Source organism: Perna viridis, chromosome 10, assembly GCF_037379345.1.
Source record: "Perna viridis isolate PV_CMFRI_1.1 ecotype Kerala chromosome 10, ASM3737934v1, whole genome shotgun sequence".
NCBI classification, from domain to species: Eukaryota; Metazoa; Mollusca; class Bivalvia; order Mytilida; family Mytilidae; genus Perna; species Perna viridis.
Genome location: NC_142454.1, coordinates 28,344,356 through 28,486,458, shown reverse-complemented (window position 1 = coordinate 28,486,458; position 142,103 = coordinate 28,344,356). Strand labels below are relative to the sequence as shown.

General features: G+C 32.1%; 5 protein-coding genes across 15 annotated transcripts; 4 read left to right on the top strand and 1 right to left on the bottom strand.

Moving 5' to 3' along the window:
• Positions 1 to 29,907: 29,907 nt before the first annotated feature.
• LOC148605249 (CD109 antigen-like) lies at positions 29,908 to 63,678 on the top strand. 3 transcript variants are annotated; one of them, XM_088548061.1, is made up of 35 exons: positions 29,908 to 29,957; positions 30,438 to 30,503; positions 39,280 to 39,463; positions 39,701 to 39,857; positions 40,862 to 40,932; positions 42,230 to 42,355; positions 42,621 to 42,660; positions 43,161 to 43,245; positions 43,731 to 43,857; positions 44,358 to 44,582; positions 45,195 to 45,530; positions 46,083 to 46,181; positions 46,719 to 46,781; positions 47,336 to 47,527; positions 48,058 to 48,207; positions 48,512 to 48,625; positions 48,985 to 49,039; positions 51,028 to 51,205; positions 53,042 to 53,159; positions 53,587 to 53,700; positions 54,188 to 54,289; positions 54,601 to 54,729; positions 55,445 to 55,583; positions 55,929 to 56,105; positions 56,840 to 56,921; positions 57,392 to 57,551; positions 57,945 to 58,022; positions 58,596 to 58,770; positions 59,384 to 59,601; positions 60,488 to 60,646; positions 61,025 to 61,087; positions 61,362 to 61,471; positions 61,956 to 62,109; positions 62,728 to 62,830; positions 63,377 to 63,678. In XM_088548061.1, exons 2-35 carry the CDS (start codon positions 30,439 to 30,441, stop codon positions 63,466 to 63,468), a joined length of 4,440 nt encoding a protein of 1,479 aa, XP_088404187.1. In that variant the 5' UTR covers positions 29,908 to 29,957; position 30,438; the 3' UTR covers positions 63,469 to 63,678. The 3 variants fall into 3 exon arrangements, with proteins under 3 accessions (XP_088404187.1, XP_088404188.1, XP_088404186.1); XM_088548062.1 differs by lacking the exon at positions 51,028 to 51,205 and adding an exon at positions 50,210 to 50,372; XM_088548060.1 differs by lacking the exon at positions 51,028 to 51,205 and adding an exon at positions 49,853 to 50,033.
• Positions 63,679 to 63,764: 86 nt separating this feature from the next.
• Positions 63,765 to 87,652, bottom strand: LOC148605248 (sodium-dependent proline transporter-like). 2 transcript variants are annotated; one of them, XR_015915809.1, is made up of 16 exons: positions 87,180 to 87,652; positions 77,764 to 77,881; positions 76,697 to 76,828; positions 75,859 to 76,080; positions 75,289 to 75,433; positions 74,701 to 74,839; positions 74,376 to 74,510; positions 72,183 to 72,286; positions 71,501 to 71,625; positions 71,010 to 71,122; positions 70,531 to 70,662; positions 69,989 to 70,088; positions 68,189 to 68,289; positions 67,609 to 67,761; positions 66,700 to 67,044; positions 63,765 to 64,492 (listed from the first exon to the last, which is right to left on the bottom strand). XR_015915809.1 is itself a non-coding variant. In XM_088548063.1 (15 exons), exons 1-15 carry the CDS (start codon positions 87,186 to 87,188, stop codon positions 66,751 to 66,753), a joined length of 2,022 nt encoding a protein of 673 aa, XP_088404189.1. In that variant the 5' UTR covers positions 87,189 to 87,651; the 3' UTR covers positions 64,539 to 66,750. The 2 variants fall into 2 exon arrangements, 1 of the variants encoding a protein (XP_088404189.1); XM_088548063.1 differs by lacking the exon at positions 63,765 to 64,492 and having other exon boundaries at positions 64,539 to 67,044; positions 87,180 to 87,651.
• A 4,730-nt stretch (positions 87,653 to 92,382) lies between these two features.
• On the top strand, positions 92,383 to 101,525 carry LOC148605247 (uncharacterized). Of its 5 annotated transcripts, none has more exons than XM_088548888.1 (2): positions 92,383 to 92,628; positions 98,735 to 101,525. In XM_088548888.1, the coding sequence occupies exon 2, from the start codon at positions 98,761 to 98,763 to the stop codon at positions 99,346 to 99,348; it is 588 nt and encodes a 195-aa protein (XP_088405014.1). In that variant the 5' UTR covers positions 92,383 to 92,628; positions 98,735 to 98,760; the 3' UTR covers positions 99,349 to 101,525. The 5 variants fall into 5 exon arrangements, with proteins under 5 accessions (XP_088405014.1, XP_088405015.1, XP_088405016.1 ...); XM_088548889.1 differs by lacking the exon at positions 92,383 to 92,628 and adding an exon at positions 95,224 to 95,379; XM_088548890.1 differs by lacking the exon at positions 92,383 to 92,628 and adding an exon at positions 96,497 to 96,809.
• Positions 101,526 to 107,182: 5,657 nt separating this feature from the next.
• Positions 107,183 to 108,457, top strand: LOC148605246 (uncharacterized). Its single transcript, XM_088549216.1, has one exon. The coding sequence runs from the start codon at positions 107,332 to 107,334 to the stop codon at positions 108,022 to 108,024; it is 693 nt and encodes a 230-aa protein (XP_088405342.1). The 5' UTR covers positions 107,183 to 107,331; the 3' UTR covers positions 108,025 to 108,457.
• A 140-nt stretch (positions 108,458 to 108,597) lies between these two features.
• On the top strand, positions 108,598 to 133,257 carry LOC148605245 (uncharacterized). 4 transcript variants are annotated; one of them, XM_088549213.1, is made up of 2 exons: positions 108,598 to 110,197; positions 131,524 to 133,257. In XM_088549213.1, exon 2 carries the CDS (start codon positions 131,685 to 131,687, stop codon positions 132,516 to 132,518), a length of 834 nt encoding a protein of 277 aa, XP_088405339.1. In that variant the 5' UTR covers positions 108,598 to 110,197; positions 131,524 to 131,684; the 3' UTR covers positions 132,519 to 133,257. The 4 variants fall into 4 exon arrangements, with proteins under 4 accessions (XP_088405339.1, XP_088405340.1, XP_088405338.1 ...); XM_088549214.1 differs by lacking the exon at positions 108,598 to 110,197 and adding an exon at positions 112,410 to 112,487; XM_088549212.1 differs by lacking the exon at positions 108,598 to 110,197 and adding an exon at positions 114,958 to 114,981.
• Positions 133,258 to 142,103: the final 8,846 nt, after the last annotated feature.

Genomic DNA, 142,103 nt, shown 5'->3' with positions numbered 1-142,103 from the left:
CCAGTTTCAGTCCCAAAAATCTCAGTCTCTTTTTGAAGTATAACACATTGTTAGTGCAATTTAAAAGAAATCAATTCGCTTGTCTGGTTATCAGGAAAATGCTAGTTGCTCGTCCAATTTTTGCCCCTAATTCTTTATTGTCCCATGTCATAGCTTTTCAATTGATCAAAGCTTTCTTTCGATGGCACCGGACTTTCTAGAATAATTTTAAAAAGACCCAATTACATATACTTAAGTTATTGTTTGAAATAAGGGAAATGCTTACATGTATGTCTTGCCACTTTTTGGTCCCTCATTTCTGAGTGGATCAAGTCCAAACCCCAACCCCCCTCCCCCCCCCCAAAAAAAAAAAAAATCAATCACAGCCTGGCATTTGTGGTATAGAAAATTGTGAAGCAATGCCATATACATTGATTTCATTTTCTATAGTTAAAAAGTAATTTCGAAGAAAAGTATTTGTTTCCTTTAAGCCGTTATTTCCAAAACGACTAAAGTCATAACCCCAAAATGAATACATTTCTCTTGTTGGTTGAAACCTTTTTATAAAAGTTTATAAACATAAGCTTACTAATATTCAACGTGTCATAGCTGTCTTGTCCTCTTTCGTCTACACTTGACTAGACTTTTTAAGGGCAGCTCGGTGGGTGTCTCTGGAAAAGCAGAGGTAGCTTACCTTACCGATGCACCCCGTCAATTGTTCCGGGTTTTTAGTTGAGTCCGAGTTTTACTCATTTACTGCTGTTGCTTCGTACGTGCTATTTTTGTTATTAAATGTTCTTTGTTGTGTCTATTTGTTTTCCATGTCTGGTTTTTGTCCCTATATTACATTCTTTTGAATTCCGCTATAACTATAATCTTGGTTCTCTTGATTCCTCTTTCACACAAAAACCAATTCTTCAGAGACAACACCGACAGTACCATGTAGTTAGATAAACAAGGTCGTATAAAAAGCTTTAGTTTCGATATGTTTCAAGTTTTTTTTGCCTTATTTTAACAATTTTACACTTTCGATTTCCCTACCGTTAGTTGAATTCAGCAAAGAGCTGATATATTCTTAATGTTCTTTATGCTTTCTTATTATACTTCAATCATATGATTTTATAGTATTAACGACCGATGTAATATACAGTTCATACATAATATGCAAACTTTGTCAAAAACAAAATCCACATAGCTTTTAGAAAGTACAATGTACTTCAGATAGTACACTTTTATTTCCATGAAGGCTATTTAGCTGAAAAAAATGTGAATACAAACCCAGCGCGAATATGTAACCGTATTTCTTCATATTTTCACTTCCCTTTAAAAAAAGAACGCCCATGACAGAACTTCGGGAATCATACTGGTCGTCAAAATGATATTCTGTACCGAAATTTGTACTGGTTTGTATCCATACATAGTCATCTTTGATGAAAGTACAGATAACGATTCGAGTGGACGAAAATCTTCCAGTGGACGAATCCAGGTTCATGTGCATTGTTTCTTTCACGATATTTGCTACACTAAGCCGCGTATTAACGTATTTACCAGTATGAGTTTGTGTTGTCCACGAAAACGGGTAGACGCCGGTAGATGGCGCCACAAAAATAACATCACCTGTATTGAAATAATTTCCTTCGTTGTATAAGATTTTGTTGAATTGTACAATCGAGTTGTGGTTATATGACCTATCAGTTGTCAGGGTTACGTAAAAAAAAACAAGTTTCTTTCCGTTGTTTTGCACTGAAAGAAAGCATACAATTACTGTTACTTGCCTTGTACAGTGTTGTATTCGGTTATAGTTTTCTTATTTTTTTATTGTAATTTGTAATGATGTAATTTTTTTTTCATTATTTTAAATTGCTTGAAAATCTATCATGTGACTTTCAGTTTTGTTTATTCTGACACGATGCATTGACAAATTTCTCAATACCCACTTAGAAATACTACATGCACATGTATATATTATTAATTTTCTCGATACGAGAAATTGTACTAGCTATACAATTAATACAATGTATCAATTTTAGTGTCTATGGACATGTATGTCATGTTGGTGACTTTACTAATGTACTGCAAATTTTGAAACTTGCTTCATAACCGCTTCTATTGTATTTTTCATATTGACTTTTCGTTAGATTTTATCTTAATTAATGTATTGACAGGATTGTGACTTTCTGACTAATGTACCATGGGGACATGTAACTTTTCGCTAGATTTGTGAGTTTTAATGACTGACTTCCAGATTTGTGATGTTGATCTGAACACCAGGTTTGTGTCTTTACTGTTAGAGTTTCGACTTAAAGCACAAAGCGAAAGATGTGACTTTCTGAATATGATTAACCTAACAGCAAATTTTGTAATTTATAATAAAAAAAATAATTGCCAAAAATTGTTACTTTCTGAAGAAATTCCTCCATTTTGTGACTTTACTAACATATCACCACGTATTTTAGTTAGCATCTCATTTGTCAGGTTTATACCTTTCTTTTTAAGTCTCAGTATCGTATTAATTTTCCCGTAGATTCCTATAGTGAAGTGCATATTTTTTAGGACTTTTTAAAAAAAATACGTAAATTGATTCAATAAAACTTTAACTTATGTAGCATTTCTGAGGATATGTCAAAAAATAATTTCCCGCAAAGAAAATAGGGTGAGTCCACGAAGATCGGACAGAAAAGTAGTCTTGAACTATAAATAACAATTTTCTCTACTTTCATTTTCGTTTTTGCACTCATCAAACCAACCTTTTCAGTGAAACATTTTTATGTTATTATGTTATAAAAAGTTCGTCATCTCATAGTTTGATGTTTGCAAAAAACAGAGCTAACATAAAAAAATCAGGTTCAAAAGTTGTCTAATTCATCTTAAAAGTGTTACCTGCATTGGGGTACTACTTTTTCAGCTGGTTAAGACCACTTGCTAAATATCCAACTTTACTTGAAAAAAAAAACATCCTTACTAGGTCTCAGTATTGTATTAATTTTCCCATAGACTTCTATATTGAAGTGCATATTTTTAGGATTTAAAAAAATATATGTAAATTGTTTCAATAATACTTACACTTTTGTAGCATTTCTAAGGACATGTCCAAAACAATTTCCGCAAAGCAAATAGGGTGAGTCTACGAAGATCAGATAGAAAAGTAGTATTTAACTATAAATAGCAATTTTCTCTACTTTCACTTTCGTTTTGCAGTCATCAAACCAACCTTTTCAGTGGAGCATTTTTATGTTATTATGTTAGATTTAAAAAGTTTGTCATCTTTTGACAAAACATTAGTTTTGTAGAGATGCAAAAAGAAAATGCACTATATTTTTTATAGCATCCATATTTTGACGTTACGGTACACCCACTCAGGGACATACCATGCGATCCTGGTACCTTTAACTCACTGTTAGTTTGATGACTTTCTGTTCTACTTATCATCGAGTTTCTGACCAGGTTTGTAACTTTCCGAATGAATTGCTGTGAGTTTTGTGTATGTCTCTCCACATTATCACCAGGCTTTTGACTTTCCTTCTAGCTTATAAATAAAAATTGTACCGTTAGGTTTGGGTGTGACTTTCTGTATAACTTACCCTTAGTTTTTTGGTCTCTTTTACTAACCTATTGTTGCTTTTATGTTACTCTAAACGTACATTTGTAAGAATTATCAGTGATCATATCCGTCAGAGTATCGAAATTATCGTCATCGTTATCGTATCGCTACATGTATATTTGTGACTTTCTAAATAAGTTTCCATGAGGTTTGGGTCTTTATTTCTATTTATTCAGTTAATTATCGTTTTAAGATTAACATTTAGTCAGGTTTACTGAACTTTAATTTACATTTGTTTGATATATCCGTGATCATATATGTCATGTTATCCCTAAGAGAATCGAACATTTCAGTTGTAACGAATTTATTTTCACCAAAGGTACCATTCTGTAAGGACATTGACTTAGTTCTAACAACAGCAGCACAGAAAAATACAATTTTAAGATACTCCATTTTGTAAACTGAACAAAACTATAATGTGATGTTGAATGAAAATGCGATTTTTTTCGTTTTCGTATGAATACAGTTATGCTTTCAAAGCCACGTGGGAACATATAAACAGAACTAAGAACAGAAAATTCTTAATACAATTTACTTCGTTAATTGCTATAAAATGTATGCATTCTTGGAACAGAACAAAACATGCACGCACAAGCCGGTTTTCAACAACAGTTCTAAACTACACAGTGATGCATTCAAACCATGATAGCATTGTTATTTGTTCTTTTATTATTGGTATAATTAATATTCTGTGTGACCTACGCCTCTGATCGATTTATTTACATGTATTTCGTTTTGGTAGAAAAACAAAGCAACAAGTAAAGTAACTATTTGGTAAGGATGTTTTTTTTTGAGATACAAATAAATCATCTTGCAGAGTGGATATGATTTATGCACGTCATAAAACCGCTAAATTTATTTATATCTCTAACTCAGGTTTTATCGGACTTTTTGTTCAGATGATAACATATATTTTGGAGTTTTAGACGTATTGAGAGACATTGCATCTACCTTAAGTACTACATTTTTCCAAATATATTACGTTCATATCAAAAATTGAGAAATTGTGTTGTACTGATTATCTCTAATTGCAAATTACTTATCACAATATTCTCTTTCAAGTAAAAGTTGACAAATTTGAGACTTAAACATATATTTTGGATCTTTAGAAGAGTAATCACATTCATTTGAAGTACTACAATGTACTTTCTTTCTGATGTGATAAGTTTTCTTAAAATATTTTTAGATATTTTGTTGTTTTGATAAATTTCAATCGAGAAAAACTGTTTGCGATAATCTGGGTGTAGAGAAAATTGACATTTTTTGGACTAAAACATATATTTTCGATGTTTAGACTTACTAGGATTTTTCGCAACCTCCTGCAATACATTGTTTTTAAATAGGCCAATTTTCCACCTGAATGTTGAGAAATATACCATTTTCCAGCCAATGAACTAAGAACTCATGTCTGCAATTAATGCAACATGAATAATGAAAATTGCCAATTTTAAGCCAAAACATGCATTTTTTTATTTTTTTCATTTATCATGAATCATCCTATTCATCCACTGATCTCCATTAAAAATTATATATATATAAATTTTAATACAGGCCTATGCTATAAGGGCTGCTATTGAGTGATTTAAAAAAAATATATATATATAATTAAATATATATATTTTTAATCACTCAATAGCAGCCCTTATAGCATAGGCCTGTATTAAAATCTAATGATATTAGGTCTATCTGTGACTTTTGGGCTATTTTATTTCATACGAAACTGCAATTGCTCTGGTTTTTTTTGTTTTGTTTTGTTTTTTGTTTTTGTTTTTTGTTTTTGTTTTTTAAATTTGAATTCATTTTGGGTTAAATTCTGATTAATTCATATGCAATTGATAGATTGACACAGTAATATTAAAAGAAAAGGTATTTAATACGAAAAGTACAACTGTCAAAGGGTTTTATTTTTTTAAATCGCTTTCAACAAAATTCGAGTTATAAATTTCCAGCTTAATTTGAAAACAAAACTTGCATTATTGGTAATTAAAGCTTGTCTCGCACATCGTATATCAAGTGATGCACATCGTATACTGTGTTTCGTACATGTAAACCGTTTATCGTGTATTGTAAACAAGTGGTACGTTTACACGATCCGGGTTAAAATAAGACTGTGGTTCATTCAAATAATGCCTTCTTCGTTTTAATTGAAAATCTTTAGCAGTATCATCGCATGAATTCGCTAGTTGCACAAAGAGCTTGTCGTGTATTGCTACTTGAAGAAATCAATAGTGTCTCATTTAAAATAATAACGAATTATATTGACGATTAATTCCTAATTTTTTGTTACATCCATTCAAGATAGTAGCTATAGCAAGCTACATGTAAATTGAACTGTATAGAAGGGCTTGCTTTTACAGCTTTTACAAGGTTATTAGATGAAACGCCAAGTAGATTCCTACCTTGTGTAGTTTTGAATTATATTCTCCAAAATAAGCTTGTTGGAGGGACTGGTTGATATTTTGGTTTGGTGTATGTATTGAGGTTTAAATTGATATGTGATATTTTTGTTGTAATTGTATTAGAATTGAGTCAGTCAATTCAAGGTACATCTGCTTTTTTTTCTAAAGAGAAATTTTATCTTAAGAAATGGTTGTGCATATATGTACACGTATAGCTATAGGTATTTTTTACCGTTCAATAAAGTTACATGTATTCAATGAGTTTGTCCTTTTCCATAGGCTTTTTTTTATTATTACATTGTAAGAAATAAATAAGACGGCATTCTGTTAACTTCTATAAAGGGTGCTTTTTGCATTGTGCGACGTCTTCCCCCTCCAAAATAAATTGGGGTGCGCTGATAGTATTTTCTATGATTGATTTGGTAATAAAATCCTTTATAGAGGTGAAAGAGCATGAGAATAATTGAAAATGTTTTAGGTACCCGAAACCTTAGTCTGCAATTTATGTTATACTTTTACTACCCTTTATAAATGCAGATGGTTAGGGTTGAACATGTATTTTTCAGCATAAGTAGATACTTAAATAGATAAAATAACTTTCTAGAGACAATGTCTCAGGCCAAATTAAATGATATGTCTCAATCAATCCTGCGATTCTGCATATCCTTCTTTGTGCTTACCCTCAACATTTGATAGTATTTGTTGCTCAAGCACCTTCCAAGTCTAGATTACTTCCACATTAAAACTGTTTTTTAAATAAAATAATTTCCCAACCTATATACCCTTGTTATCTTGCAGGTAGCAGGAACCAAGACTATGTTTGCATAATGAACTTTTCTCTGTGCAATTGTGTTCAAAACATTATTTTTGTAGTAATTTCCCTTTGCACATATTCTGATTAAATTTGCACTCGCTATAAATCATTGATTCTTCTGCTGTAGCATTATGTTGGAGTCATTTACGAAGTAATAGAAAAGAACTAGGTACTTAAATTGAATTAGTCAATTTCAATGCTTTGTATACAAGAGAACGCTAAACGACTTCTTTTTGTATTTTCAAATACATGGCAATGTGTCTTTTCGTCACAAATTGTAAGTCTTATAACTGTATATTGTTGACATTTTACGATATTAACTCAAGACTACAAGGGTAGAAAGAAAATAACTAATTAGCTAAAAAAAAAATCAGACATAATGCATGTAAGTATGTCTAAAATATGTATATACAGCCAGGACTATAGTAAAAATATAGCACATGTAGACCAAAAATGCAGTGTATGTTCGATTGGTTTATATTCACCATGATTCCCATGTACTATACGCAGTATCTGAATTTTGGATTGGTACTTAATTGCACGTAATATGCATTCTTTTCTTTTTTTTATTGTGAATATTGTGACAAATCATAAATATGTCGAACAAAATGCATTGACTTGGGTACTCATGTAGCGAAAAAGAAATTTCAAAAGTGAACAGCAGGGAAATTCGGACCGATAATGACCCTAAGAATCTTATTGTGCTCATTTTTCACAAATTAAACCTATTTTGAAATCACATGAACTATGATTAAATTGTTAAACAAAATGACAATTTCCAATTAAACAATGAAAATAAACACATATGAAACAGAATATAAAATATTAAGAAAACACATACAAAAACCCTTTTTTGACCCGTATTTCTCGTGTTTGTTAAAACCTTCCTATAAAAGTGTATAACTATCAGCTAACTAATATTCATACTTTCACACAAATATCAAGTCTTCCAACACGACACCGTTAGTGCCACTCAATTATACTAACGCATACTCTTTTAAAATAAAAAAATAAAAAGCTGTAGTTTAGATATATTGCAAGGTTGTTGCTTTAATATAACAAATTAAACAACAATTTTTTTTATTTCCTTACCGTTTGTTGAATTATAGCAAAGAGCTATACTTTTCAAATCATCGTTCTCAATGTTATATTTTACTTTAGTCATAGGATTTATGGAACTAGTATGTAGTGACAAGATACAAAATCCACATGACTTTGAATAAATACGGAGTACTTCAGACCATAGTTTTTTTCTATTAATTTCAAGAAGGATATAAATACAATGTAGCTCAATAGAACTTGAGTAAACAATCAGTGCATGGATATTACTATATTCTTTCAGATTTTGCTTTCCGTTAAAAAGAAGAACGCCAATGAAAGAAATAGTCATACAAAACAAGAAAAAAATATTCTGCACCGTAATGTAAACTGGTTTGTATCCTCACCTGATTATTTTTGGTAGCAGTGCAGAAAACAACTCCAGTTAACGAAAATTTCTAGTGAAAGCCATCATATTCATGTGCAGTATCTCTCTACCCGCGATGCACCTGGTCCATGCTTCCAGTTTTTAGTGGAGTCCGAGTTGCTCATTTAATTATGTTACTTTGTATGGATTATTTTGGTTATTTTATGATCTTTTTTTGTCCCTGGATTACATTCTTTTGACTTCCCTTCATTAATCCATCACGGTATTTGCTACTCGAAGCTGAGCATTATCGTATTTTCAGCTACAACACTGTGTCTCAACATTTTACGCAGTTCGGATGCAGACCGGAGTCGGACATTATAGATCGACTGAAAGGTTATTGATTGATTGATTGATTGATTGTTAGGGTTTAACGTCCGAGCAGCAATATTTCAGCTGTATTGAGACAATGAACATGAAATGGATGATAAAATGAATATGAAATGATGATGAAATGAAAAAAAAAAGGATGGGACACAAGGAAAATAGGGTAAAAAAATTGTGATTGCCACTAGAAAAAGGGAGGGATGGGTAAGGTTGGGCAATTTAGCCTCCTGTGGCGGAGCGCAAAGGTTCCTACTATCGAATACCACAGCAGGGTTCTTTAACGTGCAAGGAACGTGTCATTTTTCCCAACACGGTGCACCACTATGGTTTGCGGTCAGGTTTTCCGTATTGTAGCCTGACAACCCCAGCATGTAACACGCCAGGGGTACCCCATTCCACCATCTGGTGCACACATTCCAGTTGCTCTGTGGGCAGAGCGCCTAGCCGCCGGCTAGGTTCCTGAGCAATATTTAGTCGCCTTTTACAACAAGCTTAGCGTTGCTGCAGGTCTATTCTTTTAACATCCGGACCTGCACGGGGCCGACTGAAATGTAAGATTTTTCTTTTAATCTATAGTGTTTATGTAAAATAATTAGAAAATAAAGTTAACCATAAACAGTTCTGGTGTTGGATTGATAATTTTTTCCTATTTCATGTTGATGGAGGGATAATTCAAAGGAATTGTCGGTGGTCAACTGATGATCACGCTGCTCACCTCACATTCATGACGATTCCACTTTTTACAGTTCACAGTTTGCGTTTTTCCCACATAAAAACAAAAATTCTGAGGACCCGATTTTGTATGTAGCTATGGCATGGCGAAACCCGGTTTCGTATAAGTTTGTGTTGTCCACGAAAAATTTAGACGCCGGAAGGCGACACAACAAAAACACTATCACCGGTATTGAAATGATTTCACTGGTTGTAAATGAAGTTGTTAAATCGTACAACTGAGTTGCAATCGTCTGTCGTATCAAACATCAAGGTTTCGTAAAAATATACAAGTTAAAGCATAGAATAAATGTCACTTACCTTGTTAAGTGTTTCCTCAGTTACACTATAATTCTGATTTTTTCTGTGTGAATGAAATTTGTAATATGTATTTTTTTCATTAGTTTGGATAAACGAAAAAGCTAATTGGTGTTACAAGGTATTGCAGTCAGGGTGCATTGAAAAACGTATAAATGCTCACTTAGATAAAATTTATTTTCTCGATTCAAATAATTCGACTTGATATATTTCATGCATTTATCAATTTTTGCGTTATTATGTCAGGTTGGTGACTTAACTAATGTACATATACCGCCAAGTTTGTGACTTGCTTTGAAACCGCCGCGATTGAATCCTTCGTATCAATTTTTCGTTAGATTTGGTTTTATCATTCTATCAAGGATTGTGACTTTCTAATTAACCTACCAGTAGTTTGTTTTTTGTTCAACTACGGGTGCATGTAACTTTCCACTAGGCTCATGAGTTTCACTAACATCCGACTTTGTGATTATCATCTGAACATCGGATTTGTGTCTTTACTTGAAGTCCGTTAGATTTTCGATTGAAAACACATCGCGAAAGATGTGACTTTCTGAATCTAACTAACTGCCAATTTTGTAATTCTAAAAACTTCTTACACAAACTGTAATTTTCTGAGTAATTTCTGCAATGTTTGTTACTTTACTAACATATCGCAAGGAAGTAGAGTTACTTTCACATTTATGACTTATTGTCGAGTTTGAGATTTAATAAAGTATCACAAAATTTAAAACTTTCAGAATAACTTTCAGAGGTTTGTATCTTTCTCTCCACATTATCGTCGGCTTTGTGACTTTTTCTTTAACTTACCGTCAGGTTAGCGTGTGACTTTCGATCCAACTTTAGGTTTTTGTCTCTTTTCATAGATATATCTCGGTTTGATTACTCTATAAATTTGTAGGAATTTTCTGTGTTCATACCGTCAAGTTTCTATAGGGAAATCGAAACTATCTTCATATATTTAATTCAGCGGCGTATCGGTATATTTATGACTTTCTGAATAACGAGGAATGTAACAAAACGTGTTAGATTTGGAACGCACTTACAAACAGGTTTTCAACAACAGTTCATATTACTAAACAGTGATATTTTCAAACCATGATACATGCATAGCATTGTCTATCGTTCTATAGTTTCATTACGGATACATATGTATAGCATTGTGTATTGTTCTATAGTTTTCGTTTTATGGTCGTCATCATGAACTCGTGAATTCTTACGGTGTATCTATCTGCACCATGAAAACTGATTTGTTCAACGTGTCTTAGTCTTCCTTTCATCTTTCGACTACCCTTGACTTGACTTTTAATGAGCAACTCGGCGGGGGATGTTTACCTGTTCCATGTTCCCAGTTTTTTTTTGTGGGGTCCGAGTTGCTCATTTACTTCTATTACTTTGTATGTATTTTATGTTCTTTGTTGTGTATGTCTGTTTTCTAAGTCGGGTCTTTGTCTCTGGAGTGCTACTTGCTGACCTATCCCTTCACTCTAATCCGAAAGAAAGGATATCTGTAGCTAGATCCTTTAATCTCAGTTTCCGCTATATAGATGACGTATTGTCTTTGGATAATCCTAATTTCGGAGATTTGATGCATTGCATTTACCACAAAGAACTTGAGAAAACGTATACTACAGATACTGTGAAGTCAGTCTCATATCTTGACTTACACATAGAAATCGATGGTATAAGAAAACTACTCGGAACCTGCGTATGGAGTGTTCATATCACAACTCATACGTTATTCCAGAGCTTGCCGAAACTACGCAGACTTTTTGTATCGCGCTAGAATTCTACCAAATAGGCTTCTGGAACAGCGTTATGTTGCTACAAGATTGAAGTCATCCCTACAGAAGTTTTATGGTCGTCATCATGAACTCGTGGATCGCTACGGTGTATCCATCCAAAACTGATTTGTTCAACGGGTCATAGTTTTCCTTTCCGCTTTCGTCTACACCGGACTTGACTTTTTATGAGCAACTCGGTGGGTGTTTCTAGAAAAGCAGAGGACGCTTACCTTACCAGTGCACTTGGTCCATGCTCCAAGGTTTTTAGTGGAGTCCGAGTTGCCTATTTGCTTTTGTTACTTTTTTGTATAATTTTAGATATTTTATGTTCTTTGTTGTGTGTGTCTGTTTTCCATGTCTGGTCTTTGTCCCTGGATTAGATTCTTTTGATTACCGCTATAACCTTGGTTCCCTTGATTACTCTTGCGTTTTTTGTTTTTTGCTAGAATCTTGGTTCTTTTGATAACTTTATCATGAATTTCAAATATACCCACATTATTTTGCTTCAATTTTCTACTTTACAATTTATATAAAACATTCAATGCTTCTTTCATCTTCAAGACAAACTTGATATAGTATTACCTGAGGTTAAACTCATATTCCAAACTTCACAAATAAGGTTTAATATACTGTATATTTGCCGCGCTTACACCTCTGTTTGATTAATTAACATGTAATTCGTATTTGTCAAAATAAACATGAGAACAAGAAGAGCAACTATTCAGTACCAGTTATTTCAAACAAAACGCAAGTAATAAGCCCTAATAAAAAAGCTTATCTTTTTAAATGACTATTTCAGTGCCTGGCAAAAGCGAGGTTTGACGGAGCATTTTCTCGTTTTTGAGCCGTTTATCAAATCTTTTCTTAAATAATAATAATTCAACTGCCGTTTGTCATTATACTGGAACTCGCAATATTGTTTTGCCAAACTGAAATTCGACGCGAGTGACATTCTATCTACTTAAACAATATAACTATTTTGTACATGTACACTTCCATTCAAAACGTCATTTTTAGTTTTTTTCCCGTTGCACATATTCCTAAAAATGAGTTTTAGAGGTTGCGCTCACTCTAATTAATTGACAAATTAACTTAATGCAGCATCAATATTTTGATTGCATAATATAGTTAGAATTGAACAATTTACTATGAGTTTATTGCTGAAAAATGTTTTACACACAAAATTCATCTCTTAAAACGTGTTTTTTTTTTGTGAGAGACAGATAACAATTTAAGTTTGTTTGTTTGTTTGTTGGGGTTTAACGTCCGAGCAGCAATATTTCAGCTATATTCTAAGCTTATTTGTGTCTAGTTATGGTAATGATAAAGAACTGACTGCGAACTTTTGAGATAAAAAGAAAAGAACTGGCTTGTTTTGTTGATATATGTATTGAGGTTACTGAGCTATTCGTTTTTATTGTCAAATTGCATATAGCAGGCATATTTTATACTCTATGCAGATGGTTAATATTGAATTGTAGTATATTTATGTCGAATGAAAACAGTAGAATAATTTTTGCTTTGCTTTCTACGGCGTAGTTAGGACAAACAAAATAGATTACCCTTTTGCAGAGCGTATAGAATAGCTAGTCAACATCATGTGCACTTAAAAGATGAAATTATCATATCTCATGGTCGCTAAACTGCACTTCAGGATCAATTATTACATGTTTCACAAAAAAGTAAGTAATAATCATGTACATGCAGGTTTGTATGATATATATCGAATGATTGTTTTTTTTCTACTCATGTTTCATGCGAATTTCTACATAAATGATATTCTTTTTTTCGGATGGCATTTAAAAAATCTTCGAACCTACTGCACATATGTATTTAGAAAGTTGCATTTAACAAAGAACATCGTCCTCCATTAAGCAACCGATGGGTTCTCCTGTAGGAAACTACGCCGACAAAAATAAAATTCATCGGATTTAAATAATACAAAACGCCCCAAAAATACGAAAGGATCTTCCTCTATACGTCAACATTGAAGTCAATTAGCTATACTTGATCCTAATTGTGTTCAGTGGTGTTAGAGGCGTGATATGAAAATCTACTTCGAAACACTCGGCTTTTTTTTAAACGAAGAGATGATAATAACTAAAGGCTTTGTATTTTTTGTTGAAAAAACAAAAATTAGGTTTAGTTAGTTTTAACTAAGTACGTTAGGGAGGTTTGCACCTACCCCCCTCTTCCTAAAAAAAGACAAAACCCGCGCTCACTGCAATCAATGATCGATCGTGTCCAATGTCAATGAAATAGTTTATTTAATGGGGAGAGGACAAAACTGAGAAAAACTAGTTAGGAAATTGCGAAAATATATCATGTAATAAAAATTATGACAAACTACGACATACACTGTACTGTTCCTTGAACACAAAACAAACTATAAGAGGTAAATTGTTGCCCATAGCTTCTTAAGCACATCATATTTTATGTCTTCTGTTAATCTACAAACTACCGACAAATATTTAGAAGCCGATCCAGGAATATTGAAAAAAGGAGCATGTCCAGAAAGGTTCCACCATAGGGTAGTTCCGACCTACGGTAAGTAATTTTTAGATATAAAGCAGCTCATATATGGAATTCGCTTTCAAATGAGGCCAGAACTCTGACCACCTCCGATCAGTCTAGAGATTATGTTTGATGTGTGGGGCAAAAATGTCACTGTAATGCTTGTAAGTATCAACCTGTGCTATCTCATGTCTGAGGAAATTTCTTGCGTTTGCTTGTTTCATGTTATATGTGCTTTCTTGTCATGCTCTTTTCACTTTTATTGTTTATTTGTTTTTATGTTTCATTTTGTTTCATGTTCTCGTCATATTACTTTATGTACTGGTGTAAGTTTCTGCATGCTTGTATGTTTATTGTGTAGTTTTATGTAAAAGAGCTCATCAGTGCTCATGATTGTAATGTCGATTGCATGTATATTCCGATTCTAAATAAAGATTACTTACTTCCTTACTTGCTAACCCCCGGATCCCCTTCCATTCGTCTTTGATGCGGAAGTAAAATTTGCAATAGACTTTTTCTCATCAATGATAATTATACTCGGCGTCACATAAATAACATACTGTTAAAATTTGAATAAAAATATTTTCTACGACTTTATTGACACCTACCGTCGTTTAAATTGTCTTAAATGACTTGCTCGTTCGTTTAGCCAAACGGCTTCTCCCTAAACATTGAATCGTTAAATTCCGGTCAGATTTTAATTCTTGGGGCCAATATTTACATTGTAAAAAGTCGGTCATGTTTACAGTGATCGGGTTGCTAGGAGATGTTGTTTACGTTTAAATGGTTTGTCCAAAAACCGAAGAACCCAGAATGCATTTCGGCGTTATTTCGGATATCTCGGATTTATTTTACGCCAACAACGTACAATACCGAGAAGTTGATGAAGCAGACGATTGTCACCGGAGTTCGACGGGAACTTACGAATTCCCGTAGAAACCAACATGGCGGATATTAGTATGGGATTTTCCCGTAAGGATTTGTTACGCATGATTTAAGCTAATAAGCGACTCGTTTAGGGAGAAGTCGTTTGGCTAAACGAATGAGCAACTCATTTAAGACAATTTAAACGACGGTAGGTGTTAATAAAGTTGTAGAAAATATTTTTATTCAAATTTTAATAGTATGTTATATATGTGACGCCAAGTGTAGTTTGCATTAGTTACAGAATACAATATTAAAGAGAGAGGTGTGTTCTGGGCCTGCTCGGCCATGTATTTTACAACTATTAAATAAAAAAAATTTTTTTTTGATTGCATTTCGTTTCATGATTTTTTTCTTTAAACTGTTTTCTTTGTTTATGTCTTGCATGTATTCATCATATCTTCTTTTTGATTTTGATCAATATTTATGTGTACGCACCAGCACTTTTTCTGCGTTCTGATTGTGACGCGTCCATGTATTGTTTTTAAAAGATACGTAGATTTTAATGTGTTTAGCAAATAAAATATGTTGAATATAAAGTTTTAATGTGTTTTATAAAGTATTTACATGTACATAATTATGTATATGCATGAAGAGTGAGTTTAATGGGAATGTGAAGTGTATATAAATTATCTTGTTCGGTCAATGAATGTAAATAATTATACCCAACTCAACGTGATGTTGGTATTTTGAAATCACTTTGTCCTCTGTCATTCTGCCCGTCTGCCAGAAATGTTCGACTCAAAAATCTTAAACCTCAATAGATTGACTAATTGCAAAATTGGTTCATGGCTTTATATTATTTATTATTTATATAAAGTTGGGGTAAGCTTAACACAACAGTGCGTACAACTTAATGTTATAAGTATGATCTTGACATCATGTTGTGTTTCTTGAAACGTAAAGAACTTAACCTTTACTCTACAGGTGCACCTGGTCCATTAGCCAGATTTTAGTAGAGCACAAGATCTCCAACTATTATGATCTTTATTTCTGTTAATATTTACGATGCTTTATCTAGTCTTGTATGGTCTAGTCTTTTTGTGCTGATTATGAATATGCTGTTCCTAGATCTAATCACGATTTTATTGCTGTTATTTAGAAGGCTATTATTCTATATCTTAAGTGTAAGAAGCCTAGATGTACTTATTGAACCCATTCAACCCCGTGATCTTTCACTTGTTTTCCAGGCAATGTTGTACGTGCACAATATAGTACACATTTACTCAACCCAACTTCAACTGACACTTCCATTTTTTTTTCACAATTTTGTCTATCAGACATTCTCTGGGGTTTCCACTCGAAATATGTTTGTGCGACAAATATCCAAAAATCCCCGATAATTAGGTTTTTGCATGACTGACGTACATGTAGAACATTAATGTACATTAAAGATACATAAAAAATGCAACATATGCTTTCAAAGTTTTTAAAGCCCTGACATATATATGTTTTAAAGACTGTTATGAAAAGAACGCATGTATGTGCATGATGGCTTTTCTTTTACTTCATGTAAACAAATGTAAATAAGATCACATGGTCATATCGATGGTATTCTGGACTTAAAAACGATAATTCATGCTTGTATCCAAAGTAGGATGTACTGTATTTACGCCTGCCTTAAAGTGGGGTTATCGAGACAATACCTTTGCATTTGATGATTAATTATAAATGGTACATGTATCCCAAAAATGTTACTGACTTGCTTTGCTAGGATTTTTTACCAAATATCCAACCTGAAATATTTGATGCATTCGTCTATTTTCTATTTACTATTTGTACCCGTGCGCATCCCATCCCAAAATATGTCTATATTATTTTTTTTTTACTGACGAAAACACATTTATGGGCGATGTGGTGGGTACTACAATTCTTACTTTTATTTATCAACTCATGATAAAGTTTTTTATTTGGTTTTAATATTCTTCAAAATTTTCACCTTACATTAATAATTTTCCAAGCACACTATTTATGTCACGACTGCAAATTAAATTTGAACAAAGGGCTGATCTTTCCCGAAACCTTGTTCTTCATGTCTCCATTGCTTATTTAAATGATATTTTAGTAAAAACATAACGATATGCAAAATATAAATGTGTAAATACTCCTAGTACGTACCGTTGTAGTATTTTACTTGCATAAAAAGTAATTGGATGCAAGAGTAATCAAGGGAACCAAGGTCATAGCAGTAATCAAAAGAATATAATCCAGAGACAAAGACCAGGCATGGAAAACAGATGTTCAAAACAAAGAACATAAAGTAACAAAAGCAAATGAGCAACTCGGACTCCACTAAAATATGGGAGCATGGACCAGCTGTACCGGTAGGATAAGCGTCCTCTGCTTTTCTAGAAACACCCGCCGAGTTGCTCGTAAAAAGTCAAGTCGGGGGTAGACGAAAGAGTAAACTATGACATGTTAAACAAATCAGTTTTCATGGTGCAGATGGATACACCGTAACGATTCACGAGTTCATGATGACCATAAAACTTCTGTAGAGATGACTTTAATCTTGTAGCAACATAACCCTGTTCCACAATCCTGTTTGTTAGAATTCTAGCGCGATACAAAGTCTGCGTAGTTTCGGCAAGCTCAGGCATAACGTATGAGTGGTGATATGAACTGTGCTGAAGGGATGTTGCCACAGATGAAAGGAATGTTGACAATTCTGAATGAGAAGTCATCACGTTTGTCGAAAAGTTTGGTCAATAGTTTGCAATAAATACATTGAGCGCCGATCGTTTGTTAAAAAATACTTTGTATTTATAAATGTACATCAATAGTCTTTTTATCTGTATACGATATGGGTAACTCAACAAAAAAAAAAAAAATACATTTATACACAACACACGAGATTAAGGGTATCGTCCATAATTTCACTTCTCTTTGAAAAGTAGAACGCCCATGAAAGAACTTCGCGAATTATAATTGTCACTGAAGTAATGTTCTACGCCCTTCTTAGTACTGGTTTGTATCCAAACATGGTCATCTTTGGTAGCAGTGCAAATAATGACCCGGGTGGATGAAAAATAACCAGTGGATGAGTCGAGAGAAATGTGCAGAGTTCCCTTCACGGTATTTTCTACTCGGAGTTCCGTATTAGTATATTTACCACTAAATGTTTGTGTTGTCCACGAAAAAAGATACACACCGGTTGATGGCGCAACGAAAACACTATCGCCGGTATGGAAATGGTTTCCTTCATTGTATATGACATGGTTGAATCGTACAATAGAATTGTAATTGTATATCTTATAGAATCTCAGCTCTACGTAGAAATATACAAGTTCTCTCCCCTTGTTTGGCACTGAAAAGAAACATGTAGTTAAAGCGATTTACTCTTAAAAATCATATATCTTTCTGTGTTTTTATTGTTGTAAATGTAATTTGAAACAGTGTTTTTTTTAATATTTTTAACAACCGAAAAAAACACTTTTGCTTTAGTGTATAAGAGTAATCGAGGGAACCAAGGTTATAGCGGTAATCAAAAGAATATAATCCAGGGACAAATATCAGACATGGAAAACAGACACAAACAACAAACAACATAAAGTAAATAAAATTATACATACCAAGTAACAAAAGTGAATGAGCAACTCGGACTCCACTAAAAACTGGGAGCATGGACCAGGTGCACCGGTAGGGTAAGCGTCCTCTGCTTTTCTAGAGTATATTTTATTCTGATATTGATGTATATATTGACACACTTATTAAAATTTAACATCAATACTACATCCAATATATGTCATCATGGAAGAAATTACGCTTGACATGATATTTTTATCAACATAAGAATGTCCGGACTTTCAGACAAACCTACCGTTAGAGTTTCGAATAAATACATGTAACCGCAGTGATAGATTTAATTTCTGACCACATGTAACGAACCAACAGTTTTGTAATTTTACAAACTATTTCTAAGGTTTGTGCAATTTTATCTTCATTAAACTTTACGACATATTTGAGACTTTACTAACACATAGTAAAATTTTGAGAATTGTCAACTTTCTGACTTCTTCACACTACCCGTCATCATGTGTAAGCCTTTTTTGTTTTATTTACCAGGTTTGTGCTGTTTTGTCTAATTTACCGCCATATTGTTCAACTTATTGACGGGTGTTGATTCATTGAAAAAATCATTAAGTTAAAAACTTCTTGAATGACTTATGGTCAACTGCCTACCTGACCATCATGTTTGTGATTATCAATCCAACCAACTTACCGTCAGTTTTGTGTCTTATTGTTCAACTTATTGAAGGGTTTATGATTTATTGAAATAATCAGTAAGTTAAAAACTTCTTGAATGACTTATGGTCAACTGTCTACCTGACCATCATGTTTGTGATTATCAATCCAAACAACTTACCGTCTGGTTTGTGCCTTTCTGACATAATGTCAGGTTGTTTACTTTCAACTTACATTTGCTTGAAATATCTGTGATTATATCTGTTAAGTTAAAAACTTCTTGAATGACTTATGGTCAACTGTCTACCTGACCATCATGTTTGTGATTATCAATCCAAACAACTTACCGTCTGGTTTGTGCCTTTCTGACATAATGTCAGGTTGTTTACTTTCAACTTACATTTGCTTGAAATATCTGTGATTATATCTGTTAAGTTAAAAACTTCTTGAATGACTTGTGGTCAACTGTCTACCAGACCATCATGTTTGTGATTATCAATCAAACCAACTTACCGTCAGTTTTGTGTCTTATTGTTCAACTTATTGAAGGGTTTATGATTTATTGAAATAATCATTACGTTAAAAACTTCTTGAATGACTTATGGTCAACTGTCTACCTGACCATCATGTTTGTGATTATCAATCCAACCAACTTACCGTCAGTTTTGTGTCTTATTGTTCAACTTATTGAAGGGTTTATGATTTATTGAAATAATCATTAAGTTAAAAACTTCTTGAATGACTTGTGGTCAACTGTCTACCTGACCATCATGTTTGTGATTATCAATCCAAACAACTTACCGTCTGGTTTGTGTCTTATTGTTCAACTTATTGAAGGGTTTATGATTTATTGAAAAAATCATTAAGTTAAAAACTTCTTGAATGACTTATGGTCAACTGTCTACCTGACCATCATGTTTGTGATTATCAATCCAACCAACTTACCGTCAGTTTTGTGTCTTATTGTTCAACTTATTGAAGGGTTTATGATTTATTGAAATAATCATTACGTTAAAAACTTCTTGAATGACTTATGGTCAACTGTCTACCTGACCATCATGTTTGTGATTATCAATCCAACCAACTTACCGTCAGTTTTGTGTCTTATTGTTCAACTTATTGAAGGGTTTATGATTTATTGAAATAATCAGTAAGTTAAAAACTTCTTGAATGACTTATGGTCAACTGTCTACCTGACCATCATGTTTGTGATTATCAATCCAAACAACTTACCGTCTGGTTTGTGCCTTTCTGACATAATGTCAGGTTGTTTACTTTCAACTTACATTTGCTTGAAATATCTGTGATTATATCTGTTAAGTTAAAAACTTCTTGAATGACTTATGGTCAACTGTCTACCTGACCATCATGTTTGTGATTATCAATCCAAACAACTTACCGTCTGGTTTGTGCCTTTCTGACATAATGTCAGGTTGTTTACTTTCAACTTACATTTGCTTGAAATATCTGTGATTATATCTGTTAAGTTAAAAACTTCTTGAATGACTTGTGGTCAACTGTCTACCAGACCATCATGTTTGTGATTATCAATCAAACCAACTTACCGTCAGTTTTGTGTCTTATTGTTCAACTTATTGAAGGGTTTATGATTTATTGAAATAATCATTACGTTAAAAACTTCTTGAATGCCTTATGGTCAACTGTCTACCTGACCATCATGTTTGTGATTATCAATCCAACCAACTTACCGTCAGTTTTGTGTCTTATTGTTCAACTTATTGAAGGGTTTATGATTTATTGAAATAATCATTAAGTTAAAAACTTCTTGAATGACTTGTGGTCAACTGTCTACCTGACCATCATGTTTGTGATTATCAATCCAAACAACTTACCGTCTGGTTTGTGTCTTATTGTTCAACTTATTGAAGGGTTTATGATTTATTGAAAAAATCATTAAGTTAAAAACTTCTTGAATGACTTATGGTCAACTGTCTACCTGACCATCATGTTTGTGATTATCAATCCAACCAACTTACCGTCAGTTTTGTGTCTTATTGTTCAACTTATTGAAGGGTTTATGATTTATTGAAATAATCATTAAGTTAAAAACTTCTTGAATGACTTATGGTCAACTGTCTACCTGACCATCATGTTTGTGATTATCAATCCAAACAACTTACCGTCTGGTTTGTGCCTTTCTGACATAATGTCAGGTTGTTTACTTTCAACTTACATTTGCTTGAAATATCTGTGATTATATCTGTTAAGTTAAAAACTTCTTGAATGACTTATGGTCAACTGTCTACCTGACCATCATGTTTGTGATTATCAATCCAAACAACTTACCGTCTGGTTTGTGCCTTTCTGACATAATGTCAGGTTGTTTACTTTCAACTTTCATTTGCTTGAAATATCTGTGATTATATCTGTTAGGTTTTTCCTCAGAGAATCGAACATGTCAATTGTAACGAATTTACTTTCATCAAAGGTACCATTCTGTTTGGAGATTGACTTAGTTCCAACAACAGCAACACAGAAAAGACAAAATTTAAGACGTTCCATTTTGTAAACTGAACAAAACTACAAAGTGATGTTGAATGAAAATGCGTATTTTGTTCGTATGATTAGACTTATAATTTTAAAGCCACGTGGGAACATATAAACAGAACTTCTTCTTATTACAACTTTACTTCGTGATTTTCTACTCAATGTATGCATTCTTTAAACTGAACGAAGTATGTTTTATTTGGCAAACATTTCTGCACGTACAAACCTGTTTTCAATAGCATTTTACTAAAATGTGATACATTCAAAGCACGATAATATGGTGCATTGTGCTGTGTTTTCCAAAGATATACATGTAATACCAACATTATTTTGTTACAAAGTTGTTCTTTAAAACTACATGTAACATGACACTTTCAATGCATCTTTTATCTTTTTTTTTCTGCACAAAAGTGATAAAAATTATCTGCAGTAACACTCATATTCTAAATCTCATCCGCGCTGATAAATTATCTAATATACTATTCATATGCTGCATGACTAATATTTTTCGATTTGTTTATTTACATAAAGTTCACTTATTTTAACAAGAGAACAAGTAACTACTCTGTACCAGTGGTTTACATAATACCCAAGACAAAGAACAAGCTTTATAATTATCAGACAGGTTTTGATTTATGCAAAAAACACCCAGTAAACCCAAACATATAGAAACCACTTCTTTGTTTGTTATTTAGTTGTTAGTTAATATAAGTTAGATGCAGCCCACAACCGAGAATTGCACTTATACATTTTGTTACGTTTGATAAGGCATTGAAAAAGGGATGTAGGCTGAAATGGGCGAGATAGGATATGTAAACTGTTGCCCATTTTTTGAAATAGTTAAGCGAACCGGATCTAGATAATGTAAATTTTTTTTTATCTATTTATTCTTTCTTTTATTTTTGAATATATTAAAAGACTACTTTCACTTTGTATTCACTTCCCTAGCCCTTTCCTGCTGGTCTGTCTGATATCTATTCCGGTTTGACTGAACTTCTATGTTTGCCTCGTATGCGAAGCTCGGTATACAGATTGCGTACGAAAATAGCACTGCAAGAGTTGTTGGAACTGGTTTGATCAAATTTTGTTGCAGATGAATGCATGATTTTCTCAAAAATATAGATCTGAATGGTTTTTAAATGCACAAAACCATCAAAAGTTATATTTATCCTAAAAAGGTGTTTCCATGTTGGTTTTAGAACAAATGATTTTCTAAACATATTGCAATTTTTTCACATGAATTGCAATTGTATTTATAAAACATTATATATTTTTTGGTTTGGAACACATTATTGATAAGACATTGCCACTGACTCATTTGAAACAGAAACAGAGGCATATTAACTAAATAATTAGAAATCATATTAACCAAGCACCAAGCAATGACAGGCGTATGTTTACTTTCTTTTCCGGAGAAGTTCCCTATCTTGGGCGACACTGTATTAAGCTTGTTGTCCATGAGATAAAAGGGTCCATTAACACATGTACTTCTAGGGTTCTTTTGATAATCTGTGGTGATTTTCAATGTCAGAATTTATTTTTTTTTAAATTCTAAAAAAGAAATTGATTTTCAGTTTTCCCATAAAATGTCGCATAAATTCAACTCTACAAATAATTGCTCAACCAAACGTTTTAATTGTGGTATCATTCAATAGCGTATTCACTTTCAACATCATAAACACAAACAAATAATTTTCGGAACAAACTTGAAGTAAAGTTAAAATATATGGCATGTCAAAATCTGTATCAAATGCTGTATCCCCCAGGGACCGGTGGCCGGGAGTCTTGGGTTAATATGGCATATGATGCTGATTTTGGTAGTGGAATATCTAAAATACAACATTCTGTTTCCAATTCCCCTACAAACATGTATATCTGGTCTCTACGATATAAATATTTTGGAAATATTGAAACAAGAGAAGAATTTAATGATTTTGTACTTCAATAAGCAGTGGTTAATGCCCTTAAATTTTCATTTGAAGTGCATTTCAGTGAAGCATATATATTAGTTAATTTTGCTTCATTTTGCTTAAAAAATTTGGCAAACTTCTTTTCTATTTCGTTTTGTCTGTTAATAAAAACAAAGAAATTGTATTAAGTACTGGTATCTATAAGAATCAGGTAAAATTGAAAAATGATGAAACCTTCTCTGAAAAAAAAAAAAAAACACACACACACACACACACACTTAAATTTGACAATATATGCTGATAGTATATGGTCTGTTTAAGACGAATTGACAGTTGTTTCGTCCTAGAAGTTCTAGTATCTGAGGTTGAAGGAAAGGAGGCTCAAAATATCAATAGAATGATAAGGGAAAAGTGAGTTATCATCCTTTGATGATAATTTGCAATTCATTTCAATAAATGAACATCCAATGAATTTATACCTCGACTAACTGACATCTAAAAAAAAAAGAAATAAGAATAAGATTTCTTCGGAGAACTGGTGTGGTTTTTTTCCCATGATTCACCCACTGCCTGATTTTTACAGAATACAAAACTTTATAAGTAAAAACCATGTTAAAATCACTGCTGTCTCCTTACTAAGTAAAATCAGGTACTCTAAAAAAGCAAGAGCATGATTTGGTCCCATATCCCCCTTGCACAGTTATTTTTATCAAAGTTTACTGCTGATTCCAAACAAAAATGTTTTCTTTTATTTTAAATTAAAGCATCAACGTATGCAAATGTCATTGAAATCCATTAAGGCTAACTTAAGTTATATGCATGAAACAAATTATGGATAGGAAGACGGAAAAACTTATGGACGGAAGTCTATTACTCCACTTAAGATATGAACGTAATGATTTTGCATCTATCTTAGTCTTACATGTACCACAGACAGGCAGTGATCCACTCCAAGTCCTGTCAGTCTCACATGTTCTTTTAAGTGTACCACTTGTGTGGATATATGTTAAAAGTACTTTTTTGTTAAATTTGTGATAACTTGCACTGATGAAATATATATCTTTACAAAGTCATTAAGTTAAAGTTTACACTATGATTAATATTGAAATTATAAACGTTGACAGTCTTTTGCAGTTTTGGTTGCTATCTTGAGTTCGTGTTTCCAAAGTGACATTTTGAATTTAACTGTCAATTAATGGGTTCATTATGAGGGTTAGTTAAGAAAGGATGTAACTTCATGCTGCATTCTATATTTTTATAATTAGTTTTAGAGTTTGTGCTTGGAGAGGAAACATCTTTTTATTTTAATATGCTAAATTTTATTACCTAATTTGTCATAGAAGTTGGATAATTAAAAGTAGTGAAATTTAAATGAATTTGACTTGGTAACAATATATTCTTCCTGACATGTGTATTTAACAGTATTACCGTACGATATCTCGGACTTGACGGAGATCGTAAACTGTATTGTAGCAGGCAAACCGCAACTTACACCAACTGTAATTTTGGACAGACTGGCTACTAACCCGGGAAGTTCATGACATTTTTTTTAATGGATAAATTATTATGTAAATGAGTTATGTTGTCTTCTCAACTTCATCCCGAAGAATAGATTTTGAAAAATAGCAGTATGCAAGTAAGGTTATACTTTTCGAAGTCATCTGATTAAGTTAGTATTCTATATATTTTATGACTGTAATCTGACTGGGCCGTACGTCATTGCCAACTCATGATTAGATAGCACTAGCCATGTTAAAACAAATTTTGACGAAATTGAAACATGTTCCATACGTCTAAAGCCAGCATTGCTCATAAAAAACTCAGTCCACACAACTTATTAAAAGAACAATTATCGAATGAGAAAGGTGAGAGAAACGAATATATGAATGTATACTTCGTGAGTTCAAAAAGAAGACATACCGCCAACTGCAGTTGTGCCCCTTCATTTTCCATCTTGTTGACATGAGCGGTAAAGATTTCCGGAAGTGAGCTTATAACCGGCGTTGCAAACGTATGTAACATTGTCTCCAGACTCAGTTGTGGGATTTGATTGGATCATCACCAAACATGGAACAATTGGTAAACTCGGACAGGACACTGCAAAATATGTTTCATAGTTACAGTACATGTAATACAGTAACTATGCAACGTCTAAATCTGATTTGCTTTAAATAAAACATTTTAGTCCTGCAAAAATTATTGTATTGTAAAAAGATAGATAGGATAGTACATAGTATGTTGTCTGTCTGACAGTTGGTTGTATGTTCATTTTGCACAAGTGCATCGTTTTTTTTTTTTCATTTAAGAAAATGTAATAAAGTGATCTTCGTGAAATGTAAAAATGTATGATGGGAGTTTTCAGTTTATGGGATATGAAAAAGACTTATATCCTTAAGGATCCTAGGTCTCATGTACATGTATTTGTAAATCTTCTCTATATGTATATTACATGTACGTGTAATATGATTAGTTATAGCGTGTATGCATTTCGTGACTGTACCTTTTTCGCACGAGGCGTCACATTGTTCGCACAAACCAGCATTTGACGGTAACAGTTAGTTTGTACCTTAAAAATTACAACAAATGTGAGATTTTAGACAATACTTTTGGCATCAACAGTTTAGTAACATGTAGTTGCAATTGACTTCATACAATGTTGTAATTTAGATTGTGCATATACATGTATGTCTAATTTTTTATACCATGAATGATCTTTGTTCCTTTGTTTTCAAGTTTTTTATATACTAGTGGCCTTCACAGTTGGTTCTTTTATACATTGTAATATTATTTAAGTAGCAAACTTTCTAAAAATCTGACGGAACGTGTTTCATGCATATCAAAAACCCACTGAATTCAGTTTTACTTCTTGTTCAGGAACAGTTACTGATCACAAAACCTCTCCGCAGGATCATGTTTTAATTTTAATGGGAGAAAACAAGAAATCGAAAAAGCAGACGGACGTACATTTGTAGCATATGCATGTGGTGAAAAAGTCCGAGATTTTTGAAGAAAATAGCTCTATTGGTCACTACAAAATTAGAGCCCGGACCTACAAATTATATGCACATGTTCAAGTATTACTGCAAAACACGATACGCTTTTCATTTTCACAAAATCTAAGCCATTTTAGCAAGTTTTTTAAAGGGACGTAAACCACCAACACACGACAACCTGGTTGGCTGTCTCAGGAAGAAAAAGCAAGAACAGTAAATATTTTTTCTTAGAAGCATAAACAATTTTTACTTCGGTAAGCTATAGCTAAATGGTTCGAAATAAATTAGTAAAAGTATCCAAATACTTATGTTTTAATTTTAAGTCTTATGCAATTTTCTCCGTCTTGGGTTGCACAGCTAGAATTTTACACCGATTGTATTTAATATGCAAATTATTCATTAAATTTTAATTTATAGTTCAATGAATAGAAAACTGTATTTGAGCTATTTAGAAATATGCTTTAAGGCTCGCATGGCTAGTGATAGCATTTTTACAAGTTAGGTAGATCTGAAATATATTCTATATTCTAATTATTTGACTGAAAACCTAGTATAAATATCACAAAACCGATCATTGATTTACATGTATAGCACAGCCCCACCCCGTTACGTTGGCAGTAAATTACTGATTCAGGCGGCGGCGAGGCGGGCGTGCGCCCCCCCCCTAAAATTTGCAAAGCATGGGTTGTCATTGGCAGATTTACGCGGTTTTTAGTTGAAACTTTAATTTCTCGCTAATTTTACACTACATTACAATTTTTTGTTAACAATTATGTATCGCTTTGACACAATAGTGATCCCCTTTTTGATTGTAAGTGACTGTTATGAGCCCTGAAAGAGACGAGCAAAATATAATTTGTGCGCGTAAAACATAATGAATACATGTAGATATATAAATTCGGCACGCATGTCATATTATACTGTGCACACAAAATATATCTATAATGTTGCGTAAGAAGTGCGCATAACAAATAAAAAGAAAGACAACTCTGGCTGAAGAATGGGCCTGGCTGATGAGAATGTAGATGACACATCGATAAAACTTTATTGTCTATGGAAGCATGAAGCTACACATATACGACGACGGAAGAAATTTCAGTATGGCGTATAGAGACAAAATAAGACTAACAAAAAGGTAAAACATCCAAATACTAAAACCAAACCAAAAGAAAGAATAAGAAAAGAAGCACAACCTCGCGTGGCTCCGGAATATTTTTATTCAAAAGTAAAAGGTTTATAAATGCTTGACTTCCATGTACTGCATCTCTTCGCTAATTTTGTAATTCCATGTTTTGTTTTTCTATTCGTTTGTCTTATTTACTAGTCAATTAAGAAAATCATTCCACATGCAATATTCTTACAAGTTTGCTCTTAAGGACACGGATCTTTGTATCAGCTACATGTATCTGGCTTCTCTCCGAATCCTACCTTGAGTTTGTATGTAAATGTGTATAGTGTATTTGCTTGCGCTTATATACTTGAATAAATATGAACTAAGATTTCATGCTAAAAAATCTCAATTTTAGGAGGGGGCATACGCTGGGTCCCCCTCTTACATGTGGAATCAACGCCTAGCTCTCCAATCAACAGTAAGATGCATTCACACTAAAAAAAAGATGACGAAATATATTTTTCCTTTGCATTGACCTGACCTAGATAATAGGTACTGCTTGAAAAAGTGAAACAGAATAAGGATAACCCTTAATTCACCTTCAAAATATACAATCATTGCAAAAGATATCACATAACTATATTGACTGATTGACTTTAATACACACGATAGAAGCGTTCGTTTATTTTTGTACTATGATTAGCTACTATTATTTTATATAATTTCATTTTCTATTTATCTCTGTCTTCATTATATGTCAATATTAATATTTTTTGTCGTTCGTCTATCGTGCGTTTAACGTTTAAACGCACGATTTGAGCGTTCGTTTATCGTGCATTTAAACGCACGCTAGGAGCGTTCGTTTATCGTGCGTTTAAACGCACGCTAGGAGCATTCGTTCATCGTGCGTTTGGGTGTCGTTCGTGTGGGAATCCTAAACGTCTCAAGAAGTGTAATTGCAATTATTGATAATGTTTAAATATAATACAAGCAACATTTTATTTGTTAAATAAATGGCTGAGCACTTATTTAATTGTCACATCGTGTTGTAATATAGTGTTATAACACGGATCTTAAATAATAATCAAAATGCATAACTTCCAATGTTCCATTGTATCCGGGATACTATACGAGTATTCATGAAATGTACATTGTACATCAATTGTATTATTAACGGATTAGTGTTACACTGTTAGACCTATCAAGATCGTATGAAAACGGGATGTACACATCGTTAAATCATCTTACGCGTAACAAAAATGCACTTGTGAAACACATTTGTACATGTATCCAGTTGAATCTGTGCAAAAAGCAATTTGAAACATCTTTCACCAGATTTCCCCTTTTACCGTCTTTGTTTTCAAGTTCTGGTAATGTTTTTTTGATTATGACGTACATGAATTGAATTGACCTATTTGTCATGCTTCGATATTTTTTGCCAATACACTATTAATATTAACGCAATCTTTCGGTGTAAAAAGACGAATTGAACAAAAAATTCAAGAGCAAATTAATATCTTTGTGCATTTTTAAAGGATTTGAAGGCTAAATTTTGCTTATATGAACCAGACTCTCTGCATACAAAATTAGGAAAAAAAGTTCTAAAGAAATACAAGACAGGGGCGGATTCAGAATATTCTGAAAAAAGGGGGTCTTATCCATGAATTTAAAAAAAGGTTTGGGTGGAATTCTAAGCTATTATATTTTGCTTATTTTTGCCCATATTATGCATAAAATTAACAAAAATTTCCCAAACCCCCTGCACTAGCTGAGGTTGAATAATTCACCCGCACCCTTCTGCTATAGTAATATGTTGCAAAACTAAAGGAAATAAAAGGCAACCTTTTTCAGCAGCTGATCTTTAACCTAAACGAGCAAAAGAATAAAACAAAACAAAAAACAAAACAAAACAAAACAAAAAAAAAAGATCATCGGATTTGTAAGAGACTTACATAGTATAATTTCGCGTGTGCACTTTTAACTTTGTTGCGAAGTTACTTTTTTTGTTGCAATACAAATGTAAGTTGTAGCGTTTCAGGGGCGATCGTGAAAAAATGGACAATCCTTTTGAAGAGATAAAGTTATCAATTTGTTTATCTACATAGTTCACGGTAAAAAAAAATATGTTTTCGCGCGTAGCTAAGTCACGGCGGCTCAAGGGTATTTAATATTGTCTAAAAATAGAAACAAAATGTTGGATCCATCTTAGAATATGACGTAGTTGACCAATGAAATTTCATTGAGAATTCCCCTTTTTCAGACAAAAATGATTGACGTGAGAAACAAACATGACGACACGCATGAGTAATAGACGTAAACAAAATACAAATGTATATAAATGCGGAGAAAACAAGTAATTCCTCATTTTCAAAAACAACGTTTAAGGATAACTTATGAATTGAATCTTTAAAAAGGTCTGTACAATTTTAAGGATCAAAGTGGATTAAAAACGCACTTCTTTTTCTTTTAGAAATTCACTCTTTTTGATTGCAACAAAACATACTTCAAATAGGAAAAAATAGGAGCAATTAATAAAGTTTTAAGGTCTACAGACTGTCAAAGCACATTTTATAAAATAGTACATTTTTTTAGCTTTTGTCTGAATGTTTTTTTTATTAGTTTTTGGTATTGTTATAGCAGTCACCAGCATGATTGAGTGGTCATATTTTAAAATTTCAAAACCGACGTTTGACAAGATTAAATATTAATGGGAAAATGCACCATAAAATGACGATTATTGAGCTTCTTTGACCCCTAAGCCGTAAACACCTGCATAAATAAATGTTAGTCCTGTTTTCTTGACGTATTATTGCCTTAAGCTTAAAATGTAAATGTACACAAGTATAAAACTGTTTACCTTGATAATATTCTATTTTATATTTTCTACTCTACAGAATGAAGCGTTTGGGAATAATTTATGTGATAGCGTTTTCTGTAATCAGTTTAACATGCGCAAAAAAGTAAGTACTTTGGTAGAAAAAACAATCATTGCATATTCGTTACAGTAACTGCGAAAGTAACATTTGATAATATCAGTCCCATGTACCTCAAATATAGTTTCTTGTCATTGGAATACATTGTTTGTAGGCATAAAATACTTGCTTACGGTCTTTAAAAGTAAATCTACATTATACTGTACTTTAAATTTATCTTTAAAAATACGGATGATGAAAACTCTCTCTTAAAACGTATGCTCAAAGTCACATTCAATTTCAATTCATGTTTGCCTAATTAATAAACGCAAAGCCATGTTCACTGTTAGAGAAAATCAGATTGGAGATTCTCAGGTGCGATAAAATTAAAGATTAGTTTTTTATTCCGTTACTTTTTTTCCTATAAACTTTAGAAAATTGACAAAATTTTATAACTGAACAAGCTGAAATAAATGTCATACCGATTTGTAATTAGACATGAAATGAAATTGTGTTATGAATGTAAACAGTGTTCATCGTGCTAAGAGTACAAGATGTATGGATAATTTTGTGTGTCGTTAAGGGCTTGTTTACACAATTACTGTACTTAAAATTGAAAGGAAATGCAACCTATAGAGCACATTTTATTTACATGTACTTACAAAATATATGACCTACTAGATATTTATTTCTAAACGTGCTTTGATTTTTCTTAAACTTTCTGTTTGTTTTTTTTTATTGTCAGTTCTATTTGCTCCGTATGCGTTTCGTGAAAAAGGAGCTCTGTATTTTATTTCAATCGCGGATACACTTTAACGTATCAATTTGTTTGTTTCCTGTAAAAGCAGGCTCGGGTTCAGCGTGTTTGAAAAGTAAAATAAAGAGGGTAAGTGATTCCAGTCTATTATTGGTCAATATTTGCCAAAACAAAAAGTTGCACGAATGAACAAAAGTTTTAAACAAAAAAGGGGGAACCGCCGGACTCTCGTAGCTGCCAATGAAAATCAAATTCTCACCCTCATATGTGTATGACGAACAGTACATGTGTTCGAAATGTTAAGTAAGTGAGAAGACTTTTTCCAAAACGCTTACCTTTTGGCTTCAGTATTGTGAAGAGTTGTTTTAGTCTTCTCTTTAAGTTTTCATCGATTGAGAAACAGCGCGGCCTTTGCTGACTTTTGGACACAATGTTTGTTACATGTGCATGTATCAATTTAATACAAATATATGATATATCACTGGTCCGTCAACATAAGTTAAGACTTTGAAATTAAATAAATTAAAATCAAATTTAAGACGAAATCACATAGTTACGTGTAGTAGGTTACATGTACATGTAACATATTCTTGAAGCCTAATTCAGTAAAAGGAGTCTTAATTTTTTTAAGTACCATTCCATATAAAATTCCGACGCAGTCTATGGTAGAGGTGATTCATGGTGTTAAAAAACCCCACCAAACAAATGATGCGTTATTAGTCTACACATACTTTAATTTTTTAAGCAACGATAGCCCTTTCTGAATTCAGATCTGTATTTTTGAGAAAACCATATATTCATACATTGTATCCTACTTAATTAGCAGTTTTTTTTCTAAAAATGAAACAGAAGGTGATTCATGCATGTCAAAAATCCATTGAATTCAATTTTATTTCTTGTTCAGAAAAAAAAACAATTACTGATTACATAACCAATTTTAGTTTTTCATTGGCTATTGCGCTTTAGAGATAAAATTGATATAGATTGTACGTTAAATTAGCACTTTGCAAGAGTTATCGTTCTTGATTTGCATTGATTTGGTTGGTTTTAGCGGGAGACAACTGCATGATTTTCCCCGGAAATACAGATATAAATACAAAAAAGACTTATGTTCTCTTAAAATGTAGCATCTGAAGATCGAAAATACATTGTACCGTGGGTTTTCCCGCACCATGAATCACTTGTACCATAGGCAGTGTCTGAATTTTAAATGGACTGGTATTTAAATCAAACAAATTTAAGCAAACCATGGCCAATAAGGCTTGCAAGGTGCCAATTTCATACACAATCTACATGATTTTTTTTTATTAACGATTAATCTGTCACTTTTTGGTGTATCAGATTTTGACTATTGAGTATACATTCTGTGAGCAAAAAATGAGAACGAAAAATGCATCAATTAGGTTACGCTGTTACATTTGTAAAGGGGTTTGTCACATTTTCTGTGGTCTTGAATTCAGCGAAAACCTAAGAACGATCCTTGTAATTTCGTCAAAGTTCTTAAAATTGGAATAACTATTCTCCTCCTAACACTTTCACTGTGTACTCGTCATAATGAAAGTGGCAAGAAATACAAAATACATGTAGCACTGCCACAATTACATTGTTCAGTTGACAGCTTAGTGTAAGGCGGGCACTTTTTGTTTCTGAATGGTTATGAAACATGGGTAGTTTTCTCCTTAGTCATTTTTCATCATATCCATAGCGGTGGCAAGTAGCCATAAGTGTAAAGAAAGTGTAAGAAAACTGCTTGCGTAGGGATTTAAATGTAAGTTTTTTGTAAGAATCAGGCAAAATTGGGAAAAAAATCAGAAACATGCATATAAAAAAACCCAACGAACTTATATCATAATTTTACTAAAAGATGATTGAAAAGGCCATTACTTGTATTTGGTCTCTGCATCTATCGATTGCTTAGAAGTTTTACAATAGAATGTCAGAAAAATGAAATTTTTAACAAGGTTATCTGCCCTTGAAAAGTTAATTTTCAGTGCATTTCAATGAAATTAGAACTCAATTTACCAAAGTGATATGGAAAATCTTATCTTTTTTCCTTGATTCTGATGGTGCAATTAGTCATATTAAACTCAAAATGTTTTTTTTTCATATCATGTTTCAACAACTGCCTGATTCTTACAGAGACGGACACTTAATGTAATTAAAGCACGTAATAAGCGTAAGACCCTGGGTCACTTGTATCTTTGCTAAGATTTAGATGAATGAGCGTGTCATTTCAATCTGTCATTTTAATTACTCTTCGTACACATTCTTTTAGCCTTATTTTTGATGTTAAACACTCGCAGGGATATACATCATTCTTGTTCTCGGTTTAGTTTGAAAATGATGTATAACGTTTGAAAATGACGTAGGCTACGTGCATTCTTATACAATGAAAACAATCTAAACTAAACTCTGAATAATCTGAAGACCTGTCTTAACCAAACAGTTCGAAAATTGCTCTCTTTATATCTATTTCAATGTATTTTTTAACCTTGGAAAACCTTGGAAGACCTGTCCAAACCAAACAGTTTGGAAAATCACTCTCTTTATATCAATTTCAATACATTTTTTAACCTTGCATGGTAAACCTTGGAAGACTTGTCCAAACCAAACAGTTTGAAAAGTTGCTCACTTTATATCAGTTTGAATGCATTTTTAACCTTGTTTAAACTTGTAAGACCTGTCCAAACCAAACAGTTTGAAAAGTTACTCTCTTTATATCAGTTTGAATGAATTTTCTTAAACTTACTAAACCTTTGAAGACTTTTCAAAACCAAACCTATATTAAATGATCTGGAGGGGTTCGGTTTAGAGAGGTTTTACTATATTTTATGAACATGTATACTTTTTAGAGGGTAATGTAGATCTCGCCATTTTTGAGACGGAAGGGATCCTCGCCAATCTGCTCTGGCAACAAAAGTTTATTTATCAATGGAAATCTTTGTATATGTGTATGATAGATTATTTTCAAAGCAAAATATCGTTAGTCTATATTCATAGCATGGACAAGAACATGTTTGACTGGAGAGGACTAAATTCGCGTTCGAGAAATTACTTACCTGTGAGAACTACAGAGGAGATCAGTTCTAATCTCACAAAACTGTCCCAGAACTGTCAGGAAAACAGTTCTATGACAGATTTAGAACAGTTCTCGGACAGTTCTTGGGCCAGCTCACCTGACAATTCTAACAGAGCCGGCTCTACAAATAGGACTGTTGTCATAGCGCTGACTCTACTATTAAAACTGTTCTAGTGGAGCCGGTTCTGCTGGAATAACTATCAGAAGAGTTGGCTCTTAAACTGTTCTATGACACCTTTAGAACTTTCCTATAGCCGGCTCTTTTTGACCATTCACTTACATGTAAGAGGTTAGAAATGATCATATCTGTACTCATTGAGCAGTATAGTTGTGAAATATTTAGAGGGGTCCCATCCATACAATTTCATAGATGGGGATCCGATCTAAAATTTAGCTCATTTGTACCTACATTTTGCATCAAATTAAGAAAATATTATAAAGAAAAGATCATTCTAATGCCTGCACCACCTCTAAACCCGTCATAGTATAATCAAAGTTGCCAAAAATATGTAATAGACCCTTTTGTGCTAACTTGCGGGTAGTCAGTAAGCATGTACAGAGCATGCTCAATATACACTTCCGCGAGGAAAATTCTTTTATTCTACTCAAGACTTACCTCGCGGAAGTGTTTAAAGAGCATGCTCACCAACTAACCACAAAAGGGTCTATTGTGTACATAAAAGGTTTGTCATGGTAGGTTTCAAAGAAATCTTAAGTCAAGTTTCAAAGAAATCTTAACTCAGTGACTAGCTGGGCCTTTATGTTCAAATCTAGTCCAAGCGATAGGCATATACATTTCTAAACACACGTTACATGCACATTTACAGTGTGTCATGAATTGTAGTACATTGAAATGCAATTTCATGTAAATAGTGTAATAGCTTGTTTACCAATATTGCAGCGTTATTTTATTTCAAATTTACATATTGTGCATGTAATCCCTTGGTCTTGGTAAAGCTAGATCAATCCAGTTGGTGTTAAGGAGTGCATTAAGACATCATGACTTTATGAATGCATTAAAACATATATGAATCTGTTCTCTTTGAAAGCAAGGATGCTCCTTGCAAAGCAACTCGAAGTAGAAAAAAAATGTTAACTTTTCATTTTTTTTTAGAATAATTTATCATCTGTTAATTTTAAAATTTATGTAATATAACGCATACCTTGCAATGTAATTTATATTTGCTACAGATCGACTAGCAGACGGACAGACGGTAAATGACGCACAAACAGAGCGACAAAGAATGAGAATGCGCGTAAATTTGTACATGTATACGGACAAATACGATTGATAAATCCTTCAAAGTTAAAAATTCACCAAACAAGGGCCGAATCACAGCATGACTTTTACAACTTGAAAACAAAATCTCGTTTTAAAGTACATGTACATGTACAACTTACCCCTCTGCTACAGGTCTGCCGATTGTTTTGGCAACAAAGCTTTTATGAGACAAGAAAAAACGCTTCAAAGATTAGCATGTATTCAAAGGTAAACGTATTCCCTAAGGCTTTTGATAGATTTATGTAAGTTTCCGGCTTTTTGTCTCGCCCACTTTCAGAGCGAGTTGGTACATATAAATAATATTTTTAATCATTTTATGGTACTATGATGTTTGGCTAAATCATTTTTGCGACAGTGAAATCTCTGAGCAATATTCCAAGTTCTAAGGGGCAAATATGTTATTAAGTGACAGTCTTTTTTAAGAATCATGCAAATTCTATAAATTGTGATACATAAATAAATTAAAGGCTTATATTTCTTTATAGTTCTATTTGATGATTTTTTTATTATTCATTCCAACCTGTCTGCTCTTAGGAGAAAATTCACATAGAACATCCAATAGTTTCTATTGTGTTTTAGTTTCATTTACATAGTTATCTCCCTTAATTTTGAATTCGACAGTGCATTCTTTAATTTTTTTATCTCCTATGAACGAGGGTAATATTAAAAGCCTAATGTTACTTTCTGTTTACTATGACATTTTAAACAAAAACTCAAAAATAAAAATATGTATGTTTTTCAACCATGAATTATATTTTGTATGATTCTAATGTGAAATGCTACTTAAAGTCTCATTTTACGTACATGTATGCTTTATGCGTAAACAAATAATACCTGTTGTATTAAACATAAAGCCTTACATGTTGCTAAATTCTTGATTAAGGAAAAGGATTCACATAATTTTCATATGAAATGTAAAGGAAGCGTATAAGGTACATCCAAAACTTTAGATAGAGGTCGACATTTTGAGTAAGATGTCGAAATTTTGAGTTTAAACTACAAGTTTTGAGTATTTAAAAGTCGAAATTTGGACTGAAAAAAAGTTTGAATGTCCCTAAAATGCGCTTCCTTGGAAATATTTGCTATATTTGAAATTTAAGAAGAATACATGACTTGTATAATTATCGATACCAAATTCACTTTTTTTTCGAATCTATAAGTGCATGAACCTTTCCTTCATGCAAACTTGGTACGTACATGTATGTACATTCTTCTCCTTACATGGGCGGATCCAGACACTTTGAAAATGAGGGGTGCCAGCCGGGGTTCCTTAGAACAGGAGGGGTGCTAGGACATTTTTATCATTGATTGGCAATTTTTCACATGAAAATGACAAACTTTCCAGAAAGGGGGTGCTTCCCCCTGCACCCCACTCTGGATTCGCCACTGCTTCATGTGCAAAATACTGAAATAAATTCAGGTGAAGTAACGTTGTGGAAATGTATACCTGTGCATGGAAAACAAAAGCTAAAAAATTGTTTGAACAATTTCCTAATTTCAAATATTACTACATGTTTACGCACATGTCTGTAATTTTACATGAAAGATTTTAAGGATGTGTTTTTTTTTATTCAACGCATTGTCTTGCCATCCCAAATGAATATTTAAATGTATCAGGTTTCTCGATGGGTAGGATATGAATGCTGATTTAATAAAATGACTAAATAAAATGGAATTATGCGGTACCAGTACAATTAAGTTCACTTAGTATAAACCATTTAGATCAAGGTCGCTAACGTTTTTTGCATCCTGTTTGTTTTTGTTTTATCTAACTTAAGATTGATGTTAGTAATAATCGTTGTCACACGTGGAGTCAAGATAATAATTTCCCCTTTAGCTAACAGATATACATGATTTTGGTCTTTTGACCTCTTATCAGTGAAAATTAGAAAATCCCCCGAATCCTGGAAATAAATTACAATTGACTGAAATATACACCTTTACCCGAACTCTAAACAATTAAGACATCGACCAAAACGTTATAAACCGCGAACTGACATGCGTGATGTAATGGACCAATCGGAATTTTAGTTGAAATTAATTATACACCCGCAGGTGAAATTGATTAGCAACATGCATCAAGCGTCATTACATTTACATGTTTGGGTAATATGCGGTTGGCTCCAGTTGTACAAATATTGGGTTAGGTTCCTTTTGGATAAACAACAAATATGAGTCAGACTTCCGGTTTCACACGACCAAAAAGTTTAGAACAAGCAGACGAAGAAAGATTATTTTTCCTCGAGCTGATTAAAAATATCAGACATTAGTAATATCTGATTTCATTTCGATGTAGAAATAAGCATACAAATAATAAAATGTACAAATGACACTTTAATTCCTATATCAGATAAATGATAATCCATAATCCAAAAAGTTCACTGAACTTTTTTAAGTCAACCATTGAAGTAAATAAAAGAACATTGTCGAATTATAAAAGTTAGAAAAAAAAAGTGACGACCAAAATAGTCCGTGCAGTGCAAAAGTTTCTTTAGAGGCTAAGAAAAAAAGCACAAATTTCAAAATGAAACTACAGTATAGTCAGTCAATTCAGTTCTGTATTCAAAACAGCACACAACCTTGATCAAACCTATTACACTGAGCAGTTGCAAAATCATTATTCCGATTTATGTACTGTCAATGAGCAACTGCAAAATGTAGTGTTTGAAAAGATAGCTGAAGCAGTAAAATTTTGTTCTTAAGAAAGTAACACATGGCACGCAATTTAAATTGTCGATATAGTTTTTTTCGAACGTCACATAGTCATCAGTATTTGGCAAATCGGGAAACAGAATTGCGATCAGGTGACTTGCGTTTCCATAGAAGAGCGTCCTTAAAGTCAAAGGGTAAAAAAAGCGAAACTATACCGACAGCGTCGGAAAAAAAGTGCCTTTAAATTATTAAAAAAACCCATTTTTTGCATAAACCGATACATCGTATACGGTAAAATGACAAACATTGATTTTATAAACCGTCTTTTAAGTGAAGATAATTGGCGGGAAAATGTTCTAAATACACTGCATAAAGATGCCATGGGATTTTTGTTTAATTACAAGAAAAGAAATTTTGTTTTTCTTTTCGAAAAATGAAATAACGTCAGATACAGTGTAAATGTTCTTAATACACATTGTTGAGAAATTTTATCGAATTTTAATGGTAGCGAAACTGTGAAAAATCGCTACAGAATCTATAAAAAATGTGAAAATCGCTAATGTATAGGCTCAGTTATCTCGTAACTAAGCTTGGTGACCTATTTTTGTATCTTATAATTTCACAGCATATTCGTTCAAGGTCTTTTTTTAGAAAATATAAGAAAACCCATTTACTAATTAAAAGTATTAGGTATGCTTTTCCTTAAAGGAAATGGAGTCGACATATGTCGTAGCCATAACAATTTCAAAATATACAAAAAATATTTTACATTTATTTATGCAACTTAGTCTCGTATGCGTACAATGTACATGTACAGTGAAACTTCTCCAAATCTGACCCTAGAAATACGGTCTTCCCTTCAAACCGGCCTTTTTCAAAAGTCCCGGCCGACATACCTTAAAATAACAATAAAGGGAGCCTACTCATGGAATACATTTATATTTTTCACCAAACAGGCCACCTCTGTAAAGGGGTGGTCGGTTTAGAGACGTTTAACAGTATTTATCAAAGAAAATTCTTGTTGTCACTGATAGTTATTTTCTTATTTTTTCAGTACATATGTTGTGATGTTCCCAAGGACAATACGTCCTGGATTAGATACTGAAGTTTACGTCAACATTCTACAAGCCTATGGTCCCACTACAGTAACTGCTACGTTACAAGATGACAAAAATAACACTGTCATTACTTCTTCAAAGGAAATTAAGAAAGGAATGCCCGACACTGTGCAACTAAAGGTACTGATTTTTTTTTGGTGACATGTGAAGTAAGCATAGCAGACAATGTTTACCATGTCGAAGCGTTTGTTCAGTATACCTACTAGAATTTTTTAACATGAAATTTTACAATCTCTTGTAAATAACGGATTTCCCTTCATCATCTTTAAATGGCTAGGCTTTTCCTGAAATATTATGATATCAAAACTATACATATTACAACTCTTACTCTTTTAAGTTTGTATTTATTATTTTCAGATTCCCTTTGACCTAATTGGTGGTATACGTTATGGTATAAAAGTTGAGGGCAAGGGAGGTTTGGAATTCGCAAACTGGACAAAAGTGGACTTTAAATCCAAAAGTACATCTATTCTAATCCAGACTGACAAGGCCATTTACAAACCAGGACAAACAGGTACAACCATGATTTTTTTTTACATACAACCTGTAAAAAGCATGATTATATATGCAATCGGTAAAATCATAATGTTTTTAAACTGGAAAAATTCATGATTATATCTTATTATAAAAGTGTAAAAAATCATGATAATTTTTAAAGTGGTAAATCTCATGATCAGTTTCAATGAAGTAAAACTCATGATTATTATTAAACCAGTATTTATCATGATTATTTTTAACTGGTAAAAATCATGATAATTGTAGACTGGTAAAAGTATTTTTAAATAATTTGTAGAAATCATGATATTTTTGAACTGTTAAAAATCATGATTATTTTCTACTTGTGAACATCATAACTACATAACTTCTTGTATCGTTTAACGGGTATAAATCATGATTTTTTTTCAAACCGTTAAACCCATGGCTATTTTTGTTAAGTTTCATTCGTGTTTTTGTCGTGGTAAACGTTTACGAAATAACATTTTGTAGCAAATGATCACTTCTTTCTTATACCCACAGAATTTCTCATATTCTGAGTTCGATTTCCCACATAATATCAGTTTTTTGTAAAGAAATAACAATGCATGTCATCTCCTCTATCATTGCATATTTTTTTATTATAAATTTTAATGCAGCGATATTTTACATGCCTGAAACGTATGTACATGCATAAATATCTTTTTCTTTATTTCAAAATAATTGACATGTCGCCCTCACGTTCATATGTGTATGGGTTTAAATCATAATAGCATTACCACTGATTACGTCTTGTTTTTCTACAGACAACACATAGAATCCGTTTAATTTGCAAATAGGGATGAGTCTAGGAGATCAAGTCTAACCCTTACCATTTTTTTAGGAAGTCATTACTGTGCAGTTACGCGTATCTATGTCTGCAGATTTTATTCTAAAACTAAAAAGAATAGATAGGATTACACTAAACACTTCTTGAAATACGTCAATGACTTATACTTGATTTGATTTTATTATACATTTTTAATATTTTTGTTTCAATTTCAGTGCAATTCCGAGTCCTGTCTGTGTTCCCAGATTTAACACTTGTACCAGAACCTGTTGACATAGACATTTACGTAAGCGTCTGTCGCACCACTTAAACTATATAATTATAAATTTATAAAATTATGTAACTTTGTTCTGCTATTTACGTGTCTGTGTCTGCAAGAATCAGGCAGTAGGTGAATTTTGGTATTTGAAAAAACACCATTTTGGAAGTTTAATTTGCTTATTTGCGCGATCAGAATCAAAGAAAACAAAACAAACAAGATTTTCCATATTATTTTGGTAAATTGAGATATAATTTCATTAAAATGCACCGACTATGATCATTTTAAGGACAGAGAACTCTGTCAAAAACCTGTTTTTTTTCTAGCTTTCTTAGCACAGATCAATAATGGTCTTGTCAAATTTAGGAAGCACTATATTGTCAGATCGGTGTTTTTTTACATGCATGTTTCAGATTTTTCTTATTTTGCCTGATTCTTACAAAACTTATACTTAAATGATTAATTCAACTTTCTGGTCTAAAATGGTCGTAAATGGTTAATTTACTTATCATACAAAGATTGTGACAACATGAATTTTGCTAAAACGTCAATAGTTTTGAAGTATTTGCAAAAAGGCACATCAAGTCGAGTTTTAAAATGAAACAGCCTCGTAAACTTGGTAGAAAAATAAACCAGTCAACTCTGTAGAAACATGTACATGTATATGCGTTTTCCCAGATATTTTTTTTTCAAATTCTATTTACATATCTTTGCATGCAACAATGGAATATGCATTAAGTACCTGTGGCCCTTTTCACAAAAATTCGTAAGAGTAAAATTAATCGTAAGTTATGACGTCACGATACTTTTATTTACTATGACGTCATAACTTACGACTAATTTTACTCTTACGATTTTTTGTGAAGGGGACCACTGGTCCATTCTGTGTAAGAATCGGGCAATGAGTGTTACGTTTTCTCTTATGCCTCAAATACACTGTACATTCAATACACCTAGAATACAAGTAAAAACACTAATTGAATTCACCCTGAAGTATCTATGACATAGTTATTGTTTGCCTGCTTATATTTGAGTAAGGGGTAAAGGGCAGGAAAATTTTCCTATCATTTTTTCCATAAAGCATTTCAACTAAATTTGACCTATCAATATCTTTTTAAAAAAGCAAATTTACAAACACTATTTCGCTTAATTGATTTATTAGTTAGAAACATATGTTTTTTTTTCAATTGTTTTTCACGTTGATCCTGAACATATGTTACATGTACATTTTTCCTTTGTACAACAGAGTAGATATTTATTGCCATATTCAGGGCATAATCCCAGTACTTCTTTATTAACCTTACTTAGTTTAATACATTATTAGGACCCAAGAGGAAATAAAATAGCCCAATGGAACCAGGTGAAAGGAGACAGTGGTGTTTTTGCGGACCGATTGGTCATGTCAGACCACCCTGTATTGGGAGACTGGAAAATCAAAGTTACACAAGGAGTGAGTTGGTAACATGGAACAATGGGGGGGGGTGGTGGAGGGGGGGGGGTGCTACATATATTGTAAACTTAGAGTACATGTATATCAGCTGTTCCATTATTTATAATCAATAGCTTCATTCTGTTTGATTGCACTAGATTTTATTACAGTTATCATTTCCATAAGCTTGGGGAACAGTTTGCAATTTTTTTTGTTATCCGTTTCTTTTTCTATCATACTTTGTACTATTTGATATCTTATGTTTTAACTTTTCTTCATTTCATAGGGTGCATCAGAAGAAAAGGAGTTTACCATAGATGAATACGGTAAGTGTATGTCTTTTCAGATTCTTCTTGACTTGTTTAAACCTTGCCATCTCTTACTACTTATTCTTACTATTAAAAGGGGGCACAACTATGACTATGCATTGAAATCTTAAATATTATGAACCTATTTTAAATTACTAGTCAAAATCTCTTTACACTTTTGGTAAATGGCATATAGAAAGCCCCTTTTCGTTAGGTTTGGGATTGAAACACTCAACATTTATTTAGATGACTTTAGCTAAAAATCATATTTTCGTGATTGCCAATTTCATTTTTATTCTCTGACCTTTTTTGCCCAATCAAAACTACATGTATTTCATATTCTACGATGTATTAATGAACAGAGTTCTGATTTCTCTGCCGTTAAAAGTTATTTAGGTTATTCTGCAGTGCTACATGTATATATGATTTTTTTTAGAGAAATTCATATCACAAAATTTATGTATTCTTAGGGCCTTCAATATTAAATCAATATTATATGGCTCTTATTTTATTTTCAGTATTACCTAAATTTGAAGTTACAGTCGAGCTTCCGTCCTATGGGCTATCCACAGAACCAGTTTTCCATGGAACCGTTAGGGCAAAGTAAGATAAGATAATGAATAAGTAATTATTCACTTTGTGTACTTGTTTTGAAAAGTATTGGATTTTACAGCGACAGATAACGACGCATTCAATAGATTCATTCGTGAAAAAAGTATTTTAAACTATTATTTCTGTATACCTGTAGGTATATTACAAGTGAAGCGATTTCAAATGCTATTCAGGCGCGTAGCTGAGGCCAAATTGAAGTGTAGGCAAAATTACGGCAGGGGGTCTGGGGGCCGCTTAAGGACACCAGCAGGTCCAGGGGGAGCCCCCCCCCCACCGAAGTTTCGCGGAGATAGCGTTTTAGAGCATCATTTATTTTATCTCAAAAAAAAAATGGCAAAATTAAGTGCAGGCAAATACTTTTTGCCGAACGGCAGCTACGCGCCTGCTATTGAGTAATTTTTTTAACGAAAGTATGATATATAAAGTATGTATTCCTGATTAATAATTACTTACCGAAGTTCTTTTTGGTTTTTCAGATACACCTTTGGTAAACCAGTAAGTGGAAATGCTGATATCAGAATAAAAAAGAAATATAACTATAGACCATGGAACTGGAGGCAACCGGAAGTAGAATTTGTAGAAAGCATAGAGCAATCATTTCCGGTAAATACACAAATAAAATATAATATCTCTACATGTATCAATGTATTTACACGTATAGTTTGTTTACCAAGAGGACGTCTTCATTGATCATAAAATAATTTTCCACCATCACGTTAACAAAACAGAAAAAAAAAATATTATGCAAAACATTTTTGATAAAAAAATTTAAGGTTACATTTGACAGTTAATTTACATAAATTTTCTCATACGTGGTTCTTCAGTATTACATAATGCACTGGTGGGTTTGCAAGCAAAGGGTCACTAGTTTTTTTAACCTGCAAACGCAATATTTGAAATAGATTGCCCATAACTGCATCATACAAACAAAAATCTGAAGCAATCATTTTTAGTCTGAAGTCGTCCATACGCACAAATCAATCATAGATATTAAAAGAGACCAAAACCGGAAGAAACGTCCAAAAAGAATGAAACCGTAAGTCAAAAATATTTTGTGTTTAAACGAATTTCATTTAGATATTTCTTTTATTTTACTTTTTCAGATCGATGGAGAATCAAAGTTCACATTTACAACTGCTCAACTCCAGAAACTACAGAAACATTTGCCCTACACAGAATTTGTAGTGGAAGCTAACGTAACAGAGGGAGTTACAGGCCTAAAAATGAAAGGATCAGATGAAATTAAATTCTACGATTCCCCTGTCAAGATAGAATTTGTTGAATCGTTACCCAACAACTATAAACCAGGGTTAACATATACTGCACTGGTAAATTATTTTTTTTATAGTATTGAATTATTATCGAAAAAAATGGGCAATAGAAAAAAAGTCCATCTAACAAATCGGATTATCAAGGCAAAGCACCCGAAATTTAACATTGATTTTAAATAGACATTCTTTTAGGGTCAAGAAAAACTCAATCGAATGCAGTTTCATATTAAGTGAGAAAACTCTGATTTTACTAAAACGTTTTATTTTTTATTTTTTATTAGTTTTATTTTAACGATATAATATACTGTACAAACATTGCCCATTAAATTAATAAAATTCTGCGCGATTCTTAAATGGAAAGCTACTTCAAAAAAAATCAGTTTATCTACTAAATGTTAAGGTACAGTATTTATAAAAGCGGAAGACAAGCATTCAAAGGTGAACAAAAAGGTTCTACCTTTGATCGTGATAAATTTTAAAGTGATTTATTGAATGTATTCAATTATGGAATATAAGACTACATGTAAGCACAATCAGCTACGTTTGCTGTACAATGTAATTGTTTATATGCTTATAAGGTGAAAATGCCGCTCCTACCTAAGCCTAGATATGAAGTTTCTTGGTTTCTTTCTTTCAGACCATGATTTTGTGGTTTACTTACACTTGTAGGTTAAAGTCACACAACCAGATGGAACACCAGTCGTTAACCCAACAAGCCGTGTCAAGGTCGAACCCTTCTACGACGTCGAAGTAGCGACTACAACAACAACTACCACAACAACTACAACAACAACAACAGTCAAACCGGAAGTTCCACCAGAAGAAATGAATCTAACATTGTTTGAGGAACCGATGATAATTCCGGATCTTATTGAACCACCATGGTTTAACCATCCCAAAACAAAGAGAGTACCAATGCCAGTATTATTGCTTGATATACCAGCTGATGGTATTGTGAAATTCGACTTAGACGTCCCTGCAGAGGCCGTTTCAGTAGATTTACAGGTTTGTGACGTTCGAGTTTTGAAGCAACTTAAACTGTCGATATGAAACCGGATCGTTTGATATCATCATATCTTATTTAGTGAAATCTGTCTTAACTAATCCCTGAAAAAAAGAAAACCTGTCTGAAACAGACACTTGTAGAAGATTTTTTAAAGAGTTTAAATGTATGTTTAACTTGAATAATCCAAATACTTGCATAAACGATACAATTTTGCAATCCAAGAAGGTTCGATTTAAGAAGGTTACACTGTAAAAGCGTTTGGTACACAAAATGGTAATCATATCTTCTACATATTGAGCTTGAGCTGGAACATCTGATCAAAGACAATATTTTTATCGCTAATTTGCGTTTGCACGCTTGAATAGAAAAAAGTTATATAAATTATTCGAATTAACTCTTTTTCCATCGGCGTAACGGTCGTATTTTTTGGAAATGACAGTCATGTGATTATCTTTTTTGTTGTCAACTTGCTGCTGAGTTTTTCAGCCAGTTCACCAGTTCACCAGTTCACCAGTTCACCAGTTGAGCATTTGTTACTGGGTTTGTTTCAGGCACATTATATGAAAGAATCCACATACAAGTCTTTGAGTCCATTCAGGTCACCAAGTAACAATTTCCTACAGATTAGACTATTGACCGAAAAACCACAGGTATGTGTGCAATATTTTATTTTTGATATTAAGCTTAAGCGCTACACTTAAAAAATGTTCGGTTTTCCTTACCCGACCTTTTTGTAGGTAGGTAGGTAGGTAGGTAAATTCATATGATTCTGTAAAAACCATGATCAAAGAAGTGGAAAAAGTTGCTTTGAAAATTAACAAAAAATCTGGTCAGAAAATTGGCAATAAAAGTATTAGGGTAGGACCAATATTTATGAGAAGGTATGGTTATTTTCTTATTTTGGCTTAGTGCATAACAAAAACATTTTTAAAATTGTTAACAAGGATTCATCAATTGTTTCTCAAAGTATAGGAAAACATAAATACACTTAAATATAAATTTTTATGCCTGTACGTTTGTTGTAGAACCAACAAGTTCAGAATTTCAGTGAACGAACATGACTATACTGTTTCTTTCCATTTTTATGTCTGATATGCTAAAACATATTGTCATTCTATCATTGCGAAGTAGTCCTAATGCAATTCGTTAGTCTGAAAATGAAATTGTCGAATTTTTATTTATTTCAGGCAGGAAAATCAGTTGAAGTAGAAGTCAAAACAACTGAAAAAACGGGGAAAGTTTATTATCAGGTATCATTTATAGTACATGGAATTATGTATTTTTTAGTCTTAATCCATTTATTTGTATTGTATTTGTCATATTGCACAAAAAATTCAGACATTTTTTTTATATAATTTTACCAATTTTTCGTGTAAAAAATCAAGGTGGACTTTTATTTGTGACAATGCACACTTACTTGATGCGCCCAATATACCCCTTCGACCTCCTAAACGTTAAATCAAAACCTAACATATAGGGGAACAGTGGGAATATGTTATGAATATTTTATGAAAATTTGACTGAAATCCATTCTGTGGTTTAGGTAGAGGAACGGACAAGGATTGGATATCCCGCTGTGTAACGGAAGGAAGGAAAGAAAAATGGAGTGAAAAAGGGGCAGACACCCCTGTTACTATATTTCCCCAACCAGAAGTGGGGTGTAAAACACTTAAACTTCAAATCATATCATAAAACACTTTTCAACAAATAACTTACATCAAAAGCAAACCTTTAATCGGCTCTTATTTCATATATGAACTTTGTTCAAGAAAATATTAAAAAATCTTGTTTTTTTTTGTTACAGATAATATCAAAAGGAAGCATAGTGCAAACTGGTGAAATAATCATGGGAGATGCAACAGTAATGAAAGCTCCTATTATGATTACTACAGAAATGGCACCAAAAGCGAGATTTATAGTTAATTACGTGAGAGCTGATGGAGAAATTGTCACTGACGGAGTAACATTTAGTGTTGATGGTACTTTCAAAAACAATGTAAGTATACGTTCATTGTATCGATGTCAGATGTCAGATGACATCAACTACAAGCAACTCGGCGAGTGTTTCTAGAAAAGCAGACGACGCTTACGTTACGAATGGGCTGGAATGTCATTGATATAATTTAATGAGAGAAATGATACCAAACAATTGGGTGGGGGTGGAGGTGGTTAGAATTTGTGAAAGAAAATCGAGATTGCATGCTACATAAAATAATTTCCTAGTCATAGGAGAGGCGAACGCCCCCTTCGCGCCATCTGATTCTGCTACTGAACTTTAAAACTGTTTTTGCCTTCGTGTGAGTATATACTAGTAATTATGTTGATGATCTCTTATAAGTGTTTCTCTCAGACAGAGAACTCTTGATAACAGGTACTTACTAAAATCATCGATACATAGTATATTACTATATTTGAACTTTGATGTCAATTATTCTACAGAGAGAACATATTGGGTTTGGGGTTGTATCGCTGAATTTGACGCTCTGATATATTCCAAAATTAAAGTAGACACTTGCACTGTTTCAGGTTGCTATAAGGTTTTCGAAAGATGAAGCTTTACCTGGATCCAGAATGTTGGTTGACCTGGAGGCGGACGCTGGATCACAGGTCAATGTCCTAGCTGTGGACAAAAGCGTTCTTCTTTTAAAGTCTGGAAATGATATCAGTGAAGATAAGGTAATGGAATACCATTTACAAATAATGTAAAAATTACAAGCACTTAAGAAATCTTCAAAAAGTCTGAGAAATAATTTTCACAAGAAATAAACACAACGCTTCCCATTAAAAGTCCGCGAACTTGTTCCAGTGTACCGGACTAATGTGCATAGGAAAGATTTGTTTACCACTAAGTGTGTCGGAAGTAAGAAAGATTTAAATATTGAGCGTATTTCCGCTTAAGAGATTGATACTGTAGTTTAATGTGACCTTGCAATCTAAAAGTTTCCTTTGTGGTTAAATCATTAATTCCTTGCATTTACAGATCACTGAAGAACTACAGTCATATGACAATGCCGGTGGCGGTGGATTTTATCCTGTATTTGCACGGATGTGGTATTGGCCAAGTACTGGTCGAGATGCTTCGGATGTATTTGATGTAAGTACCTAATGTGGATAATATAAAAGCAAATATCTTTTGCATGTAATTCACTTGAAGTTCACGTAAAATTCACTTAACATGAACATCACACAAAAATCGAGGGAATGACACCTGAAAGCTCGAATAATCCGAATTTCGCATGAACCCTGTCTCGAAAATGCAGGTCAAAATCAAATGAAAGTTGTGTCCAAAAATATGCACACTGAAAATAAAAAAAAAGAGTTTGAAATATTTTCTAATGTAACCTTTCTAGCAATGTTACTAAAAATAGATAGCACTGTTTGCATTTATTACTTCCACCCTCTTTATTACTGCCATTTATGAAATTAAAAAAAAAAGAATAATCAATTTTGCAGAATAATGGAATGGTTGTATTGACCGATGCTATGCTTTACAATTATGAAGACCCATGTAAGTTGTCTTGTAAAATTTTCATATTTTTTGATCTATTTTCATTCTGCCAATTTTACAGTTCTGTTACTATGTTTTAGTAGCTGACAAAATACTTGTAACTTACCACATTTGTTAGAAAATGTAAACAATTCGATAAGATTACATATTTACTCATGTCGGACCTTTTTAGATATTAATTCGCATCATTTGTGTGGTTATTATACTGATTCATAATATAGTATTAATGACAGCTCTTTTGTTTAATTTACAATAAATTGAAATGATTTTATTCAACTCTTATTTATATCACTGAAATTGTTCGTTAATAAACCATAAGAAAATTCAGAAATATTAAACATTTAAACCGAAATCTTCCAATAAAACAAAAAAAAAGTCAGATCGTATTTACAGTATTTGCCAGATATTTGTGGCAGTTAATATTCACTCTTTCTTGTTCTAAAGAATTGCTTTAACTAACATAAACATTATTTCCAATAAGTGTCATTGTTCGAATTTGAATTCGTACATGCACATTTGTTATTTAGCTTAGAATCATACTATTATACATGAGCATTGTATTCTGTAATTTTAGCCGTCAGATTTATGCCTTGGTGGTGGATATCACATCATTTAAAATTCAATGTATGGTAGAGAATTCTTTATCTTACTTCAAAAGTAAAAATCATATAAATAATAATGCTTTATGCATATCTTCGGATTCTTTAATTCTTGAAGTATTTATTTACATCATTTACATACTTAAAATGCTTCTTAGAGGACTTACGTACACGAGTTCCGTTAACAGTACTTAATTTAAAAATCATTTATTAGTCCGCCCTATGTGGAGAAGAGGAGGGGCTATCGCTTTTGCTGGAGCTCCAATGCCAATGATGGCCGTTCAAAACTCACCTCCAGAGATGGCTGAAATGGCACGTCCAGATACCTTAAAAGCTGTTACAAAAATAAGGAAAATATTTCCAGAAACATGGTTATGGCAAAATGAAACGTTAGGGTAAGATGGTTGCACTAAACGTTGGCTTGTTAGGTAAAGGCTAGGGTAGTTTACCGGATGTTTCTTTAAATGGTCCACAGAGCATGCGCATTGGTAATCCTATGTGTAGAACACAATATGAGAGCAATGGCTGAAATAACATGGATAATGCTTAAAAGTGAATCCTTTTTTTAAAGATCGACCAGTGCCAATGATACTTGATAGCCCTGTGATGGCAATGGCGTCATTCGGGGGCCCTCAATTAGAAGGCGCCACGCCCTCTGGTGCAGGATTAAAACCTGTATCACATGTCAGAAAGATCTTTCCAGAAACCTGGCTGTGGATGAATGAAACTCTTTCGTGAGTTGCATCTATTACATGAACTGTATGTGCTATATCAGGTGTAGGAAGCACTGTGTGGTATAAATGCTTAGGTTATGATTTGAAATTACTCTAAAAAGTATAAATTCATTTCTGCATGAAATTTATCCTGTTCACTTAGGATTTCTTCTGTCGTAGCTAAAAGTAGGTTTAATATGCATGCACTGCTCTAAGATGTATTATGAAAGTATAAACTAGTGTTAGTTTTTTTTAATAAATTTAACTTGGACCTGGTGTATATATTAACGCTTGAAGAAAAGAACAAGAAAGAATCATTTGATTCCTTGCAAATGGGTTAACCCATGTGTAGACTAGGTACTAGGAAAGTAAAGTTTTATTTTAAACTCGCAAAGTGCAATCTAGTCAAAAACTTATGACATCATTATCAAGCATATGTAGAGGTTTACATTTTGTTTAAACACATCAAAAAGCTTTTAAAAGTTATAAATAATGCCCTTTTAAGAATATTGAATTAACGAACAAGGTTATTGCAATACTGGTGGTATACTTAATTGATAAGTGGTGTTATATACTACGTAAAAGAAACATTGATTGAAGTAGTATAAACACAAAATAATATTGACTTTCAATAAAGTCAAATATTCCGTATTAGCTTTTTTATGTTACTGCCCAGATGATAGCTGGACAGATTATATGGATGATTGCTTCCCTCCAGACTCATGTGGGCTAACCATGCGCCTCCAAAGCTTTTCTACTACAATCCAGAAATCAGATAGTAGAACTTTTGCACCAGTAAAAAAAATCAGAAAGTATTTTCCAGAAACGTGGTTATGGGTCAATGCATCTGTTATGTGAGTAAAAAGAATTTAACAACCGCATTATAGTAAATGCGCTTGGATCTTTGAAATAACTAATTAGATGCTATTTTTTAAAACTACACAGTTTATACACGGAGCTCAAGGTTTTCGTTAAAATTTGTTTCTTACTGCGCTTACATGACGCTGGACCTTTGGAAGAAAAGATATTGAGTGTCCCCTACATTTGTTTGTTTTTTTTGGTTATATTTCCGTTTTGAAGCCAATAAATTATGCTCTCATTTGCATGTCTACATTGGGATGGGTTTTGGTGATGGAAGTTTACAGTGTGTATTCGTTCCCTAAAATATTCCGTTAATGTGTGCCAAGATGTGTCACTGCTGCATTAAACAGTTGCTGGTGTTAAATAAAAACTAAACATTCTTGTCAATGAATAGAGGTTAAATGCGACTACTTATCTTTTTTGTGCTACAATTATGATAAAGTAAAGTATGGAATGTTAATATGTGCTGTAGCATGAAACCTTAGGGTTATGTATTATATTCATATGCATCTGTTGATTTCAATGAGCTTCATGAGAGCACACATGGATCACTTGTATAATTGAAAGAAAAGTAATTACAGTATGACATTTTCAAGGTTAAACGTATCAAAAGTTAAGTACCAGTTCGCATAAAATTCAAACACTACCAATGGTTAAGTGATTCATGGTCAAGAAAAACCCACCAAACAAAAGATGCTTTTTTAGTCTACATATGCTATACTTTCACATAACAACAACCTTTTCTGCATTGAGGTTTGCACTTTTTAGAAAATCATACATTTATCTCCCACTAAAAGCAACCATATGAAGCCAAATCAAGAACGATAACTCTTGCAAATTTCATGCACAATTTATATAATTTTTATCTCAAAAGCGCAACAACCAAATGAAAAACTAAGACTGGTTACGTAGTCAGTTACTGTTTATGGACAAGAAATAAAACTGGTGGGTTTTTGACATCTTCTGTCTGATTTTTAGAAAGACTACTACTTAATTACATATACTCAATAAAAAGTTAATAAGGTATATTCAAGCACAAAACGTATAAAATATTAATCACGTATATTCAAGAACACAACGAATAGAAAGTTAATAACGTGTATTAAAGCACACATTATAAACATTTGTTTCTGTTGTATGTTTTGATTTGGTCATTGTTAAGGACTTTCTTTCTTTACTATACTTTTTGACTTTTGCAAAGTAGACTTCATCATTTCGGTAATTTTGTTATCACATTTTATGTGAGTTGTAAGTATTTGTGTTTAATGCCACTTTTGTATGTGCCCTTCTTTCGCTTTATCTAGTCCCGAAAACTGATATTTTCATATTTAATTTGTGTAATGTATTTTAGTTCTTACTGAATTAGGATGCATTGCATATGATTATCTACTAAATTGTGAAACAATTTTAACCACAAAATTCATGACATGACTTTGGTTAACTTAACAAGTGTGAAGTGACACCTGTGCATGAAACACTTGTCATGAAATTCCTAATGCTTATAAAGGTCATTATGCAAGATTCATTCAAAACTTTGAATTCACGTTCACTACCTAAGTTAAATACACCGTTTATATAAAAAAATCAAAGTATACAATGTTAGACAATGAAAACCATATTATCCAATGGATATCGACTTTCCTGGGTTTTGTATGATGGTCAAGCCACGAAATTCGATTGGTGAAAGAGACCTTTTTATATGGATAGCTAAATGTAACAAAGTTATGTCACATCAACGATTTTAAAAAATCCACAAATCAATGCATTGTTCCTCCCAACTACCAACAAATTTTGTATCCTCAAATAGCTTATTCTTTTTATTTTATCAGGGATACTGGAAAAACTACCTTGAATGTTAAAGTACCAGATACTATAACCTCATGGGTTGCTACTGCTTTCGCTGTCAATCAAAAATCGGGTCTTGGACTGACTCCACAGCCTGCAAATGTAAGTTTAACAGACTTACACAAAATACAATGAAACCTTCATAAATCGAACCCTAAACAATTTTAACATCTTCTTAAATCAGTTTAAATGTATTTTGTGCCTTGGTAAACCAGACACCTTTCGCAATCATAATTTATAGAAATAAATTCTTGTTTTGTTTTACTGTATGTTGGCTTCAATTCACATCTGGTGCCTTTTTGCATTTGAACATCAACAAAAATGTCAAACAAAGTGTGCTTTCTCTTGTTGCGTGGCACTGTATTTATTTCAATTTTATATAAAAAAGCATTAGAATTATAGTAGTATGTCCTATTTTGTTGTACTCTTGTTAGGCAATTGATATAACAATTTATTTGCAATTTGGACCCTGAAAATAACTGCTACAGCATTGTAATATATTTTCAAACGGTTTGTTTATTTACTTCAGCTGAATGTTTTCATGCCGTTCTTTGTGCAGTTGGTTCTCCCATATTCTGTAGTCAGAGGAGAATTAGTAGTACTACAAGTCAACATTCACAACTATTTGCCTAGAAATGAATGGGTATGAGTTTACACATTTTGAATTCATAAGTAATATGACTCGAATCGAACTACCCAGAAAACAAAAGGCTAAATATCTTAATTTGCACCACATTTACATTCCATAGATCGTTCAAAATCCTATATTGAATAATTTCATTTGTAATTTCGAATTTCACTGAAGGTAAATGATATTACTCTCTATCTAAATTAATTTTCGAAGCATTACCTGGTGTATTGCTACATGCAATATTACATTATAACAGCATACTTGTAGCTGAACACAACCGCATGATGCATATAGTTCATAGTGGCCATAGAAGACATGACAGATTTATTGGTTGTAAATCACAGTTTTGTCATAGAGGTCTGGTGTTTCGTCACAAACTACATGTATAAGCTCTTTAAAATTGCTGTTGTCTGTTTTGTCGTCACCTGGTTAAAACAGACACTTTTTAAAGACGTCTTTTATCAATTAAAATGTATCTCTAACGAATCTTTTGTTTAAGGTTCTTGTAATTCTGGAACAGAACATGGGGATGCACAATGTTATCACCTACAGCAATGGTATGAGGAAACTTGCACATGCTAAAGTTGGAAGATGGATTAAGGTAAGTACATGTAAATTATAATACTATTTTACATTGTATCAAAAAAGGTTGCCACACATACAAACACAACCATAAACCTTGTTTATATTGGATTGGATTGTCAACGTATATTTTCACACGTTTGTACAATTGTATTTAATTATTTCATCTCAGATATAAAAAAAATGTTTTATTATTTTACGGTTTAAAAATATATATATATACCGATTTCGTCATTTTGGGTTTATTCTTTTTTAAACTTTCAACGCATATGTAGAATTTCTCATTGATTTTGACTTTTCATTTCTTTATCTGGTTTTCTTTTTGCACAGTTGCAGGGCGGTAGCATTGGATCGGCATTCTTTCCAATTAAACCACAAGAAGTAGGTCAGCTGAAAATTTCTGTTTCTGCAAAGACAGGTTCTGCCTCAGACGCAGTTGAAAAACACCTTCTTGTTGAGGTAAGTTTTACATTAATCTATTTTTAAATTCCGCAAATCAAATCCAGAGAATACCTGGGCAATGGGTGGCAAAATGCAAAAAATTGTTTTAGATCATTTTTTAGTCATTCAAAATCATCTACTCATACTTTCTAAGAAATAAATGTGTGTGATTTATTTAAATGGTAAGAATAAAATAAATTACACAGAAAGCACTTAAATTTTTAAAATAAAGGGAAACAACTCTGATCTATTCATATATTCATCAATTTATAATTGATTTGTTTGGAGACTTTGAATTCGAGTTATCCACTTTTGATACGCAAAGATCTGTACTCTCTCTGACGAAGTAATGAATTTAAATATTGGATACTATGAAAGTACAAGAATATTCGTTGGTATCTATTTTCGTGGTTAAGGGGGAAAGCACAAGATCATAAATTCTTGAATGCATTGTTTCGATGGTCTGGTCATACAATTTAAAGTAAATAATCCGTTTCATTGGGAATCTAATTTCGTGGTTTACCTTGCCCACGGAAATTGGAACCCCACGAACAATAGTACTTTTACAGTAGGACCAAAAAAAAAATGATGGTATAGACTTTAATCTGCGCCGCCCATATCAAAGGATCTGCCTGTTTCTACATAGACACTCTCTAAATATAATTTTGTTTTGAGTTTTATTTATATTTGCTATTTTAACGAATGATCATAATCAATTTATCTACCTTTTTAGCCTTCAGGTACTCCTCAAGAATACAATGTTCCAGTCTTGATCGATCTCAAATCAGTCGGTACATTCCAGAAGAAAGTCAATATTACGTTCCCAACACAGACAAGTCCAGGTTCACGTCGTGTGGCTGCTTCTGTAATTGGTACGTTGAGCTTCTGCTTGCTGTACGCTTTTCCTTCTCTCAGAAAAATATGTATCATTTGTTTCTATTATGATTTGTAATAGTTTGTGTCGTTTTCGTACATAATATCACATTCTACATCTGAGTTAATTGTTTGTGTAATGAAGGTTTTATTAAAATATCGACCAAATTGAGTTTTTTCACTTTTTTTATCTCATTCTTCCAAATGAACAATTTTTCTTCGAATATCCTTTTCTCATTTTTTCAGTTTCAAATTATTGAAATAAATCGTGTTAATATCTGCAAGTTCAAAGGCGAATTATCAAGGTTCTTATAATTGATAGTATTCCTTTCATTGTGTTTTAGGTGACCTTATGGGGCCATCAATCAATGGTTTAGATAAATTGATCAAAATGCCATATGGATGTGGAGAGCAGAACATGTTAAACTTTGCACCAAACATTTTTGTACGACGTTATTTATCTATCACTAACAACCTTAAGTCCGATATGGATGCAAAGTCTAAAGAGTATATGGTCAAAGGTAAGTTTATTTGTACAGTAACCATGGCAACACACTATTCAGTATACAAATGAGGCATGAAACCGAGGGAAATGTGAAGCTGTGCCTAGGGTTTTGGGCGATGCCGGCAACGTACTAGAAATTAGAAAAATTAAACATGTGACTTCAGATCAAAAATATATATGCATATCACTTTCAAATATACATGTATATTCAATGCATTTCTACTGCTTTTTATATACCCTGGCCGTTTTGTTTTAGCTCAGTTACCACTGATGAATTGTCTTCTCTTCGTCGTTTATTTTATAAATGGCGTCCAGTATTGATTATTTTAATTCATACAAGATGTATCTTTAAAATAATAAAATTACTATGTTTCATAATAACCATTAAACGGCTCTTTTCTTACCCAGATATACATGTAAATCTAAGTAGGAATTTTACAATCGACATTTGACCCTCTTGTTTTTAAAGTGCTATGCATTTGATGTAGTATTATCAATGATGTATTTATTTGGTTCTTAGTTTTTCGTTTAATGTTCAATCAAATTCAGTAAGTGAAAAAAAAAGAGATCTTCGTCCAATTTATTTTCTAAGCTAAAATGTAATTAATAGATTTGCTTTGGATAACCCCATTATCGAACGTATGAAATATAATAGATAAATAAAAGATGCAATTGATAATATCAATAAAAAACATAATTGATAAGAACAATTATAATAGTGACACTAAAATAATCACCACCTTATTGTAGGGTATCAAAGAGAACTGACATACCAACACAAAGACGGTTCTTTTAGCGCATTTGGTGAGAGTGACAAATCTGGTACTACATGGTAAATAAAAAATAATAATTACGATATAAGTACAACTTGTGTAAACTTGTTAAATAAAATGACATCTCAACTAAATATCAATCATTTGTTTAAAAATGTAATATTTGAATGTTATTGTACCATTCAAAACAAGAGTTTGGCATAAACAACCTGATATTAAAACGAATGCACTTTTACATTTGTGTTTGTAACGGAAACACTCCTCGGAATTTATACAGACACCTCTATAGGAAGGGTATACTGTTCATTATTATTTTTGTAACAATTCTCTTTGCTACTACATGTCATACCCATTTGATATTTTGACCAAAGCTTTAAATAGGTATACAATGTCAGTGGCTCAGTGTACATCATACAAATATGATTTGGTATACAAGTTCTTCGCGTTATTTATCCACAAGTACATGTACATCTTGCATGTTGAATATTTAGAATTTAGAGATAGTAAAATGACATTTATTTTATTTAAGGTTGACATCATTTGTTGTGAAATCTTTTGCTCAGGCAAAACAGTATATTTTCATTGATGATGAATTGGTTCTTAAAGCCCTTGAGTGGTTAGTTAAGCAGCAGAATGAAACAATCGGTACTTTTGATGAACCTGGAAAGGTTCTACATAAAGCAATGCAGGTACTTAACTTTTTTCCAATCTAATTGAATGAATATAATGTATGAATTGTAGCAAAAAGAACATGGAATATATTGCTGCAACATATATCCCGTAAAGTACATTGTACATAATTATGTGATTTAACATACGAAAACAATTATTGCATGCATTGCTGGTATTATTCACACATAATTCGCACATAAAAACAAATCAGTCATATTCAAGGTAGGCATTTTGGACTAAGCCTTACATTGAGACTTATAATTTATCTGGTTTTGTGAAAATCGAAAGGCAAGGATTGAACTGAAATTCGTTTTTTTTCTTGACTACGTATGAGATATTTTTACGTCCGACCTGCATATTACTTCTTACAGACATAAATAGTACATTTGTTTTTATTTTTTACTTTTCAGGGTGGATCTGCAGCTGGCGAAAGGTCTCTGACAGCATTTGTACTCATAGCTATGAAAGAAGCTGATGTTATTCAAGGGGTAATTATAAACTATTAAATACCAGTATATACTTAGTATATGAACAGAATGAGAAATCACTTGAGCAAGAGCTATGGTCCCAGCGCAACTAAACCTAAAACCTACTTAAGTCTGAAAAATTCAGACCTGCTTTTTTTAAGAACTAGATTGGAAATACCATAGAAAGTAAGAATATACTGCAATGGTCTGTATAGTTCTGTTTGATATAGTAATATATAAGGTCATTATTTCTTCTCACGCTCTGTTAGATATACCAACTGAAATGTCGTGCATGAAGTTAAACGGTTTAATATTTTTAGTTGATGCTGTGTGAAAATTTTACATCATGAAGTAAATAAAATTAAAAAAAACTATTTTATTCATTATACATGGAATTTGTTGTAATAACTTTCGAATTTGCAAAAGAAAATCTATAAAAATAGACAGTTTTCATGAGCCGACATTTTTCATCCCGGTGGGTTTGTCTCTTTGACATATTCACCAAAGGCATTCACTTTATATATTTCGTAAATTTTAATTCTATATCGATCTGAAATTCGTATTATCAGACTTCATTTATTCCGTCGTTCACAGGCAAGTGATGTGACTTCTAGATCGGTACAGAAAGCAACGAACTTCTTGGAAGGGGAGGTAGACAAACTTATTGACACATACGAAATGGCAATTGTATCATATGCCCTGAAATTGGTTAACAGTATTAAGGGTGATATCATCTTAGAGAGATTAAACGCTCTAGCTACAGTAGAAGGTAAGTTAATATATGTATGATAATGTCTAGGTTTCATAAAAAAAATGACAAGTTGAGAATTTCCTCGAAATCTGAGTTTTTTTTCTCAAAATTTCAATTTTTTGTGACCTGATTGGTTATATTAGAGTTGAGGAAGAATTGGTGAAAAATCACATTTTGAGATTTGTATGAATCAATGTGTCTTAAATTATTGGTTACCTGTAAGAGAGAAATAACAGGTCATGGTTTCAATGCAAACCTTCAATCTTTTGAAATTTACTAAAGTTCTACAGTTTACATTCTGTTTGTAATATCTCGAAATGAATACATTTTGCAAGCTACCTGTTCAACATTGCGACTAATAAAATTATAGCAGATACAAATGCATTGCATTGTTGGACTTCACCTTAACATTACATAAAGGTATGCAGAAGTCAACAAATGTATACTATCACTAGAAATGTTAATCAAGTATATAACTATTTCCAAAACCAATTTGATAAAAGTCATAGGAAGCAAAAAACTAAAAAACTAAAAAGAAAAATTCAGTTGAACTTTATCACTATGGAAGACATTTAAGTTTATTTTCGTTTGCATTAGTTTTTTTAAATGTCTATATCATTTTACAATACAGATGGCTTAAAATACTGGGAGCATGACGTACAAGAGTCCAAAGAACAGAAATTTGTGAGTTGGAACCCACCACACTCCCAGTCCAATGCCATTGATATTGAACTGACCTCTTACATTCTGATGAACTATGCCCTCAATAAGAACATCAATAATGGTCTACCTATATTAAGATGGTTGACAACTCAACGGAACCCAGATGGTGGATTTTCATCAACACAGGTAATTTATATATAGTCGATTATTATTGCTTAGAATATAAAACATAAGCTGAATAATTGGACTTTTTTATCAATAATTTTGTATTCAAGCATTTGTTTATATTGTGATCGTTAGCAATGCTTGCGTTATTGTTTCATTGTATACATTGATATAGACTTTTTAATTGAGATTTTACATTCAGTACCAGTCTATAAAAATGCAGACACAGCCTATGGTAGAGATGTTTCTTTGAGATAGAAATCTCTGAACAATTTCTTTTCGGTCTTTGTATGCTATATTTTTACGCAACAATAGTTATTGTTGCATTCAGATATCTATTTTTGTTTTCGAAAACCGTATATTTATATCACACTTAAATTAACCTGAGCAAATCATAAACTATAACACTTGCAATGTGATAATTTCATATACAATCTATATAATTTTGAACTCAAAAGTATCATAACCGAATACAAATCTAACGCTGGTTATGTAGTATTGACGGTTTCTGAATACGAAATGAAATTTCTGAATTTGGCACGGTTTAAACATGAATGAATCACCTTCTTTCAGATTTAAGTAGATTTCTATTGAATGGAACATTTTAATTTTTTTAATACAAAATATATAAAATACTTAGAAATAAATCACGGAAACTCAATTTTATCATTGTTTTACCACGCACTAGTCTCTTCATATTTTATAATAAACACGGCCCATGTGTTGCACGAAGTATTGGTCATGCGTTTATCACTTTTTTACCATGGCTGTTGTCTGAAGAGCTTTGAAGCACGTTGTACCAGAAAATCAAATCCACACTTACTTAGAAGACGTTAAACAGCCAATGTCAGTGTACTATAAACTGTGGCTTAAAAAAAAAACAAAAATCCTTTAATTTTCTTTTCAGGATACAATCATTGCTCTGCAAGCATTGGCTGAATTTGCTGGAGAAATTTATTCATCGGATTTCAATATGAGATTAACTCTACAAAGCTCCAAGGGCGAACCATTCATGGACTCGTACACAATTACACCAGAGAATGCACTTGTCTTAAAAACATTCGATGTAAGTGTTTTTTTCAATGTTGAGGCCTATTTTCTATTTGATATTTTTTTCTGAGATATACGTTGCATTTGGATTAAAACATTATGTTCCATTATATCTCTTAATATGACAAAGTTTAAGTTAAAATATGGAAAATAAGAAAGAGTATTCAAGGGAACCAATGTTATAGCGGTAATCAAAAGAATGTAATCCAGGGACAAAGACCAGACATGGAAAACAGACATAAACAACAAAGAACATAAAGTAACTAAAATCATACATACAAAGTAACAAAAGAAAATGAGCAACTCGGACTCCACTAAAAACTGGGAGCATGGACCAGGTGCACCGGTAGGGTAAGAAGTTATCCATATCAAAACCTTTCTTTCTTTTTGCTAGATTCCAGTAGGTGTAGAAGAACTCACTGTAATTGCAAACGGCAAAGGTGTAGCACTAGCTGAGGTATGTAATGCACTAGTATAACTACATTAATGTAATGAATTAATTGACGACTATTTGACCTTATGTCAATAGATATTAAATGAAAATATACAATAGTGGTGACACAAACAATTTTACGAAACCGATCGCTAACTTAGAAAAAAATATGCGGTAAAATAAAAAAAATCGAGCGAGGTACATGTAAACCAAGAATAACTAACAATTTAAAACAGCTGAGTGCCTATGATTAGAAACATGTAAAATGGGATTTTACAAGTCCAATGTATGCTTGTAGGTTGCAGTTTATTTCCATACAGATAGTGATATTAAAACATCATCTTTTGATATCAACACGACACTGTCAGAAGAAACAACTAATGGATTTAAGCTTGAAGTTTGTGGAAGGTAATAATTAAGAAAGTTATACTAGTAATAGAATTTGCTGGCCAAATCTAAGTTTGCTTCCGTTGAAATTGAAGGTGCATTTCATAGAACTTATTGCCAGCCACAAGAAAGTACGATAATATAAAGAAACAAATTACACCCTGCACGATTCTGAAATGAATACTTACTTTAAATGCTTCGAATGTTCGCTATATTTTTGAGGTTTGGAAAAGCATGCCAAATTTATGTCCAAATATTTTTACATAAAAATTTGCCAAATATACCGGAAGACGCGAAATTGTACATCCTATTCATAGAGCAAATTGCAAAATTTGGCTCTTGCAAAAATTATCCGTTATACGGTATCAAATAAAAATAACAAATTGACTTTGAAGATGATGGTGTTCATATACCTCATAACATTTTGCGTAATGTATTGGAGCCTGCTATAATATATATGGATGTCAGAATACGTATGTAACATCTGTTTTAAATGTATTTTTAGGTATTTGAGAAAAGGAGCAACTGGGATGTCTCTAATGGAAATAGGAATTCCGTCTGGAATGACACCAGATTATGAAACACTTGACTTCAAGAAAGCACCAGAATACAAACGAAAAGAAGAATTGTTCAGAAAATTGGTGTTATATTTTGATAGTGTAAGTTGTATTACTTTGAAGTAGTTTAACTAAAGAATACATGCGTTGGATTTTACAAAAATCAAGTAAACCATATGCATTGCATGACTTAATAAATGTTGAAATTAGAAGAAAAATGTGGTTAAGGAGGTAGAACTAGGGTAAGGGACATACCCCTTGAAATCAGTGACATGTGTGTATTATATTCAATTTCACCAAAGTCTATCAAGCTTTTGAAACAGAATGAAATCAGTAAAATTTACTTTGATACTTATATGAGATTGCGTTAAAATGATGAATACAAACGTTCCAATGGTTTGTAAGAGTTGTGTCTCTTGCCCTATGTTTACTTCCTTAAACAAGATAACGTAAAAAAGTTTTACAATGGAATTTTTCTGTAGCTTTAGATCATTCTTATGATGCTTGTTAGTATAGGAAGGTATTCTTTGAACATGAAAAGGAAGCCGGGCTCATACTAAGTTATAAAGCTTATGAAATATGCCTCTTGCAAACATGTTTCAAAATTTTTGGTAATGATTAACCTTAGTAAAAAAGGAAATAATTGAATTATAAGTCATTTTTGAGTCACAGAAATTATGAATATTTGAACGTAAATTTAAGTAATATGTCTATTTTCAGTTCGACAAGGAGCCACAATGTGTTTCTCTCTACATTATAAGAACAGACAGAGTTGCAGAGCAACAGCCATCACCGGTTAGAATTTATGATTATTATGAACCAAGTAAGTATTAACTTCACACAATATATTTTGTTACACTTGCCTGGCTGCCATAAAATATAGAAATGGTTAAGTCTGAAATTATTATCATCTTCTGTTTGAACTCATGTCACAATCATTGGATTAAATGGGGTTATTAATAGTTTTGAATACTCTACAAATTAAGGAATTATATAAATGTTTAATGCCAAAGTCTTGTTGTGCTTCCGTACACCCACCTTAGATTAATTTAATCTTTAGAATTCCTTAGAATGTATCTATAGGTTGCTTTATAATTTAAACTGGTATCAACTGTTCCGTTTTAATCAAAATGATAAAAAAAATCGATATGAAATTGTATGCGTTACTTTCTTTGTGAAAGTCCTCCTATCTTGTACAAGAATTTTGGTTTTATACAGATTATATGTATGGGTTAATAAACAGTCGCCTTAGCTTACCTCTCTGTTTTTTTTTTCACTGCGTCTTGCTGGTCTGATTTTATTTGAACTTTTGGTAAACGTTTTTGTCCTGTAGTTCGAGTTGGTCACAGATTTATTTTCTCTTTTACAGGTAACCAAAAGACGAACTTTTATACATCATCAAAGTTATCAGACTCTTCATTGTGTGATGTGTGTGGAAAAGAGTGTTTTTGTACGAATTAAGACATTAAATGATGGATTGTGTGGTCTTTTAAAGCAAGAGAGAGTGCGAAAGGGAGTGTATTGTATGTTTGTAGTTTTGCGAGTATCGTTATCTACATGTATATCTTCCAAGGTATAATTCATAATACTACTGTTTTTATTAGAATGCCATTTCTTCTTGCCATTCCGAATTCAAAGTGCCTTTTGTAATAAAACTTACAGATATGGTTACTTGGTTATTTTTTTATTCATCATTTATCCTACAAGGCATAAAATTTCGTTCTAGGTTTGTTTGTTTAACTTGGACTTTTTTCGTCCCCATTCCGTTTATTTCGAATCTTTAATTAAGGACCAGATAAAGTGAATACACTTACTTATGGTACATTAGATGTGACTCATGGTGTAGAAATACCCGTCGAACAAACAAAGAGGTGACTCATGGTGTAGAAATACCCGTCGAACAAACAATGCAGTTCCGGTTAACATATGCTACATTTTTGTGTCACGATGGTCCTTTCCACATACAGATCTGTATTATTGAGAAAACCATACATTTATCTCCGACTAAAAACTAAATCAAGGACGATAATTCCTGCAAATTTGACATTTCATACAAAAATCTATATTATTTTTATTTTGACAGTGCAACAACAAAACGGCAATCTACGAGTGGTTATGTGGTCTTTAAGGTTTCCATATAAAAAAAATAATGTACATTTGGTGGGTATTTGACATGCATGAATCACCTGCTGATTTTTATAAAAGCTAATACTTTAAAGGGAAATCAAGGTAGCCAGGAATCGAACGTTAGTGAATAAGAGCACAATCCGGAGAGAACGACCAGACAAATACAATTACCACAACAAATAACATGAAGTAACGAAACCAAAATGCAAACAGAAACAAAAACAAATTCTCCAGGTTTACTGGTAGGGTACGTGTCCACTTTTAGCTTCTACATTTATCTTTTCATTTTGGCTAGGTATATAGTGTGTTTCTTGTCGAACATGCAACCAGACTTTGTGTATTATCCATTGAATTGTCACTGAAGATAAAAAAAACTTCGCATTAAAGATATATATACAAAAAGCTTCTGAAAATTAATATCATATCTTTATTGGTCCAGAACTAGTAACATGTGTATTACAATAAACTACTAATAATTGCCCCATAGAAATCGCATAGAAACTTGATCTTTTAGACATTTCGTATATATTAAAAAAAACACCACTTAATAACAAAGTTGATTTAACGTAAATGTAAAGGAACATGCATGATGATTTTGACATGAGAATGTATGATATAATCTTATGCAGCTAAAATCTATCATGATTTATTATAATTAGGATATGATCACCTTACTATCAAATTTGTACTTGTTTTCTTTACAAGATGAACAATGAATGGTCGTGTTTGTTTAGATATTTGTATTATCCCAGTTCATGACGTGTGCTTCTATAACACATTTTAATTATTCATTTCATGGGTAGCATATTATACTATATGAAATTGAATATTTTTGTATGTTTCAAAATATTGAAAGATTAAATGAAAACAAATCTATTGACGCGCGACAATTTCAAATACAGTCAATTTAAATGTGTCGCATGTGTACTTCAACGATGGTCAAAATTGTTCCGGAAGCGACGCCATTTTTATTACTTTTTGTTCTCATTGGCTTACTTAAATATCCATTATCTCTGAAATGGTTAGAACATGCTTTTTGTAATTTAACCCGGTAATGCCCTTGATATAGCTACATTCTAACCTAAGCATGATAAGCAAGCCGAGCTGTTCATTGATAATGTATGAATTATCGATGGAAACAATTTGTTTTTCTCAAACCGTTCCAAGGTCGAACCGGGTATAATTCCAACAAAATTATTTCAATCATAAATTTCTGGTAATCTGCATAATTTAATATCGTAACTTAAGTAGCTGTCTTTGTAAGAATCATGCAAAATCTGAAAAATGTGATAAACCCCATAAAATGCTACATATTTTTATTTTTGTAATTAAGTTGATTTATGGGTCTATACTATTAAATGTGTAATTATTCATTCAAATCTGCCTGCTCATAGGAGATAATCGACATTGAAAATACAGTAGATTCCATTGTATTTGAGTGCCATTTACAGAGTTATCTCCCTTAATTTTGAAATCTATAGTGCATTCTATATAATTGTTATCTCCTAAGAGCATGGGTTATATTAACAACCACATGTTTATTTCTGTTTACTATGACATTTCAAACAAAATATCAAAAATAAAAATATGTAGGCTTTTTACCCATGAATCACATTTTGCATGATCCTTAGCTGGAGTGCTACTTAAATATTTACAAAATTAAATGAATTTGGTACAACAGATATGAAAGGAATTTGTACAATGCCTTGTTGAACAAGTTTTCGAATTATTTAGGGTTCGGTTTAGACAAGGTTGAATCCGTGTACCAAATTATATCAAGTTTCATGATTTATTAAGCCAGCATTGCACTTAAGTTTGTGTGAATATCTTAACATTTGAGAATAAATATCAATAAAAACAATGCAAATGTTCACAATAAACAAGAAATCAACTCCTTTAAAACGTAGCATATGTTTTCATGGAACGACCATAATATGTCTAGCTTACATCATTTTAAAATGAATTCAATTCATTCAACAGCTAAGATAAGATACCAATCTTTAATTTTTGTAGAGGAATAAGAATTAAATTGAAACTAAATTGGCACAACTGGTATTATTGGTGAAACTAATACAAAACAGTCTGTGGTTCCTATTGATAAAACTAAAATTAAGAAACGTACAAAAACGGTACCAACGACATACATAAAATTCAGAAATATATTCAATATGAGCGTCGACAGAAATTATGTTGCACTCCATCAAAGAATTATGCCAAATGTGATACATTGTTGGAAAGCCTACAAATTTATTTTTTGATATTTTGTTTAAATTTGGTTGAGTAAACAGAAATATAGATGTGGCTCCTCATAGAACCCTTGTCCATAAGAGATAGCAAATATATAAAATTCACTGTAGAAATTAAAATTAAGGTAGATAACTCTGTAAATGAATACAATTGAAACTGTTGGATTGTCAATGTGAATCATCTCCAAAGAGCAGACAGATTGAAATGAATAATTTACATTTCATCATATAGACTTATTTAGAAACTTAGTAACAAAAAATAAAAATCTGTAGCCTTTTTGGAGTGTATCACATATTACAGAATTTGCACGATTCTTACAAAGACTGCTACTTAAATGTAACATAGGAGGTAATTTATGTTTTAAGCATCTCAAAGCCTGTCATCCTCTTCGTACGTATTAACATATCTTGCGTTAGGACTTCCCGATGACTCGTCTTCGGCGTAACCTTTGTTATACTGGGCTGATTTCAATGAGTCTTTGTATTTAGCTGCTATATGGTGTTCATTTTCATCCATTTCAATAACTCCATTTTTAAGAATTCCATTCTTTTTATTGACATGACCATCAGAGACAACATCCAAGTAATCTGCATATCTACCCGTTTTGTTTTCTTGTAAAGCTGGACCCCAGTTATCACGGGGTTTTGATGCTTCTCTGAATCCCTAAAATAATTCCATTTTATAGACATATGAAACCAGAGTATGATATTTCGATTGTTGTTATAATAAATCATTATCATATTGTATCACGATTTCAGTCAATTAATGTCATACATTTTAATGCTAGTTAACACGTTAGTTTAATTATCGAACGATAGTATTTGTTTTCGATAAGAAACAGATAAACCGGAAAGAGGAAATAATAACATTTAATGCCTTTCTGCTATATGTTCTTTAGATCACTAAGCGCCAAAACAATTCGCAATTTAGAAATCTCCAAGTGATCTAAATGAAACAAATCAATGCCATTATATAATGAAGAACACTGTTTCATGACGCATGATTTTCAATATGTAGAAAACATTTGTTGTAGCACAAACTCATATGTGTGTACAGTTTGATGATATGAGACCAAATGTTTGTCAGAATAGTCCAAATTGTATGTGCAATTATTGATATTGAATTGCACTAAATCATTCATTCAATTAAAAGTTTATTTTACTGTATTATTATTAAATATAAAGACTAGGAGATATGCGGGAAGTAATAATGTATTAAAGTCCTTACCCCATATCGTAAAGCTTGGAGAAAGAATGTTCCTATAAGCAAGGCAATCGGTATGGAGACAAGTCCCCATCCGATACCCTGGACCCAATCAGGAAACATATAGTCTCCGTAGTGTGATGGTGAAAACTGCAATCCTGATGCTATCAGTATAAGCTTAAAGAAATGATGATTTTTTTGTAAAACAAAATACACAAAATATACGCTATTTGAAAATATTTAAGAATACATTGCAGTAGATCATGCGTAGCTGTTTTGTGCATCAATCGCAAATTATGTGTTTGATCCCATCCGTAAGCAATAGGTTTCATGAGTAAAATCATTCTTGAATGGCAACATATTCTGACTCTAGTGAATTTAGCTTATCTTATTTAGTTGGTGTCCGAGACACCTGGGTGTGTGTTATTGTTTTCTATTTTTTTCTTTGTCATTCATTTTCCACTTTTAAACTCCTTTTCTGTTTTTATTTTCGACTTTGATGCAAAAATTTGTCATTCGAGTTTTGAATAATTTTTTTTCTCTCGTTTTAAATGTTAAGTCATTTATTTTAATGTAGTTAAGCTAAAAGTTTACTGCGACTTACAACCACAATGAGAGGAGCGATGATCTTCCATGTTCCTATCCAGTAATAATTAACATTAAAACCAAGCATCATATAAATGTCCTCTTGGAATCGCTTGTGACCTACACAATTCGAAGAAATACAATTTAGCATTGTCAAAACAAGAGTAATATTAGCACGGTCAAAAACATTTTCTTTATTTAAGACAAGATGTCCCAAATTCATGTAACCCCTACGGTATATGGGCTTTTTTATTGACCAAAATTATTAAACCTACTAAAATCACATAACATTTTTTTTTCAACACAGTTGTTTATGCAATTAGGGGCTCTAAAGATCCTAAATCGCTAACCCAAAGATGCTTTCTATTGATATTTTCGTATTATTTGTTCCATTGGAACACGATATAATTCATTTAAATAAGTCCCTACATATCCCCTAAATCATTCCTGCTACCCGCTCGGCCGCGCAAAAAGGAACATTTGTATAAAATGTTTTGATAGTCACCACTGGCTAAGTATAGTCAAAGACAAAAATGCATTTCACTTTCAGAAATATTTTAGAATATTTGCAAAAAAATATCGTTTGACCCCTACAGACTACTTTGATAAAGGGAGTAAATATCCAAACATCAGTTTCGGGTAGGATACCCTAAGGAACATTCATATAAATTTATTGTTTTTAATTGGTTCAGTAGTTTCATAGAAGAGCTAAATATACATCAGAAAAAAATTATGTTGCGACACTTTATCGTAATAACGTTACAAATGTGCCTTAGACAAACGTCATCACTTAACATAACTTTTTGTTTTATAGAAACATTTACATCAAGACAAGTATGTCAACACCCATCTTACTAAATGTTTCACATATTATATATGCAATAATGAAAGTATTCATGAATATAAAACAGCTGAATATGAAGCTGTTTTTTTGTGGTGGGCAAAATTTTTCTGCCAAAACATATTACCACAAAATTACTAAAAGGCACAATATTAACCTCATTTCAGTATTTTGGTAAACTTCTAGCAATTTTTGTGGTCATTTTAATGCAATAGTTTTTTAGAAATACTCTTGTTTCGTCATATTGTTATTTATCAAAAGCTCCACATTCTCAATTTACACTTCCAGCGCTCGATGATATATATATTTTTTTCATTTTATTTAAAGTCACTAAGACTCCCGAATGCCCATTTTCCTTTTGAAGATAATTGAACAGAATAATGTTTGGATTACGTGTTTTCAAAACAGACAAACAGAGCCTAAAATGGCTTTAAGCTGTTTGTCTGTTTTGAAAACTTGACCTCACCGGAAGCATTCTCAGATCATAGGAATTTTTTCATCCAGTATGTTATTTTCAATCCACCTGTCTTTACTTTGTTATTATTAGCTTTCATTTACAAATAAAATAATTCTTAAATGAAATATTTCACTAACTTCATATAACTAAGATTTAATGAATTTATTAGAAAAGGGAGTATTAACACACTATAGCAGATAATCTAGAAAAAACTGTAATATGATAACATAAATCGTTTGACCATGACGTTGAAAATTAATGATTTCGAAGGCCATTCAAGGTTGATTGTATGGACGGAAATAATTGTGGACGAAACGACGAACACATCTATCACTTTTACCCCCATAATGCAGTTCACGTAACAGAAGATCGGACGGGCGGAAGTGGTAATAGATGGAAGTGTGGACGGAAGGACGGATACTCCTTTCATTTTACACCCACAGTGCAGGATATAAAGTATAACAAAAACTTTTGATACATCCATGAATACAAAAATACCAGTCACTTAATGATTTACTCACCATAAACCCATGAAATGGCAATGAGTTCTATCATACACACAAAAAGCAGTGAATAACTCCCTGAGTAATCGTCCATTAAAGTAAGTACCCATATTCCACCCTATAATAAAATATCCCAAAATATATAGATATATGAACAATACCACACAAGATATATATGATCACTTATATTCCTACCTATAGTAAAATATCACACAAGATATAAGTTAGTGTACATATTCAACCCTATGATAAAACACCAAAAAAGATTTGTTTAAAATCTGTTTGCATGGTGATAAATTCTGTTTGCATGGAGTTAAATTTAACATTAAATTCGAATTATGTTACTTATTTATTTATATAGTAAAAAGTCTTTTTTTTTCTTTTTTTTTCTATTGCTGATAATTAGAATATTTATAAAACTGTTATAATAATGCATATTAAGGTAAATCTAGATCAATTCTCAATATTGCATATTAAACAAAAACCAATAGAATTTTTCGGAAAAAGAAAATCAGTTTTACCCAAGGCCAATTCTTAATGAGAACGAAAATATTACTTACGTTTGTCACCAAAGGTAGGCCGCACAAGAAGAGTATAAGACACACTGCAAAACAAAGTTTTCCCTTATTCTTTCTTAGTGTGTTTGGAAACTCGTCAGCGAGAGCACTAATAATGGCCTCAACCATTGCGAACTAAAAAAAATAATGAAACTAAAATTTGAAATTTATTCAACCTAGAAATTGAAATGAAATAAATTTATTTTGTATGAAAATAAAAGTGTTTAAATTCTTTAACCAAAAAAAAATGTTTGTCAAATCTTCATTCACTAGTACTGCCATAGGAAAAATCGAAAGCATACACCAAATGAAGTTCTGGAATGCGCTTCCTTTTTTATATTTTGACTCGATTCTATTTTGGAGGTCAAAAGGAGCATGTCCTTAAATGGGAAGCAGGGGTGATCAATTTGGTGAGTATTAACTACATTTTTTAGTTTCATGATACCTTTATTGTTTTTTCACATATATAAATATATGTTTACCTGACTTGACATTCCAAGGGAAAACAACATGAAGAAAAATAGGAAAGCCCATATTGGTGGATATGGCATTCTTGCAATACCTTCTGGATAAGCGACAAATACTAAACCAGGACCTGAAATAAGATACAAATTGGAATCGTCTTGAAATTAATTCATCAGAACTAACGTAATTGAAAATATTCTACATTTTTGCATCACAAAATACGAATTCTCATCACTGCAACCTTAATCAAAACACTGTTTTGATTGCTGTAACATAGTTTTCCGAATGTCTTTGTCAAACGCAGCAAATTTCTGTCTTTTGAGTCATTAACACTTGAATTATTGTTCTCGTCGTCTTTCATTGAAATCATGACGCTTACACTTACTATATTGTGTCTGGTACTGTATTACTAAAGGGATCATTTTCTAAAAAAGTCTTTATTTTATCATTTGGCAAATTATTGAAATATTTTTTATTGAATTTTAAATAAGTGCTTTACTGAACTCACCGCCAGTAGCCACGTCACCGACATCTTGATTTGTCACGTGAGCCATAAATCCCAATACAGAAAATATAACAAAACCTGCGAAAACACTCGTCGCACAGTTTATAACAGCTACTAGGATAGCATCCCTTAAAAGAAATGGTATCGACTTATTACAAAGTATAAAAATAGACATTGCAACATACAGGTTTACTGTTACAGGTACCATAATGTTGTCTCTTGCGCGTTGCTTGACTGTTTCCGGATTTCCCGATGTAGAAAGTAATGAAATCCGGGGACAGATATGCATTTTACTGTTTTGTCAAACGCTGCATTACAATACAAAATCTTCTATTTTTATGCTTTTTCGTAAAAAAATATAATGTAGAAGTAGATATTTGTAATTTTTATCGGTATTTTTAAATGAAAAGATGTTTTGCTTTTATACTGAACTCAACGCTCTATATGACAAATCTCCATGCTTGTGTTTGGTAGACGAGTGCCCTTACTCGTAAAACGGAGTTACGTGACGAGACTTGCATGCACTATTGCACCAGAAAAAAAAATACTGTTTTTTTTTAATTTTTAAACTAATAACAACAAAAGCAAGAAATCAAAACAAGGACTTAATGAAATAATGGTGGTGTGAATCGGGATATGCCGAGTTTGTTTAAATAGTATTGCCTGGTGTGTTTAAATGTGTTACCTATAACAGTTGTTTTTGAATTGATTATAACTGGCCATTGTAAGCAAGCTCCCAAAAGCTGGTCCTAGAGAGTAGAAAATCTGTGACGCTGCGTCAACCCACACCTGTAAATAATGAAATAAGTGTGTGATATTAAGTACCATTTAATTAAAAGATGATTACAAGGTACAGACCAAATATACTCCCTTAAACTGCTTTTAAAACCCTTAATTACATCATGTTTAACTGTGAATCGGTTTTCAACTTTTCTTATTTTGATTTGCAGCTCTGAAATTATGAACATGATTCAACAGAACTGATTTTACCATGGGATAATCGTTACAATATACAAAAAAACAAAACAAATGTACTGTACAAAACGGAACTGATTTTATTATGGGATTATCGTTACAAAATACAAAAAAAACAAAACAAAACAAAACAAAACAAAAAACACAAAAAAAAAACACAAAACACAAAACAAATGTACAGTACAAGCGGAACTGATTTTACCATGGGATTATTGTTACAATATACAAAAAAAATAAAAACAAAAACAAAAACAAAACAAATGTGCTGTACTAAAAAGAACTGATTTTACCATGGGATTATCGTTACAATATACAGGGAAAAAAACAAACAAATTTACTGTACAAAACGGAACTGATTTTACCATGGGATTATGGTTACAATATACAAATAAAACCCCCAAAAAACAAAAAAAAACAAAATAAAACAAAACAAAAGTGCTGTACACGTGTTGTAAGGTGTATCATCTCATCAGCAGCATTAGAATAAAAAATACATGATGATCTAAATCCATACTTGAGTGTATGCAAAAAGTACTCAAAACCCTAAATATCAAAATAGGATGCCAAACTAAACCCGAGAGCTATATAAAATGGAATATACTGATATAATGAACATTACATATATATATTCATGTCGTAAAGAAATTAAAATATTTAGGTGGAAAAGTACACATCATCAATTAAACCATAGGTATAAGAAACTTTCGTGAAAAGTATACTCTCATACACAAATCATTGAAAACAGTTTTTGCATGACATTTTGTGTATATGTAAAATTCTTTATGATCAAATGCGATGTTTTTTTCTAGAATTTCAATCGAACCATTATATTATACATCAAATGTATTCTAATTTGTACTTTATATATACAATTCTAAAATGAAAAGTTATAACAAAAAATACCGCACTGCTAAACTCTAGGCAATAGTCAAAAAGGTAGGTCTGTATAACGAATGGCAATATCAAGGTAAAACCCAGAGAACAGTCAAAAATGTGGCCCCATAACCAATGAAAATATCAAGGACAATCGGAAAGATGTATACCAACGGAATGATCCTGACTTGGTACATGTACAAGCAATTCCGAATGGAATGGTGGGTTAAACAGTTTTACAATATAAATAGGTAGCATAAAATTGCAACTGGTCAAAATCGATAAATCGGTAGTAAAATGGTTCAGTCAATATGAACAATAAATATGAGACAACAAAAGAAGCCTTCGACATTTTTCATCATATACGTGTCCATCGTTTGTACAATAATTACATCTTTTGGGAAAAGGACAAGTTCGAAGTGAAGTAATATACAATGTATTACATATCTTATTTCCTTTTCTAAACACGTTCCTATTCTTGATTTGACATTGTATTTGTACATTTTCCTGTTTACAAGAAAAGTTTAGGGACGTGCTAGTTTTTAATTCATTAACATCGAACTGTGTAATGTGTTTCCATCTCATCCTTACAATTAGATTAAGGTAGATCATACCATTGATATGGAATGTCTTTTAAGATAGGAACATAATATTAAATTTTCATACATAATTCAAAAAACATGAATTAAAAGATTTTGAACAGAATTTGTAACAGAAAAAAAAACTGCCGCACCAAAATAACAGGATTGTTAATGAAAATCCCTTTCCAATAAAAGTGCTATTAAGATTTTTCGGGTTAATGTGATTAAAGTAATTGCCTTTCAGAGGTTGCCTGAAGGTGTGTTTACACTTCTTGAAGATATTTTGGTGATTTGGTGATTTTTTGGTGAAAGTATTTACTATTTTCTATAAAGGTTCTATGATGGTGCATTGGTTGCATTTCACCATATCTGTTCAATTTTCTATTGTGTTGAAGATTGTCAATGACAATGTATTTAAAACCCAAGAAAGATACCAATGATATATATACCTGTGGTTTCAGTAACATGTTCCATTTTGGAATGACATAAAACTTCACTCCTTCCATGTAACCATCAAGAGTCAAGCCTCTGACTAATAAAATAACCAACACAACATATGGAAACAGGGCTGTAAAGTAAATCACCTGAAACAAATGTAGAAAAATAATGATTTACATTTACATGTTTTTTCAAACAAAATCTGCGTAAGTGGACTTGGAGGTAAAATGTGAATATGTGCAATTCCGTCACCAGGTCATGGGGAGGTTATTTATTTATACTGTACCTTCCCTTGGGAAACCAGACAACAGGGGAGATAAATCGGTTGTACTCTACCTTCCCTGAGGATTTCACTCCATTCTTTAGTGCGAAGAAAACAAATATCCAAGCCAACAACAAGGTCAAGGCCAACTTCAAGCTGATGTCACCTACGTTACCGAAATCTTCTGCTTCATTAAGTCTTAAGACGTAACGACTGAAATACAAATAGTGCATTAGTAGATCTGAATCGTATTGTTTTGTTTTACAAAACTGGATCTTCTTTTGTACCTGCAATTACAATTTAAAAAAACTTTCAAAACATCCAGACGTTCGGATACAAAAGTAATCAGCCATTATGTCGAAGCAGACATGTAAAGCAAAAAACAATTGTTGCTTTAAACTCTCATGCATATCCCTTCTTTATAACACTTTTTGCAACAATATTACGTTAGCAGGTATTGTCATACATGGATACCTCGTTAGGTTGTTTCTTCCAACTATTTTTTAGTACACTCCACTGATACACAAACAGCTAAGGCAACTTTGTTTTTTTTATATCGATCAACGAAAATGCATTTTGTTGCAATTGCATACCCATGACCATATAAGCAAGCAGTTAAAATAATGATTTATAAGACACGTATTACTGTATTCTATATTTACCTGAAATATTCATCACTTGGAAGTTTGTATCGTCCCTCATAACTACATTCTGTTAGGTTTGTCTTAGTCAAGTTGTACGTTAGATCGACTAGAGGGACACCGATGGATTTCAATGATTCTTCTACGCATGTGAGATTCATCTTGCCTGTAATAAAATACGAGTCAAAATGTAAAATCTAAAATTGTCGCTTCTTTGTCTCTTTTTTCCGGGGGGGGGGGGTAACTCTGTAATGCAGAACTTCAGTGAATGCTGTGGGTATAAACGAAGATGGAGCTTTTGTTGTATGTGCACCAATAAAAACTATTACAGGAGGTGCTCACTCTTCCGGAACACCCAAAGTCACCAAGGTTTTGTGCAGTTCTTTCTCTATGTAAAAAATGGAAGGGTCCAGTCAAGCACTATTATACTGTTGTTTTGAGCCAGTTATTTGTTCTACAAATACATTTGGCAATCAAATAGGGAAAAAGATATCCTAACTGCAATTACAAAGATGTATTTACATGTACATCATGTAAAAGTGAACGAGATTACCTTAACAAATTAAAACCTCATACACAAATATACCGTACCTAAAGTTATATTTAGTTTTTCTGTCTCATTCATGTCATCTGTGACCCTTTTGGACTCTGTAATACAGAACATCGTATTCCAAGGGTTATTACACGTGGCCCATGGAACGTCACCGTCAAAACTGACAAACGTCACAAGTATGTAGAATAACGCGTACGCTATGATAACGTTGTAATATATACTGACCAGAACGGATAGTGCGATGGAGGCAAAACCAATGCCTACAAAATATAAAAATGAAAGTGCCTTAGAAATATGAAAAACGTATTAATTTTACTGACTACAAAGAATTGAATGACAGTGACAATGTCAAATATATAAAACAAATGTGAGAAAAAAACAGTCGAATTAAGATAACTAATCACTCTAAGCTATTTCTGAGAGAAAGGGAATTTTGGATTTCAACTGGAAATGGAAATGGAAACATTCATTTATATATAGAATCATTTTTTAGAAATAGGCAAACACTTCTTTACATCGAAGCATAATCAACAGCAAAAGATAACAAATGATTACAAGTAGTTCAACGAGGATCTCACAGAGAAACATCACTCGATATTTTCTCAGTTAAGGAGGTAGACCTAGGGTAAGGGACATAACTCATGAAATCACAGATATGTTTGCATCATACACAATTTCACCTAAGCCTCTCAAGCTTTCATTTGAAGCAGAATAAAATGAATCCAGGTTAATTAGATGCTTACATAAGATTGATGTAAAATGCTGGATACAAACGTTCCAGTGATTTTAAAGAGTGATTTCCCTTACCCTAGGTCTACCTCCTTAATCTCTGATTTAGTCTTTGATGTACTACAACGTGTCAATACATTTTCTTACCTTTGAAAATTGGACTTGCTCTCCATATTGTAAAAGGGCCCAAGGAGGCAAATTGTCCAAATGCCAATTCTAAGAAAAAGCATGGCAGACCAACCAGGGCCAACATGAGTACGTATGGAATAAGAAAGGCACCTGAAAGACAATGTTATTAATTATTAAAAGGTAGAATATTTGAACATATCGCTAATGAATACGTTTAGATTTGTTTATACATTGAAATATAGTTTTGTTATTCCGTGTATTTTTAGAAAATCTATGCTCTAACAGTGTATCTGACCATCTTTTTAAGCACTTCCTATATACCATAGATCATTTATATTCACAATTTGACCGACCCAAACCTTAATATGGTACCTCGTGACCAATTATATAGCCATGTATAGACTAAGTAAAAATCAATATTCAAAGCTTTAAATGCCATTCTGTGTAAGAATCAGGCAATCAGTGGCATAACATTTTTCTCAATTTTGGCTCATAAAAGGAAAAAGTTCATGAAAATTTTCGCGCCATATATCCATAGTGTATTTCAACTTAATTTAACCTATGTAACAATGTACTTGGATAATACAATAAAACCTCCGTGATTTTTTTTCTTCATGTACCACACCTTATACACATTTTGCCTGATTCATAGACGGACAAGTACGTGAGTAAATACTTGGATCATGGTTCAGTTTAAAAAGCTACATCATCACAACTTATTTTGAAAACCTACTTCACAGCAACATACTCCATTAAGTCATGTACAAGAAATAGAACAAAAATCACAAGGAGTTGAAGTCCCAAAACAATGGAATATACATGTATGTACGATATACATGCAGGTCCAATTTCTTTGAATCAAAACTAACTGTAAAGGTTTACTTTTCCTTTTTAGTACTTATATGAGTATTTTAAGCACTGCATAAGCACTGAATATTGTGTAAAGATGCTTTAATGTACATTGTTTGTACATGTAGTTAAGACATTGCTGCTTTAACTTTCATCATGGTCATGTGGTGCCATGATTTTCTTCCGCTTTTTCAAATTTAGATTTTTCTCTTACGTTTCTTATAATAGATATTTACCTCCGCCATTTCTATAACATTTGTACGGGAATCGCCACACGTTGCCTAGGCCGACTGCATATCCGACACAGGAGAGGAAGAATTCTATTTTATTGCTCCACGCCTGCCGTTCTGGTGCCTACAAAATGCAATGTACACATGGCAACTGTCTACTGATTATTTTTATCATTTTGAAATATAATATTCCTTTAGCAAATTTACACCCTTCGGGGTCAAGCAATATACAATACATTGTAGACGGGAAAATGCAACTACATATACGAACGAAATTTAAAAAAATACAGAAAAATAAATAATCGATATCACAATCATAAAATTGTCGTACTCAGGTCCGCTGTCTCGGGTTTAATGACTTTTTTTTAAAGAAGACGCAAACATTAGTTTCTGTTCAGGGTTAGGACTAAGAATAAAAAATAAAATTTTCCAATAATCTTAATTTTTAAGAAATGGAGAACAGGTATAGATAAAGTGAAGAAAATGAATTCTTAATTCAGAATTATTTGAGCAATCACAAATCAAAATGAGATTACAAGCTATCTTCATCTGTTACAGATTATAGGAAGAATAATAAAGGTAAGAATAATGTTAATTATTATTACAAAAAAAATCACGAAAACTCCATTTTATCATTGCTTTACTACGGGCTGGCCCCTTTATGTCGTTTTTTTAACCCCCGCTATCGCTCGGGGTAAACCAATGCGACATATATGGCCTACCCGTGGTAAAATAATAATAAAAAGGAGTTTCCTTCATTTATTTCGATTCTTTGTAGAAAAGACACAATATATGCCATTGGTCACATGATTATCGCTTTTTACTACGGCTGTGGTCTAAAGAGCTTTGAAGCACGTAATACATGTATTAGAACATCGTTTAATTCATGCATATAGTATAATACATTGTTTCCTGTAACAGTAACAGAATGGGAAAATATATTAATATTTTTAAGTAACTATTTGCAAAGTAAACGTGTACAACAAACAAATGACACTTGCACAAATAATACAAAGTTAGAAATACATTGGACCAAACTAGTTCAGCTGATTCATACTTCAATTTTTTAAGGGGGTGACGTGAGTTTTTTTCTTTTTTTTTCTTTCAAAAACTACTTAATTCATTTTAAAACTAGTTAAACCCCGCCTGTGGATAGTCAGGAGATGCTGGTCCCTTTTTAAATGTTATTTTATATTTCTTTTTGATTTGATCTTATAAAATTCATCGTCCTTCTATTAATTTTGTCGCAGCCTTTCACAGCTTACTTAAGCGTGACTGTGTTCACGTTTGTTGAAGACGTTTTAGTGTTATTTGAAAATTTTTTCTATGTTATATTTTTAGATTTAGGTTGACATACGCATTCGTTGCCTTTCACTATGATATCCGTTCTTTTTTTCCATAAAAGGGTGTGCAGAAACATTCAAACCACTTTTGCTTTTTGGTCAATTGTAAAAATATGTAATACTTAGATATGATCGAGTTACTCTGTACTTAAGATAATATATTTTACTAAACAAATAAGACTGATATTAGAGCATATGCTATCTTGATTGTTGTAAGTAATAAGTTGTTTATTAGTTCAAAAGGTCACCCCACATGCAAATCATTCGATTAATGTACAGAATTAAGGTATTCATGGCACAGTTCAAGTTACAATGCAAATCAGAATGTTAGATTATAGCTGTCACATGCGAAAACCCTTTTTTTGTATATCTTGTATTTTGTATTTTTTTTCTTTTTTTGTGTGTTCCCTTTCTGAAGTTAAAAACATCCTTTGACAAAATAGCTCTTGCTATTATGTAAAGTTATGCCAATATAAAAATACGGGAACCCATATCATGAAAAAAATTCTAAGTAATGATCTTTTGTATATATGCAAGACTCGGTAGTGCGATGGGGACGCCGAAGTGCGATGGTCGCGCTTATCTGCGATGGTCAACGCTGAAGTACATTGGATGTCTAACGCAAATGCGCTGAAGTGCGTTGGTATTCCCCATTCAACGTCGCCTCGAAATTTTACGTGCATAAGCCCGTACAATGTTACAGAGAAAACTAACAAACTGAAAGGAGAGTAACGAAGATAGCTAGTATAGTGTTGCCTGTATAAACAATCGCAGCATGCATCATTACTTATTTGAGTGTTAACAGTACACGTATTTAATGCAGTATCAAAACTTAAAAGACATTACGATACTCAAGGTCATTCGAGAAACATGAACTGTAGCTATGGGTTACAAAAATAGCAGGTACTGAAAGTCGTATTTCATGCATCATGAAAATAAAATATATAATTAAAAGATTTACTGGGACAACTTTGTTATCGTTGTATTAAAAATCTGAAAAAATATTGTTTTTTTATATTTTTGATATCATGGATTTTTACCTTTAGAAAAAGTAAGACATGCTTTCACAACGAATCATGGAGCTTATTCTGTGGTTGAAAGGCGAAATTGAAACTGCAATATACGAGTTAAGAGAGTATAAGAATGTTGAAATTCCGGTGGACCAGACTAGCACGTTTCTCTTCATATTACGTACAGTCCGTTAATCCATCAAATCGTAGACATCTGTAGCATCAATCATTCTTTGATAACCTGAGCCACAGAGTATAAGATGACACACCGTCTTATACTACATTACATTCGTATTTTCAAATTCTACAGGAACTGTTGATCAGTTTTTTTTATGTAGTACATGTAGTTTATACGCTATACACTATACACACTATACACGTAAAGCTATACACAACCATTCTATAGCTGAGCTAGTCAAGAAATATTTTCGTTTTAAAGAGTACTCGTCCTTCTAAGAGACTGCCAGTTTTATTAATCTTCAACTAAGTGTAGGAAAAAATGGAGAAAAATAATTAATTTTGTTTTTATAATATCCTCGATAGTTGGAAGTATGAACGAAATGCTATTGGCGGTCAACAATCATGTCTACCTATCGCAGTTCAGCGTGATCATAAACGCACTTCGGCGTACTACCATCGCACTTCCGTGCGATCATCGTACCTCCGCGTCCCATCGCGGTTCCGATTCTTACATTATATTATAAAATAATTAAAGAGGTAGACCTAGGTTAAATGACATAACTCTTGAAATCAGTTATATGTTTGCATCATATTCAATTTCACTAAAGCCTCTCAAGCTTTCATTTAAAACAAAATGAAATCAACCCAAGTTACTTTGATGCTTAGATAGGATTGATGTAAAAATGTTGTACACAAACGTTTCTCTTATTTGTACATGTAAGAGTTATACCCCTTATCCTAGGTCTACCTCCTTAAGCAGCAGTCTTCATGAAAATCAAACAAGAGGTGATTCATGCATGTCAAAAACCCATCGAAAGTTATTTCTTATTCAGAAATCAGTTACAGACCACATTATCAGTCTTTGTTTTTCTTTGGGTGTTGCTCCTCTGAGATTATTTTTTTTATATAGATTGTACATGAAATTAGAACTTCGCAAGAGTTATCGTTCTCGGTTTGCTTTGATTTAGTCGATTTGACTGTGAGATGGATGTATAATAAATTGTTTTCTCAAAAGTAAAATTTTGAATGCAGAAAAAAACTATTGTAACATAAATATATAGCATCTGAAGACCGAACAAAACATTGTTTATTCGGCGGGTTTTTGTATACCATACACTTGTACCATAGGCAGTGTCTGAATTTAATAATGACTGTTACTTTAAAGAATTGAGAAAAAAAAACTTTGGCAAATAATTTTTTGGTCAGTCATTGTACATAAAAGAACATTTAAAAATGTTCTGGCTTTCAAAATTGAAGATAAAGTATTCAAAAGTATCTTTTTGTTTCATTCTTTCTTATATTAGTTTTTGACACATTCATTTAATTGTTCTTTTGTTGTTTTCTTTTCTCATAAGAGAACAAGAAAATTATTTGCATGTATCAGTAATGTCCCAACATTAGAAACAACTTAGACGAAAGTCACACATGATGTGAACTCAAGATGTCGAAAACTACCATTTTCATCGTTTTTACTTCCATTCCATATAAAATTCAGACACTATCTATGACAGGGTTGTTTCTAATTGTTGAAAAATACACTGAACAAGAGATATACTTGTTCGGTCTACATACACTATATTTTTATGTAATAATAGTCCTTTCTGTATTCAAATCTGTATTTTTGAGAAAATTACACATTTATTTCCCACAAAACAACAACCAAATCAAACCAATTCAAGGCCGATAACTCATGTACATGTAGTTTCATTTTCATACAAAATCTACATGTGTATATAACATTTATCTCAAAAGTATAAATGTTACAACTGAATGGGTTATTTGGTCTGTAACTGTTTCTGAAAAGGAAATAAAATTGAATTCGTGGTGGTTTTTTTTTACATGTATTGATCAGCACCTGTCCGGGTTGTATAAATATTACTACTTTAAAAGATACACAGGCAAATATTTTTCATGTGAAATTCATGTTAATCGAGCTTAACATGAAATTCACGTAAAATCATATGAAATTAACATGATTTTCATGTGAAATTCATATGAAATTAACATGATTTTTATGTGAAATTCACTAAACACGAATTTCATGTGAACATTTCGTGTGAATTTCACGTGAAGGCTCCATTCACCCGAATTTCACGTGAAATCTGTCACTTAGTTTATTTGCTCAATTCAGGTGAAAAGCATGTAAATTTCATGTGAAAATCATGTGAAATAACTTTGTGTACGATTAGTTGACCTGACTTAATTTTATGGAAAAGCCAATCATACACATGTCCATCGTACGAGCAGAAGTTAACTTGGTACAAGTAAAGGGGGGTACATTTGGTACAACAAATATCATTACTGCATTCGTTTGGAAAAGAAAGCCAGGACTGCAGGGTATCATTGTGGACAAAGGTGTACGTATCTATTCTGGAAATGAGATTAAGAAATCTAAGATTCCTTGGCCCAAAATCCTGTACAATATGGCATACACAACGAACTTTGGTGTTAAAAACCTGAAGGTATGAATCACCTCAAAAGTATTCCAAAAGATAACGGTCGTTGGTCGGTACATTCTACACTTCAGGTCATTTGAACTAATGACATGTACATTTCATCACATATCAAAAACACTGGGATCTAGAAAAATTTTAAAAACCTTTAACAAATGGCTGACATTAAAGGTCCACGTTTGGTCTGCATGACAAATAAATTAGAAACAACAAAAAACTTCCCCATTCCTTTCTATGAGTTGAAAATGGAATTGCAAATGGCCCTAATAAGGATGTTTGTCGGACTGTTTAATGCTCCTAAAGATAAATAAGTAAGACTTAAAAAGAGTGCAATGTCATGACCTACAGATCAACAATCATTTGTTTTTTGTCGCTGGTGATCAAATGTTGGACATTTAAAGTTGCATGTAGGCGGACCCTTCCGAAGACATTTAAGTTACTGCAAATACATGTAAGCACCAATCAATTTAGTGTTTCACAAATATCTGGGTTGCGTTTAAAGGTAGAATATACTTAATATTTCCAGTACAATATACTAAATTTATGATTATTTGCTATAATTCAAAAAGAAAACAAGTAATCACTGAACTGTTTTTTTTCTTGTGAATTTAAAATAAACAAAAATTCCCATTGCATTTTTAAAGAACGCTTACACGCCAATTATTTCCTCTTTCAAAGATTAATTCCCCTTAAACGAGGGTTTTTGCATTCAGAGTTTGTAATTTTACCATCCAAACGTTTATATCAAAAGCCATTTTAAACAACATTGGATAATAAAAAGTGAGTTTGCAAGGTGACAGGAAAGAAATCTCCGTCTAATAGATATAATATAATTTTAAATGAGCACTGGTACATATTTTTCTTTGATAATTATTTCTGAAGTTCTTATAATGATATGAATCAGACGTTTATATAAAATCAATTGAATATTACATTATACATTAACAATATATTCGAAGCTTCCACTCGAATGGTCTCCCGTGAATTCACGAATATTTCATCAGTTTTGTCAAAATGATTTAATACAAAATGTATATTAACTTCAGAATTTAAAACACTTTGTTGTATACCATGTTTACTTGTCATCCCTTAGCACAAACGAAAACAGTCTATGTTGGGTTTTAAGTAAATCTGATATAGTTTTGAATGATATTATTACATTAAAATGGAAAAACTGCATATACAGATGCAAGTTCGATTGTACATTGTAACTGACTCAGAACCGCAGTACTTTGGTTGTGCAGTCCAACAATTATAAATATACAAAAATACTAATTCATACACACACAAAGCTGAACCACTCAACGCTTGGACAACTGCTTAATTTAAAAAGAAAGTAGATGAATTGTGTCTCATTTTCTCAAGGCGTCCATCAAAGGATTTCGTTTCAAAATTAATACAACTTGAGTGTGATTTGACAGGAAAACTTCTCATTGTCTTGGTAAATATCTGTTATCATCCAATAACTATAAATATTAACTATCTTGGGCGAAAGCGATAAACTTTGATACCTTTTTTGCTAACTACGGAATAATGCGAGTACCCGTATTTGACTTACAAGTTCAAACTAAATGATAAGTTAAACCAACATTTCGAAATCACCAAAACAAGCGTGGTGACAGGGTTCGCAATTGACATTTGCTCGCTCATATTTTTGTGTTTTTTTATTGTGCTAAACTCTTTTCATTCACAATTTATATAAGTAAGAGATTTATTTTGTATGTCAAATAAAAAGTTCGTGTTTATAAATCAAAAGTGTACAATCTTGGCTAGGCAACGAGTAAATTGGTTAAGAACTTAACGTTATGCAGACGCCACTCTAAGATTCAGGCATTAATTTAAACGGACGACTGTTCCATTGTTTACAAATTCCATTTCAAACATGTAGAAATGTACTTGTATTTAAGAGTACCACTTGAAAGATTGAAGTAACAACGCAAAGAGGCTTTCTGGTTCGATAAGTAGAAAATTTCAGCAGTACGACACCTATGAGCAGGGACGGATAAAATAATTTAATTGACTAACGAAATACAAAAGTGCGCCAATACGTCATATTGGACTGGTTAAAATCCATATTGGCCTAGGCCAATAAAACGTGTTGGACTAGTTAGTCAATAAAGGTACAATTAAGTAAGGCTTTCCATATTGGCTTATTTATTGGTCCCCAGCTTGCAGTATTGGCTACTCCTCAGTCTAATATGGCTAGCATTGGACCAATAACTAAGCCAATATGGAAAACCTTACGCAATAATACTGTAATATCACTATCTTTTACTTCTTATTACTAAACTTTTACACAAAATGAACAAAATTTCCCAACGATAAGGAGAGGATAGCCCCCCACCCCCACCCCAACCCCACTATCATCAGGTTCGCTACTGAAATGACTAAAATATTAAAGATCAAAATAAGATAAGGTTGAGATTTTTATATCACAGCAGTGTCGAACAACCTTACTTTTAATAGGACCTTTACTGCAAAGCCAAAACATGATTAATGACAGTAGACGTCTGTGTGAGGATGACAACGGTTGAAGGGTGAAACCTATAAATTTAAAGGTGTTTCCTCTAATCTCCACTTGACATACACTTTGAATATTGGTTAAAAAATATGTCATGGGTCAAATTTTCATTGTAAAAACTTTTATCTGAAAGTAATTCATTAAAAACAGGAATAAAGTCGACAAAACCTAAATAAATGCCCCGCTTGACCAAATTGGATCTTACTACATGTATGACCTTTTTTATTTATATGAAGTCATCATTATACGTACAAATGTAGCTCTGACGATTGTTACTTACTTTTAATTAGACGCTAAAAATGATCCCTAAAATATAGATAGGCTTGGAAAGTTTTTTTTGAAAAGCGATTGAAATTCTCATTGTTTTACGAATTACCCGGGACAGACGTTCTGATTTTGATCGGGGAGGAAGAATTTTTAAAATAAATACTTCTGTTCAAGCCTTTTTAAAAACATTTCTTGAAAATTGAACATGAAAGAAAAAATAATATTTTGATACTACTAAATCACTTTCAACCAAACATAATGTTTTAACATATTTAAAAATAAATATTATCATTCATTCTATTTGACAAAAGAAATGTTACAACCATTAACATGATAAATAAATCTTTCAAGTTTCCCCTCAATATCAAATAGACGCCCCCCCACCCACCTCCGTATTTTCAAACACCAAAAGTCACAGTACAAAAAAAAAAAAAAAAAAAAATATACGTTGCCATTACAGTAGCATTTTTTAAATAATAAAGAGACGCTAACATGCGAACGCATAAGCCAGACTAGGAATAAAAAAGTTTTCCCGGCAATCAACTTAAATACGCTGTGACAGTTCTTTATACAACTGTAACTTTATAATTTATAAACGACATTTAAAAACTGGAATTTTGAATTTATGCTTAAATAAGGAAACTAATGAGTAAAGAAAGATGATCTGCAAATCATACATAATTCCGGTTAATTTTAAGTGAAAAAAAAACTTAACTACTGAACGATACAGGCATTTTTTTTACCAAAACCTGACCATAGTCAAAAACATATGTTTAAGTTTGAAAAAAAATTTGTGCAGCGGTTTCTTAAATACAACCCGGAAACATAATACCCGCGATACGTTGAGTAAGCCTGTGTATTTTGGGGCCGAGGTTGGGGAGGGGTGGGGTTTGGGGCTGGGGTACTACAATAAGAATGCGTTCCTGGTATACTTTAGATTCCAACACAGTAATATAATGAGAATAGGTACACACATGGTGCATATATCAAAAGGCAACCCCTTTGGGATAGAACAAAATTGTCAGCTCAAGGCCATCTATTGGTCTTCGGGGAATGAGGAGGAAAACGAACGAATTTGTCTGTTAGAATATCTGAGAAAAGGAAGGACAGTGGTTTTTTATAGGATTTTGCAATGAGAGTATTTTAAATCATTTTTATGACAAAAGAAAAAAAAGCAACAAAAAAAATAAATAAAATAAATAAATAAATAAATAAATAAATAAATAATAATAATAATAATAATAATAATAATAAAATAAACCATTTATTTTCAATATGAGGGCTTGTCGGCTAATATCAATCGAATTACTTATTCAAGAATATAAAGGTTGTTTTATCTTATGATTTAAATGCGATGACATAATTTAGTTGTTAATCTATATTCGACAATACTTTATATCCTAATTTTAATGCATTCTTATTAAAAATTAGGCTAGGTATCGGAAAAAAAACCATTTATTTCTTTATTTTGGCATTTCTATTACAGGTTATCAAATCGATTTTTTAAAGCCCGAGATTCTAAAAGTATTATATTAAATAACTTAAAAACCAAAGGTGCAGACAAAATCAATTAACATGTGCATATTTGCACATATCAGACAAGCAGGTATGAACATCGCTAGATTGACAGAAAATAACCATAGCTTACCTCTCCCATAATGCTTCAGTGATTACCTCTCCAGTCAGAAGGGAAGAAGTTTGATAGACAAATATGATCTATACGTTATCTTGCTATTCCGTCTTAACAAATCTCGTCATGGAAAAGTTTTATCAATTTTTATGTCCTTGGAAGGCTTGGGTCGTCTTGAGCCGAATAATCGCATAGGAAGTTTAACGAGGAAAAATCGTTCTTTAATATTTACTGTTATTTCTCGACGACCAATGAGTGTATAGGTTACTCCAAAGATGTTGTAAGAAATTAATTTGCCAAGTAATTTGGTCACAGTATTCCCTGTATGTCTGTGAAAAAATGTGGATTTAACCTGTATTAACCTAAATCAATGTGCATTACTTGCACGTATTGTGCATAATCATTTAAAATGTCTAAAAAATACGACCCATCAATTTGTGAAATTCCCAAGGTGTGGCATCACTCGATGTGTGTCTTCTTAGCTTTCTTTTACTAGTATTCAAATATTCTAAATATGTCAACAAATCGCGCTCCATCATCAAAATGTAGCATCACACGATCACGCATTCGGAGGTTACTTCCGTTTGAACACTTTGTTTAAATTGTATTTTTATTATTATCCATCTGAACAAATCGTATCCATTTGTAACGTAAAGAATGAAAGAAACAAATCTTAAGAAACTATTAGAACTTTGAAAACAGTTATCATAAACGTCACAGTGTTAGTTCGATGTGTGAAAATTTTATTTCCATTAATCATTTTTTTCTATAACTATATCTTATCATGGAATTATGTCCTGTTTGATTATTACACCTGATGTACATGTACATATATCGCGCGATTACATTGACCTTTTTCTGTTTTATTTCTATTTCATGTATAATTTACAAACAGTTTTCAATTTTGAAATTATTACAAATGTCCATGTCAACGTAATACTATACCGCGCGATTGCATTGACCTTTTTCTGTTTTATTTCTATTTCAAGTGTAGTTTACAAACAGTTTTCAATTTTGAAATACATAATTACAAATTTGTGTTTGTTAAAGTATTTATTGCAACTACGAATTTTTCTGTAATAATTTTTAGACTATGTAATTCTCTACATTTTCCTAATACAATGTACATGTATATAATAATGGTTCTCCTAATAGTGAGAGACGGATCTATCATATCCTGGTTCCCGGGACTGCGTTCCAGGTATTAGCTGCTAGCAATACACTCTTTGTATATGTGTTACATACTGAATATTGCGATCGGGAACCAGTCTAGATCTATCAGTGCTCAAATAACGACCTAGTTGATAATGCACCGCTATGCCGTTGCATTTGGTAATGTCTCAACGAACAATGTTCAATCCGCCATTTCCGGTACATGTACACTACAAGTTAACCCTGGATGCAATTAGGAGAAATTCTTCTTAAAATTTTGCCGGAATTGTAGGTATGCGGAACTCAAAACAGTTCTATCCACCCAGTGGTGCTAAAAATTTGGTGAGATATCACTAGAAATAAAAAAAACAATAACTCTGCCAAGAATTTTGGCGCGGAGCGAGGAGCTTTGAAAAAAGTAATGGTAAAAATTCCAACTAGTAAAACTATAACTTTTAGAATAGGATCTGTCAAAATCCGGACATTTGTTTTAGACGTTGCGGGCATTAGTACTCCATTCCTATTTTCACAAATTAGTTAATATCCACTAAAATACATGTTTCCCACTATTGCATTTTTCAAATATTCTAGCTTGACAGAAATAAGTCTGGTCACTATCGATTGTACAATTTAGATTTTAATATGCTCGCCGAAGCTTGATATTTAAAAATATCGAGAGAGTAACTGTAGAATAATTCACCATACATACACTGTGTCGAACACAATGAAACAGGTAACAAAGCGATACCCATTTGTATTCAGAAACTGGAAATTTCTTCTTTGAAGTAAGTCCTACTTGTAATGAAATACTAATTACATTTGAATATCGAGAGTCTACATGGTATTCAGTTTCATATTTTAGGGTATAAGATATCACTGAAAGCGAAATGTTTTACGCCGACAATTAAGCAACGTTTGTTTACGAATGGTTACACATATAGATTGAGTATGTAACATTGTATCATAATTTTTTAATTTAACAAAAATCACTTAAAAAAACAATCATAAAGAAACATAATACAAACGATCCTTTTTTCCAAAAACAACTACATTTTGTATCATAAAGTATCAGACTTCAATTGAGTAATATCTAAAACGTTCTCAAGATATAGACGTTTCTTATACATTAAAGCACTTTGGTGCATATAAGTTCTTTGTGGAAGTTATTTTATAATAAAATGTAAACGGCCAATTTAAATGTAATTCGAATAAAAGATTTTTAGTAATAGGAAAAAAAAAACATCTAAATGAATTGGGGTTATCTTTCGTTGGACAAAATACGGTATGACCAAAGAAAGATAACTCAAATTGAAAATAAAGTCCTGTATTTCTTTGACTTTTTTAGATTTCGCAATAAAACAATTGTACTCGCTTAAATATAAGAAGGAAAAAATATATATTGCATACTCATGTGCATACTAATATTTTTACGCAATACTCATTCCACAATGTCGATATTTGTTAGAATTAGGGTTCTGATCATTACCCGAACCTGTAACATGTATTAATATATTCGCTTATAATTTACGAATTTAGTTGGATATGTGTGTATAATTTTTGTCTTTGTTTCCATTTCTTTCCCCTTTCTTTTATCATTTTTTTTGGGGCGGGGGTGGGTTTGTTTGTTTGTTTGTTTGTTTTTTTTTGTTATGGGCAGTGTTGCTTTTTTTTTTGCCGTTTGTTTATTTTTTCATGGTTTTTCTCTCTTTCTTTTAGTTTGATATTTATTTCTGTTTTTTTTTTTCAATACAATCCAAAAGATGGCGCCGTTCAAATTCAAGACCCACGAAGCCATGAGAAGAAATGGAGGCTAATCAAATTAACAATCAGGATATTTTTTTATCAAAATTGTAGAACAAAGCTTCCAGTTGCAACTATTTGCTTTCGAATCATTCTACTCTTAGAATGTCCACTGGATTTTCTGGCCTCTGTACATGCATTTTTTTTTCGTTTTCACTTTCAATTTACTGCAGATTTCCAAGTGATGTGATGGTCTCATTGCTGTTCATTGAAGATCCATGGGTGGCCTTGATCTGACATTTTTTCTCCCGTGAGGTTATTGTCTCATTGTCATGTTCACCGTATCTATTCTCCATACAGTTTTACAAGCCCGCATTTATCATACAAACATCATGGAAAGCTTAGCATTCTGTTAGAGTCTTAGTCTACATGTACGTTAAAATATAAATATTTTTTTCTTATCTAGGGGTTTTCACGCATGCGGTGGAAATTGGAAGATGAGTAGGATGTACAGATCCAGTTCATGTACAATTGATGATGATTCTACGGAAGCTCACTATTGTCAGGTGCTGTTTTAGTAACGCGTTAAAATAAAACAACTCCTGGCACTAATGGGTTCCCGTATGATTCACTTGTTTGCAGTTGTTTATCATTTCCATCGCAAACGGTAACCATGCGACACACATTTTAATGATTTATGTCTACATGCTTTTGAAAGATCAGACTTTTCAAATGTATCCTCCATGCTGTAAAGATGTTCTAAAATGTTCTTAATACACAAAAGCTTTCGACCTAGAATTTGTTCGAAGTACATCTACATTGGAGGAATGTCAATCATAAGTCATTTCAAAGAAAGATGGATACATGCATATATAAAAACATCAAACAACAATCAAACAAACAAACAAACAAACAATACAAAACGAAACAAAGACAACAGAAGCAACAACAAAGAAACAATACAATTCAAAGCAAATAAACAAACACACAGCAAAAAAAATAAAAAATCAAAAAAAAATCTAAAAATAGAAATACTGAGATTTTATACAAGTAACATGAAGTGAATCAGTTGATTAGCATAAGACGACGGCGTACATTGGACCTGTCCACTCATACATTTTTTTAATCTAAGCATTTTAAGTATATTTTCACGAGTTGTTTCCGACTCGACCATATTTGACCACGAATATTCATGATAAAAAAAAAAAAATTAAAAAATCAAAGGACAAAGACTAAACAAATAAAACAGAACTTAAAAAAAATAAACTACCAAAAGACATACAGTAACCAAATGGAAGAAAACAAACAGAAAATAAATGGAAATGTGCACTTTATACAACACGGGAACTTGAAGCATGGGACAGTTGAATCGGTAGGGTAATTTATACGCTACATTGTACATTTCTGTGCCGCTGTACACATCGTACAGTATAATTTACTGCAAATATATATATAAAATGTAAACAATGCACAGAATTTGCACAGTCATATACAGTCTTCATGTAAATATAACTCATATCTGGTAATTTACTCACCTAAAGTTTGCAGCTGGGTGAATCGTTCTGTTATAAATGTACATGTAACTACAATTTGAGTCTCCGAAACTAAGCTAACTGTCGATATCAGGGGTTGTCCTACGGGTAGATAAGGGAGGGAACAGTTACATGTATTTCATGTACAGTAGTTATTCAAAATGCTTTAAAGGAATTAAAACAATAATTCAAAACAAAAGTACCATCCTCAATGTGTATTCTTTATCTGTACGGAAATACATGTAACAATTTGTTGTTTGAATCATGATAGGCCCTCGTGGTAATTTTGTCTTTGTGACACCCCCCCCCCCCCGGACTCCCCACCACATTCCCTCTTTATATCGTACGTTATGATCTGTGTAAGTATCATCAAGCCGCTTATGTCAAAGCGCTTAAAGAATTTGCGTGTTATTTTTTTTTTCATATTTGTATTAAATATTCGTCTGTATTACTTGTCTTTGTTACATGTAACTTATATCCATTTAAACGGTATACATGTACATGTACCTCGAACCACCTGTACACAATTCAAGACCTTGTTATGAAATCTTCAGTTGCTATAATATAACTCGAGAAATTTTAACTTAGATACTTTGATACAAAAAGAATTGACTTTGAGTTTAAAAGTTTTCAATTTTGAAGGTGTCAAAATTAAATATCGTTTTTGACCTTTTTATCGAACCAAAGCGAAATTCCTTTTCACAGCCGTATTGCCTTACAAAACAGGAATACACGACGTTTCTCAATGACTGCACAACAATAATTTACAGCCTGAATTAAATTACAATGAAGTTTTTACTACTTTAAATTGTCTGTGTTCAAATGGTTTCAATGCATTTCTAGTTAAAAACCTATAAATCAAGTAAGATCTGCTATCAGCTGATTTTTTAATCTGAATATTGAATTCTTATTAACGTGTTGAAAAGATAATCACTATCAATGTTCTTCTTATTGTGTTTACAATATACAAGGAAGAAATGATGTGGACAAACGCAGTGATGATGTGGATTTGACATTTTTATACTAAGTCTGATTTACTTAAGGTAAGGTTGAACTTTTAAAAGTACTCGAATTAGTCATTGACACCTTAAATGCACATAATTTTATTCAGATTTTTAAAGTTTTAATTTGAAAACTCTAGCCACGATACTAGTCTATAAATCAATTGTTTGCGATACGCACGTATTCGCCCACCCCCACCCCAACCGACCATGAATCCTCTGCGACAACACTTCATTCAAACTATCAACATTAACCTACTGGGCAGTCGAAAAAAAAATCGTAAACTTTTACAGATTCTTTTTTGAAATTTTTAATCTCTTTCTATGTAGATATTTGCGTGTGGTGAAGGAAAGTTTACGGTGAATTTGGTTCGAGAATCATATTACATGTACATGTATATACATGTATATGCAGGATTAAAAAAATACCCAAAATATGAAAAGTATATATAAGTATATAAAAGAGATATATTTAATTGCTCTTTAGAATTAAAAAAAAGACAATAATGAGAGGTGCATGTACATGTAGTTTAGGATTTATTATTCTCTTTTTTAGAGCTTGCATTATTTCATGAATTGTCCAACAAAAGCACTTTTATTTCAGAATTTTATGACTCTCCTAAAATTCCTACTATATGATTGTACATTACAAATGTACATGTACATGTATGTATACTGCCCTGTTCCGGGTGAAGTGTATAAATTAAATCGTATTTTTACATTATAGCACTAATACTAGAACAAATTGCGTGGTCGTGTGTCCAAAATTTTGAATAGGCTTGCTCACTCTTTCGTTTTAACAGGGCCGAATCCAGACACTTCGAAAAGGAGCCAGCTGAGATTCCTCAGAAGGAGGGAGTGCTAGGAAATCATTTGCCATTTTTGTCAACTTTACATATGAAAATGACAAATTTTTCAACAAAAGGGGGGAGGTTCCAACTCCCTGCACCACTCTGGATCCACCATTGAAATTTGTCTCAAATCACACCCAATTCTATCCTATCCATCTTAGTTACTAATGCATGTAAAAAAGCACAAATTCAGTTATTGGTGACGGTACATGTATGTGAAATTACGTGTATTTAATTCTGAATAAAATGAATTTTTACTGTTTGGTACATCGAATCGGCAAATGCACATACTTAATTCATATCCAACGTTGTGAATTCATGTACATGCATATTGTTGTTCATTAAAATGAACTATCATGATATTTTTCTTTCGCAGCGCGATTTAACGTTTTACAAAATATTAACAACAGTTTATTATGTCTGCAAAACTATGATTGATTTTTCTTATTCATATGGAGTTTAATAAACTTCCACCATCAATGCCTTTCAGAGCAGATCTATACTTGTGTTGTTTCCGAATCAAGAAAATTCCTTTGAGAATTCAATATTATTATAATTTACAAGTTATTTTTTTTCGTGCTTACAAAAAGACTAATTTCTATGTGAAACTGTTTTAATTGAATTTTTTAGATACTGGTACATTGTAACTTCAACCTGTTAAGACATGTGATTAATTTAGCAGGTTAAAACTCTGTAACGGATATCAAATCATGAGTGGATCTACATATTGTATGTGTGTGTGTGTGTGTTTGTGTAGGTATATGTTCGTGTGTGCGTACGTGCGTGCATACGTATGTGCGTGTGTGTTTGAATGTGTATGTGAGGGGTTCATTAAAAAAGAAATACAGGCTATTGTTTGCTTATGTTAACCCAAATTTTCCACGAAAGTTAATAATCCTCGTCATTTGATTATGAAATGGACAGAATATTGGGTGTTCCAATACAAAAGTCAAGTTGTTTATTGATTGAATTTACTACATTTAACCAACATTCAAAATCAATCTAAATACGTACTTAGTTCCGCGAAGGGTCAGAATCACATGCGATAGAGAAGCTTTTTGATATGTATTATGTAAAAATACACGAACCTTCTGATTCTTAATTGCAATTTAAATGTACTTCCATATACAATGACATTTCTATCATGCATTAATGTAAACTTGTATAACACAGTTTCGATAGTTAAATTTGGAAATATCTCAGTCAGGGACTCGTAATTTTAAACTTAGAATATAGAAAAAAAAAATATCTTATTCTATAAAGTTAAGGGAAAAAAAACAGTTCTCTTTGTGCACTGATCGAGTGTTGAATTAATATTATTTTACGCAGCATAAAGCGGAGATGACTGGTTAAATATTTCAGAGCAAAAGGTCATTCTAACAGATTTTTACCCTTTTGAACTTCACTTTCAATGTGTATGTTTTTCAATTATACATATATTTTGAAAGTACTCATACATGTAAAATTGACGACAAAAGCGATTTGGCAGGTTGATAATCTTTTATTATGTTTTTTTCTTAAATTCTAGATCGTATAAAGATGTAATGCTATATAGCTTTTAAACTACAAAAACTATGTACTTTTTCGAGCGCAGTCATTGATTAAATATTTTGAAAAGCCATTGTTCGAATGTTTGAGAAGCAATTACCAAGAGGAACATTGAGAACCGAGTTTTTCAAAAACAGTTTAATGAACCCAGACGCAATTTAATACGATATCATTCCCGTTTTAAATTCGATCCAAAAGCAATCTTTAATATGGAAGTCATATTTTTTTATATTATTCTGTCACCATTATGATATAGAATGAGAACGAAATCATGCATAAGAGGCAGATGAATATCAAATTCGACCTTTTATATATAAGTAAAGAAGGGAAGGGATGTTGAATTGGAAAACATTCACCCTAGAAGTTTGGATAGGTATGGAAGTATACGTTTAAAGTAAGTCACTACAGTAATTTATTTTTCCCACGTCTTATTTGTACTTTTACTCCTCTATGTAATCTAAATTTTCTCGCTTTTTTGTTTGGCTTTTAACCTTTTTGCATGTATTTGATAAAGGCATAGTAAACATAAAATCAAGTGAAAATTCGGGAAGGAATTTTCTTGTTTATAAGCCCCTGAACACATAGGGAATTGAACTTATATATAGTTGTACTAAATATATGTTTGATGGTCAAAATTAACTATGATAGATCCTTGCTGCTGTAGTATTGGATTCCGTAACTCAGATTTTGAAAATTAATGTAGAGATTTGGAAACTCACCGAGTGATTAAAGGGGTTTTTAACGTCCTTCATTACCATGTCGGTTATCGCACGACCAATGCCTACAAATGTAGGATGGTTTATATTTGGAATCTGAATTTCTTAGACTTGCGTTGTCACACGGTTAAATACGGAAAATATACAAACATGCATGTAGCTTTTTTCTGTTTTTTTTTTCAATCTTTTTTCAGTTGTAAACTATTATTATTTAATTTTGTAAAACTTTCTTAGACTAGCTCATTTTGTTTGCATACATGTACATATTTTTGTATTGATTTTTAATACATGTACCTATTTTTCGTGTGGTTCCAAATTGTTTGTAATTGCCACGTTCGATCAAACCTTAATTTTGAATTCTTGCTGAATTGTTTAAATGAATTGACGACTTTAGTGGTCTTGTAGAATTAATGAATTTACATGTAAGAACCTACGTTTGACTAACCACGAAAATTTGCAACCACGTTTAACTAAAGAATTTGCGTAAGTTCATTTACATGTAATCTTTACTAATATACATGTACAGTCATATTCGTTGTATTTGTACCTAATTTTGTGCATGCAATTATGATAATAGCTTACGACTTTTAAGCTATCAATTTTAAAGTCTGGGTATGCAATTAATTGTCCTTGAACATTTAATTTTTTTCTTCGATAATTATTCATGCTGCGGATAAAATAGAACTAACAGATCAATTCAAATAGAAATTCAAATTATATTTATGTTTCGTTCCACAAAAAATATGTTAACATCGAATGTGCATTTAGGTAAACGTATATCTAGTTTCACTCTATACAAAATCAAAAAAAAAAAAAAAAAAAAAAACTGGTACGAGAACTATGCAATGAAAAGACGGCATAGTTACTAAAGATGCAAATGACATGCAGAAAATTCACGGGGTTGGGAAAAATCGTATTTGAAGAGTTTATCGAAAAGTTCTTTTAAATCTAAGTGGTTGATAAGAACGGGATCTCTGCAGGAGTTTAGAGATTAAGGATTTATTAACCTTGTTGGGGGAATTTAGTCTCGAAAGTTTGTATCTTGTCAAACACAAGTCACTGCTCGGTAACTTAAGATTTATTTGTGTCACTTGGCTTTTCATATCCGGTAAGTATACCTTCTTTCAAAGTGTTTGCACTTCCAATTAGTTTGGTGCTCTTTTGATCAATCGGAGCTACTAGCCTTTTTTGAAATATTACAGAAATCTGAAAAGTTTCCCTTTTATAAATAAGATATTCCCATAAACCTTTAATTAGTTTAGTGTTAATTAGAAATTAAAAACATCTGCGGGATGAAAAAGGTCTATACCCAATATGGCCGTACATACTATCTTTTAAATAAGTTTGATTTCTTCGGAAAGTTAAGAACAGTAATTCGACTCAAAATTAAGTGGTAAAACTATCCTAGCATTCAAGTATCTGTTTTCATATAACTAAAAGTATGCATGCAACTTGAAATTTAAAGGAATCTAAGTTGCTTAGCATGCAACAATAAACCGTTTATAGTTATATACCACGCAATTAATCCGTGATCAGTAACTTAATTAATCATTCCTTTTATGCATGTTATGGGGTATATACATGAATAACTTAATTATTTTTTTTTAGTCTGGTTTCCTTTTACAAATGTCATTTCTCATAGATTTTGCTAGTATTCAAAATGAAAAAGGTATGCATAATAAAGTAAATATACTTTGTGTTACATTGTAAGTTATATAGTTCATGCACAGTCCTGTAATAATACAATAAAACCTGCATTTAAAATTGAGATCTGAACACCCCTTTACATAACAATTTTATACCGTCTCGTAAATAAATCAAAACGAATGAACGGATTTATTTTACGAACCTACAAAAATGCTAATATGAAATACTCGTTGTTGAAATTGTATCACCCCCAACATTTCTTTAGTTTAATGATTTTGATCAAAGGCGTTTTATATATTAAACACGCTTTGAAATATTTACCGTATTGAATGTGCGAGGATGAACATGATATGCAGAAAATTCAAGATCATTGGCCCGAAAACATGTATATACATGTATATTTTGTACATGCAGCTAATTACTGTGATAAAGTCATCTTAAAACCATAAAGGCGTGTGGATTAAAGAGGTTGTTTGAATACATAGTTTGAGAAACGAATGTTAATATAAACATTAAGGTCAAAAGTGTTGGATTATTCAGGGTTATGGAATCCTGATATATTACGTTTTACAGGTTTGACCATACGTGTTAATTTATTGTTGATGGAAACGGTTACACAAACTTATCAGTAACGTAACGAAAGGTGTTTTTAAATAGTTGTTTTTCACTGTTTTTGATTTGTTTAAAGTGTTGTTTTTTTTTGGTTTGTTTTTGTTTTTGTTTAAATAAAGTTTAATTTTGGTTAGTTGTACGTATCTTTACTAGATCTTAAGAGCTGAGATTCAATAGAAAGTCCTATTATGCTGATGTTTACGAACACATATGAATCCAACAGATTCTTAATAGATTTACACGAAAATTTGACCATAGGTACAAAGTCATGTACATATAGATATCATCATGCTGAAACATTTTACCGCAGGTCAGAATTTTTCTAATTGCTAAGGTGCAATATCTCCAACATGGCTTAACAGATTTACATGAAAATTTGACCACAGGTACATGCAGATCTCTTTTACCTCATGTCAGAATCCCACTCGAAGTAGTGTGTGTTCTTGATACCAAATTTTGTATCTACCTCGTGCAACTACATGTACAATACAAAATGTACATGTACACAACTTGAAAGTCTAGAAATGCTATAAAAACTGAAGTATCAAGAGACCTCGATAACCAAGTGTACTTAAAATGTCAAGGACTTATAAAAGGATTTTTTAAACTCTTGAAATTGCTATTATAGATAAAAAAATATCATTATTGAGTGCAGATTATTCTTTAGGGTTAGCGTCAGTTTAAGGCGCATGTTTCATTTACCATAATAAAATGTTAATTTAGTATAATAAACGACGTCAAACTTACAATTATGAAACTTTACTTCTATTGCAGACTTTTGAGGTTTTGAAAGATATGTAATGAGAATGGCTCACCACAAGGAGATACTGGACGGATTTAATTTCCAAAATAGTGATGTCTACTGGGAAATTCGTAGACTTCTCGAAAGGCGACCACAAACTGTGTTCTCTGATGGACTCTCAAATGAGGCAAGGATGGTTATGAACGAGATGAAAGAAGAATCCTTATCTCGATCTTCCGCTGAAATTAAGCTGGAATCATCAGCACCAACGACTGGGGACAGAAGACAGTCAAATTTAAAGAGTAGGTCAAATAAACCAAAAGCAAACGATGCCCGTTCAAAAAATCACGTGACATACTCAGACTCTATCCGGAAGTCAAGCCTCCGGCTTGAACGTGATATCACTGATCCAAATTTTGATGAAACGAAACAACGGAAACGATCATTGTGTGGGGGACCAGTTCAGTCAGCTTTAGAAACAATAGAAATTATTGATGCTTGTAATCCCACCGTGAATTCTGATGACGATTTTGCAATTGAGGAGACGGCAAAACACAACTCCGTAGAAAAATGTATAGTGTGGATGGAAGTCAATGAGAACGAAAATGAGGGACAAGTCGGAAGTGTACATGTACCTGCAGAGTAGATACATGTAGATACTGTTTTGAAGCCATATCAATTTGTAAATGATTTATCCGATAAAACTGTCTGTTGTGCAATACTAGACGTCTTTCTAACCGAGTGGTTGAAGCTACGTTGGTCGAATTAACACTCGTGTTATACCTTGTGTCATCGTCAATTATCTTCAAACGATGAAACAAATCTATGGGAGTTATTTTTGATTCGTCCTTTTGAACTTTTTATTTAAGATTATGTAATACATGTGTTTTAATGTGTGTACATTATGTTTTTAAAAGATGTATTACTATGTAAGTGCAGTTACACTCTATATAATTATTGTTTTATATATGTTCCATGGACCAACAACATATTATGTTTTTTTATTGTATTATTTTGTATGTAAAAAGTATAAATGTGCGGAAAAACGCATGTATTATAATTTATATTAATATTTATAATACATTGCATACAAGTTACATTTTCATGGCGTTCGTAAATTTGTACATGTAGGAATACTTTCTAGAACTTTAGTGTAGCATTGAACTTACGGCACAACTTAATATATTACAGGGTTATCAAATTGAACTTGAGAAGCTGTCGACGTACCTGTTTTTTAAACAGTCAAACCTGATATGGGTACCTTGTGCAGAGAAAGCTGTATCCTCCCAATTTTTATTCATATGTAATTTTAAACTAATCATGATAACGGAGGAAACAGTATTTGTTTGTACCAAAAGTGGATGATTCACAATATATTTGCAGTTTTCCTAAAACGTCAGCTAAATTTTTAACAGATCAATTGAAGAGTTCACCCCCCCCGTTTACTTTCCGTTTTAGTACATTAAAAACCAAAGTTTTGGTTTGGTGTCTCTAATAATTAACATTTTTTAAACAAAATTTGGCATTTGACATCCATCCACTGCCTTCGTCTTCCATTGCATCCTCTTAAATTTATTTTTCCTAGGAACATGTACAATGTTAACACTTATATGTATTATTATATATTGTACATTTGTAACTACATTTTGTATTCTTGTAATTAAACAAATGTAACTTTAAAATTACTTTGGACTCTATGTAGTGTACATGTATGTCCCTATATTTGAATGATGAAACGCGTTAAGAAAGGTTAAAACGAACCAATCAAAATTAATATAGAATCTCATTTCGTCTCAAGGGGTAACAAGATTTCTCAACTCGAGTTAAATTTTGAATTAGATTTCAACCCGCGAGCTTCAGTGAGTAGGTTAGATTTAAAATTCAACAATCGAGAGTAAAGAAATCTTGTAATCCCTGAGAGCATTGGCGGAGAATCTGTTCCTTCCATGAAATCTGAAGAAAACTCGGAAATGTAAAATGGTGAGAAAACGCTCGCAGATAAAAAGTCACATGCGCTTAGATTGGGAGAAAATATTATACACTGTAATTGGTGCATAAGTGATTATGGTAGATTGATTTTAAGGAGGCAAACCTAGGGTGAGGGACATAACTCATGAAATCAGTGATATGTTTGTATCATATTCAATTTCACCAAAGCCTCTCAAGCTTTCGTTTGAAGCAGAATAAAATAAATCCAAGTCAATTAGATGATTACATAAGATTGATTTTAAAAAAATGCTGAATACAAACGTTCCAATGATTTTTAAGAGTTGTGTCCCTTATCCTAGGTCTACCTGCTTAAGTGAACTTAAGTGTTGTCTTTCAAAAAAATCATTTAGAGGATAAAAGTTGCATGTAGCCTAAGCATGTCTTTTTATATCTATATTTAGTTGGAATGGTTACATGTACCTCCGATATGTGCATGGAGTAAGAAAATTTAGTTTTATGAAACTATCATACTCTATTTTTGATTGGTTTGTTTTAAATGGATTTTCTAGTACAATTGCGTCATTAATTGTTTTTACAGATCCATATCTTTGGTTAAGAGGTCTAATAATGCCGTCTAAAGCTGGTTGAAAGATACAACTGAGCTATGTATTTTTTTAAAAATCTACTTGTATGATACATGTAATTACATAAAGCTAAAGCAATCCACTTACACTTGTGCATGCACGTGTTACACACAAACTGAAATCTAATGAAACTACATGATATTAACAAAATGTTATTATATTATATACCAAACAACCTATCCTTGTATTTTAGTTACGAATAGACAACACTCATCTATTTTATTAATAAAAGCAACGAAGAACAAAGAAACAGTGCTGTTACATGAATATTACAGATCACCGACATACTGTACATATAACTAGAGTTATCTCTCTTCCACCGTTGTTTTATGGAAATCTGAAAGTATTGACGCTATATTGCGTTTCACCATACCTTTTGGAGTTGTACGGCGTTCTAATGATGCTTACAAACCATCTTGGTGTCGATCTAAACCTGTAGTACACGAAAGACTCTGACTAGGTCAACCATTAGACACCAGGATATACAGTTTTAGCTTTGAATGTGTTGAAAATAGTACAATGTGCAACCTTAAAAAATCAGGGTGAGGAAATAACTGAACACGTGGTAAGGGAGGAAGTGGAAACCCCATTTATAAAAACAAATGTGTTCATATTGTGCGAAATTAAATTATAGTCTGAAATCCCCTTTTTTTAAATCTCTAGATCTGCGTCTACCTGTACCAAATCGCAAAAACAAGTACATGTATATAATGTTATCAAATAACGAAATATGAAATAAAAGTAAGCTAATTAATCAAATTAATCAAATTAACAAAAACAAAAACAAAAATTATCGAGTAAGCGGAAGTAGATCAATAAACGAAACAATACAAACAAAAACAAAAACAAAAACAAAACAATTATTAGAGAAAATAAAAATTTAAAACTGGAAACAGGCAAGACGAGAAAAAAAAAGAGAAATCGCTATATGATGGGACACAAGACGATTTACGTTTTTGTTTTTATTACAACTGTACTGTTTATTTGTTTTTATTTGTTTGTTTGTTTGTTTGTTTTTCAAGTCTCATGAATTTGCCCATTTACTGACGAGTTTAAACTTTAAACCTAATTTAACACCTCTATATTTTATCCAATTTAAATAATGTACAGCATACGCATATGCATGTGATTGTAAGTGAAATCGAATTAGTATAATAGAATCACAATTAATGAATATGTAACACATATGAGTTAAAATTGATCCTGTAAAATTCTTTGAGCATATGAGTAAATTAATTTCATATGTACGAACTGTCGGCATTTTTTGTAAAATTTTTACAGGTTGTTTGTACTTAATTTATTTCATAAATTGGCGCTATGCTAGGCGTGCTACTTCTACGTATACGTACCTCATGATCATTTTTATATAGCTACGTTTTATTTTCTGTGCTGATGTTGTCACTTTAGCATTAAACTTTGTAAACATATTAAATGTAAAAACAATGTACACTGAGAAACAGTACAAAAGATAAATGCAATTTCATGGTACTGACCGTTAAATATAGATAGGGACAGTGCCATCGACCAGATCTAAAAGAGGGAGGGTGCCCAAATGGTTGGTTAAACATGCATTAGAAATCACCGAAAACGGTCTCTTAGGCCTGTCAGTACCCTTCCCCCTTTTGGGAATTTCTGGATCCACTTCTCCGCGGTACATTTTTGTAGTTACTAGGGCTGGATGCAGACACTTTGAAAAGGAGGGGTGCCAGCCGAGGCTCCTCAGAAAAAGGAGTTGCTAAGATACTATACATGTCATTTTTTGTCAATTTTACACATAAAAATGACAAATTTTCCAATAAATAGGGGGTGCCGATCCCCTTGCAACCCCTCTGGATCCGCCAGTGTAGAGACTTTGTTAAATTGTTCAAGTTCATTGCATAATCTGTCTAGGTACCAGTATCGTATTGCATATCCCTGAGCGGGTATACGTCAAAACATGGATGCCATAAAAATATAGTGCATTTTCTTTTTGCCTCTCTACAAACTAATGTTTTGTCAAAAGACATGAACAATGACTTAAAAAATAGAGCAAACATCACACTGTAAGATGAAGAACTTTTTTAAAAGAAAATCTAACATAATATCATAAAAATGTTCCACTGAAAAGGTCGGTTTGGTGAGTGCAAAACGAAAGTGAAAGTAGGGAAAATGGCTATTTATAGTTCAAGACAACTTTTCTGTCCAATCTTCGTGGACTCACCCTATTTTCTTTGCGGGAAATTATTTTTTCACATGTCCTTAGAAATGCTACATAAGTGAAAGTTTTATTGAATCAATTTACATATTTTTTTAAAAAATCCTAAAAATATGCACTTCACTATAGAAGTCTATGGGAAAATTAATACGATACTGAGACCTAGTAAGCCAGTTTTTCAAGTAAAGTTGGATATTCAGCAAGTGGTCTTTACCAGCTGAAAAAGTAGTACCCCAAATACAGGTAACACTTTTAAGATGAATTAGCCAACTTTTGAACCTGATTTTTTATGGTAGCTCAGGTTTTTTGCATTTATGGTTAATCTTTACCAAATTTGGAAATGCATTTTGTTTTCATGAATTTGTAGGATATCAGTTCAATAAAATTATTATCTTGACTATTTATGATGAGCATATCTATATTCAGGTAACCTAAAGCAAGTAATACTCCTGCATAAAGGATAGTTTTCAAGTTACAACACATTTTAAGTATGTGGTTAGGACTTGAAAATAGTCATTTTCCATACATTGCCTCTTATATATGAAAAAATGAATATTTTTTTTATTTTTTGTTTTTCTTTCAAATAAATAGCTAAAATGAGTTGCCATATAACTGTGTGGTTGATTTAAACACAGAAATGTCACAAAAGTCATCAGCCAATTTTTTAGTGGACTTTTTTAGTGGTTCAAATGGACAGATTCTAATGCGGCAAGAAAAATAATGGTGTTTTTTCATATAAAAACTGAATTTTTTCAAAAAGTATCTAAAGCAGACAATTGTTATTATAATATTTATACCAGTAAACTATATTTCTTGCATCATAGCTATCTGTTTTAAAGAAAAAGTCTTTTCCCTGTCACATTGAGGTCCATTTGTATCTGCCTGGGGTACCAAGATGGCTTAAAATCTGTATTTTCTGCATATGAAAAGCTATATTTTTTTAAAACTATGATATTGGTATAATTTTTTCTGGATTTATTATAATTGAAATGACCATATCTATAGTTTAAAACAGTTGGTTGTACCGGTCATCATACTTTACTTTAAACAAGAGGCTCCCTTGAGTTAAAGACAAAAAAGGAGGTTCGGATATTAATATTTCCATATATGGAACTCACAAGTGGGGATTAAATAATGATTTGGAACTCATAGTACAGCTCATGTATCTACCATGTCAGAATAAACCACAAAGTTGCTTAGTTTGATTAATGCAGCAGCTTTTTATCAAAAGTAATATTTTCTGGCTAACATTGAGATATTAGTCTTATGCCTGGAATAGGGTACCTATATAAGAATTTTAATAGAAAACTCATGTTTGTAGCAGGGCAATGATATTCTGAAATTTCAGTATGGAAATGAATACTCTAGCAGAAAAACAACAACTTTTAGGATTATATTGAAATGTTTATTAGTAATAGGTACCAGTATCGTATTGCATATCCCTGAGCGGGTATACGTCAAAACATGGATGCCATAAAAATATAGTGCATTTTCTTTTTGCCTCTCTACAAACTAATGTTTTGTCAAAAGACATGAACAATGACTTAAAAAATAGAGCAAACATCACACTGTAAGATGAAGAACTTTTTTAAAAGAAAATCTAACATAATATCATAAAAATGTTCCACTGAAAAGGTCGGTTTGGTGAGTGCAAAACGAAAGTGAAAGTAGGGAAAATGGCTATTTATAGTTCAAGACAACTTTTCTGTCCAATCTTCGTGGACTCACCCTATTTTCTTTGCGGGAAATTATTTTTTCACATGTCCTTAGAAATGCTACATAAGTGAAAGTTTTATTGAATCAATTTACATATTTTTTTAAAAAATCCTAAAAATATGCACTTCACTATAGAAGTCTATGGGAAAATTAATACGATACTGAGACCTAGTAAGCCAGTTTTTCAAGTAAAGTTGGATATTCAGCAAGTGGTCTTTACCAGCTGAAAAAGTAGTACCCCAAATACAGGTAACACTTTTAAGATGAATTAGCCAACTTTTGAACCTGATTTTTTATGGTAGCTCAGGTTTTTTGCATTTATGGTTAATCTTTACCAAATTTGGAAATGCATTTTGTTTTCATGAATTTGTAGGATATCAGTTCAATAAAATTATTATCTTGACTATTTATGATGAGCATATCTATATTCAGGTAACCTAAAGCAAGTAATACTCCTGCATAAAGGATAGTTTTCAAGTTACAACACATTTTAAGTATGTGGTTAGGACTTGAAAATAGTCATTTTCCATACATTGCCTCTTATATATGAAAAAATGAATATTTTTTTTATTTTTTGTTTTTCTTTCAAATAAATAGCTAAAATGAGTTGCCATATAACTGTGTGGTTGATTTAAACACAGAAATGTCACAAAAGTCATCAGCCAATTTTTTAGTGGACTTTTTTAGTGGTTCAAATGGACAGATTCTAATGCGGCAAGAAAAATAATGGTGTTTTTTCATATAAAAACTGAATTTTTTCAAAAAGTATCTAAAGCAGACAATTGTTATTATAATATTTATACCAGTAAACTATATTTCTTGCATCATAGCTATCTGTTTTAAAGAAAAAGTCTTTTCCCTGTCACATTGAGGTCCATTTGTATCTGCCTGGGGTACCAAGATGGCTTAAAATCTGTATTTTCTGCATATGAAAAGCTATATTTTTTTAAAACTATGATATTGGTATAATTTTTTCTGGATTTATTATAATTGAAATGACCATATCTATAGTTTAAAACAGTTGGTTGTACCGGTCATCATACTTTACTTTAAACAAGAGGCTCCCTTGAGTTAAAGACAAAAAAGGAGGTTCGGATATTAATATTTCCATATATGGAACTCACAAGTGGGGATTAAATAATGATTTGGAACTCATAGTACAGCTCATGTATCTACCATGTCAGAATAAACCACAAAGTTGCTTAGTTTGATTAATGCAGCAGCTTTTTATCAAAAGTAATATTTTCTGGCTAACATTGAGATATTAGTCTTATGCCTGGAATAGGGTACCTATATAAGAATTTTAATAGAAAACTCATGTTTGTAGCAGGGCAATGATATTCTGAAATTTCAGTATGGAAATGAATACTCTAGCAGAAAAACAACAACTTTTAGGATTATATTGAAATGTTTATTAGTAATAGGTACCAGTATCGTATTGCATATCCCTGAGCGGGTATACGTCAAAACATGGATGCCATAAAAATATAGTGCATTTTCTTTTTGCCTCTCTACAAACTAATGTTTTGTCAAAAGACATGAACAATGACTTAAAAAATAGAGCAAACATCACACTGTAAGATGAAGAACTTTTTTAAAAGAAAATCTAACATAATATCATAAAAATGTTCCACTGAAAAGGTCGGTTTGGTGAGTGCAAAACGAAAGTGAAAGTAGGGAAAATGGCTATTTATAGTTCAAGACAACTTTTCTGTCCAATCTTCGTGGACTCACCCTATTTTCTTTGCGGGAAATTATTTTTTCACATGTCCTTAGAAATGCTACATAAGTGAAAGTTTTATTGAATCAATTTACATATTTTTTAAAAAATCCTAAAAATATGCACTTCACTATAGAAGTCTATGGGAAAATTAATACGATACTGAGACCTCTAGAAGCTGACGATTGGATATTTGATTATAGAGTTATCTCGCTTTGTATGATTGAAATATAGGTGTGTTAACGTATGAGTGCAAAAATTAGGACATAAAATTTTCTGATGAAATTTAAATCTGATGAAAGGTTATTTCTTTCTTTCATCTAAAAATATGAATAATGCGTTTTTTATCCACGTCATGTGTACGAATATATAAGTGTGAGAATTTAGTATGAACAAGATAGAAAAATATTGATAGAGAAACCGAAAATGAGTGACAAATTTAGCAATTCGCAAGAAGAGATGATAGAAACTGCTGAGGAAATTGGGTGGTCATATGACAAAGAAAGCACAGAACGCAAAGACGATTCGTTTATGGGTAAAAACACAAAAAGTCATTTCCCGTTTTCATTCTTTAAGGAATTTCTAGGGTATTGGGATTGGCCGCCATCAAAACAAAGTTCTGATCGGACGAAGGCAATGATGAAAGACGGAAAATCTCCACAACAAATATGGGATGTGCATGCAGAAGCGATTTTACAAAATCATAAATCACAGAAAGAATATCATGAAAGGATTTTAGCTGATTATGAGAATTCAAAGCAAAACGGAAATACTGTGTCATTCTGGGAGAAATATTGGAGCGAAACATACAATACAAAACTTCCAAGCCCGTGTGAAATGGAAACCCGCTGGAAAGATTGGACTTTACGTGGAAATTCGAAAGATGAATTTTGGGAGGAAGAAAGGAAAAAGTTCAAGAAGGAAAATGGCTGGAATTTCTGGCAAAAATGGAAAGTTGATTGTAAAGGGTTCAGTGGTCATGAAACGTCCAGATGTCGATGGAGAAGGGATTTTGGAGACGAGTCGGAAAGAAAACGTCGGCATTTCCACTGTGTACGAAAACAAAGAAGAACTTTAGACGAGGATGAAAAAACTATGTACAAGATGTTTGACTTTTGATTGTTTAACTTCCTCAGTCAACATTTGATGTAAATTTGACAAAGCTGAAAATATACAACCTTGGGCATTTGACATACGAAAAACTCTAGACGAGGATGAAAAAGTGTTTGACTTTTAATGCAATACTTCCATCAGTCGAGATTTAACTAATGTGTATATGTTTTGACGAGGCTGCATGAATACTTGCATGTACGAGGACATATTCGAGGGCATATCCGTTGTGTATAACCTATTTAATTGATATTTGATTCCACAAAAAGATGTACATTTCTTGTACATGTAAAATTCGCGGTCCGTGTTTACTGAAAATGATTAAAAGGTATGATTTTCATAAATACAAATGTATATGTAGCATATCAACGGGTTTTCTTTATTTTTTTTATGTTTTATTATGTTTTGTTAGTATAAAGTATATAAAATGCATATACACGTAGTTCCGTTTTAAATTTTAATGCCTCTCTGATTTGTTCTGTAGATATCCGTTTGTAGGTCTACGTATTACCTATTATTATTAGCAAACCTTTAGGTGAATTATGCGATAATTTGGTATACACCTTAAGTATGATGTGGTTCACCTGGTTAACACATTTTCTTTGTTGTCAATCCACTTCTTGTTTTTTCTACTCATCTATTATATAAATTCAAGCGGAACAATGTACATTGTACCTGTTGTGGATAAAGGTGCATCAGCTATACATACCGTTCATGGAAGTGATTTGTAGTTGTGGTATTATTAAGTTGTTCAATGTGTGCAAACCTCGTTTTAGTGATGCGTTTATTTTTTTATACTATTGTTATACCGTGGTTCTACATTTGTAACACAGATAGAGGAAAGTATGGACCATTTGATTTTCCTGGGGAGTGAGGAGATGTTTGGGATTTTTTTTATTGCGGACCAGACCATTTTTCGCGTATTATTAATAAAATAAAGCTATTTTTTTCAATGAGCTAAATGTGGGTAAGACAATAATCAGGGCTATATTTATTTCCTAAAGGCCCCAACCCCCCACTCTTTGAAATTCATCCGAACCTCACTTGGGTTATTTTGTATCTGTCGAAAAGTTTAAAGAAGTACAATTGTGCATGTATAAATCTCTAGTGTGACAAACACACACTCACAGAGAGAGAGAGAGAGAGAGAGAGAGAGAAAGAGTTGGGATGAAAGGAAGTATCCCCCCCATAAAAAATTAAGTCAAACCCACCAAACAAATCCTGATTTTGTACATTCAAGTATAATTAAGAAACAATTTGAAAGCACACGTAGGGGCTCAGTAAGAGGGTCGCTTAAGGGTTCACACAGCAAAATCTGAAATGCCCTATACTGTGCTTGTATTTGATCTACACGTACCCCTACATTTATACATGTACATGTAATTCTGTAGAATGATTAATTGTTTTAAAATTATATGAAAAATGTTCTCATTGAACAATGAACAAACAAACAAACAAAAAAACAAAAAACAAAAAAACAAAAAAACAAAACAAAAACAAAAAACAAAAACAAAAACAAAAACCGGAGGAGTCCTATCCAAAGATGTTTCAATAAAAGGGGGGTTAAGAATACTAACGTAAAATATCATTTACTATTTTTCGCCAAAACTTTGCTCAAGTTAACCATATTTTCTAACAAGAAGAAGGGTCCAATCATTGACCTATTACTGCTCAATATTAATGGAGTTTAATTTGAACAACGTAAAGAACGTTTTTGAAAATAGCACAAACACATTGCCAAAACACAGTATGTACAATTTACTGGAAGTAATGTCGTTTACAAAGGGAAACCATGAAAAAGGATTAATTCAATTTCTTTTTTGTTCAGTTCACGCAAAGATTCTTTGTCTATAAACGAAACTATAGAGTTATATTACATTGACATCTTGTAGTGTATTAACACGAACAAGGAAAGGACTAAATTTCTTTTACTAAGACCATGATGAAAGAGGGTATGCAAACATAGTCTTGTGACCTGAGAAGGAGAGACTTATTTAGACAGAAAAAAGGTTTTTAAATAGAGTCTATTTACACACATTGACTCAATTTATACATTGAAAATGATACAATATCCAAACTTTTTGTAATTAAGACCAATGTCCTCGATCCTTGGCATATATATATTGTCCCATTTTGAAATTTGAATTCGTTTGAAGCAGTCGTATGATAAACTAACTTAAAGGTAGGCAATATTACATTTGTGTCAAGATATTTCACAAGGTGAAGTTATGAAGTTGTGTACATTTGTATGTTATTCGGAACCGAAAGAATTTCTAAATATGCATATATACATTCTTTTTAACTGATGTTTTACATCACGGTTTCACAAATTCAAAAAAAGTGTGTGTGGGAGGGTCCTATCCAGAAATTAAATAAAAAGATGTTTCATACCATATTTTACACATCTTGACTTTATTTTGCGCAAAGTTTACAAAATACCACCGTCCTCCAGGATCTACCACTGAAATAAATTGAAAATTTTATCTAATATCTAAGTATAAGAATCGTTTTAGTAGATAATATGTACATTTGACTGTAGCCGCGACACTTAGTTATTTATAAATTTTTATGAAAATTACTACTTTTTTCTTCATTGTACCCGCATAGCTAGAATTATATGAAAATATTTAAGCCCAATCACTGGCACACAGGGGTACATGAGGGTATATGTAACACATTTACATATTTAAAAGAAGGAGAGTTATTTATAGCTTCATAACTTCATTCGTAAATGTATTCATTTCTTTTTGAAAGAATATCACGTACAATTGAATGTAGTACATGTAACAAAATGTATTGCTAATTTCTATAGACTGTACACGTGTTTCAAACAGTAAATACTCATCAGCAGCGTTAGAAACAAATATATGGAAGATTTATTTAGAACATTCATTTTCTTATTATTTTGACATTAGTTCTACAATCACGTTCACAAGCCCTTGGGACCGGGATTTTGATTTTTTTGGATCTAAAAATATCATTAAATAATTTTGTTTCCATATTTGAGTTATAATATGTGTTCTATGACATGCCCGCTCTTAGATATTCACTAATTACTGTATATTCCTGCCTAGTGCTTCGAGGTGGCATTGATTTTTTTTTATGTTTGGGGATATCATATGCATTTTAAACGTTTTTTTGTAGTCTAGACTTAATACGTTTATTCATGCTGTATATTAATCTGCATTTACATGCATTATTTACATGTAATATGCCTAGTGAAGGTTTTCATTACATTGTGGCACGGAGTTTATACATGTATCTGCATATAAAGTGATTTTCTTTTTAGAAAAAAAAACTATGAATATTTCACATTTTTGTATAATCTCTAAGTAAAATTCTGTGTAAAAGTTAGGTAACTAGTTGTACTTTACTTCTCTCAATACAGTCTTTATTTGCCTCCAATACATTTTTAAATTCTATAAAACAACAGAAAAAAACTATTTAAGTATATCCCGAAGAAGCTGTGACATAAATATTTGTTGGTTATTTATGAAGGGAAATAGTGTGGGGAAACTTACCTCAATTTAACTAAATTTAACAAAAAAATCTTTCAAAGACAAATTTTATAAATATTTTGATGGCAATGTCTAGACGTTATGGAGTCTGAATACCTGGAAAATGAAATATAATCTCTGTGTTTGTATGTTTTTTTTCATGTGCCACACCTTATACATGCACATTCTGCCTGCATGATTCTTAGACAGAGAAGTACATGCACTTAAATGTTTAAGAAGTACAATGTACATAAAAATTATGAGAGGACCCACCAATCCTATATATAATACGAATTAAGTTAACTGCTTAATAATGAAATTTATTTTTATTCCTACTGAACCTACGCTGACCTATATTCTTACTTCTCTGACATATTTGACAGTTTCTTAACTAGAGACCTTCCTCAATGGGAACATTAAACTGAATTAACTCTTGTAAGAGTACCACTTTTCAAAAGCCTCTGAAGCCCTCGCCGACAAAAGTTCTGGGACGTGGTTTTTTTCTTGTATAACAAAATACGTTTCAGTCAATGTCAAGTTTCTAGTTAGTTATGATCAAAGTAATGGCAGATACATTTTATGGTGATTGAAAAAAATCACCGATGAGGCACATTTAGGGACATTCAATAATGCGTTTTATTTTAATACGCATTTAATGAAAGCGTCACACTTTATGAAATGAATTTTTAAGGAAACATGGCCTCCCGTATAAATTTGGGTGAGGTACAAAATGAGAGAGTTGTTAAATATTCCATAATGAGTTGTTACTCCGATCAAGTATCCCGTCGGGAACCCCAACAAATCAATACCTATCTGCATTCGGTAATTGCAACTGTCAAAAAACCTTTTAAATCGTTATCCTTGAGATTGTCGATTTTATAGTCAATTAAAATAAGTTATAATTCAGATTTATTTTATACCATTCGCCCAGAGTAAGGAGGTTGTGAATTTACTGTAACAGTTATAATACATATGGTAAGTTTCTTAACTTCGAATTTAATATGTTGTCAAAATTAATATTAGTTTCTGTAAATAGAAAAAACTCATTTTTTTTTTTAATTTCGATATTTTTTTTTAAATTGAGTGGAAACAGGAACATGGTATTTTTATTGCCATCATTTGATTTTGAAAGAATGAGACCAGTTCAGTAATAATATTGTTGCAGCCTTGATAAAGGAAACCTGGAGGGGTAGGCGAGGGATATACATGTACATGTACATACTCCCACTTCACCTCACCATGTGCATATTATCAAAAAGAAATTCGAGCATTAAGGGGGGTCCGAGGTCCAATCTCTCCTGGAACAAGAACAAGGGAACATTCAGTTTGTCCACAATACATGTACATGCAGGTAGTACCAAAGCGAGTATTTGACTGTTACATGTACATGTATTAGAACATTACGTGAAAAAAACATTTAACTTCAATATATTTTTTTTCCACGGACTGCTTATTAATATATACTGTGAGATCAAAATTTATGAGGAGTTGACCTATTGACCCTATTTCAGAGAATCTTGCTCATCTATATACTATTTAGATACTTCGACACTGCATTATTATTCAAATTACCTTATTAGGTGGTGCCTTTTAATTAGCAATATCTTTAACGTAGTTTTATCTATTGGCCCCCTTTTTTTTTATCAAGTGTTAAATCTCCCTTTATCTATTTCACACAAGTATCAGATTTCCGACAAAAAACACTTAAACACAAAGCCCATATTAAACCCCTAGTTAACTAATGAGATCAAGAATTAAAATAAATGAACGTTAAATAACAGACCTTTTATATTGTGTTTATTTTTAAGACATTAAGTAGCACTTTAGGTAAGAATCATGCAAAATATGATTCATGGGTAAAAAGTCTACATATTTTTATTTTTTATATTTTGTTTGAAATGTCATAGTAAACAGAAATTAACATGTGGTTTTTCATATAACCCGTGCTCTTAGGAGATAAAAATTATATAGAAAGCACTGTAGATTTCAAAATTAGGGAGATTACTCTGTATATGACGCTCAAATACAATAGAGTCTACTGGATTTTCAATGTGGATTATCTCCTAAGGGCAGGCAGATTTGAATGAATAATTACACATTTCATAGTATAGACCCATAAAACAACCCAATTACAAAAAATGAAAATATGTAGCCTTTTTTGGGGTGTTACACATTTTTCAGATTTTGCATGATTCTTACAAAGACATCTACTTAATTTCTAACTAAAGACTTCTTACGCTTTGAATTGATATATGAAATAAAACTCTACCTTTTCATATTTCGAATTAAGTCTTCCTCATTGGTGCATTATACGTACACTATAGACCGTTCCAGTGGAGGATCCAGAGTTTAAGGTAAAGGTGGGGGGGGCAAAAAAATCTTGACAGGATCACCGGTGAGGATCAAGAAATCATACTAAAAACTAATTTGCTGGATTACTGTTGATCATACTTCTTTCTGAGTGTTTTTCAGGATTTAACACGCACAATTTTTAAAAATCGCAATTTTCAATTTTCTAAGGGAGGGGGGCCTGGCCCCTGGCCCCCTCCCCTGGATCCTCCACTGTTTTTTTTAAATAAAAAAAATTGCAAACAGAATGCCAAATATCTACATTTGTACATGTACTGTCCACCAGGCGTTTATTAGAACTGAAACAAAATGCACAAATTAAAAGAAAAAATCTGCTCACAAAAATCACGATGATAAAAAAAGATTGTAAAAATGAAAATTCATGTAAAAATGCAAACATCGTTAAAAAAGAGTAAAATAGTAGATCTATTTAATTTATATTTGCATATTTTACATATTTTACAAATATTGCATTTGTCGTAGGCCAATTCAATCTAATAAAGAAGAGTTATCTCTCTCCCATCGTTACTGCTACAAGGCATTATGAACACAAATCCATTTTGAAAATTCAGACACAGTGAGTGCCAATAGAAGAAATGATCCGTGCAACAGAAAAGAAAATATATATACTGAAAAAAAAAACAACTGAAAGCAACTTGGTCATAAACAATAGCTCTGGCAAAATGTCAATATCATGAACTACATGTATCTACAGATGTGGATTAAACTTTTTCTGAAAAGTGCAACGAGCGAAACAAAAATTAAGGTCTTGCTATGTGGTTAGTAACTGCTTCTAAGGCATTTTTTTGGAAAAGGGTAGGGGGGCAAATGCATGAAATACATGTACTCCTGTCTGATATTTATAAAGACTGCTATTTAAACTAAAGTGCATGAATAGCTGTTAAAATCAATACAACTTTTTTGTTTACGTATCAATTATTTAAGATCTTCATCTTGTTAAAAAGGCCCTAGAACTCGGATAATGGCATGATGACACTGCACTCATCAATAATTCATATGTTTAAATCTGTACTCTTGATTTAAGTTACTCGTCATGAAATTAAATATAAAACCGAAATAAACAAATTAATGATGAGGACAGGTGATAGTGCGTCTAACTGTAAGTACATACATTAAGTGGTGTGTAACTTCAATTTAAAGTGCTCTTACATTTTTTGCTATCTGTTTAAAAACATTTTTTTTCATTTTCGTAACAGTGGTGTCAGGTTCAATGTCAATGTACAGTGTTGTAGATTCTAGTTTTATTTTCCTTTCCGCAATTTCCGATGTAGAACATATTAAAATCTGAAGACCGATCTGCATTTTTTTCTTTATTTCTGGGATCTCAGAACGCTTGCATTTCAATGCAAAATTTTCTATATCATGCTTTTGTTAACATTTTTATCATGTAAAAGTAGATACATATATATGTACATGTAACTGTTTATCGATATTTTTACACGAAAAGTTCTTTTTCTTTTAATATTGAACTCAACGCCATGTTAAAGACGACTCTTCATGAATTTGAATGGTAGACGAGGACTCATTCTCACGAGACCACGGACTCGCATGATATACATGTGTTATGTACAATAACCGGTCAAAAATCAGTCTTCACAGCTAACACGAATTTTGCTACATTTGTAGTTTCGTCAATTGTTTGTTTTGTTTTTAAACCGACGAACTTTCTCACCTAACTTCACCCCTCATGCTTTTAAATTAATTCCTTGCTGTATGTGACGTTTTGAAATGCAAGTTAATACAGATATTCGAAAACTGGTATAAACCTTGACACACATATTATAGAAACAAACAAAGTTTATTACAAAATCCTTCAATAAAAGTTAGTTCGTCCGTTCAAAATGTGTAAAATAAACAAATGTTACAATCAGAGAACATCACTCTCTCACGGTTAAAAATAGGGTGGGTGTAAAGATAATATTTTAAAACACAAAATCTTGGGGACCTCTTGTCTGTTTTAACTATAGCACCCCAACCGTATTGATTTTTTTCTCTCAAACTAGCAAGGGTACGAGGACGGGGGGAGGTCTTAATTAAATTCCCCTTGCCAATGGGTATAAGCTTAAATTGACCGAGGGTAGGGAGATGGTGTCAATCGTTGATGCGCTAATCAGCGGAGGGTAGGAGGATTAGCCAATCCTTTTAATTCTTTTGGGTAGACGCTCAACTTTCGCTCGGGGTGGGAGGATTGTGCCGATTTAATAATTGCAACCTCTGGCAAAGCAGTTTTGCTATATTGCTATTTTTGCTGATCTTTCTACATTAAGTACTGAATGTATGTTATCATTTTGACCCACATTAAAAACAGTTGTGTTGAATTATTTACAAAGTATCGGTTAATTCCTAACAGAAACCCAACATACATCTTATATGAATGTATAAACGCAGTAAAATTGGACAAAATTGCGTAAAATACTGCTTAAAGAGTATACTTTTTCAGCGGAAGTATTTTCTTCATTTTTGTAAAAGTTTTAACTTAGCATTTCATTTAAAAAAAATGAACTTTTGAAAAGATTATTCAAATTGTTTTTTTAAGGATTTTAAGAGGTGTAAATAACTTAATTGTGTTAATTTGTTTATATGACATATTTAAGTCGGAATAATACTCTTTGACGGAGAGAATTTCCATCTAATTAGTCGTCCAAGTCAATGAATAGATTACTAATCCTACACTCCGGCTTGGGAAGTTCTTTGTCGGAAAATTTTTATGCGTATTTAGTGTAGATCCAAACTAATTGAATTATGAGTGTCAGGCATATTGAGGTTCTGTAATTAATAAGCAGTACACACTTAATTTCTTCGCTTATGAAATACCATGTGTATAGGTTGAACCTCGCATATTATAGTGTTTATTAAATTGGAACTGAATATATTTTTGTCTTTCTTTCAATTTTTTGGGGGTAAGTTGGAAATTATTCTTTGTAATATATTTGATAACTAATGTATCAGATCAGTTCTGTTTATTTGTATACCGTTTACATGTTTGTTTATTGTTGCTAGGAGGAATTAAAAGCAAATTGACATTTGTTTTTGTATTCATATACTTTGGAAATTACTAGATTACTTAACTACATATATTTGGAAATATAATGTAAATGGGTTGAACCTCGTCCATTTTAAGGTCCCGCTAAAATGTGTGCGTCCGCCGAGTCCGGTAAATACATGTATTACACTATTGAAAGAACGGTTAGCCAAGTTTCCTCACCTAGATGGAATAGTGCGGAATAATTGTAATAAAACACAGAAAAATAGTAATCCCTCCAAAATAAGAAAAAAAAGGAAGACCGGTTTACAGCATAATTTATATACCTAAAGATAAAAGAAACAAACGTTTATTGATCATATAGGTTCCTCAAAATAGAACTTAAATTTCTTTTTCTTTTGATTCGAATTTACCTTTTTCCACATTTTATTTCGTTTACATGTATTAAAATCTTCAACAACTAAAAAAAACTAATCAACAATCTTAAATATAATTTGTGTTTGATGGTGTCATATTGAATTTTATTTATAAAATAACTTTAAGTGTTTTATGCATATTATGAACCTTGAGGTCCATTTGCAAACTATTTACATATTAAAATAAATAACTTAGTACTTGCATATTTTCAGGCATAACTGCACAAATCTGCATTTGAAAAGTAATATATTAAAAAAAAAGATTAAAGTATTCATATGAATGTCTAGCTAATGGATTTATCAGCGATCTGTATTCCCTTATTAATTATGATGTTCTAGCTTGCATTCTCCATCTTGTAATTGCAGATAATATGCATAGGCATAGCTTGTTGTCCAATCCATTTGATTAAGAACAATAAAACACTTGAAATGAAAAACAAAAGTACTATCTTTGAAAACAAGATAGCCGACGCAGTAAAATTTTGCTCCTTTTACTTCTAAGTTTCTATATTTCTGTCAAGAAAATAACACATATGGCACGTCATTCAAAATTTTCTATACGGTTGTTTTCGAACGCCACTAAGTTATCAATGTTTGGCCAATCGGGAAACAGAATTGTGGACAGGTGACCTGCGTTTCCATAGAAGAGCGTCCTTAAGGTCAAAGGGTAAAAAGCGAAACTATACATGTACCGACTGCGTCGGAAAAGAAGAAACAAACGTAATCGAGATGAAACGAAGCCTCGGAGATGAAATATTTCTTTGGTTTGTTCAGTTGATGTAGTACTTAAATAATTTACATGTATTGTAATATCATTAACACTATTCATACATGTATGTAAACCTAGACAGTTTGAAAGGAGCACACAACTACATGTATATTGGCAAGTATCGAAAGTTGTTACGTCAAATATATTCTAATTGCAATTGTGCATTTAATCTCAGTAACTCATGTGCAGTGCATGCTTTGGATTATAGACTGGATTTCAATTTAAAAATCACTGTATCTATATTAATTGAATAGACTCTTTTTTGCTATAACTGTGGGATAGCCGATGAGCATGAGTTTAGCATGCACACTATACACTTCCGTAAGGATAACTCTTTTGTTCTACCTAAGCCCTACCTCGCGGAAGTGTACATTGGGCATACTCATGAACTTACCACAAAAGAATGTATTACAATTGTAATTAGAAAAAAGCTGACTTTTCCATAAACTAATTTTGAAAATGATTTTACGTGGTAATATATTAATATGTTAAGTCCTATATGGATTTTTATGAGGTAATGGAGGAATGTCTATGGTTGACTGCACACTGGAGTACGGAGATTAGGTAGTTTACAAAATTCGCGAGTTGTCCGCATATACAATCTTTCTGTTTTACAACTCATTTATTTTCATAATAATAGACATGTGTTACACGGGAGGCTATAAAACGAAAAAAAATTTTGAATATAGTACAATGATAATTTTTAATTTACTACTTCTGTTATACTTTTTCTATTATGCAACTCCATTCCAAGAGTTCACGTACTCGCAATGCAACTTCCGCTTATAACAAGGATTTTGTTTCATTCACCTACAAAAATAGCTTATCCCTTCCCTTTATTGAATAATGATAAAGTTAACCAGAAGAATTAATTTGAGATTTATCATGTACAAATTTTGTTTTGAAAGATAACGACGAACCAACCAATGCTCAGTAAACAAAACATGCCCATATACATGAAAGTAAACTACAATGACACCAATTTTATTACAAAACAAGGAAACTATGCATGAATTAAGATTAATGCTTCCGCAAATTGGATTCTATTACTTCGTTTATGCGCCGAGAGTTTTGCTTGCTCTTTTGTTTACGTTTTTTATCCAATCAAAATATAATGTACTTTTACGGTGCACTTCTTGTTTTGATATTGTTAGCTGCGAGTATCATCGTACTAGATTCAGTAGCTAGTGCTAAAACCCAAATGACATAGATCTTCATATAACTGCACTTAATTCGATGTGATCATGGTGTTTCACGCGCTTTTGACACAAGCTGTTACAGTACTCAATGCACACAGCCGAAGAACACGTGACAACATTGTAAAATCAGACTGGGATAACATGTCCAATTTGAGACAGAAAGCATGTAATAGTCGGTCATTAGAGCCAATAAAGCAATGATAAATGGTCATTGAAGGACAAAAGTAAACACTCAATAACAATGTCGTAACATTATAATTCAGTTTAATTCATATGAAGTTGTTAATATGGTTATTTCCCTTTCTTTCACAATAGAGGTGAAGGTCATCGACTTTAGAATAATGACACATGTAACATTTAGACGATTTATTCGGCGTGCATCTTGTAAACTTGCGTTGTTTTGAACTAATCGATTCAACCACAATGCTCCAATCATTGTCAGAGTACAAGACAATAGCAAAGTACTAACTGTCACGCATGTTTATGGGGTTGTTTTACTTGTGAACAGGAGTATAGGAGTGTTAACGACCTTGTTCTACAAAGCAGACCTCGGGAGTTCGTAAAGGTCTCCGTACTGGAAAAGGTTAAGTGACCTTAATGGGAAATGTTTGTCAATTGTTTTACGAGTCATTGTTTCCCTCAACAGCAAATGTTTTTTTCAAAGTCAAAACACATTCTCTACCGGTACATCTGGTCATGATTGGAAAGTACATGACTTAATGTTAAGTACATTTAGATTCTATTCATTTTTATGTCACCGTTAGTCAGGTTGGGGTTGTCTATGTCTCACTGTCATTTCTTTTTCACTAGCAATTTCAAAATAAAACTTAGTAAATGAACGCTAATATAGGATTATAGAGTTAATCGTAATTAAGTTTCTGGATAAAATGACTGCACCTCCAACCAGTCCACATCTTTTATTTTACATAATAAATAATCGGAAGTAAAAAAAGCATATAAAGATATACTTAAAGATCAAATGACTTGCACCCTGAAGTGCTCATCTTTATGTAACATGAAAAACTAAAACGTTTCATGCCATTTATGAAAGTACGCATTCAAATCTGTATACCTCTTTCATCTACAATCTATACTTTTAAGTAGCACTCCAACTAAGAATCATGCAGACTTTGATACATGGTTGAAAAGACCACATATTTTTATTTTTGATATTTTGTTTAAAATGCTTAAGTAAACAGAAATTAACATTTGGTTTTTCGTATAACCGTGCTCATAGGAGATAAGAAGTCTATAGAATGCACTGTAGAATTCAAAATTAAGGGAGATAACTCTGTAAATGACACTAAAATACAATAGAATCTCTTAAGAGCAGGTAGATTTGAATGAATAATTACATATTTCATAATTTAGACCCATAAAACAACTTAATTTCAAAACTAAAAATATGTAGCCTCTTTTGGGGTGTATCACATTTTTCAGATTTTGCATGATTTTTACAAAGACAGCTACTTAGGTGGTGTTAATGGATACACCTGGAAATCAAAACAATCAATCTGCACCGTGTGATCTATGGATACATTTGATTGGGTTAATCCTGATGGACAATACCAATAATTCCCCCGCATTAGACCTTTGACAAACATACTAAAACCGTATGTCAACAGTAGAGTACTCGGACTTACTAATGTACTAAGTCAAACTTCAAGTTGGTCAAGTCCTTTGAATTTTCTCATATATGTAGGGAAAATATTGCCTCCTGGAATGTACCAGAAATTGAATAGACTCTTCAAATGAAGTATTTTGTTGTTTTTCTGTCCATTGCTATTATTTTTATTTTGTTACTTTAGGTATGCTCTTACCCCACCGCTGAATATTATCATTGTTTGAAAATACACGTACCACTGTACTAAATACAGTGTTATCGAGTCGGGGTGAACGGGAATTTGGATAAAACGACTCAAGTAGCGAACCGCATAAATTTGAATTTCAGTATTTCTGCGTCTTAAGAGATAAACAAATGGAATAAATTTCGATTTTTTATTTATAAATTAAAAGTTATTATCAATCACCTTATGTTTTTGTTTTGGTTCAATTTACGGGGATAGATAATCCACTCCCTTAGTAATTTGAGAGCACATTTACGGAACGTCTGAGTAATTTTCAAGGAAAGTATAACAATACAGGAGGTCAAAACGAGATTTGTTCGCGAAACAACAGGAACATTCAAAAAAGACTAACTTCCTTTTCAAACTATAACATTTGTTTTATATATGAACAAGCTGTTTGGAGTTTTTATATGTTCTTCCTGGTTGCTGTTCATTGTTTCTTTTTTCATTTTCTTTGTTTTATTTTTGGTAATGGGCGTTCGTTGTCTCTGTATCTTCAAAGTTGGTTATTGTTGATTTCATTCTAACAATCATCTAATCTAGACTAGCTATAGCTATCAAACGTATTTTTTCTATCTCTTGTGAAAAATGGAGGGTGGTTTTAGAGGTGTTCCAAATAGGGGTGTTCCATGCTATTATTTGCATGAAATTAACAAAAGTTACCAAGTAATGGGTTGGGATCCGTCCCGCAACTCTTTCGAATTGCCGCTGTAGCTTAATGTGTGAACAAGGTCTGGCTATTAGTATATACAGACCGGGGAGTTTAACACAGAACCACAACAATTACAAACACTGTTTCTGAAATCTACATATTGATGTTATCCAATTGGTCAATCTTGAAACAAATTGTTCATGTCAATATAAAAATCTCCCTTGGTCAAACAGTGTAAGTGACCTCAGGAATATGTTCTAAATACCACACGCGGATAACAAGTACCCATCAACAACTATGTTATCACCATAAACGTAAATATATTGATTTTGACTTCTTTATATTTGATAACTAAGGTATATATCATACGTTATGACAAGACATTGGAATTTGAACATTTTCTTTCGTAATCGATAGGGTCATCCAGTTAAAATAAAAAGTAGGACTACTGAATCGTCAAGGGAGGAAAGATCCGTTCAATCAACTCAATAAAATGAAATAAAATGAAATATAAGAATGTCGGAAGACAGCTCAAACCTTTTGACATTTCTGCTGAAATTTTGTTTAAGTGTACCGTACGTTTACTTAAACCTTTGTAAAATTCATAGTGGTCATCTAAGGTTCTTTGACTATCATCAGAGAAAAAAATACAGACATTGGATGTGAATATAGAAAAAAATAGCTAACAAAAGTATGGACGTTTTGAAGGTTATTAATTGTTATTCTTTTTTTGTAGTATTTAGAAACCAATCCATGCTCCTCAATTTCCTTCATACATGTATGTTGTCATATGAGTTTCTGTACATTTTGGTGCATGGAAAATAAAAATGTCTGATTTCTTGCTTTTTTTTGGTCATTTTACTATGCAAAATAACATTATAGATTGTACGTGTACAAAATTGTTTTTTTCAGATTTACATGTTTTGGCTGTTTTTCATATAATAACTTAATTTCCACTTTCGAGAAGAAGAAAATGTGTTTGCTTACATTACCATTCGTACGGAGTTCTCCTATTGCACTACGACGTACTTTTAATGTGTTTCTTCAATGTCAATGATTCACGTACCCAGTACCCAGTAATTACACAGTAATTATGCAATTGATGTCTCAAGTTGTCCAAAGTTTTGGCAATTTTCACTTTGAATATGTATTGCCTTTCATTAAATTGTTTCATAAAAAAGGATTTCGTTGAAGTTTCCACTTATACTAGTTCTGTTTTAACTTCAAATATGGCCATGCCTATGTTTACATACACCCCATTATGATGCCGTTCTCTTTTGAACTCATAGCCTCATCTTGCGCATATTTAATTTGAAACTTAAGAAATGTATTTTTATGTTTATCTCAACATTCACTTAATAGCTTTGTAAATTAAAAAAAAAAAAAAAAAAAAAAAAAAAAAAAAAAAGGCATCTGGCGCACTAGGTGACGTATACTAGATATATGGAAACAACCAAACTAAGTGAATATAATCATACTTACGAAATTCTCAATTAACTACAGAATTAACTTTTTAATTCATTCATGTATGAAATAATTTTATTTCATACAGTTTTGTTCATCATCATCATCATCATCATCATCATCATCATCCAGCTCGTATTTGTATGTATAATTTTATTGTAATTTATTATCAAAGCATTACCTTGGGTTTATTCCATCTTTTTTTTTTAATTTTATTTTCTGCTTTAAAAAAACGGAAAAGTGTTGTATATAAGACATATAACAAGTGTAAAAGTGTTAATGACTCAGATGAGTTTCTTAGTTGTGACTTTATTAATTAATGAACTCGTAGAAGGTTATACAATACAACATATCTAATACATTGACAATATTTGTTCCTTTTTTTAACTGTAAAATTACGATTAAAAAATAAAATAAGAAGTATCATTTCTATTTTGTGCTTTCAACGTGTCATATTTTTCCTTTTTTCTTTCGTCTACCCCGGACTTGAATTTAACGAACAGCTCGGCGGGTGTTATAGAAAAGCAGAGGACGCTTACCCTACCGCTGCACCTGGTCCATGCTACCAGGTTTTGTGGAGTCCGAGTTGCTCATTTACTTTTGTTACTTTGTATGTATTTTGTTAGTTGTTTTCTGTTCTTTGTTGATTTGACTTTTTCCAATGTCTTGTTTTTGCATGACCCTGGATTACATTCTTTTGATGTCTTTTTTCCTTCGATTACTCTTCGGGTTTTTGTTAATTTTATAAATTGTTTCAAATGATTTTTCGTCCACAAAGTCAAATATTCTTTACTTAAATTAAGACCGTGCATAACTTTACCTTTACTTTATGATGCCTGTTCGAATATTGAGTTTCACTTGAAATAGGATTTTGGTATGTTTGGCTATAATTGATAATGACACTAATGGTGTATAAGTTAATGTTTGTCTACATTGTCTGTTTTGCAGCTGTATAACAATATAATGACGCATTACGTTTGTAATCCTATATATTACATTATTCATTCTACAAATGTAATGTCTCAGTAAAGTGCTCCAAGTTCGCCATTAGAAACATGCTTCTACTTGCACAACTTGTAAATGCTGACGACCTCTTCACTGTACAAATTTCAAGTCAAATCGTCTTACTTCTTTTGTATTGGAAATCTTGTCTAGGAGGGTTATTACGTTTCTGCGAAGTATTTGAGTATAATGTTTTTTGCCAATACGTATTTTGCCTTTTTGTGGGATTCTGATGCTCCTTAATTGTCCTATTGCTTTTATGCTTCGGTTTGTTTATGAAAATCATTGGGCTAGGTAACAGCAACTCATTGAAACAGACGCATTTTGTTGCGCCTGTCCCAACTGTCCCAAGTCAGGGATTTATATCCTCTGTATATCTTGTTTCGTTTCAACTTTAGGTTATTTTTATGACATATGAGTATATAGGGGCAACCATTTTTTTTATTGTACCTGTGTATAATGCTGTTTTGGGGCTAGCTGCAGCCTGTCCTGTGATATGAGTCATTGAATAACAATAGTTGGTCTTCGGCTGACATTAACATCCCGGTGGGATGTCCCTTTGACATATACACCATACCTATTCTCGTTATATTAAAGCACTGAACCATTTAAGTAAATGATTTAACTATACTCCAGCAAAAACTGGAAGTATGGACAAGTTGCACCGATAGTGTAAGCGTATTCTGCTTTATCTACTAACGCCAAATAAGAGCATCAAACGACAGTATCAATTTGTCAACATTAAGGTATTTTTATTCTACACTTAATCATTCTATGCAATTTACAGTAATTATCAGAATTTCAATTAATATAAGTAAGTATTTTACCAGAAATAGAAAACCTAAACTTATTGTCGACACATCATTTATTTGCTATAAATTGAAGATTGATAAAAAAAAAAAAAAAAAAAAAAAAAAAAAAAAAAAAAAAAAAATTGACAATTCATCATTCCCTTTTTCAGGTGTCCTCGATAATATTCGATTCACATCATAAATAGCTTACCTATGATTATGTAACTGATGTCTTTAATCGTTTTATATCTAACGTCTCACTCATATTATGTAATTTTCTTAAGCAAACCTCTTAAAATTGTTTCTTAAGAGCATTTCGTCTATAATTCTTTTCATACAGAATCTTGTATCTTATAGTATGGCCATACCTTTATTTGCTTTTGTCTCAATGATGCTCTGACTCTATCCAAATTCAAATGAGCTTATTGTTTATTCGACAACGATTGATTTTGACAAGGTTATTCGCTAAATGACTTAGTAGATGCAGAATTTCATTGGAAACAAATATTATGACGTAATAAATTTGCATCTGAAGAGACTTAAATGTAAGTGTTTGTAAGAAACAGGCAGAATGAGAAAAATCATAAACATGCATGTCAAAACCCCATCGATTTGACAATGTGATTCCACTCAAGGATACTTTATTTGAAAAGACTATTATTTGAACTCTGCATCACTCGCTTTGCTCAGCAATTTTTCAATAGAATGTTAGAAAAATGAGGTTTTTGACAGAGTTATCTGCCCTGAAAATGTTCAGTGCATTTCAATGAAATTGTAACGCACTGGTCCAGCATGATATGGAAAATAGTTTCCTTTTTCCTTGATTCTGATGGTGCATGTAGTCAAATAAAACTATCACAATTGTGAATATTTTCAAACCGTGTTTCACCCACTGCTTGATTCTTACAGATACTGGTACCTAAAAGTACAACAAATATGGTTATGAAGTTGATAGGTATTTCAAGTACGCTTTTTACACATGCTCGTGTGTGTAAATATCTTGAATCGACTTGATTGTTAGAAACATTCTATATTTTGATATCAACCGTTCCCATATTGCATTCTCTTCATTCAAACCTGCAGAAAAAGACTATTGAGAGATTGTAAGGTTTGTCATTTGTTTAATACGATAATCTATAAATTGATTCAGGTTCATTTTGTCTTATGATTGCCTTTCTCGTTTTTGTATCTTGGTTATTTGTTAGATATTCTTCATGTTTTCCAAATGACGGTTTTTAGTTACAGCCGATGCTCAATTGTTTTTAACACATCCAAACTCATTTCAATTGAATGTAAATCTAAAGAATACTTTGTTATGAAAATTATAATACGTGTAAATAATCACAACCATTTTCTACATGTTTCAATGTCCATGTATATAGTGACCTAATGTCATAATCATTTTAGTACATATACATTGTAGATTATACTCCGGCTTTGTTCTAAATTCCCATATTTGATAATCCAATTGAAGATATTCGATATTCAGTTGTGTTGTTTACATATCATAAATTCCATTATCAAGCAATTGTCTAATAGCTGTATATTTGAATGAAATTTCCGTAATGTAAGCAAACAAAACTATTATATAAGAATGGTCTTCGGTAGCATACAGATTTATTTCAAATATCACAAAAATAAAGGACTAATTCATAAATATGTAGGTTCAGGTGCTGGTTCAAAGGGGCGGATCCGGAGTACCCTCATCCATCCTAAAATTGGGGTAATTTTCATTTTGATGTCTAGAATTTTCACCCATTTTAACCCGCAGTATTATTCTTTCCGCGCATCTCTAGGTCTTTATTTCAGTTTACGCTCCCTAACATTAAATTCTGGTTTCGTCCCTGTAGGAATTATTTGAACTTTAGTTTGTATTGTGAAACCTGTCTCAATCCAACCCTATATTAACTAGAAACTTGTCCAAACCATAGTCCCCGTGAAGTCCCTTCATATCAATTGCAATACATTTTCAGCCTTTATAATTGAATACCTCCCTAACCCGAACTCAGTCAAAAGTTCCAAACGGGTTCGCTTTATTCATGTATTTGATTAATATTTGACGTCGAAGCACCAAAGATCATGATACATATCTTAATTGTCATTACTTCACAAGTATTTAAACCCGAAACAAACAAACAACGTTGTCATCAAATCTGACAGGCTTAACCTCACAATTGAAATACTATAGATGTAAACATTTGATGAAACAACGACCGAACAAATCCGTTAAGTAATTAAAATATTATTGCAGCTTCTAATCGGGCGATCGACCTTTAATGTAATCAAAATCAATTGATTCTTCGTGCTGTAATTGATGTAACCTTTACAAGAAGTAGGTCACCTATTTTTAAATTGTTTCATGGTTTTAGCAGTACATTTATAATGTATACAAATTGAATAAATTAGTTTTTTTGATGGCCACTCTTGTCCCAAATGTGTCCATGTACGAAGTTAGAAATATAGCATGATACAAAAATAAAATAAAATACAAAATATTCAACCGAATATTATTTTAAAGTGAAATAAAGGCGGTTGTCTCATCTGAATTTTTATTATATTTATTCTCTCATTTGTCATTTTGAAAATACAATGTACAAAAAAGTATAGAACGATTTAAGTAATTCAGAAAATATGTGCCATATTTTATGGTATTTACTTTTGCGATTGAATGTAATGCAAACATCTATTAAATTCAATTATATTTTTTTCTCTCATTTCCAAAGTACAAACGAAATGATGAAGTGCGAATTTGTGTTTTCAGTACACTTTTTTCCTTCAAAAATAAGAAAAAAAAAATTAATTTTCAAATAATTAGACATAATTGAAAGCATACTTATATAACATTTTCCAGTGACGCAAAAAGAAGAAAAAATGTAATTTATCATGAAAATCATACCTATACGTACCATAATAGGCAAACAAATAACCACATGTGACGTCTAAAGCTTGAAATGGAGTTTTAAAACATTTTAATCCCACCATTCAATATTTACAAGTCACATTAATTTATGTATCAGAATGTCTTGGTTCATCAATTTAAACAGATTTTAAGAGCTTTATAGTGAATGGAATTTAATTCGTTCATTCATATTATTAAAGTTTGTATTTTAAATGATTTTCATCTTGGTATAGAAATACAAAAACAAAGGGATCTTTGCTTCTATCCCAAAAATTCCATTTTAATAGAAGTATGTAATTAATTTTGTTTGCGCTGGAAATCATTCAATCAGATTTTTTTACGTATCATCATTCAGGTCGTATCAAAACTTAATCATGTTTTGATTTTTTATTTAATTTATCAAATTTGCATTGAAGGGGTTCAATTGGAGAACAACCTTCTCGAGTTTTTATAAGCACGATTACAATATATTTTAGCCCTCAACATGACACAGTCCTCTCATTTATATCTCATTTTTCATCCAACACCGTTCCCATGTACCCATTGCCTAACACACTGAAATCTTTCCAAACCGAACATTGGATCATAATTCAAAAATTTTTTGAAACAATGGCACTTTTTTAAAAGTCACTGTATATCAGCAGGACTAGGTCGAATGTATTTTGTTTTATTAGAAAACACATAACACTTATCTGAACCAAACAAATGTTACATCCAAGAGGGTTTCGGTTCTGACAGGTTTTACTGTACCTCAGGAAAAAACCCATTTTTACTCTTGCAACATCAAATGAATGTATGAATCATGTACATGTTTACAGTATGTTTCACGTGTTGTTGTTTGCAATACAACGAGTATATCGTAAGCGCAAGGATTTTAACATGCACAATGTATAAAGGAAATAAATTTCAGAATTTTTCCTGTGATCAAATTGTTGTTTTTAATATAAAGAAATTTACATATTTGTATGCAATGCAATTTGTCAGCAAATATATCATTTGGATTTCATGTGATTATGATTTCTGGTTTTAATATGCAATTGTAGATTAATATTTACTGATTAAGAAGGCTTATTTCTCTTCCTACTTTATAGCTATTCGCCATTCCTTATTTTCTGTACACAAAATGAAATCAGTTTACCTAAGGACTGTAATATATGGTCAATAAAGGAATGAATTAGGTAATAATATAATAAGTAGATGAAAACATTATCATTGTTTCTCCTATGCCAAAATCAACTATTTGCTCCGCCCTGCTATTGTGGTTCATTAGTTTTTATTAACGTCACACATTTATGACCAATTTGATTTTTTTTTAATATTACGACGCTGTCTATTGTTTGTTTTTAAATTTATATCACACTCATTTAATCTTGCATTTAACTCTTGCAATTGTGTTAATTTGTATAACAAGTAATTCTTAACTATAAATATAAACGTCTTCACGCTAATGAACATATATCCTTCTTTAAGTAGCAGTCTTTGTAAGAATCATGCAAAATCTGAAAAATGTGATACACCCCAAAAAAGGCTACATGTTTTTATTTTTGTAATTAAGTTGTTTTATGGGTCTACTGTGAAATGTGTTATTAATCGTTCATGTCTGCCTGCTCATAGGAGATAATCAACATGGCAAATCCAATAGATTTTATTGTATTTGAGTGTCATTTACATAGTTATCTCCCTTAATTTTGAAATCTACAGTGCATTCTATATATTTTTATCTCCAATGAACACGGGTTTTATGAAAAACTGAATGTTAATTTCTGTTTACTATGCCAATTCAATCAAAATATCAAAAATTAAAATATGAAGGCTTTTTACCCATGGATCACATTTTGCATCATTCTTAGCTGGAGTGCTACTTAACTCCTAAAAATGTAACCGATTGATGGCTGTGATAAGAGACATGCACGTCAGTAGATTTGTATAGTTTATTTGTTGCAACACGTCGTCAATAAAGATCAAAAATAATTTTATTTTGAGGTGAATTAAAATCCTGGTACAGGTGCATGTGGTACTTCTTGGTACCGTATAGCAATACAGTTCGAAAGAAATGCAAAACGGTCATGAATTCGGTTAAGTAAAGGGATTACGCGATAATTGATATGTAAATGTCAGTTACGTGTTGGTACAAGAATAGCAATTAATTTTCCACGAATGTGTGTTACTGCACTTTTTAAGACACTTTGTAACTGTAGGAAGTTCTAAAAACCCTAACGACAGTATTAATTTGTCAACATTAAGGTATTATTTTTTTATACTTGATCAATCTATGCAATTTACAGTAATTAGTAAAAATTCATTTGATTTAAGTAAGTATTTTACCATACGTAACTTTTATACGCAAACGTTTTTCAACTTTATTTAAATTTTTACTATTTTTAATTTATGTGAAAAGTCGATTATAACATTTACTGAGGTAGTTTAAAGTCAACATCTTACTGTTTTGAATTCAAGTAAGAACAGCACATTCAAATCCATTTACGATCCTTAATATTGAGGTCATGTTGCTTATATGATGTTTGAACCTTTTATATAAAAAAACTAAACTAGGATGGTAACTTCTAAGAAGCGCCAATTATCGTTATCTTAGACGTTTAAAAAAATTATGAAAGAGAGTGTTTTCTCGAATAAAATTGAATACTAAAATATTTTAGTGACTCTAAATGATCATTTAATGGAGTCATATTTTATTTCTAAAATACCAATACATACATAATTTATAATAATATAATTAAAAATAATTGACTTCCGTACAATAAAAGCAATTGAAAATAGCATTTTACTGGCTTGAACTGTGATACACATACTCTCTATTCAACAATTCTATGGAATACATACCCAGCCCCCCCTTTACCCAGCACATATCACATCTTTGTTACATTAATATACTTCAAGGGACAAGAAAAATGTTATTTCCGTTTTTCTCCTAATCACTTAGAAAGATAAACTTCACTAAAAAAACACGACTTGGAGTTACTGATAGTCTTTCAGTAGTAACAATCATACGAGGTGAAAACCATGGAGATCGTCGTCTTTTGAAGACTAAATTTTCATTACACCCTAGTAACAAAAAAAAACACAAAACAAAAAACAAAACAAAACAAAACAAACAAACAAACAAAACTAAAAAAAAAAACAAAAACAAAAATAACAAAAACAAAACAACAAAAAAAAACAAAACAAAAAAAAAAAAACAAAACAAAACAAAACAAAACAAAACAAAAACTTCTTACATTGCACACGCATTACAAAAGGAGTCATCCAAATAGTCCTTTTCTTATTTATTCATTTGTTTTCCGAGAAACTACGTACTTCTAATGGTAACCACTCATCAGTAGCATTAGAACCAAACATTCATAAACATGTAGATCAGAAACAAATTTTATCCTATTCAACAAAAAAGTATGTAGTAGGTCTTTAGTGTGCTCAATTTTGACACGATATTATTCATTATTTCTATATTATACTCTTTCCGTGGCGTCTTTTGTTCCTGTTAGTCATCTTACCCACTCTTTCAAGAACAATTTGTTTATGATCGATATAATACATACTCAGACTCTTAATTAAGCTTATCTACTACTTGTCATGTTTATTAAATGTTTGTTTTCTTTAATAGACTGTCTTGGTGACGTTTTAACGATTGGAACAATCAACATCCAAGACAACAAGGATAACAGCAAAAAGAAAACAGAAACGCCCTTACAACACAACAAAAACGTTTGTAAACATTGCGTTTCTCTACCAGTAAGTGTCGAAACAACATTAAGAAAATTAAAAATGATACACGAGGAAAATGGTGTTAGACTTAACCGCCGCACAAACAAAACGTCCTTTACGTTTTCATGGGACATGCATCCTACTACAAATGGCCAGATTTTATCAATAGATGAAACGGTGGTTGAAAATACAATAGCAGCAAATAAATCATTTCAAAAATTTATCTTCGGTTTACGGACGAAGTCTTCCAATGACGATAAACTTCCACCAATAGTAGGTAAGAAAGTTCGAAACTCAGTCCAAAGTGGTCGCTTGGCTTTACAAGAATATGACGTCAAGGAAAATACCTTTCATATCCGGAATTTGGATAGCCAGAAAAATCAATTGATTGATCACAGAGATTTAAAAGGTACATATATAAGAGAGGCTACCTGTGATACGTTATTTAAACCGAACCATAAGGTGAAGCAACAGCTATCAACAAATCTTGATCACAAATTTAACGATCCTACTTTGATAACGAAACTATATAGCAGTATGTCTTCTTTGAGACTCAACAATCGACAGGAATGGGCTGCAAATGATCACGCAAGGCACCATATTAGACGACAGCAGCAGTGGATAAAAAGCGAGCAGGTGCAAAAATCACCTATAAGCCGTTTCAAAAAACAGACGTATCCAAATAGTACATCGTCCGGGCAGAAATCAGACGCTATCAGTGGAAACTCCGATGAGATCATTCACACGACACCTGCATCTATAGAAGCTGATCAAGTCATTGACGTAGAATACGAGGAAGAAAGAAAAGAAGCTATTGAAAAGTGTCTAAAATGGATGAACAATTTACCGGAAAAATTTTCAGGACTTCATTTGTTAGATCCTGCAACATCATGAACATGTGGGTAACCAATCGTCGCATTTAAGGGAATCTGACAATCAAAAGTTATTTGATGGCAAAGTGCAATCAGGAATATACTTGAAAATTCCTAGCCGTTATATTGAGGAGCTAGCTGGTTCTAGTTTTATATGCAGCTGTGCTGCAGTGTGTTCACACAATTTGGTGCTAAGATTATGAAGAGCTGTTTTGCTAGTACGCAGGTGACCAAGCAGCCTACCATATTTATACATGATATCTATAAAGGACTGACATATTTATAAGAGTGCAAATTACCAATAAGTGCCAAATAATTTATTTGTGCTACAATTTCTTATTTGTGTAGAATTTTACCGACTTTTGCATGTTGACTTTAACGGAAACGAAGAGAATAGAAGTTAGTGTCTCTTTTGCATGAGCACCTTTAGTAATGGATGAGGTCTTAACAAAGGCGTAAAGCCTTTATATTTGACAAACGGAGTCCAGTATGTCAAAATTCTTTTCTCGTTTTTTTGTAAACCGAATCGGTATGTAAAAACATAATAAATTGACAGAACTATACTAAGAATTTTTGATATGCATCCTTTTGTTATATCCTGATATTCTCGTGTATTTTGTTTTGTGCTTGTTCTATGTGTGTAAAGCGTTATTTTTTCCACTGATAATGTGTGATATTGAAAAGAGATATTTGTTAATATCTATCATTTATTTATACATATGTATGTTATAACGTTATTAAAATAACTTATAAAATCATTATTTTTAGAACTTTTCATCTGCCTACTTTAGTTGTGTACGTTGTGTGATGTACTATTTTACTACTGATACTTGACAGTACTTTCAAAGTTGAAACGACCGACCAAACTTTATATCAATATTGCCATTACATGTATTTATTTTGTTATTCCCGGAATTAGAATATGATATAATCACTCATACAGTATGTCATTTAACATCAAATGAACACTTTATATGTCATGTTTTGATCTCTTAAGACATCAGAATCCCATTTCAGTGTTACGCGGTGCATACTACTTTACCAAAGCCTTGTCAAGTACTATAAAAATATTTAAATGTCATAAAAATCAACTATCATATGTTTAATAGCTTGATATAACCAACTGTGGTAAGCGTTCAATTATCTTCTTTAATGATACTACGACATTAGCGACACATTATATGGACAGATTTCACTACAGAAAAGAACGTGGAGTGACAGACTAAACTCAACTGCTTAGTATGCTATATTGTTTAAAATTTTGATATGAACACATTGCAAAAGATCCCAAACACGATGAAAACAGAAGACACAATTTTTTAATATACATATACATGTTGCGTTTTAAGACGTGGCATCCCTTATTTCATGTCGTTTAAAGTCCACCAGTGAAAAGAAGAAACTACGGCACACACAAAAAAGAAAACAAATATCCTCTATGATAGTCAAAGGGTAATCAAGGGAACCAAGATTATAGCGGTAATCAGAAGAATGTAACAAAGACCAGACATGTAATCCAGGGACAAAGACCAGATCAAACAATTACCTAACATTGCCTTAACCCTTTAGTGTGTTTATAGGTATCTACGAGAACCTTACGGATGGACATAAATAAATTTAATTATCAGAATGCACACGTAAATTTTTGAAGCAGAATGAGCAATTAAATTCATGTAGTTATGCAGAAGGCACAGACAGGGGACAGTCATTTGCCAAGACAACACAGAGAGCATAAAAAAGTAACAAAATGACAAAAGGCAAAATATACAACCCAGATACGAAGAGAAACATACAAGAAAAAAAATCATTGTAAACATCATATACAAAACCAGTCTTTATCGTTATAAACATCATATACAAAACAAGTCTTTATCGTTATAAACATCATATTCAAAACCAGTCGTTATCGTTATGGCGCAATTCAGATTGGTCAAGAGGATTTGGATTGAACTAATAATTTCTTTGCTTGTAGACTATAAAAACGGGCGTGTGACATTATAACTCTTGAATTATCAGATTTTTTATATTTCGATAGTAGAATGACGGCATTTAAAGAATTTGCCTCCATTGGACACATCTAATATTCTATATATTCTTCACCATAAAAAACTATACTGTAATTACATTAATTAACTTCGTGAAACCGCAATAGTAACATACAGATATGAAAAATGAAGATTTTTTAATCTTAAGGGCAATGTGTTAATGTCGTTGCGGATTTGACTAATTAAGACAGTTTAAAATGACCTTATGATTGACCGAACAACTTATTGATTTGTTCAACTCAGCATTTAACATGAAAATTATATCATAACAATGAAGTGAACTTATAATGAAATTATTTTGAATACAACTTTGCACAAAATTGAATGATACGAAAGTTCTAGAAAGCCATTATTCGAAAACAAATAAGGTTCCACTGGTCGATAATTTACCACTTATAACTAATAATTATTAAGCATTCATTCACAATTTCAAAAATAAGAATTCAAACCCCTATAATGCCCTAGACATCAATATATTCACGTGAATAGGAAATGATTGCAATACAAACGTCATTTTCATTAAAAAAAAGTATTACCTCGAGGTTCAAATGTGATCACTTTATGACTTTTTTCAAACGTTGATAAACATTTGTGGTTGTTCTTAGAAATAAGAAAACATCGACATTTTTATACAAATAATATTATGTTAATTATGTACTTTCATTTCTCCCTGTTGTATACCGAAGCATAGTGTTGGCTGGCATTGGTTTTAAAATAGATACTTGAGTAAAGAAGGGAACCAAATTTCTAGCGGAAATCAAAAGAATGTAACCCAGGGACACACACCGTGGATGACGAACACATACAACAATAAACATGAAATTACCAAAATAATACATATAAAGTAACAAAAGTAAATCAGTAACTCGGACTCCACTGAAAACTTGGAGCATGGACCAGGTGCAACGGTAGTATAAGCGTCCTCTGTTTTTCTGAAATCATCAATCGAATTTCTCATAAAAAATGCAAGCCCAGGTTAGACGAAAGATGAAAGGAAACTGCTGGGCCTTGAAGTTTCCTATGGTTTCATATGCAGGACACTCACCTTTTATATAGCCTTTACTTAAGCAAAACTCTTATGTAAACGGTTACAGCTGCACACTCGCATGCTGACAATTCTCAGTTCTCGTATACTATATAATCATCTAAATGATTTTACCATATTTATTGTATACACATGCAACCTCTCTGCTTTGGACGATTGTTGTATGTACGTATTTTGACAATTCATTTTTTTGTCAGTCGATAATATCAGTTCACAGTCATTTCAAGACACACTTGTGTTTCATTAGCAATATAACACAAAACTTCGTGAGATTAGCTCATTACTTGTAAAACTGCATGCCTATATTTCCTCTACTTACAATATTTTATCATTACTTCCTTTCAATTATTCTAGAGATGTCATGCATGAGATTCGAAATTCTTGCCAATGCTTCAATTATCATTTTATGGTACTTTCATTTTATTCAAATAGCAGTCGTTGTTAGAATCATGCAAAATCTGGAAAATGTGATACACCCCAAGAAAGGCGGTGTGTTCCCGTTCTGCCCACTTTTGAAATTTACAGGTAAAAATATTGTGGGCAGAATGGGAATGCAGATGTAATGACACTAATTAGAGAACAATAGATAATTACCTATAGTCTGTTTTACTGTTTGTTGGCAATTCAATGTGATTTTTTGTAGTCTTTTTAATGGCTATGTTTAGTATAACTGTTTTGTTTTTTGGAATAAGTTCATTGAAATAAGTATACACTCTGTATTGTGGTCTAAGTGCAATTCAATGTGTTTTTTCTTGTCTTTCTTAATGGCTATGTTTGGTATAACTGTTTTGTTTTTGGAAATGTCAGCTCATTAAAATAAGTATACACTCTGTATTGTGGTCTCATGCATCTTTTGAAATTATAAAAAGAAAATTACAACTGCATGTAAAACGAAAAAAAGATATTTTGTTATAAAAGAAAAAAATATTTATGCATCTATGTACAAATTTGAAATTATAAAAAAGATAATTAGAACTGCATGTAATATTAAAAACAGACTATAATTACTAAAACAACAACTTGTACCTGATTGTTTATTTATGACAAGTGGGCAGAATGAGAATATAATTTTTAAAAAGTGGGCAGAACGGGAACAAACCAGAAAGGCTACATATTTTTATTTTTGTAATTGGGTTGTTTTATGGGTTTTTGTTATGAAAGGTGTAATTATTCATTCACATCTGCCTGCTCTTAGGAGATAATCAACATTGAAAATACAAGAGATTCTATTGTATTTGAGTGTCAGTTACATCCCTTAATTTTGAAATCTACAGTGCATTCTATATAATTTTAATCTCCTTAGAACACGGGTTATATGAAAAACTGAATGTTAATTTCTGTTTACTATGCCAATTCAATCAAAATATCAAAAATTAAAATATGTAGGCTTTTTACCTATGGATCACATTTTGCATGATTTTTAGCTGGAGTGTTACTTAATTACTTACGCCGTTATTCTTTGTGAATAGGTTCGTGATTTACACTTCCGTTACTTTTCATTGGATATTAATATATCTGTATACATGAACCAATACAGACATTTATGTATACATTATTCACCCTCTGTTATCTGGTATTTCAAGGACAATTTAATCATATTGCTGTACACTTGAACTCTTGGTTTAATTTGCAATTCATAAGAACGAGCTATTATACCGTATACGGTTGTATTTGCGTAAATATTTACAAAATACTTTAGTTGATGCAGCTTGCCAATCGGAAATACTTACCTGACGCAATATCATTCTTTTTTCTGTCAAAAAAGAAGAAAAAGCACGTTGTAAGTTTTATGTATGTACCCTGACATATTTATGGGTGCGCGTTAATGTTATAAAGCGCATGTTGACGTTTATACTTTATTAATGATTTTCATTTATCGAAAAAATTATATCATCCAATGTACTTGTGTAACTTAAAAGACTCATGACACAGGCGTGTTAAGAGGTGTTTTATTCCTCTATTTTTGTAACATTATAATTGTTACTTCTTTATGCAAGATTCCATGATGAAAGATCAATGACCAATATACATTTGTCCTGGAAAAAATAAAATCATATTAACACAATTTAAGGATACAACATGTAAATCACAGTTGTCCAGATTTCCAAAGTATTTTGCTTTGATGATTTAAGGAGGTAGACCTAGACTATGGGAAATAACTGTTGAAATCAGTGATATGTTTGTATCATATTAATTTTACCAAAGTCTGTATAGCTTTCCTTTGACATGGAATGATATCAATCTAAGTTACAATTATACTAACACGAGATTGGTGTAAAATGCTGAATACAAGTATTCCACTGATTTGTAGTTGAGTTGTGTTCCTTACCTTAATCTACCTCCCTTTTGTTTACAAAAAACATTCTATGACAACAACCAGGTTCTTTCGCAAAACAACGTCGGCTAATGACGTTATTATCTAAATAGGCATCGATACTATATTATGCATTATTTATTAATGAAACATCAACGTATCTTTGTTGTGATTTTAAATTGTCGTAAAAACATCGATGCTATCAGATGTTTCTTTGCGAAGGAAATTTGCACTTCTAATTATGTTTTTTTCCTATATCCTTTATTGTACTAAACTTGAAAATTAATTTGAAAATAACAACACACTTGTCAATTACTAGTATACTACTCCTTCTAATGGTAATGCAAATTATGCAAAATATTACATTTGATTGTTTATGATTACATGTATATCTAGTATGTAAGACGCCTACAACAAACCCACTGATAATAATGAAAAAAAAAATAAAAAAAATAAAAAAATTACGACCAGTATTCGTATTCCAATCTACAAGAACGTAATCAAAGGATAACGACTAGACAAGAAAAAATAGACACGAATATCAAGCAACATGAACAAACCAAAATAACACGTTAAAAACAACATTAAATGACAATTTCAATAAACGCTGAGAGAATGGACAAGTTACACTGGTAGCCTAAGACATTTTTGCATTTAAAGAATCACCCGACGGATAGACAAAAGATGACGGTAATCTATGACATGGGAACAAATCGGTTCTCATGGTACAGATGGATACACCATAATCCAAGTTTTATTGTGTCCAAATAGAAAACATAAAGAAACCCATAGTTCGTTTGATGGGGACTTATATTGTTGATTTTTTTTATTATATTGTTTTTAGGTCCAATCAACAAATCAAATTGTGAATCAAAACCCATTTCAGTTTCGCTTTTTTATCCGAAATGCAATTTTCTTTGGTTGAGTAACAATAAGAATTTTCATTTAAATTCTTATCTTTTGCATAACGTTTAGACGGACCTGTTTAACACATGTGGTTATTATCACAATTACAATGATTCAGTAAAATAATTTTTCATGTTGTAATCTCCATTTGAAATTCCAAACAAATCAACATTCTTGTAAACAAAATAATATAGTGATGATATTATTTCAAGCTAATATCATAAAAATACTTACTCACTGGCCATTACTCTTATGATATCTCTTGAATACAAGGAGTTTTAAATAACTAACCCCAAAAGTGTTTATCCTTATACGTTCTTGTAATTTCTAAATCAGTAATAATTATAAGATTTTCAATGAGGGGAGGGGGTGCGGGGGGTTATAATTTAACGTATTCGTTTCTAAAAACGATTTGATTGAGTTTTCGTCACTGAGCATTGCAACTCGTAACAATTTAAAACAGTTTATAATTCCTGCTACAGGTGTTTTGTGACTCTGCACAGTCGTGTTGTACCAACGTAACAAACTGATGTAAATTACATTATTTAAATTGTGTTTCTGATAAAGATTCATTTTGAAAAAATAGACCAATTGACAAAAAGTGAGATATCTTAAATACGAAATTTTGAAACAAAGGAGCATTGTTATGATCAACTTTTTTTTCTACGGAAGGCAAAAAAGGTGGAGGCTGCTGTCAGCGCTTATGCTGGTCGTCACTCCCGTGATTTCTCAGTTTTTCATTAAAATTTATAATCAACCAATTTCATCGAGCATAAGAGATGGGAGGGGGGTTTTCAACCCCTCTTGATCTGCCTATTTTGGAAATGTTTAATACGGAACATATGTTTTCATGTGGTATCTCCTTGTTTTAATCCAGGTAACATGTATTGCAAATGGTTATTTATCAAACAGACACTAAACAATGTTATTCATTAATGTATCACGAATTACTGTAATGTAATTATCTTGCTCTGACTTCACTGAGTTCGAAATAATCCTATACTAAACACACTAGGCGATGATACAGCAGGACAAAACTCCTCGAAATTATGTAGATCAAAGAGTAATCAAGGGAACCAAGGTTATAGCGGTAATCAAAAGAATGTAATCCAGGGACAAAGACCAGACATTCACAACAAAGAACATAAAGTAACTAAAATCATACATACAAAGTAACAAAAGTAAATGAGCAACTTGGACTCCACTAAAAACTGGGAGCATGGACCAGGTGCACGGGTAGGGTAAGCGTCCTCTGCTTTTCTAGAAACACCCGCCGAGTTGCTCATAAAAAGTCAAGTCCGGGGTAGACAAACGAGGGAAGGAAAACCATGACCCGTTGAATAAATCAGTTTTCATGGTGCTGATTGATACACAATAACGATCCACGAGTTCATGATAACGACCATAAAACTTCTGTAGTGATGATCAAAAGTTGCTTAACGAACCAAACAATACAACACATATATTGTTTTGTACATGTGCAGATGTATTTGAGGAATGAAAAACCAGTCGATACAAAGGTGGCATCTATCAAATTTATTGATCATGCTGAAAACAAAAGGGCCATGTGGGACATGTAATACTTAGTCCTAACAAGACACTAAATTAGATAGTTTATTAGTACATTGCAATTGTCATAATTTTTTATATTTTTGTAGCTCTCAAGGTTTGTCTATCGTTGATTTTTGTATCATTATTTTATAGAAGTATAAAATTTTGTTAGCAGTCACATGGGCCGTGCAAAATCTGGTGTATGAATATTATAAGAACACAAGTCACGTTATGTAAATTACACACAAAACATGTAAGTTTGCACACATTTTCGTTTTACTAACTTGTATGGTTGACTAAATTGTTGTCCATGACACGTGATCTTCCATTCTTTACGCATTTAAGTTTACTTTTATATCATACATTAGACAAAGCAATAATGTCTTCTAATTAAATTTCGTATTCATCTGATTTTCATTTACGATTTTAACACATTTATTGGGTCATGTTCTACGCCTATCATTATTCTGTGGTTTAGCTGATTACATGGATAACATTGAGGAAATGGCCTTTATTTCTATTTTACGTAGAAACCATTTCACACTTTCCCGTTTAATATTTATTCTATAAACATTTGTACTTACACGAACATTATCGGTAATGGTACCTTTCCTGACACCCTAGTAAGAGTTCAAATATATTACTCTAAACAAGAAACATATTTTTAAAGAGACACTTAAAAACATATAAATGTTAACTTAACCCTTTTTCACCTGAGAAATATTACTTTGTTTATTATTTTGTAATGAATGTAAGCGCTTGAAATGACATTACTCCCAAAATAAATGTTAAATCCTGGTTCATTTATGTTGACGAAATTTAATGAATAGGTATAAAAGTGAGAACAAGGTTCAAACAACCTTTAAATAGAAACACTTGACCGTTTTTATGGATCTTTAATAGCTAAAGCAAATGAAGTTATAATAAAGATCAAAAACTTATGTTTTAACTCTAATAAGCAACATTTGTATGCATAAAAGGTGGGTTCGCCTTTATGTACAAGAGTATGTAAATAGATAGGTCCAAATTGTTTTTTTGTCAACACATCTATACATAGTTGAACTTAGATACATTGCTTGGTTTTGTTTAGGAAACTTAACGATTTCATATTGTAGTTCTTACAAGTTTTGCACTTAAAGTTGGTTGCTTCAGGTTGCTTCTTCGCTATATGTATTCAAACCCCGCATAACAGTAAAGAAACAAACATAAATATGGATTGTGAATCGCCTATTGTCAACATAAACAGTATGTGAAAATGGAAAACTTCCCATTCTATGGTATATGGGGGGAAGGGGAATGGAGGATTGGGAGTGGGGATTGGGGACGGGGATTGTTTATAGGGGATGGGTATTTTGAATGTGGAGGATGTGGAACTTGGTTTTATTATTATTTATTGATATGAAAAAATGTATTTTAATTTTTAAAAAGTAACTGTTAAAATGTTAATGAATTTAAAAATATAAAATTTAATTTGATAATGTACATACTTGATACGATTTGTGCAATGGGGATTCTATGGGGGATGGAGAGTTTTCAAAAGGCAATGGTGATGGGAAAAGGGGATGGTATAAAGAGTATCTGGGAAGTACCATGAACGAGCTGCATATTGGTAAACTTGAACTTTCAGCTAGTGTATCAAACTTTGTATAAGTTTTAATATATGTATATGCAGTACAATTGGAACTTTCGTTTCAAACTTTTTACAATTTTAAATATCTGTATATCCTGGTTTATTTGAACTTTAAT

Excerpts from the sequence above, each read along its gene's own strand:
- LOC148605249 (XM_088548060.1), top strand. The coding sequence starts at position 30,439 with ATGAAGCGTTTGGGAATAATTTATGTGATAGCGTTTTCTGTAATCAGT. Across the intron at positions 56,922-57,391 it reads GACAAATCTGGTACTACATG|GTTGACATCATTTGTTGTGA; the intron begins GTAAATAAAAAA and ends ATTTTATTTAAG. Across the intron at positions 58,023-58,595 it reads AAGCTGATGTTATTCAAGGG|GCAAGTGATGTGACTTCTAG; the intron begins GTAATTATAAAC and ends CGTCGTTCACAG.
- LOC148605248 (XM_088548063.1), bottom strand. Across the intron at positions 76,081-76,696 it reads AGCAAGTCCAATTTTCAAAG|GCATTGGTTTTGCCTCCATC; the intron begins GTAAGAAAATGT and ends TATATTTTGTAG. Across the intron at positions 67,762-68,188 it reads TCGCTCCTCTCATTGTGGTT|CTTATACTGATAGCATCAGG; the intron begins GTAAGTCGCAGT and ends CATTTCTTTAAG.
- LOC148605247 (XM_088548888.1), top strand. The coding sequence starts at position 98,761 with ATGAGAATGGCTCACCACAAGGAGATACTGGACGGATTTAATTTCCAA.
- LOC148605245 (XM_088549213.1), top strand. The coding sequence starts at position 131,685 with ATGATACACGAGGAAAATGGTGTTAGACTTAACCGCCGCACAAACAAA.
- LOC148605246 (XM_088549216.1), top strand. The coding sequence starts at position 107,332 with ATGAGTGACAAATTTAGCAATTCGCAAGAAGAGATGATAGAAACTGCT.